This window comes from Poecile atricapillus, chromosome 1 (genome assembly GCF_030490865.1).
Source record: "Poecile atricapillus isolate bPoeAtr1 chromosome 1, bPoeAtr1.hap1, whole genome shotgun sequence".
NCBI lineage: Eukaryota > Metazoa > Chordata > Aves > Passeriformes > Paridae > Poecile > Poecile atricapillus.
The window spans coordinates 110788109-110928521 of record NC_081249.1 but is presented as its reverse complement, the minus strand read 5'-3'; the positions used below and the strand labels follow the sequence as shown (position 1 = coordinate 110928521).

The 140413-nt window shown below is 49.3% G+C and overlaps 2 protein-coding genes across 4 annotated transcripts; one reads left to right on the top strand and one right to left on the bottom strand.

Moving 5' to 3' along the window:
* Positions 1-25308: 25308 nt before the first annotated feature.
* IGSF3 (immunoglobulin superfamily member 3) lies at positions 25309-118628 on the top strand. Of its 2 annotated transcripts, XM_058843517.1 has the most exons (10): positions 25309-25689; positions 53645-54022; positions 86169-86579; positions 87406-87795; positions 89411-89812; positions 93275-93679; positions 108673-109083; positions 110693-111100; positions 114739-115170; positions 115909-118628. In XM_058843517.1, exons 1-10 carry the CDS (start codon positions 25647-25649, stop codon positions 116157-116159), a joined length of 3531 nt encoding a protein of 1176 aa, XP_058699500.1. In that variant the 5' UTR covers positions 25309-25646; the 3' UTR covers positions 116160-118628. The 2 variants fall into 2 exon arrangements, with proteins under 2 accessions (XP_058699500.1, XP_058699508.1); XM_058843525.1 differs by lacking the exon at positions 89411-89812.
* Positions 118629-119810: 1182 nt separating this feature from the next.
* Positions 119811-128060, bottom strand: ADPRH (ADP-ribosylarginine hydrolase). Of its 2 annotated transcripts, none has more exons than XM_058843559.1 (4): positions 127914-128060; positions 126412-126758; positions 120985-121345; positions 119811-120295 (listed from the first exon to the last, which is right to left on the bottom strand). In XM_058843559.1, the coding sequence occupies exons 2-4, from the start codon at positions 126734-126736 to the stop codon at positions 119908-119910; spliced, it is 1074 nt and encodes a 357-aa protein (XP_058699542.1). In that variant the 5' UTR covers positions 126737-126758; positions 127914-128060; the 3' UTR covers positions 119811-119907. The 2 variants fall into 2 exon arrangements, with proteins under 2 accessions (XP_058699542.1, XP_058699533.1); XM_058843550.1 differs by lacking the exon at positions 127914-128060 and adding an exon at positions 127431-127791.
* Positions 128061-140413: the final 12353 nt, after the last annotated feature.

Sequence of the window (140413 nt, the reverse complement as noted above, 5' to 3'; positions counted from 1 at the left end):
GATGAATCCCTGTTAATGAGACGTGCTCGCTCAGCCAGCCGGCCCAGTGGCCGTGCTGTTCTCAGCCTCACTGCAGCCTGTGCCTTGGAGAGCAAGGCAGGACTGCTCTGGGGAGCACTTGGCAAGGCTCTGCTGTAAAATTTGGCTCCTTTCCCTAAAACTTGCACGTGTCCTGCCAGACTTGAGCTAGGTAGACATGGAAATCCAGTGTTGGTCCTTTGGTGGCTGTAAAAAACGAGGTAAGATGCTGCCATCCCCATGGGCTTGTGACTAAAGAGAAAGATCTGTGTCTTGGTGTGTACTCTCTGCTCTGCTCTGGAGAGCAATGTTGGCCATATTCTCTAGTCTGTTCTGAAATGGCTCAGCCAGAGGAGCTTCCTTCTTCTCTGGCTCAACAGATTTCCATGTTAGGAAAAATATTTATCCATCTTTTTTTTTTTTTTTTTTTAAACTCAATTTGATCTTGCTCCATTTATCAATTTTCCTTTTGGCTTCTGGATGCAATTACTCTCCCACTGTGGTCATTATACCTCCTAGGATACTTGTAGAAGAGAATTTTATACAGCCTTAGCTGATGTTTGGTCAGGAAAGACATCTTAAACTCTTTCAGTTTTTGCTAAGTCAAGCCTCCTCTGAGCTTTCCTAGCTGCATCATACTTTTTTGACAGTACAGCACATGGGATGGTATTCAGGGCCTGTGTGTATAAAGACTGGTCAACCTCCAGTGCATCACACAATGCCTCTGCAGTCCAGCACGCTGTCCTGACCACACTGCAGTCAGGGTTAATTCCCCAGCAGCGCTGCCACTCCTCACTCTGCACTGCAGACACCCTGATGCCTTCCAGATGCCACAGATGCTGTCACATTCCTGATGCCACTGTTGCCTCATGCAGAACGAATCTGAGAGCCCAGTCTGTTTGTGCTGCACCCTTCTGCCCCTTGATGGGTTTCTCTAATGTGAATGGTGTTGGCCTCCAGGGTTTGTCTGTGCAAGTGGAGGGCAAAGCAAACCCTGCAGGAGCTAAGAGGGCTGGTTAAGATTGCACAGGAATAATTTGAGCAGCACTTTTTTGTTGGTGGGTTGGTTTTTTTTATGTTTTGGAGCAGAACTTCCTGCGAATCTTGTAAGGAGTCTGTGGAGTAAAGGCAATGTGGAGCCTGCAGCGTTGGGGCAATTAAATGAAAGGAGCAGCGCTGGAAGGGCACCAAATCTCCCAACAAGATTGTGCAACACCAAAATGATCGATAAATTTAAAATATTTGAAGTCACCTCTTTTAATACTCTCAGATTTTAGGTGAGTGACAAGCAGGGGTGCTAAGGTAGCCTTGAGGCCCTGATTTTGGCAGCAGAGTTTTGCAAACGTCCCTCTGAGCTCACATCAAACACCAAGAAACCCTGAAAAGATCTTGGAGAAACCTGCAGCAGCTGATGACCAAACCCAGAGATGCTTTGGGCCAAACCAGAGGGAGGTGAGATGGTTTGTTTTGGCATCAAGGAAGGCAGAGCTGAACCTTTGGAAGGGATCACAAAAGGAGGGATGAACAGGCTCTCTGCCACCTGAGAGCCAAAATCTTCTCTGTATGCAAAGTGGTGCAGCCCCAGGTGGAACATCACTGGTGTAGGAGCTGAACAGATCAGAGGTGTAATAATGCAGAAACAGCACTGCCAGTGCTCAGGCTGCAAGAACAGCACTGCACAGACCGTCCTGTGCTCACCCCCAGCAGACGTGAGTTCATCTTCAGAGCAGCCTCGGGCAGGGCAGGGGAAACAGAGCCTGAAAAGGAGCCAGGAAGTCCCCGGGGGTGGGATGGGGAGTGGGATTGAGGCAGTGCCCCCTGAGCAAGAGACCAGCTTTCCTTCTTGCCTGCAGGAGCTGTACTGACAGTCTGTGCCACACGTTGAGTCCCCTGCAGGACTGAAATATCTCGCTTAATTGGTGGCAGCAGGTTATGCTATCTAAGTTTTGCAAGCCTATTGATCGTGCTCTAATCATCTTAAAAAAGGAATAGGTTAAAACGGGGCCTGCCACTGATCCCTGAGGTGCCCCACCACACACCTCCTCTGCAATTAGCATCCCCTCATCCCGCCGGCCTCCTGTCAGCGCGGCAAAGCACCTGGAAAAGCCCTGCTGAGCTCCTGGTGAAAGCACTGCTTCACCAGGGGGAACACAAGAACAGAGCCTCATCCAGGAGTGCCGGGATGTGCTCCCAGCTCTGCTGCCGGGATCAGATCCATGTGCCTGGATCAGCCAGGGGCTGGGCTGTGCTTTGGGTATCGCTCCTTGAGCATCTCGTGCAGTTGGGGCCGCTGCCTGCCTGGCTCGCTGCTCCTCCATCCTGCTCCCCCTCTTTTGGCACTATTTTCCAGCCTCTGTGCTAGGAGAGCCCTCTCTGCTGGGCCGGGCGGTGCTGTGGGCAAGCAGCGGGATGCTGCGAGGATGCTGCAGGGCCACCTGGGCTGTGGGGAGGTTTTGGGGCCCAGGAGCCCCGGTGGTGCTGGTCAGCGAGCTCCAGCTGTGCCTTGCCCCGTGTGAACCTGCTGGAGCAAAGCCTGACGTGCGAGCGCGGAGCTTTCAATTAGCGCTGCTATTTGGGAAGGGAGCATCTCCGCTGCCCATGTAACCCATGGCAACCATCCGCGGAACCGGCGTTCCTGCCGGCTGGGGAGAGGGAGTGGGGCTGGGATGGGGCCAGGGGCACTGCGGGGGGAGCCTTGCGAGGATGGGGAAGGCAGCATCTCCTCCCTCCGGGCGCCTCTCCTGCCCGCGCTGCCGCGGGAGGTGTCGGTGAGCCCATCCGCATCCCACGCAGCTGGATAATTTATGGGCAGCGGCAGCAGCTCACCGTCACTTTGTTTGCAGTTTGCCTCTAAATATAGCCGTGCTTTAAGGGAGGAAGGCGAGCTCCTGGCCGCCGTCTGCCCCTCGCTGTCGCGGGGTCTCTCCGTGCAGATGCGGCGCCCGGGTGGCACCTTCTCCATCCCACATCCCGCATCCCACACACGCCCTGCCTCAGTGGAAAAGGGCGGTGAGGAGACACAAAGCTTTTCTTGGTGTTTAACCAGCAGCTCAGCCTGGCGACAGTGTCCTGGCCGGCTGAGGCTGGCAGCTTGCCTGGGCGCACCGAGCCCGGCCACTTCCCGGGGAATGAGCTCCCGTGGGAAGCTTCTCTCCGGGCTTCTGTGCTTTTAGCAAAGAGAGCAGCAATTGCCTTGACAGAGGGGTAACACCAGGACTGGAGTGAAGCACTGATACCACCTCAGCAATCCCCACGCTAAACCCAAACGCGCTCTCGCTTCTCCCCCTGCTGCAGGTGCCAGCCTCGGCGGTGGGCCCAGCGGGGCCCAGGCCGCCTGCTGCAGGCGTGGGGACACCGTGCCCAGGCTGTCACCCCGGGGCTGACACCTCCCAGCCCGGGCCAGGGGCCCTGCAGCAGCCCTGGGGCCGGGTGAGGAGGCATGGCCAGGCATTCCTCATCCCTGCAAGGCTCCCCTCTCCGGGCTGTGAGCTACCCCCAGCCCGCTGCTACAGGTGCTGGTGTTCCAAAACACAGCTCTGACCAGAGTGACACACCAGGAGCTGAACCCAGCTCTGAGGCTGAGGGGAAAGGAAAGGCACTCAATGCTGACAAGGCATTATAATAAGTACCGAGCAGAAATAAGAACCTGCTTATGTTTTAAACATAACATTAATTAATAAAGAAAAGGGTACACTGTAGATACTAAAAGCCCTCAAACACTGAGGAGAAAAAAAATCTCTTTTGCCCATAATTTAGAAGCTGCCAGAGCATGGTTCCCCAGACCTAAGATGACAGCACATCTGGGGATGGGACCCCGCTGCAGTGGCACACACACCTGCTATGCCCCACTGAAGAACAGCTCTCAGAAAAGAGTGTGAGGATAAAAGGGAAAGGTCATTTTCAGACCACACCACTCCATCACAGCAGCATTAATTCCTGTTGGTCCGTTACTCTGGATGTAACCGAATGCAGTGAAAAATGACTCTGTCCCGGTCTGGCAGTACACTTGGGCAAACCCATCTAATAGGTTTATTATAGTTTATTGAGCAAGGGTTAGCCCAGAGTAGATCAGAGCAACCACCGAAATGCTAAATGGTCTCAGAAATGATGGCATTCCGGGAAGAATTATTGTGGCAGGGTGGGTAACTCAGTGTCTAGGGCCCCATGCTACCTCCATCCCTGTCAGAAGAAATAATGGCCAAATTTCCTTCTGAGCCTCATGGCCCATTGGACTAATCTATAGGGGCCAGCCTGTCCAGCACTTACAGTACCTTCAGCTCCACCAGCCTGGAGGATCCTTTACAGTCCCTTTCTGAGAACAGATTATTCTCAGCATGAGAATCCATGATCCTGCCACACACTGAATGGAAATTCCCTTCTCATGGTGAAGCAGTGAGTGCTACTGGGCTACAACCCCTGTGGGGAAAATGTGAAACTTGTATCCTGACTCTTGGTAATGACACAATTAACTCTGGCTGGGAAAGATTTAAAAAACACTTTACTCTTTCTGGAAAGAAAAAAAAAAAAAAAAAAAAAAAAAGGTCTTGAAAATCTTCTTTATAGAGAGACCATATTTTATTACCAGACAGAGTTAACAGCAAGGTTAGTTTACTACACCAACATAAAAGTTAAATGTCCAATTCTTGTTAAATGTCTCTGGAAACAATGTTAGGGAGAAAGGAAAGAGCAGGAGGCTCCACCAGCATCTGCCTGCAACCTTAACACCATCCTGCCCACCAGCCCCAGATTTCTTCCATTCAGTGTCCAAACCGAGGGTTTATTCTAGGAACACTCTTCCTGCAGAGGGAAGTTTCAAGAAGCCACCCCTCCTTTCCTTACAGTCCATTATTTATGTCCCTATCTTTTCAGGAGAGTTGTAGAGTGAAAATAGAGTGCTGAAGGGCAACCCGGGGATTTTACAGCAGCTTGTGACATTTCAGTGCAGGTCTCCAGAATCCCCTTATTTTATGCCAATATAGGGTCTCTGTAGAGGGCTGTGGCTTCAGCCACCCAGCATTTGTGAGACTCCCAATGCAGTGCTTGCAAGCTTATTTGAAAACAGAGAGCCCTGCTGAGAAGAGGGACTCTGTAATCCTTATTCTCCAGCCTCTGCTTCCATCTCTTCTCAGTCAGTTGATAAACTTTCATTGCACCAGTCTCCCAATTACTGAGAATACGAGTTCTTCAGCATCCTACAGCAGTTTCTCTTTTGGATGCTCTGTTTCTCAGCAGAATGACTTGCAACATGCTCTCTTTAAGTGATTTCATAACAACCTGCAGAAAAATCCTGTACTTTTTTTCTGATTACAACCCCCACCTCCCCATAACTAATGCACTATTTCTGACACCCACAACCTGAATTACCCTGGTGCACTCCCACAGAGACTGTATCAGATGTATTAATGATGCCTCTGACTGATTCAGCCCCTGGTATAGAACCCTCATCCCCGTTGTCAGGTTGTAAGGAAGAGAGGCTTCCCTCACACTGGACCAGCTGTCAGCATCAGCCTGGACAGAATTCTAAGCTCACAGCCCCTTTCTGGTATGCATGTGGTACCCAAAGGTATCTGCCTTGAGAAGTTTCCACTTGAAATACACCAGGAGCAGGCATGGTTGTACATATTCACATGCATATAGGTATAAAATTCCCAGATAATGAATTGACAGGACAAACTCACGTGAGCTTTGTGCTTAATGATGTTTCTAAGGAGTACGGCTTCTGCTGCTTGCAGAACTGGGGGTGCCAATGGTGCGTGTAATTGAGGTCCCTACTTGAGGTGCCTTGCTGAGTTATTCCAGGGAAGTGAGGGAGAAGGAAGAAGGCCAGAAGAAATCAAACGTGACCACACTTTTTCCACCTATGACCATAATTGTTAATGTCACTTGAGTGATCTGGTGATAGCACAGGGCCAGATGGCTTCTGGTGCTACTCTGTATTAACAAAGAAGAACTTTGAGGCAACTTATCATCAAGCCTTGTCTTGCTATCCTTCCCCTCATCCCCATTTTTTTTTCCTTCGAGTAAGCAGAGAAATTGCCTTTTTCCACCCTGTTTTAATTACAGGAGCCGTGTGACCCTTCCTGGAGCAGCTGCCAGAGACTGTACTAGTGCAGGATCACCAGGCCAGCAGACTCCCAGAAAATATGTAAGTAGGTTACAGGGGGGTGGGGGAGCCTATTAAACACAGCAGGATCCACTTAGCAGAGCACCTGTGAGGGGAACAGGCAGACAGAGCAATACCTGAGCACGGCTTTACTCTTTCTAACAAACCCTGCTCAAGCAGGAGCTTGGGAAGCTGGGCAGGGAAGGAGCTGAGGGTGTTTGGATGCTCTGGGCTGGGTGGCTGGAGGGCTCACACAGCTAACACCTCTCTGCTGCTGCTGGAGAGCCTTTGCTGCAGGGAGCAGCTTGCCCCGACCCCATTCCTTCTGTCCTGTCCCCAGGGCAGGGGACAGCAGCAGCGAGGAAAGAACCAACACCCTGGATTTAGACCTGGTCTCCATTGTGAAGGCTTCTGGAGAGTTCAGGCAGACTTCTTTCCTCACAAAACATATTTAAATTCTACATTTTTAAGGGTGGTGTTTTGACACTGCCCTAAATAGCTTAAGGACTGCCTCATCTTTTGGAGAGAGGTTCCTCTGGCCACCTGGAGAGCATCTCTGGCTGGGTAATGGTTTTCCTTCTCCTGACCAAGGTAAAACTGCTCTTAATTAAATGCAGCATGAGGATTTTTTTTTCCTTCAAATCTTGTATTTATATAATCTGTCTGCTGACAGATATAGCCAAATCAAACATCTAAATAGGATTAATGCAGGCAGCTTATTACTGGCTCTTGAGGAAGGCCAGGAATTATGGTTATCAACCATAACAGTGAAGTTGGGGTGTCTGACCTCAACAACTTATCCTTGTAAAATACTATACAAATATCTTCTGAACTGGTGAAAAGTAATTTCATATTCACTGAATAACAGAGAAGAGTGCAAACTAAAATAACCAGATCTGAATATCAGAGTATATTTTGGTTTTTTTCTTGTTGACAGGAGGATGAACATAATCATAAGTAAAATAAGTATTGAGCCATATTTAACCCTCTCAACACCCCATCAAGACCAAACATAACTGTGTCAATCTTACCAAACACTAAAAAAAAAATCTGACCACAGAAAACTACATGCTCTGTTCAGTTTTGGGTCCACTCTGCTATTTGCAAGGGAAATATTCCATGATGTGTCCTGCCCTTGGATGGGATTTAGCTGCAAAACAGGTGAAAAAGCTGCCTAGATGCCTCCTGGCTTACAGGGAGCCAGGTGGGGTGAGGTGTCCAGGACACTCCACATCAGGCTTATGGCTGGATGTGATGGTCCTGCACAGTTTTGTGTTGGGGAATGTAGTGCACAAGGGCACGGTAACGATATGCATTTTTTCCACTCCAGATGGCTCACTCAAATTAATCCTGCAGTCAGTGAGACTGGAAGTACAGTTCTTACCTCCTGATGGTTACCAGCAACCTGTCTGAACAGAGTTGATGACTCCCAGTGGTGTTCTTGATGGGCAATGTCTCCATCTTCTAAAATCACCCTTACAGACAGGTGATTAGTTCCCTTATTGGCATTTTCACCTGCAGAAATGAGGACTGAATGGGCTGAATGATCATTTTGCACTGTAATTTATGCATGTAGTCCAATATAGCTCATACTGAGGATCTATTCCTCTTTTATAATTGGGACAAATTCCATCTCTAGAAGCTCTTCTTCCAAGAGAGGATGAAATATCTAAACCATCACCTGTCTAACACCATTCAGCTGGTATTTATTTCTGACATGTTCGTGTCAGTAGAAGGCTTTCCAAGCTCACAGAGATATTGGGAGGTTTCATTTATACAATAGTGTGAGATTGCCTGATCAAAGGCATACAAGTGGAAATCATTACTGTTATTTTCAGACACGTCTTTAATCACAGCCTCTCCCTATTCATCGCAATCATTGCAATTGTAAATCAGAAGTGAGCTCCCTCACCACCTGGCCACTTGGTTCTCTTTTAATTTCTGCCTGTTGCCTGTGAAATCTCTCCTGCATCCCCCTCCACCTCTCCGTGATGCGAACACGTGCACGAAAATTTGCTATGATAGCTTCGCTTTATGTGGATTTGTTTCTGCAAAGAGGTGATATTGAACTTTCTGAATCTCCCCCACTAGGAAATGGGGATAGTGCTTGGAGCTGTCAATGCAAGGACCACTCACCAGTGCTTCACAACCTTGCTGAAGTGACTGAATTCTATTCCTATCAGCAGAAAGTAGGAAATGAGTTACAGAGATTTAAACACAGGACTAGAGGAATTTGACCTTCTAACTACAAAAAGGAATAATTGTTAACACCCTGTTTTCTTGATGATGTCTGTATTTTTTGTCTGATCACGCACTGGGTCCCAGTGCTGTGGTAGCTTCTGGCCAGGAGAACTGAACTTTCTTCTTTCTGTTGTTTCTATGGGATTTGTGCACCTGATGTTGTGATAGAGCTGTAGGTCTGTAGTCTTTCCCAAAATCAGTGGGCCCTTCACTTCAAGAAAGGCATTGAAGTGTTGGGGCAATGGAGCTGGGGAAGGCTCTGGAGCACGAGTCTGAGGAGTGGCTGAGAGATCTGGGTGTGTTCAGCCTGGAGAGGAGGCTCAAGAGAGACATTTTCACTCTCTGCTACCTGAAAGAAGGTTGTATCCAGGTGGGGTTTGGCCTCTTCTCCCAGGCAGCACGTGACAGGAAAAGAGGACACGACCCTAAGCTGTACCAGAGGAGGTTCAGGACATCAGGAAGAATTTATTAATGGAAAGAGTGGTTAACCCTTGGAATGGGCTGCCTGGGAAGATGGGAAGTTATCATCACTAGAGGTGTACAAGAAATGACTGGATGTGGAATTTAGTGCTATGGTGTAGTTGAGTTTTGGGGCTTTAGGTGGTGATTGGTCAAAGGTTGGACTTTATAATCTCGGAGGTCTTTTCCAATGTTAATGATTCTGTGATTCAATGCACAACCACTTCTTTTTTTCTCCTATCTCTGCCATCTGTAGGGACTTTGGGAAGTGTGGCAGGTGAGGGTGGAGAACCTGCAGAACAGCCTGTGTGAAAGTGCCCATTAGAATACTCTGAAAACTGTGCTGGAGATCCGCTAGGGCCAAAGGAGACCATCTACTGCACTCCTGAGGGTTTTTTTCAGAAGCTGGATCTTTCATTTCCAAAAGGTTACAAGCACACAGAGTGGGGTGGCTTTGCCCAGCAGCTCAGGCCAATCCAGCCTGACAATGGCAATAGAAATTTGGGTTGGTTTTGAGCCTGGTTTTGATTTGGGGCACTGGAAACCACAAGAGTGCCAAGAAAATGTTGATGTCGCAGACTGCCTTGGATGACAGCAAATCTCATACATCCTGACCAGGGAAGTGCCTCCCTTCCAGCAGCTGCAGGTACTGACTGTTTCCATGATGTTTGTCTCATTTGGCTGAAGGCCTCTGTGCAGCAGCTGTTGCTGCTTTTATAAAGGCTAAGGTGTTTCCTACCTTCCATATACAGAGATCAGTATCTCAGGAGGACAGGAATGGGAGGTGGAACCTTCCCATCTGAAATCACAAATTCTAGTCTGGGCCTAGGTCATCTGAAAGTTGCCATCACTTAGAATTTCAGCCTAGTTGTATTTGCCCTGCATGATTAAATATTCATGCTGGGATATTGTGCCATGCACGATGAGAATATTCAATGTAACCTCACTGGAAAAACTGTTCTGCAGATGTAGTCAATGTCCTGCTGCTTTCTGAAATGAATTCTACATTTGTCCATTCTCTAGCTTCTCTCTGATAAATGTCAGACTAGTCCCAAATGTCCACATGCTGATCCCATTCCGAGAGACTGATTTTTTTACACGCAACCACAAACACCCTTCTTTTCTTGCCTGATAAGGCAAAGGGGGTAACATGCTAAATATCCTTCTCATTGCCAGAGGTGGGTGATCCATCTGAGAATGAAGAGACTGCTGGGGATCAAACCCTTTGCTCAGGATCACAGCAGAACAGCTTCTAGTGCAACTAGCTGATGGCTAATTTGCTTGGGGCTGGCAGCCCGGTGCTTTCAACAGCCTGAACTTCACTTAAAAAAATTATAGTGATTAAGTAAACACAGCTATAATGGAAATCTTTACTCTGCATATTACAAACCAAAATGGCCATGAAGGGAGCAATTATGAAATCTCAGGACTGTGGTGAGGGGAGGAATCGTTTGAGCTGTGCTGTTGTTTGTTTTTGTTCATCATTTATTTCCCCTGGGAAACTTGGCTCTGAAGCAGTCTCTGCTGCATTCAGAGATTCCTTACATTTTTGTTAACCCAATTTCCCATCCAGTCTTAAGCAAGATGGGAGGAAATATAAGGGTTTTTCTACATGATGAACTACCTTGGGCAAGGATTCCTAGACCCAGCTTCCAATTCCTACCATAAGCCCCAGCACAAGTTACACACCAATTGCCCTCTCTCTTTTTCTGTTAGTTGTCAGTGACATGACTGATTTTACAAGGACTTAAGGGAGTGGTGAAGACAATGCAGGAGTGGCAGTGTTAAAGCTGTGCTAGTGGGAATTGCAGTGATGATTCAGATGTGGTGGTCCTCTACCCTTTCTGGAGATCTATGATTGATCCTACTGAGTCTTTGTACTTGCCTGATTCAGGAAAATTATAGTGTAAAGCTGCACCAGGCTTTCAGCTTCAGCTGATTTTTGCTGATGTTTGTTCAAGACCAGAGGGAAATTATCTGGTGGACTAGTCAGCTGTTAGTAGAAAATTGACTGGGAAATAGAGAACACAGTGGAGAAATAGTTGGCAAATGATGTGATGAGTGGTAATTCCTAGGTAGCAAAAAGATTGATGCAATCCAAAAGCCCAACACACTTCCCAAATGTATATAATAACAGTAGTTCAAGAGCTGCTTCAAGGGCAGAAACTAACTTGGAGACCTTTTCCTTAACTCAACAGGCTTAAACAAAGAAAGAGTCCAGCATTTCCATTTGAGCCCTACTTAAAGGTGCAGATCTATCAGCACAGGCTCTCAGTGTGGTGTACAAACATGACAGCTAAGCAAAACCACAGGCTAATTGTCTAACCAACTGCTAATTGTCAAAGATCTCCATATGAGGACAAACACTCCCAGGTAAGGACTAGGTGTGCTCCAGGAATGGAGAGCAACCCCCTAGGAGTGAAAGAAGAGACCAGAAACTTCTGGCAATCCCCATCACATGGCTGTGTGTTAGCTGAGGAAGAAAACTGCCCAGGTAACCATCCAGACTTTCCCCTGGCATCATGCTGAGCACATCCCAGAGAGGTGGTGTGTGAAATAAGAGAACCAACTTTCTCCTTCCCAGGCAAAACACGCTCACTTCAGGTACAAGGCTTCAGAGCTGAGCTAGCTGGTTGCCAAGGCAGGCTGGAACAGCAGCAAAGTGGGTGGTGTCTAGGGAATAAGGGGCTGAGTTTGGTGGGAGAGGGACTGAGGGATAAAGGACTTCATTTTTAGGGATGGGAGTAAATTTGGCAGGATTTTGACAGCAGGCTGCAGCTCTTGCCTTAGCACACCGAGCAAAGGAAAGTAACCAGAGCGCGCACACACACACACTAAAGGAATTGTTACTATTACTCCTATTCCAGGGCAATAATAAACCACATGCCTGCAGGTTGGTGTGAAACCACCTCCACATCTCACCCTCACTTCTTCTGGAAGCCAATTAAGTCCTTCCCAAAGAGATGCTACATGAAACAGAGGTTTTTCTGAGCTTGGTAATGGCTGTCACCCCAGCAATAATCATAATGAATCACACTTGGGCTCCTGTTGAGCTCACATTTTCAAAGAGATGTTGGTTCTCAATCCATTCATTAATATTAATTAGCATGAAGTCACGTTTCATTTCCCACTCATGTGCCCAACCTGCAGCATCCTTGTGTGTCCTGTGCTAACGAACCAGATGCCATTTACGGCTGGCACAAAATAATTAGCTAATAGTTGAAGAATACGTATCTCAAGTTATTTAAATATTTATGCCAGACTTTTTAGATTTTGGCTCCCAGCCCTCATCTGGGGGTTGCAATGCAATTTAGGGAGAATATGAGAAAGTTTTCACAGTTGTCTGCAGAAAGCTTTAATTATACATTCTCCATATGGATGCAAATGTTTGATGTTATACAGATGTTGGCACCAAGCTGACCACCAGGTACCAGAGTAGAAATAGCAAACTTCAGCAAGCAGATCAAAATCTAGCTCCCTTGTTGTGACTGGATGCTGCATAATGCAAGAGTCATTCCTTCACCTTCTGATCCACCCTCCTTTGCTCAGAGATCTCTTCTGCCAAACACTTCCAGCCCAGCCCTGCTCCTGGGGGCCTCTGGAGGAGGCTGGGACCATAGAGATGTTATCAGCGAGAGCAAGGACATCCAGAACTCAGAGGAGCTGGGATTCCTGATGTTCTGAGAAAATGAGGAGCATATCCCCCTTTCTGACTCACAGTGTCATGCAGGGATATTTGTGTGTGTAATTTCTGGTGTGCCTCCCACTGGAGGAGCAGAGAAGGAGGTTGGCAGACAGGGATGAGACAGGGCTGTTAGCTGGATTTCTCCTTGAGGATATGCATAGAACATCTACTCTGTTTACTACTTTAGATGTGAATGACATTGATATATGAGGTCCCACTGAAGGCTGATTTTTGCTTAATTCACCTACCTCTCCTGTGCTCTGACCTTCCACTCTTAACAGTGTAGAGATTATTTGCTTTTGCATAGTCAGAAGCTCAGAAACCCCAAATTATCTGTAATGTCTTGAGCACATAATTATATTGAGCTTATCGCTGTGATTCCTCGGCGCTTTCACCTTACTGTGCCCTCAGCGAGGCACAGTCCCTGAACCAGCTCTGGTGGAGATCCAGTTCTGCTGAAGCTTTCATTTTTTGGAGCAGGTTTGGGCAGGGAAATGGTGGGAGGTGGGAAGGGGAAATGTTGGTTGATGCATATGTTAGATGTGATACCAGGAGAAAAAGCGCTTGTGACCAGTTCTCACAGGAGTATCACGCCCTCTAATCAGGTAAGACGAGATGGCTGCTGTGTGAGGTGCATCTGGGTCCTGTGAAGGAGCAGTGACCCACACCTCTCCTATTCACCTGCAACCCTGCTGCTCCTGCCTCTGAGACTGCCCATTTTCACAAGTAATCAGAAATGGGCTTACTCACTAGGTAGATGAAAGGACTTCTAAGGAATATGTGGGTGCTCTAGTAGGTAGTGCTGCACTTCACTGAGCAGGGCCCTTCCCTTTGAATCAGCCTCTGCTTTGGCAATTCAGCCTTTACAGGCAGCTCTTTTTTTCTCTTTTTTTTTTTTCTCTCTTTTTTTTTTTTTTTCTCTTTGGGCTAAGTTATGAAAACCGTGAAGGATTTCTCAAGGTTCCAGTTAAATTGCAGTTTTTGCCATTCCAATCCGCTGTTCCATCTCTGCAGGCAAAAACAACTGCATTTTCCCTGCCACTCCTTCTGTGCTGTGAAATAGCTGTCAAGCTCTACCCCAGAGTTAGCTGCATTGTTGCGGGGGAAGAAGTGGTTTTTTTTTCTGTCCATGCACGAAAGTGAATAGATAAATCTCTTCAGATGAAGAGGCAGTTATTTTGTCTTAAAGAGTGGGAAGTGAATGGAGGAAACAGCGAGAAGACTACAGCACGCCACAGCTCAAGAATCAGTTCAAGGTATTTATTCCTTGCAGAGGCAAAGGAGAGCAGTCCCACAATTTTTCCTCTCCCAGGTCAGGAACACAGGAGTGACACCACAGTAACTCGCTTCTTCCCTCTTGAGGGATGGCTATAAAGGCAGTGGTTTTAACTTATTGTATTTAATAAGGAGCTGAGAGACAATAAAGCAACAAAATGAAACTTCTGCCCACCATGTAGCAAGAAGGGGTAAGAGGTTAGACAAAAGTCCAAATGCCAAGTCTGAAAAGTGGAAAGCAGGGGTGTGCTGGTTGCAAATCACTTACTCCACAGAGCTGGCCCTGAACACGATGGATGCACCTTCTTTTTGGTTGCCTACAGCTAACATCACTCCTGTCAACATTTTCTACCATGGCAGAAGAGCTGTGCTCTCTGCATTGCAATGCAGAACTGCAGGCACTGGGAAGAAGGAAACCCAAGTAGTCCTGGCTGAGGGGTGAGACAGCCCTGCAGGGCTCAGTTCCTAAGGACTGAGGGGTGAGACAGCCCTGCAGGGCTCAGTTCCTAAGGACTGGTTTGTGTACTTTAGAATGTCCGTCACTAACTTGTAGTGCCTTGCTTGAAAGGATGCTTGTGCTGCAGCACTCACCAGGGCACCAAAGCAATGCACAGGAGAGGCTCCTCAGCCCTTGAGAGCTGTTCTCTGGATAAGGAGGTAGTCAGAGACACCTGGGAATGCTGATAAGGCAGCTGCTTCTTTCTTCATTGCTCTATAAACTTCTGTAAAGGTGCAGCATAGGTATTAGCCACACTGCCTGCGGCATGAGAGGCCAGGTTCTCATTTGCAGAGAGGCTGACTGGCGGCCTGTGTGTGTTTCTGCTATCCATGATCTGCACTCAAGGGCAGACTAGCTGATCTGCACCCCCAGGATGCTAAGGAAGAGCTGGGAGGAGGATTTCAGTTGGGTGTGTGCTTTCCCTCCTCTTCTGGAGAGTACCTCCTCTGTCCTTTGTGGAGTTGGAAAGAAGAAAGCATGGAGGGCCAAAAAAAGGGAGTTGACCAAGCAGCTCTGTAGGAGAAGTTCCTAAGTAAAGGAAAAATCCTCTCCCTCAGTCTGGTGAGAATAACACACGGTGCTCTAGTTACTGGGGGCACGGGTGAAGGGAGCTAGTGAGGATGCCAGAAAAAGAGTGCAGCAGGCGTCATTGCATGGTGGTGATCTACTTTTAAGTGATACCAGAAAAACCTATTAAATATATAACCTCAGCGCCCAGAAAAATGTGCTAAGAGGTTTATTCGTGTAGGAAAAGCTTCATCTTATAAATATAGATAAGGGCTTCTTTTTTTTCCTTCTTCTTCTTCTTCTTTTGGATTTCCTATAAAGAAAACGTATTTGGAGTGTAATTTCCCTTCTGGGAAGCTCTACCTAGTTATGCTTTCTGTCTGGCAGGACCGGGAGGTCCGTGCTGCAAATGGGAGAGCTCAGTGTGATGAGTTCTTCCTAACATGTATCCCACTACATCCCGTTCCAAGCCCCATCCTACAGAGCGTGTGCTGCCCTGCAAGAGAGCTGGTAGTTTCACCAAGCAGATGTAGGACTGCTGTGTGCTGAGGGTGATGGATACCTGCTGTTCTTTCCAGGATGTATCTGCTGCAGGGCTTCTCCTGACTCCCCTGAAAGAGGTAAAGATCCATAAAATATGAAGCCACAGATCCCATTCTTAGTGTCTCCTTCTCTCAGCACAGGCCCTGCAGAGCACATCAGGTGGAAATACTGTTGTGAAGATTAAGTAAACCTGCTATCCTTCAGGTTGCCACCTTCCTTCCTCAAGAGTTCTCTTTCTTTTTTGAGAGGGTAGAACAGAACTTCTCTGAGGTCCAAAATAAAAGTCCAAGCACTATCTTTATGCTGAACACAAATCAACCTGTGTCTCACCTTTAAATACAACTTCTCCAGTCCAAATTAAAATTTGATTCTGTGTTGTTTCTTTATGGAGGGCTCCCAGAAGCTCAAGCTCAGCAACGCTAATGTTCTTGTCCACAATCCCCACTGCCTGTGGGGGACTGTGGTCTCCCCACATGGCCTGCACTCAGGGCTACCAAACAACTGGTCCTTCCCTCCTGGCTGCCTTGCTGTCTTCCCCATCCCCACAGCCTTGTCCTGTCTTGCTGCTCTGCAGTCTTGTCTCATCCAGACATCTCATAATGGCCCATGCCCTTTCCTCTACCCTTCATAGGAGAGTTTTGAAGAAACCCCTCAAAATGATGCTGGACTGGGTCATCCCCCTCATGCTTGGTGTTTTGGCTTCCTCTCATGTGCCTTGACTTCCCATGCCTTCCCAGCTCTTCAGCTGCTCCTGGGTGTGCCTGTTCCAAGTGACCTGGGGGTCACGGGGGCCTGTGCCAGCCTTCCCTTGGCAGCTGTTCACACCAGCATTGTTGGGCTGTACTTGTGTGACCGCTCTTGCCAGGGAGGAGCCTGCTGAGGACATCCACAGTCATCTCTTGTCATCCCTCTTCACATCTCCTCTAAGTTCCTGTCGTGTGTGTCTACAAACAAGTAAACTGAGTAACTGCCAATGTAGACGCTCCTGGGGTTTAATCACGATGACTAACATTGCCTCATGGCTTCTTTATTCTCCTCTATCCACAGCCATCTGCTGTTGCTTTGCTTACAGATTGATAACTGTGAATCAGAGCATTTCCTCTTCCCTTCTCCACCCCACCCCAATCTCTGCCTCTTTCTCCTAGGGGCTATGACAGCTTCCAAAATCACCCCATTATCACTGGCAGGGCAACTCACGTCCTGTTGGTACAAGGAAGCTTTCTTTTGTGAATGTTAGGGACCATCCCTCCACGGGAGTTGTGAAACAGCAAGATGACACCATGCTTGCATTATAATGCCATTGTATTTGGCATTATACTGGCTGAGGGGAAAGTGGAACTAGCTTATAACCAGGTTGCAAAACTTTTGCCTTGCTCCCTCTCAGGTGCTGTCACTGCTCTGTGACACACTTCCAAAAATCCCATTTCTGGTGGAGTGCTTTGGGTATTTTTTCTGGTTAGTTCTTTCGGAGGGGTGAGGGTGGGGTTGGTGTGTGGTTTATTTTGTTGGGTTTTTTTTATTTTTGTCTTGGGAGTACAAAGATATCAAATCTGGTCTTTGTCCAGACTTCTGAGATGAGGCCTGTCTCTGCATCCATGCATCCCAGATCAAGTGCTAGTAAAGGTGCTGGCAGCTCTTCCCCTTCTGGCAGGGGTGCTTGCCAGAAAATTCATGAGACACTTCAGAGAGCACTACTTTTTCCTACTGGGGTGGAAACCAAGGCAAAGAGGGGTGCAGTATCCAGGTGATTATCCTAAAGCAAACCAGGAGGAAAGGTAAGGTTAGAGTACAGGACTTAGGCTGACCTCACATGCTGGGGCTGACTGCTGCCATTTCTGCTGTCCCCCCTGGGATGGGGGCTGGTGCTGCTGGACAGGCAGCAGATGACCCTCTTTCCTCAGCTCCAACTGCCCATTGTAGCATTAGCTCTGCCTGGCATGTGTGTCTGCAGAGGAATTCAAACAGTACTTGAAAGGAAACAAAGCAGAGCAAATGGGTCTTCTTGAAAAGCAGCTGGTGCACTCCCCTGGCTGGAGCCAGAAGCCCTTTTAGGGCAAGTGACTGCTCCCCTTCTCCCTTAGGGAAGAAGGACCTGCTACAACAGAGGCTCCTCTGTAATGGGAGGTTAGCAAAGGAATCTGGTGTACGTTTTACTGGAGTAACGATTCAGATTTTTGGTTTGCAGCCCTGCTGTAAATCACATTTCCATGTGGGTGGGATGATCCGGGCAGCTCCAGCGCTGCAGAAGAAAACCTGTCCGTGCTGGCTGGCCATTTGGCCTGTAGCAAATCAAAGCTGGGATCCCTTGGGTGTATGTGAGGGGGCCATGACTGGGTCCTGCCTCAGGGGAACCCCTGACCTCAGTTCTCTCCTGCTCTGTCCCCTGATCTGTCTTTTCCATCAAGGTAAAGTGGGAGTAAGATAATATCCCTAGGATTTGGTAACCATCTGTGTCGGGGCCAGCTTTAGTCACAGCAGTTGCTTTCAGGCAGGAAATTGCTGAGGACAGCAAATCATCCTGACAATAACCATCCTGCAAACCTGTTGCCTCTTCCCCCAGCTTTGCCCTGAGCCTGCTTCATCTCCATCTGTGCAGCTGCTGCTGGTGCAGGAGACAGAGTGAGAAGAGGGCTTCCCTGGACTCCCTCCTCCCCCACCAGGGAAGAAGTGACAGGGTGCAGAGAGGGGGATCACACCAAAGAAGCTTCCAGACTCACGAAGTTATTTTTTCCTCATTCCTGAGAAGCAGATATCGCATGACCTGCGTGATGGAAAAGCTCTTCTCAGCACGTGTCGAACAGCACCGGGAAGTGAAGAGTCGGCACAAAGCCGTGTTGGCAGTTGACATTTCATGAGCATGGTGCCATCAGGCTCAGCTGAGAGAGCTGAGGAAAACCCTGGAGCAGGATGGCCCCTTTGCCTCCCCCAGCCTGGTGCCTCTGGGGGTGGAAGGTATTGTCATGTGGGCAAGACAGAAAGCTGTGAACCAAGGTCACCCCTGCTCCATACCGAAACCGGTGCCTTGTCCCCAGCATGGTTTCTGGTGACACTGAAATGTAGGGGGGAAATGTATTCCTGCTCCTCTGGAGAGGGTTTTTGACTACATTTTGTAGTGGAAGTGTGAGTGTGCTTTTCCATCCACAGCCTGCCCTGCTCTAACGTTGTAAGGGTGACACAGGGATGCCTGGACAAGCTCCTACTACAGCTCTCCACAGGGAGAAGGGGCAGTGCTTACCCTGCCAGTGCACTACTTTAAATTACCTGGCTGCAGCACTAATGCACAAAACCTGTTGCCTCCTTTGGGAGACTCTGGGAGCTGAGATGTTTGAGGGGATGAGTCATTTGCAGTGTAGTAGAGAAGCCATTCATTGCCTGCCTGCATTGCATGATATCTGGCTGCCTGTGCTGTGTGCTTGCAGTTCAGGTTGGAAGGGAGATAGCAAAGCCTGCTGTGTTTGGGAATGGCAGCCTCCTGGAGTGGGAGATGAAATGTTAAGGGAGAAAAAGGAGAAGGTGGTGGAGGGATAAACAGGGGACAGAGTCGAGTAATGTAACATTCAGGAACCTCGGCAGAAAGTGAAACTCCTGGGCTTTCATTCCTGATGTCATGAATATTTCAAGGTTTCTATAATGATCCTTGAATGTAAAATGCAAAACAGTTGTGGGAGTAAGGGCATGGTGTCCTGGACTTCTCCCTCTTAGATGAAAGCCAGACCATTTCTCTATTGCATAAAGGTGACCAACACCCACAGCAAAATGCAAGTAGAATTGCTATCTTCCAGTATCAGCTGCTCCCTTGCTGTCAGGCCAATATTGAGAGAGGTATGAATTGGCTGCAGTCACAGAAATGAAGGTGTGGACTCTGAAACCTAATGATAACATATTTCTTCCAGAGTAACAATGAAAATGCTTATGATAGCTAACTGGATGAAAGAAATGTTTTAAGATAAATGACAGCAGCTGAGAGACTGCTTTTTTCTTTTTCTTTTCTTTCCTTCTTTTTTTTTTTTTTTTTTTTTTTTTTTTTTTGTGCAGTTGCCCAGAACTCTTTAGAAAGAATTCAGACACACCCAAAGAATCTCACATTGTTATATTGGGCCAAGAAATAGATTTTCTTTCCTAAAAATGATTCTGTGGAAAAATGGGAAGTGCAACCAGAAGCTGAAAGTCTTGTGAGATGAAAGGCTGAAAGTGTACTTGGCAAAGGTGATTTCTTCTGCTTTTTACTGCTGAAATACCCATTTTTTTGCTGCTTGCCAGTGAAGAAATTGATAATGGAAATTCCCATTTTTCCCTTTTTCTATGTCACTTTTCTTCCAGGGAGGAAAGAAAACAAAGATAAAGCCCAGATCCATCAGTGATTTTGAGGTTTGGAGTCAACCTTTTACTCACACGCCTTATTCTGGCACTCACTCTACGCGTGGGGAGGTCTGAATTAACTGGCAAAACAGCACAAAACTGGGACCTGAGCTTGATTTTGGTAGGTAGGATTGGAAAGCAGAAAAGGAATGTGTTCATTCCAGCGTGTACTCCAGGCAGAGCCTACAGAAGCTTGGAAGGTCCCAGCAGCAGCTGCAGGTCTGGCTGGCCATGGAGCAGAGCTTACAGCAGATGCCAAGGAGTACCTGGGGCCTCGCCTCTGTCATCTGTGCTTAATGAGCCCAGTCTTCTTGGCCCTGAAGGGCTCTGCCCCTCTAATTTGTGCATGCCCATGTCGGGACCAAGACATTTTAGCACTGCAGCACAGAAGAACAGCCTTATGGGCTGCTTTCTGCCTGTCCTTAGAGATGAGGGATGCAACAGCTGAATGCCGCAGAGCACAGCCTCTGAGAGTTAAATCAGGAAAAGCAAAGCTTTGCCTTATTGTAGCTCTTTGCTCTCTCAGAGTGCTCACCAAGCTGCACTAATGCTCCAGCTGTGTCTGGAGGGGACATGTGGCAGGACTCCTGCAGCCGTCCAGCAGGGGTTTGAAACCAAAGCTGACCATCGGCCCAGCTGGCCAGCACCAGCCCTCTCCCCTGCACTTGGCTCAGCCTGGGAGGGATCCAGCAGCCAGGATTCAGGGGTGTTGGAGGATTGCAGGTATGTAGTCAGGTAGCCACCTCGCCTCTGGCCTCCTTCATCTTCAGGAAACATCTTTCACTCTGCACATACTCCAAAGCTTGAAGCTGCTGTGTGTTTCTAGGAGAGCTGTTTCCCTAATGTTATTTCCCAAGGTGGTAGTATAATGTTTTTCCTCGCAGATAGATCATAACCTCAGGCTGAGTGCAACATCAGACGTGGGTACATTTATGAAAAAAATTGGCATACTCTTCTGTCAAGCAACAGTTAAAAGAAAATCTGCAAAGGGATTAGCTGCCATACACTCTGGGGCTTGCTGACAGATGTCCTGAAAATCTGGAAATGTGTCGATCTATCTTTACACAGGGTTTCTAGTTTTTTTTTCCTCATTCTCTCTCCTTCTCCCTCTCCTCATCCCTCTTCCCAGGGCATACAAATGGGAATTCCTTCAAATCAACAGGGCTTCCTTGGAGCTGCCTTGATGCCATCCACGGATCGGCATACAGGTCCTAGGATGCAATCTGGGCTGAGTTAAACCCGAAAGCTCAGTCTCGTTAGATGCCAGCTTCCCTGCAATGGCAGCAGTGCTGCTTTGTGCCAGGGAAGTTAGGGGTTTTGTTCTGTTCCAACTGCAACCTCTCAGCTCACTTTAAAGGAGCTTAAATGTTGGCCATTAAATATAAATATCTCCTTTTTCCTTTGGGCAAAACTGATGTTCAGAACTTCACAGTGTAAATAAGGTCTGGAGAAAATGTTTTAGGCAATGATTCTGTCAAAATAAGTGGCTCTGGCCATTCCTCCCCATGTCAGACCAGAGCTCTAGGTGTATCTCCTCTCCCTTTCACAGTGTGGCAGAGGAGCTTTGACCCGATTGTGATGATCCCCCAAGCACATCTTCAGGCTTAAGACCCCGAGTTCTGTGGATTGTGTTGCGTGATCTTGGGCAAATCACACAGGACTTTTTTTTTTAAGTGCTTTCTGTTTCTGGATGGTTTGACTCTGCTCAACCTGAAATGCTCAGGTGGCCTGTGAGAGGAGGGGGATGTGGATACAGCCCCCTGTCTTTGAGCCATACAGTGTTTTCTGTTCTTCAGCTCTGGCCTGAGTCAGTGCCCTCAGGGAGACAGTCACTCCTGCAACTGCGGTTAAATCTCCCCCTCCTCTTCTCCCCCCACCATCTCTTTCCCTCCCCTACAGGAAGGAAATAATTTCTCCTGACTTATGGAGGAGTCAGGAGTCTCCTGCCTTGCTGAGAGCAAGACGGGGGCCTGCTTTGCTCTGTTGAGTCCCTCTTTTTGCTATAGTTTGTTACCATTAGCACCCAGGTGCCTGCTTTAAAATCTAAGGATTGCAAATCTGTTCCGTGCCTTGTTCCCTCTCCTACATGCTAATCAGAGGAGCAGGGTAAATCCCCACTGGGTCCAAACTTGAGGGTGTACAGAGTTTTGTCCTGAAAAACGACCAGCATTCTTATTTCATAAGGTACATAAGTTGCATTTCTGCCAAGCCTCATTTCTCTGAGGGCCAAACAATACTTTAACTTCGCTGTTCATCTGTGGGCCACAGGAAGCCTGTGCACATCGGGCAAGCAGCATGTTCAGAGTCTGGATGTTGATGTCACTCAGCTTCCCTCGGGCGAAGGACGCAGCTCTCGGTCACAGCTGTTGTGTTACAGCAGCCTCTGGCAATCCAGAGGTTTGGGATGCATCTACCCTGATGTCCCTCAGCCACACAGCAGCCGCCCAGCCTCGCCTCTCACTCAGGTCGTGCATCTGCTAGAAAAGGCAGGAGCATGGGGAGCGAGCTGGTACGAGCACTGAGCAGCCCAGCAAACGGCACCACGTGCGATCATTTCCCCTTCTGCCCAGTCTCCAGCCCTGCCTGCCAAGGCGAGCCATGGGGAAGCAAGTCCCAGCACACTGCTGGCGGTGATCCAGCACCAAGAAAGCGGTGTGGGTTGTGACCTAATGAGTGTGTATCATCAGCATGGCTTGAGTCACGCCTGTCTGCCTCCAGCTCTCCCAGCCGCCCCACCGCCAAAGAGCAACCGCGTGGCCCGACCAAAATGATCGGGCTGCTGCTGAGGACGGCGCTCCTGAATGACTCAGTTGTGCTGGGAGAACAAGGCAGCCCAGATCTGTCTTCCTGGAAAGCTGCTGCACAGTAACCTTGTGCTTAAAAGGGTTTTGTCTTTGAGGTGGCTGTGGTGCTTGGTTCCGTTCGGCCGCCTGAGTAAACCACACGGACAGACAGACAGACAGACAGACAGACGTCCACAGGGAGTCAGAGCCCCACCACATGAGCCTGGAACACCAGAGCCAAGCCCCAGGGCGGGCTGCCTGCCTCCCTGGGCTAGAGAAAGCTGTCCTGCCCAAGCCTCAGCTTCTCCACTGATGCAGAAGTGAGGCCAGTGTTTCCCCCAAAAGACCAGAAGGTGTTTGTGAAGTCCTCTGAGGAAGGGCGCTCTCATGAACACCAAGCTATTTTTATTATTGGGGTCAGGGAGGAGAACGCGTGCAAAGGTGATGAAGCTCTTGAAACACAGGTTCCCATTAATAGTCTTCAGCACACACAGTTCTTATTATAATCTAATTTGACTGGAATTGGATTAATCTTATAATGCTATAATGTCATTTCCATGGTCTTTTTATATTTTTATTGTTACTATGCATTAATGCAATACTCTGCAAGAGCTCTGAGAAGAGGATGTGAGTTTAGTGAATCTCTGATAACATTTTTGCAGGGCATTTTTATGCTCCTGTTAGGCTTGTATGCTATAAAGTCACATAGTGCCTGGAAAATAGCAAGAATTCACATAAATTCATCTTGAATTATCTTCCAACAGGCTCCACTGGCAAAAGCAATGTATTCACAGCCAAGACATCAGGCTTGTCCCTGACCTGCCCCGGGAGCTCACCTGAATCATGCCAGTGTTTTCACCTCTGGCTCTTCATCTCAAGATGGAAATAATGTGTCCACATAGGAGTGTCATGAATCTGAGGTCTGTATCCCTTGCCATCTAGAAAAACTATCTTGTGTATCTCAAAGCTTTAATACTTCCTTTTTCATTGAGTTTATCCTGCCTGTGCCTTATACTTCTTAATTTGCCTTTTGTTTTTTTTTCTTTTGCTGTTATTTATTTCTCTAGATATACATCTCTTGAAGCAAAATAATAAATGATCTTTATCCTGCATGAGTAAATGATCTTTATCCTGCACCAATTTAAAGATGTTGAACGTTTACTTCAAAGTAGCTCCACAGTTCTTGCTCCAAATACTCACAGACTTGTCCATGAGGACTTATAGTAGGAGAAATGTGACAAATATTGGGTAAGCTGAGCAATATTACAGTGGATGACATTTCAGTCCTCAAATCACCTAAGAGAAAAGCCAAATAGACTGGTATTTTCTATGAACTCTTATCAACACCTCTGTTCCTTTTCCAAGTCTCACTTGAAGGCAGCCTCGATGCAATTAAAGCTTAAGGGCCAAAGCGTGAGCTTCATTTTCAGTGCAAGTACAACACTAACCCTTTCTCTCCCAGATTTCTGGTTATTCTGTTCTTTGGCTCCTCTGTTCAGAGAGCGTGGCAAAGCTTCAAATTAAACCTCCCACTCTGAAAATGGCACACTTAATATTATTAGCCTGCAGAAACAGAATTTGCTGGGTCACTAGGAGCTGGCTACCAACGCATCTGCCACGACAGCCACGTTAGGAAGCAAGTCCATATGGTAATCCAGACAGCTTCTGACTTCTGCTGGGTACAGCTTCTAAGGACTTGGCATCTTTTATTAGACAGTTTGGGTTTGTGCTGTTTTCTGCTTTTCTGTGGCATAAAAGGCTTGGGTTCCTACATTTGCATCACCAATACTTCACTGGGGACACTCCGTACGTAGGCGGAAGGGTCTCCTACAGAGGATCCTCGCAGGATGGGAGCATTAGGAGGGTACCTCATTCTGCTATTGCTGTCACTTCTGGCCTCTTTCTTATTTTTGTACACAAACAAGCAACTAGGAGTTTAATTTGGAAGGCAATTTGAACGTCTGCGCCCTTGAGAAGGGCTTTCTTATTCTCGTTTTATTTACAAACAACCTCAGCCCCAGTCCCTAGTGTTGCCATATCGATGCATTTCAGTGTTTCCTGGATGTACTTTTAACGCACTTCTGCCATTGACACACCATGGTGTTCATCGACTGGGCAGCATCCCAATCGCAGCAGCAGTACCCGCACATGGGGAGGGCTCACATCTGGCAACCTGGCATTAATACCAGCCCCGCATTCGGCTCTGGGCAACAGCGCATCGCAGCGGGACGGTCACGAGTTGATCCAAACTTGGAAAGCCCGCCTGTTATTTCTGGTTTGCATGGGAACAAAAGGCCGCCTTTATACCGTGTCCCAAGACGCCGGCTTTCCGAGGAGCGGGAAAAAAAGAGAACTCTCTTTTTTTTTTTCTTTTTTTTTTTTTCCTTAAAACAAAGGAACCCGGTTTATCCCTGCAGCTCACGACCTCCCGCAAGCCCCCGGGCTGGGCAGCGCCGTCCCAGCAGCACCGCTGGCCGGGGGCAGCCGAGCCCGGCGGCGGGGGCAGCCCAGCCCGGCGGTGGGGCCAGCCGAGCCCGGCGGCGGGGGCAGCCCAGCCCGGCGGTGGGGCCAGCCCAGCCCGGCGGTGGGGCCAGCCGAGCCCGGCGGCGGGGGCAGCCCAGCCCGGCGGTGGGGCCAGCCGAGCCCGGCGGCGGGCCGGGGCGGGGCGGGCCGGGGCGGGCCGGGGCGGGGTCTGTGGGCGCGGAGGAAGCGCCGGGCACCCGGCGGCAGCGGCGGCGCTGAGCGGGCGGGTGGGCGGGCAGGTGAGGGCGGCGGGCCGGGCGGCGCGGCGCCCCGCTTATTTTTGTAACTTTCCGGGGTGGGGTCTTTTTGTTGTCGCTGGTTCCCCCTCGTTCCCCCGCCTTTTCTCTCCCGCGCCTTCCCCGTGCTCTTTTTTTTTTTTATTTTTTTTTTTTCCGCCCCTTGGAGGAGACGGTTTTCCTTGCTCGCTCTCCTCCTGCCTCTCCCGCGGGAGCCGTCGGCGGTGAGGGGAGGCGCGGCGGCCGCCCCGCTGCGGGGGCGATGCCCCCGCCTGCCTTGGCGCCTCCCCGTGCCGGCCCCGCCGCCTTCCCTTTGTGCCGCCGGGCCCGGCGCGACGCCTGCCCCGGGAGCCGGCGCCCCGCGGCGCCCCGCGGCGGGAGGTAAGGGCGGCCGCCGCCCCGCGCCCCGGCAGCCATGCGGACCCTGCGGCCGCAGCTCGCCTCCCTGCTGCTCCTCGGTAAGTGCCCGCCGCCGGCGGGGAGGGGCGCGACGGGACAGCGCGGGGCTGCCCCGGTGGGGCGGGACGGGACGGGACCCCCGGTGGGCGCAGTCCCGAGCAGGGAGGAGCGGCCCTTGTCAGTGCCAGGCGCCTGTCGCCAGGAGTTGTCACTGCCCGCGCTGCTCCTGTGGTCGGAGGGAGGAGCGGCGGAACAAAAAAACCCGCAAATATGCGTGTGCATATATATATGTATATGTATAAAATAAATCAGGGTTTGATCTCCGGCCGCTGTACCCCGGTGACCATTCCGTGCCGTGCCCCGGGGCGTGGGAGCAGAGGGGACGGGCAGCTCCGGCTCCGGGAGGGCTCCGGCTCCAACTTGGGAAGGCGAGCGGCCGTCCAGGAGCTGCTGCTGGGCTCGGGGCTGTCTCGGAGGGGAACCGTAAGGGTAGGGACTTGCACGGGTCTGTGCTGAGCTTGCACAATGAAAGCTGAGAAAATGCCTGGGGTAAGGTAGGCTACAGAAACAAAGTGCTCTGCTTGGCTCTCCAAGAGCGCGTTGAAATGTAGAGGGAAGGCAGTCCCTGCTGCCGTGAAATGCAGTTTGATTGCTTTGTGCTGCCTCTCCAAGTCCCCTTGTAGTCCCTTCTCTCTGCCGGCGTTCTGGAGCCCGTGAACCGCTAAACGTGTGGTTTTGTCCCGTCCCACAAGTGCCTGCCCCAGGGATGACTGCATGCACTTCTGTCAAGTCCTTTGGGATCCCAGTGCTTCCTCAGAGGTGCTGTGGGAATGCGAGATTCTTTCCAACAAATTCGGGGAAGGCAGAATACAAGACAGTTAAAAACGCCTCTACGCTTTTTGCTGCAGACCAATGTGCGAGGCATAAGTACTGATGAGTTGATAGGAAGGAACATTCCTGGGAAAATGCAGCAGGGCACCCTCGCACTGCTTTCTGCATGTGTAGGTACAGAGCACCCTCGGAGCTGTTTTGATTTGCCTTTTCATTGGTATGATTTTCTGCTGGCATTAATGCTATTGAGAGAAGAAGAGGCAGGGCTGGCAATTTTACTGTCTTGAGAATTGTCACATACGTACCTGCTCTGCCAATCTGGAAACAAGATCTCTACTAGAATTGCACTCATGCTTCCACGTCTGTAATTTGGTGGGGGGGTGGTTTGGTGTGCTCTGCCTTTCTTTAGCAAAGAGAGAGAGCGAACTCTTTGAAATGGTTTTAGAGATGGTTCAAACTTCCCCTAACCACTAGCTTGCTTCCTTGGGTTCCCTGGGGAAAAAAAAGCCATCTCCGAGCTAAGTTTATCCAGGGTGCCTTTGCTCCGGGAGTGCGGGGAGGCTGTCCCAACCCGCGGGATGGGTGGAGGCGAAGGGCACAGCGCTTGCTGCCGTGGCTTCGCTCGCTTCATCTCTGCTGTTGAAGAACAATAGCACCATTCTGGATTAGGGATTCCTAATATGGAGCGCTCGGCTCTGTGGGTCGGTGCGCGCTCCCTGCGGAGCACGCCCAGCTGCTGCGGCAGAGGAGCAGCAGAGGGCATCCCTCCTCCTCCTGCCCAGGGCATCCCTCCTCCTGCCCAGGGCACCCCCTCCTCCTGCCCAGGGCACCCCTCCTTCTCTCCAGGGCACCCCTCCTTCTCTCCAGGGCATCCCTCCTCCTGCCCAGGGCACCCCCTCCTCCTGCCCAGGGCACCCCCTCCTCCTGCCCAGGGCACCCCCTCCTCCTGCCCAGGGCACCCCCTCCTCCTGCCCAGGGCATCCCTCCTCCTGCCCAGGGCATCCCTCCTCCTGCCCAGGGCACCCCCTCCTCCTGCCCAGGGCACCCCTCCTTCTCTCCAAGGCATCCCTCCTCCTGCCCAGGGCATCCCTCCTCCTGCCCAGGGCATCCCTCCTCCTGCCCAGGGCATCCCTCCTCCTGCCCAGGGCACCCCCTCCTCCTCGTGCCCAGGGCATCCCCTCCTCCTGCCCAGGGCATCCCTCCTTCTGCTCAGGGCATCCCTCCTTCTGCTCAGGGCATCCCTCCTCCTCCTGCCCAGGGCACCCCTTCCTCCTGCCCAGGGCACCCCTTCCTCCTGCCCAGGGCACCCCTTCCTCCTGTCCAGGGCATCCCTCCTCCTGCCCAGGGCACCCCTTCTTCTCTCCAAGGGCATCCCTCCTCCTGCCCAGGGCACCCCCTCCTCCTGCCCAGGGCACCCCCTCCTCCTGCCCAGGGCATCCCCTCCTCCTGCCCAGGGCATCCCCTCCTCGTGCCCAGGGCACCCCCTCCTCCTCGTGCCCAGGGCATCCCCTCCTCCTGCCCAGGGCATCCCTCCTTCTGCTCAGGGCATCCCTCCTCCTCCTGCCCAGGGCACCCCTTCCTCCTGCCCAGGGCACCCCTTCCTCCTGCCCAGGGCACCCCTTCTTCTCTCCAAGGGCATCCCCTCCTCCTCCTGCCCAGGGCATCCCCTCCTCCTCCTGCCCAGGGCATCCCCTCCTCCTCCTGCCCAGGGCATCCCCTCCTCCTCCTGCCCAGGGCATCCCCTCCTCCTCCTGCCCAGGGCATCTCCTCCTCCTCCTGCCCAGGGCATCCCTCCTCCTGCCGAGGGCTCCCCGCCCCAGGACCCGCCAGCCCTGTGCTCCACACCCCATGCTGGTGCTGACCCGGAGCCCTGCCCGCTGCTGAGGCCGCCCCGACCCCCTGCTTGCAGGAATTACCTTTCTGTGTTTGACCTAAAACTGGCTCTAACCTGCCTTGATCCTCCCCGGGGGACGAGCTGCTGTCATCTGCCGCTTCGGAGGATCGGTTGCTTTTCAGTGGTCCCCAAATCCCATGGGCATATCTAGTGGGTAAAAAGATCGTGTTGGCCTCCCTGTGGTGAACGTGAGGCCGTTTCTAAGGGTAGGATGTGTGCCACGTGTGTGTCTGGAGTTACTTTTCCTTCTTTTCACCTGGACTTCTGTAGCTGCTTGGTCCACGTCTGCCCAGCTGCCAGTTTTAATAAAGCTGGGGATGTGTGACAGTGCCTCAAAGCCACAAGTCACACAGAAGTGCTTTGGGTTGCCCCTTGTAAAACTGAGACGTAATTTGACTCGGTTGAGTGAAAATGCATGTTCTGTAATGTAAATGGGACTGACAAGAAAAGGGCTGCTGCATCCCAAACAAGTAATGTTAATTCTAGAATATGGGGATAAGATACTATAGGTCAAATATGCAGAAAAAGAAATGCAACTCATTCTTCCCTTCCCCTTCTGCAAACTCATTAAAATCACTGAAGGAGGAATTGTGGTTCTGGAGAGAGATGGTGGGTGATTTAATATAATATATCAAGCGTAAACTACCTACCAAAATCCAAGTAACTGTGAAACCAGGGTCTGAAAACCCACATCTGGCATGTGGGTGTAACGTTTGTAGATCTCTGCTGTTTTTTCCCCCCTTCTTGCTGCCGTGTTTGTTACAGGGTTCTTTAAACAAGTGGCACTTCATCACAGCAAGTACAAAATGGGAAAATAGAGCAAGTGCTGTAAATAATCCTCATGCAGCAATGAGACCATTAATACTTGTGCCAGCCAGTGCTAATCCTATGTGTACTTGCAAGATTTACCTCCTTTTTTTATTTTTTTTGCAGGGATGCAAAGTCTGATACTCCTCATATTTATAGTGTAATATATAGGGAACACAATAGGCTTCTGGGGAACGCTGAACTCATTCATGTCAGTGACTGGTTTATGAATAGTTCTGCTTTTGAGTCTCTTGCAGTCTCCAGAATACCACCTGTGAATGCAATTTACTGCTCTTTGTGTTCAAACATTGCATATGTATATATGTACATAGACTCATTACCCTCTTCCTCTCTCTATTCATGCATAGTAATTGGTGATTTATTTGCGATTCCTAGAGGGGAGCAGAGCATGCGTAAGGTCTCGAAACCGCAGCTCACTCGCAAAGGGCATGGAGTGAAATACCCATGCTGGGGTGACTCTTGGAGAGCGAAGGGATGATCTTCCCAGCCTGTCTCCCGGAGGGGAAGGGATGCTGGCTGGGAAGCAGCAGTGTGCAGTTGGCTGCTGCTCAAGAGTTCTGCTCCTGCACCCTCCTGCTCTTCTGCTGCCTGCCCAGGCACACAGGCTGCGGGGGCCGGAGGCTGACACTCGAGTCTAGGTGCAGTGGACCCAAGGACTGCGTGGCTGGAGGGGAACATATGGAGAAGACAGCGTAGTGGGTGTTTGCACACAGGGGGTTTGGGGTTGTTTTTGTTTACCACAGCTCGAGGCCCGGGAACGTTGCTGGCGCCTCATCTGCTCCTCGATGCATTGTTAGCGGCAGTGGCCAAGATCGCGCTTTCTCCATCTGCGTCTGCCCCAAGTCCTCCGCCGCAAGCTCCGTTCTGAGAGCCAATTCCCTGTCCGAGTGCGCTGGGGTGGGCTGTGACTCTGCTTTACGTGGGGAATATGCTCTGCAGATGGCTCTGGCCATTGCCTCCTGTCTGTGTGGGGCTGTGGTGGCTCTCTGGGTGTCCCTCAGGTGGGACACTGCTGCAGCCGTCGGAGCCGGGCTGGCAGGCTCCACTCCTGCGCGTCCCCAGATGCAATTCTTCATCTCTCCCTCCCTGCCGTCGTGGCCAGACTGTCTGACATCCTGAGGCTCCTGCAGATCCTGTTTATTTACACAGGAGGTTTTGGTTTATGCGAATTGTTGTCTTTTAGCTGACCTTCCGTCAAGTTAGATGTCTTTATTAAGGCAGTTTTTATTGCAAATCGAATAGGTACTTAGGACACTTCTACCAGACCCATTATACAAAGTGAAAGGCAAAATAAACAGTGCTGCAGACCACAGGGAAGGAGGTAGGAGAGAGAGGGTCATAGGGAGAACATCACTTCCGTGTTGGGAGGCTTGTTGAGTTGTTTTTTTGATCAGGAAATTGCCTTTTTTAAAAAAAAATAAAGTTTTTTCTTTTGGTCTTTCTTGTTTTCTTTCTTATCCATATAAAATCGGTCATGGGTTCTGTCATTGATTTTTAGGTTATACAGTGTAGTTTGAAGCCAGAGGTGTTTTCACTGGTTTACCTTGGGTGAATCAGAGTGCTATACCCTGAAAGAGTGCTCTTTGCTGTCTGATAGTTAGCAATCTGCAGGATTCCTGCCCAGGAACTTAAAGCACCGGGAAAGTCACCTGAAAGGAAGGGGAAGGTTTTCGAGCACAATAGGGTTTTCTTATTGTTGCTAGGGTTCTTCAGCTCATGATTTGACTTGTCAAGGTATCAAGGCCGTTTAGGCCCTCCAGCCAGTGTCTGGAAAACTGCTGTATTGTGATTTGCCTCTGGCTTTGAAGTTCCTAAATATTTCTTTATGGTAACCTGCTAAATGGGTTTTGACTCCATTTTTATATTGGTATTTCTTTCCTAGTTGTATAAAATCTTCTTAAGGAATAGTTCTCTGTGTTAAATTGTTAGGAGATGTTTAGCATCTGTTTCTTATCAGCCATGGAGAGTCTAAAATGGAGCCTTTCCTGACAAAACTGAGTTTGATCACATTGCAAGGCAAAGAAATTGAGTCTGCAGCTGCCTTTGGTGGGTCTGGGGTGTCTCTGTGCATCTTTGTCATATCCAGCTCTAACCTGTTGCTCACTCTGTCTCCATCAGGAGCATGTTTCAAATGATGGAAGCCAGTAAGCTTTTTCTTGTTAGGTTTAATTAGCAAGTGGCAATGAGACAAGAGGAAGCCTTGCCTTTCTGACTGTTGCTAAAGTCACATTTCAGTAAGGAATTGGACATGGGTACAAAACCAGACCATCTCAGCTATGTGATGGGAAGCTCTTCTTGGAAAGGGAGAGGCTTTGACACTCAGGACTTGCACCATTGCTGCACACTACTTAAACAAATGCCAAAAAGCAGGGATGCTCATGAAAGATGTTCCAGCCTGGTTCCTGCCTGGTGTGGCAGGCAGGGGAGGGTGCAGGTCAGGGTGCTCACATGAGGAGCAGTTGGAGGGACTTGATTGATCTCAAAGTTAACTTGGCAAACCCAGTAAATACACAGAGGCACATGTGTGTGTCTGGCATGAAAGCAGATTAGTTTTTCATGTGGTGCTGCAGATGTTTGTGGGATCAAGGAGGTGCTGTGGAGGCAGGTGGCTGCAGGGCACGTTTGTCTGTCTGGGTTACCCAGCTTGCTGGGGTGTGCCTGCTCCATGTCCCAGGGCATCTTTACTGTGGATGTGTGACCACTCAGCCCTCCAGTGAGCCCAGTGTTTGATCCAGCCACTCTCCCTGACAGAGGCTGCCTGCTCTGTCCTGCTTAGTGTTTAATCTGTAGTTCCTGGCTGAAACCACTGCCTGAACCCTCCTATGGCTCCTCTTTCCTGATTTTGCTCTTGTGTTGGTAGCTCCTTGGTGTTTCTAGGTCCATTTCCAGCTCTTACTGGGCAATGATCCGCAGGGAGGGAAAAGGTGGTGCGCTGTAAAGTAGAGGAGTGGGAAAAGGATCAGAGACTGATGGAATGATTTGGGTTGGAAGGGACCTTAAAGACTATCTAGTTCCACACCCCCTCCCTGCCATGAGTAGAGATGCTACCCATTACACCAGGTTGCTCAGGGCCCATCCAACCTGGTCTTGAGCACTTCCAGGGATGGGGCATCCACAGCTTCTCTAGGCAGCCTGTTCCAGTGCCTCAGCACCCTCTGAATAAAGAACTTCCTCCTAACTTCTAATCTAAATCTCCCCTTTTTTTTTTCATTTAAAACTCTTCCCCCTTCTCCTATCACTGTCTGGCTGTCTATAAAGTTGTTCTCCATCTTTTTTATAAGTCCCCTTTGAGTACTGAAAGGCTGCAGTGATCTTTCCCTGGAGCCTTCTCTTCTCCAGGCTGTAAGAGAGATGAGCCCAGGGAAAGCATTAGGAGGAGAAGGAAGGTGAAGAACCCAGCTGGTAAGAAAGATAGGGGAGAACAGGCTCTGAAGGATGGGTCTTACCAAATGCCAGGCCTAACAGCATGCCCATAGCTTTTCAAGTGTCAAAGGCTCCTGAGTACAAAAGAAACTCAGATACTGGGGATCTGTCTGTATTTGTCTTGGTCCTGAGCAGTGTACTTACCACTCCTCTTAGCTGACTTCTTTCCAAACAAGATATTGATTCCATCTGGGACTTGGAAAATCATCTAGCACTTCTCCTGTCTCTTCTGATTTTGGCAGATTTAAGACTTTGCTGGTCAGGAGGGGATGAGGTTGCCGTTGAAGTGCAGGAATAAGGAGATTCCAGCGCAATTTCTGGTGACAAAGTTGTCCCAGTTGGGATCCAGAGGAGCATCTGGGGCAGCTGCACAGCCATTAGCACTGTCAAGAATTTCACTAATGCCACTTGTTTGCTTTGCTGTTTTGATATTGTTTTTCTGCCCCTTGCAAAACAGCTCATGGTGTGTTTGGATGTGATTTTTGATAGCTGTTGTGGCACTGCTAAGTTTTGGGGGGTTTTTAACTAGTGGCATGAGTCTGGAATTGCTGTCATTTGCCTGGTACTCCCTACTCTGCTCACAGAAGCTGTTAGTTTTGCTTCCCAGCAACTAAAGTTGCCCAAAAGTTTTTTTCAAGGGAGCAAAAACTCCCTCCTGAAGTCATTGTGATTACAAGGGGAATAACAGGGAATGATGGTGCGTCTGGGGGATTTTTGGGGTGTTTTTTTTGGTTGTTCCTCCCACATTGCATTCCTGATGTGTCTGCCTGAGGCCTACTGTCACTTTTATGGCTTTTGGGCTTTGTGTGGAAGTTGATAAGCTTGCCAAAGGGAGATGGGAGCAGGGGGTGAGGTAGATCAGTTTTTCAACAGAGTCTGTAGTGCTAAATGTCTGTTCTGTGTTTGAGAGGAGCTCAGCACTGACCCAGGCTGCTGTGAAATGGGTGATTTCTGAAGCTTTTAGAGAAATGGAGGCTTGAAGATGAGATACTGAGCCGCAACATAGCAGAATTTTTGGTTGTTTCTTTGGGAAAGAAGGGCTCTGATCTCTCATGACAGCAAGGTTATTAAGATTTGGCTGCTTAGATTAATTGGGCTTTTTTCATCTTGGATTAATAATTTTGTCCCCATTCAGCATCAGCACCGTGAACATAGGAATCTGCCCAGGTTCTTCCAAATCTCTCTGAAAGGGAAGCTGGACCTTGAGTATGAGTATGAGAAGGCAGTTGTTTGTTGCCAGAAGTCATCCAGAAGCTCAATACTCTGGAAAATCATACTGCTGGAATCTGGCACTTATTAACTCGAGTTACCCAGTACCTAGGATCCAGCCAAAGGGCTCTGGCTGGCTGCCAAGCTGAAATTACCAACCTGGGTGTCAGGCCTTGTTGGTTCCTTCTTGATAGCTTGAAATAGGAGCTTCCCAACAAGCATCTGTGTGCCAGCCTCTCTTCTAGTCATATTTCTTCTTACAGTTTTGTAAAGTCTTCGAGGTAATTATAGTACTTACTAATATTTGTTCTGTTCTGAGCAATTATCTGAATGCGTTTATCTCCGGTGTGCTTTCAAGGTGCTCTGCCCCCTCTCACCGTATCATTTCATCTCATCTCCCTGACTCAGTGCTTTCCGCTCCTTCCCCTCTCATACAGTCCTTGGCCCTCAGCTTCTTCCACTGTCCTGAATACACTATCAAGCTTTGCTTTCCTCTCCTGGAGGTTCCCGTATCCTGTTTTCCTGCTCTGCTGTCTAATCCCATTACAGAGGAGGGATGTTTGCTGTCTTGTGGGGGATGAGTGCTGATCAGCCCTGCCAGGTGCTAAGGCGCTTTCCAAGCAAGGATACCAAGATACCAAGAGGAACTGGGCTGGCACTGTGCCATCTCCCAGCTTTCTGCTGCCTGCTTGTGGCCTGTAGACAATATCTTGAGAGCTCCTGCTGAAGGGTTTGACCTTAATGCCTGCAGTGTTACCTGGCACCTACAGCAGGAGTCACAGCGCGCAAATTCCAGTGCTTTCTTCTGACTTGTAATTGTAGGCAAGTCGCTCTGTCTCTGTTCTTGGCTGCTTGAAGTAGAGAGAGTGGCTTAAAAAGTGTCATGGGATCTTTTGGGGAGGAGATACGCAGAGTTAGGGCTGAGGTCTCGCTTGCTGCTTTACTGTAAGCAAACAGGCTGTTTTTTTCCTTATTACGTGGAAGAGATTGTTACGGCCTGATTGATTTCTCTTGGTGTTAGAAAAAGAAGAAAATTGATTTTTACTTGGAGCTCTGTGGTGTTACTTACCTGCACAAGCTCTCTTGCCCATCCTAAGTGAATGAGAGCTCTCCTTGCCGCCCCATTAGGCTGGTGGGGCACAGCCCATGTGGCTGGCTGTGATTCATCCCAGCCATCAGTGTTAGAGCAGCACAGTTAATCTCTAGGTCGCTGGCACCTGTGGAGCTGTTACGTCTAATCAGTCCCATGCCATGAGCTGGTTGGCAGTTAAATCTAATCTAGACTGTGTAGCTGCCAAATGCTTGAAGTTTGCCAAGCACTTACTCCTTTCTGCTGTAAATGAGTTGGACTTGAACAAGATTCAGCCTCAGGTGCCTTTCCTCTGAGTAGATCTCAGAGTCCAGCCTCAGATACCTCTGCTGCAGAGGGGCAAAAGTTGTCCAGAGTCCAAAGGGCTACAAGGAGGGTGTAAATCTACCTGCTCATCTTCATATATAGATATCAAAACATGCTTTTCTCATCTCACGTTGCTTTTTACCCCTTGCTTACATGTGAGGAGAGGTGTGTTTGGAGGTGATCTCTCAGACACTGCCATCATCATTAGAGCACAGAGGAACCTTGTCTTGCTTCTTTTATATGTATAAGTCTTGCCTGAGATGTCTAGTTTTTGTTTTTATTTCCTATTTTCTGCTGCTCTTACACCTCATCCACTCCTCTTGGATTGTCCAGTTGTGCCTGCAGGGTCCCTCTGCAGATGCTACCCTGTGGCTGCCAAGCAGAGGAAGGGCAGCTCTTACTCAGTGGTTATTCTGATTTGCGCCTGGCTCTGGTGTTTGGGCTATTTTTTATTTTTTTTTCCTTTCAGTCCTTGCAGGGAAGAATGTGGCTGCAAATGTGTGATGGGGAAGGAGGTTTGTTTCCTTCTGGAACGGTGGGGAAAGCTATCTGAGACTGCCCTGAGGAGCATGGGGTAGGGTAGGGGAGGTGAGGGGCTGATCTCAAAGAGGTCTGTCACCTCTTCTCACAAGCCTGCCCCTGTTAAGCTGTTGTCACCCTTCTTCTGGCTCTCATCTGGATCCCCTTGGTTTTTTAGGCTGGCTCGTTTTGGGGGAGGGTGTAGGGAGGTGAATGTGAGGAAGGATTTGCTGTGTGTCAAATGCCTAATAGCTGCTCTAGCAGATCCACTGGGATACATTACTGAAAGCATCCTAATGATCTCAGTGTAATGGGTTTGAGCCTTGGAAGCCCGCTTGCTGGGAAGGGGATCCCAGAGCTTTGTGCTTGGCTCCTGGAGGTTGAGGATTGGGCTCCTGGCAGCAGACAGGGCAGGCAGCAGGAGGTGCCTCACAAACACAGAATCAATTAGGCTGGAAAAGCCCCCTCTGAGGTCATCGAGTCCAACCTGTGACTGACCACCACCATGTCAACCAGCCCATGGCACTGAGTGCCGTGTCCAGTGGCACTTAAACACCTTCAGGGGTGCTGGCTCCATCACCTCCCTGGGCAGCCCATTGCAGGGTTTCATCACCCTCTTTAGGGTACCCATCCCTCCACGAGGCAGTGTCAGAGGAGAGCCATATGCAGGGCTTTGGCGTGGCAGAAAAATGACTCCGTGGGAGGCTTGGCCAAGCACCAAGTCCTGCTGTTACCTCAGAAATGTAGATTACCAGAGGCTGCAGTTGTGTGGGTGCCAACTAAGTCCCTGAAGAGATGTAATCTGAGGAAAGGGTAATTTTCCTTACAGAGATAGATATCTGGGTGTTGGTGGAAGAGGGAGATGTGCAGAGGAGCATGACCATAACTGACAGCAGCAGCCTCTAAACCTGGCTGCTGGCAGCATGTGTGCTCAAGAGATGTGCTGGGGAATGTGGCCCCCACCCCAGCTGCAGGAGCAGCACCCAGCTCTGCTGTTCACATTCCTGTAACCACTGCTGTTCCTTCCTGAGATGGCATCAAGCAGCCTTCTCCTCCTGGCACTGGTGGTGGCCTGGGAAAGAGATGGGCTGTTTCTTACCTGCAGAAATGATGGGAGCAAGGGTCACATGAGAAAGGAGGGTTGATCAGGCCTGGAAGGTACCAGTGGAGTTGTGAAGACCCCTGAGATGGGTGGGGATGATGAAGATGGTGTAGAAATGAGGGTGGGAGACAGCAGGAATCCAGTTTTCCGGTGGATGGACAGATGTAAAAACGAAATGCATGTACGTGATCTTAAAAGTGCTGCAGTAGAGATTCTCCATAGTTACTGGGGTGATCAGCAGCATTTTCTAAATCATCCTCCGTATGTGGATGCGAATCTTGAGTGTGGGTAGGGTGAAGTGAGGCTTCTGGGGAAGTATGCTAGTGGGAGGCTAAAAATAAATTATCAAAAGAAAGAATTGAGAAATTAACAAAGCTAAACGGATGTATGCAGCTCTAAGAAAAGGGTGTCGTATTTGAAAGCATATTTTTGAAAATCCATTTGCTTAGTCATCTTACAGATAACTTAGCTATTTTTGCCTTCTTTGCTCTGATGACACTTCACTGTCTATATAATAGGTTTAGCATCTGCATTCTTTTCTAGTGTAAAGGGAAAATATATCTGCTAATTTTGAGTTGACTTTATAGAATTGCTTTACCTCTTGGCTGTGAAATAAATAAGATACTGGTCTTAAAACTATTTTAAAGAGAATAGCTGGCATTATTTTCCTTCTAACTCATCTTTTTAACCCATCTGCCATGTCTCCAATCAAATTTGAATAGTGAATGTATACCCTTGCTATTTCATGTGTAATAATAACTGTGCCCTCAACTGCTCTAGACATTAAAGTGGTGATGTTTGGGTTCAGCACAGTAATCTACTGGGGAATGAATGCAAGATCAAGGGCATTTGCAGGTTTTTATTTCTTTGTGTTTGCAGGGGCTGTGGCACTGCTAGCAGGTTGCTCACAAATGGTGTCTTAGATTACCCCTTTTGCAGGCAGCAAGATTTGCATCTTGCCATTCCTATTTGATCTGTAAGTGGTGATGAGAGCTGTGTACTTGAATTCAGATTTTTCTGAGTAGCAGTGTGCAGTCATTAGGGCAGCACTTAGACCCCAGAGGCTTTTTCCATGTTTTCATCCTGTTTCAGTAACCATGTCTCTTGTTATCTTGTTCCTGAATATTTTCTCTAGTAAGAGGACGCTGTTTGTTGCAGCTGTTAAACCTCAAATGTCTTGAATCTCCCTTAGGGAAGAGAGGGGAGAGTTCCTGAGGTTTCTGTGTAAGTAGACTACAGAAACACCTACATGTCTTTCCCAAGTATACAGCCAGGAATTATTATTGGTGCTGTCCTAACCAGCTAATGGACTCTGGCTGGTTTGGCCTGTGATTTCTCCCTCTTGCTGGCTCTCTGTGTTGAAGGGGTTTAGTAAGGAAACAGGGATTCTTGGGTTTTTTCTTTTTTTTCTTTCTTTTTTCTTTTTTTTATTTCTTTTGTTGTTGTTTTTTTGGCATGCAGTGGTACTGGATGGCTCTGGTTGCTTTTGTCAGAACAGTGTAGCTAGGAGGTGTCAAAGGAAATTATGGATGTTTGTTCGGTTTCCTGGCTGGGTGTACCGTGTGGGTTTTGGAGAAATGTGCGTTGAATAAACATTGGGTAAATCTCCTAGGACTAGCACCGCCTGGGAGCAGTGTTGGGAGCTGTACTTATCTTCATGGCAGGATTTAAAAAGAAGCGTTCGTATGAGAAGAGTTTTGCGCCCTGTGTTTGGTTCCCATCGGTTCAGTGATTTGTAATGTTCCTCCGTCTGTTCCCTTTAAAGCCAGCTGGCCAACCTTAGGAGAGGATTATCTGAGTAAAATTCTCCAAAGCCTGTATTGCTATCAGAATTCTTTCTTTCCCTCTCTTTCACAGTGCCGGAGGCCAGCCCCAGCCCAGGTGTGACCACATGTAAAACATTGGGGCCGACCCTCGGCATTGCTGGAGCCCCTGGGGAGACAGGCTGTGCCCCATTTGTGCCCCTTCACTGGATGGCTGTGGCTGGGCAGAGCCAGTGGGGACAGCCAGGAGGGGCAGGAGCTCTGTCCCCAGTGGTGACAGCTTGGTGCCTTTACCAGGAGTGGCCCGTCCTGAGAAGGGAATCCGAGGCAGTGTGTGCCACGGTCCCCTTGTCCCTGCTGCCCCCACGGGTCATGCTTCCCCCTCCCCAGGGGATGCTGTGGTGGAGGGAAGCCCTGACCAAGTGCCAGGTCTCAGGGTCTGGCAGGGAGCAGGCAGCTCTGTGGGTGTGGGGGCACCTTCCCAGCCAGGTACAGCCTGGCTTGGGCATGGCACTGGCTTCTGTGTGCTTTGGGACATTGACCAGGAGCAGCCAAGTGCCTGTGGTGCCCAAGCCTTGCCTCATGAAGCTGTGCAGGACATCTGATTTTGCCTTTATCTTGGGAAGTGACATTTCACAGCTGCTGCAGGCAGGTGCTCAGAAAGCTGTGCTGGTGGGTGCAACCCGTGCCAACCCTCACCACCAGTCTGCTGCTGCTGTGAGGTGAGGAGGGGGATGGCTCAGCAGCTCCTCTGGGATTGCACTCCCAGCCTCCTGGCTCTGCAGCCCTCCCTTCTCCCTGTCTTTGTGCTGGTCTTCTCCAGCTGTGTCAGACCTGGAGCGCCTGTGGTGTTTCGGTGCAGCTGCTGAATGTGCTCAGCTTGCATCAGTCGGTCGCTGTTAAGGCTTATAATCAGTGGAAAATCTCTGGGGTGCAGCTATTTACAGAAAAAAAAACAACCCGCTGCACCCTTCCAGACTTGCATCAAACAAGAGTTTTATTCTCATTAATTGAATTCCTCTAGAGTCTGATAACTTGGGCATGTTGAAATCAGATAAATAAAACCCTCCCTCCCTGGTAGCTGTGTAAGCCTTTCCTTAACTCCCTGATCAGAGGGGACTAGGCTTTGCTAAGTAAGTAGCTGAAGATGAAAACTTCTGCATACGTCTGCTCATTGGGGATCACAGGCAGGAGGATGCTCAGAGTGGTGTATCAGCCGAGGAAAGATTTACCTCATCCCCCAGCCTTCCTCTTCTCAGTTGATTAGGAAAGGTCTTCTTGTTTAGTGACAAATGCTGTTTAGTCACCCTCAGACACATCATCTGTGTCAAGAAGCTGGGACTCTGCTTTCTTTCAGACCTTCAGATAGGCCTGCAGCCCTACAAAGTGACAAGTCTGCTCTTGCTGAATGGGGGTACCACATTTGGAGCATCTCTGGGGCCGTGCTGCCCCATCTCATCTCGTGGATGCCGAGGCGCGTTGCTCTGGGAGGCAGGAGGGCGTTTGGACCGGTGCCCGAGGTGTGGTGTTGCCGATTCTGTAATCCTGAAAAAATCCAACTTGCAGTTTTTCCCAGACTCCATGCATCAAATGAGACTCGCAGTCGTTAAGGTCACATCCCTTTCTGTGTTGTGTCTCTCGTGTGTAGTTCCTGTCTTGGTGCTGAGGGCTGGGGCCTCTCTTGTTCAGCTTGTTCATCTTGTTCAGATGCTGTTGGTTAGTCCAGAGTCATTCCTCCCTGTGCCTGCATCACCTATGCCATAAGGAGGTACTTGGCTTGCCAGCCAGCCTTTTTGCATGTCTCAATTCTCAGTCAGCACTGCTCTTCCCCTTCAGTGTCTTTCTGTTTTTTCCTCCCCTGCTTGCTGCTTTTTTTGTGCCCCCTGGATTTGGATTTTCCTGCACTCTCCTTCATCAGTTTTTCTGCCCCATAGCTGTTTACACCACTGATGCAGTGGCATCTCCTCCCCATCCCCAGGACACTTTTTCTGCCCTCTCTCCCATCTCCAGCCCCACCATCTGCTGCTTCTCCTCCTGCTGTTGTGCAGTGGCATGAGGCTGGCATGAGTCCTCTGACCACACTGACCTTCCCATCTCAGAGCTTGGCCTCCTCCCCCTCTGCCTTGTCCCTCGTAAACTCTTAATTTTTGTTTCACTGAAAGCTGATGGTGGTATTCCCCCTCAAGCTTGGATAGCCCCTTCTCCAGCCTCAGATTTGCTTCTCAAACTGTAGCAACTCTATGAAGAGAACTGGTGTACGAATGATGGCGTGTCTTTACCTGTTGGTTTTCTCTGTCCTGCTTCCCTTCTCCATGCTTTTCACAAAGGTAGAATTTCTAACCTTTTTGCTTGTCTGATGGGTCCCAGCTCATTTTCCCTTGTCTCTGTCATTTGTTTTCCTACTCATAGCCTCTCTTCTTCGATGCAAAGCTGCTTTATCCCCTCCTCCTCCAGCAGCTGCTGTGTCCTCTGCAAGCCCCAAGGGATGCTCTGTCTGGAGCTTTTGCCTCCCAGCACTCTGCCAGTTTAGTCTGTCTGTGATTTACTTCGCAAGGGCTTTCTTAATAGCCCCCACTGGTCTACATCTGAGTTGTGATCAAATGTTACCTTTCTTGACTTTGTAATTGACCTTGCACTGAACAGTTTTGGTCTCTTCCTGGAGAGATTTCCTCTAAGTTCTGTCCTCTTTGTCTTTTCCTGCCTCTGAGAGAGCTTTGCTTATGACCTCATGAGTTTACCCTGTATAGCAGCTTCAGGGTTTGTTTTTGTGTGGCTACAAGGGGTCTATCCTATGACCCTGTCCAGATTTTCCTACAGTCCCTGCCTCTCTGTAATTTTGTCCACTCATAAAAACTGGAGTGGCCTCTCTATGCTGATGTTACAGGCTCATATTTCTGTTCAATTCAAAAATTTAACCTCTGTCTCTGGTGCTTAGTTACATGCATGTGCACGCACCTGGGTCTTTCTGCTCAAGGAGTGTAAGCTGCAGCATTTCCCATCCATCTCTGCTTCTGAAATTCGTTCAGGTTTTTTGTTGTCTGCTGCCTCCCCTCTACTCTCAAATTAGTTCCTTCTCCTCTGCTGTGCCAAATCCAAAATGTGTGTCTTCCCTTTTAAAGCCCTTCTTAGCCTTGTTCTACCTTTTCTTTTTAGTGCCTCTTCCCTCTGTGGTTTTGATTCCCAGCCTCTGCCTCTCACTGTGTTTCCTCAGGCTGGATTCTCAGAGAAAGAGGGTTTATCTGATCATGCTGCCTCTGCCACCCCTTTCCAGATAACCTGGAAGCCCTTTGGCCAATTTTACACGAATCTGACAGGCCCAGAGAGCTTGGAAATGAACGAGTTCCTGCAAGCCTTGTGAAGAGTGGGTAGCTGAGTCAGGGCAGTGACAGGGGACTGAAGGAGACCCTTTTCTTTAAGGGCTTCAGCAGTGCCTCCAAATGACTGTGCCAGCTGTAGGAGCAGCTCCTGGAGCTTGCAGTCATTAGTCCTCTTTCTCCTGAAGGCATGGGAAGCTAGGCTTCATTAAATCTCCTGCTCTTAGGGTTGTTTGCTGAAAGTGGTGGCTTGGAACCCTTTTCTTTTACTCTGTGTGATGGGGAGTAACCTGCAATGAGCACCTGCAGCACTTTTTCACTTGCTGCCTTTGCACAAGGCCTGCTAGAGACCTGCCCCCAGGGCTTCCCAGCAGAGACAGACCTTGCTTGGCACTTCCTCACACTCTGCCCTGCTCTCCTTCCCTGCCCTCTCCTGACCCATCTGCTGGCTGGCTGAAGGTGCTGTCTCACAGTGTGTGGCTGAGCTGGTGCAATATCCCAGCTGCTAATAAAAAGGGCTGTTTGCCCCTGTCCCCCAAAGAAAAAGGTGTTCCTGCTCTCTGAGTGAAAACTCCTTCCTTGGGTCATTCTTTTTTCAGCTCGTGTAGAGGTCAAGCATGGGGAGAGGAGTGTGAGTGTTTTGCCAGGAATAAAGTGAGTGGGAAAGCAAGACTGCTTTTTTGCTGTGGCAGCTGGTACCTAGGTCAGCTTAACTGCATTGTGAAGCCACATTTTTAAACTGAATCTCCTGGGATGAGGGTGTTTCTACCACCTTTTCTCTGTAGCTGGTGCAGTGAGGTTGCTCTGTGTAGGTGCTTGGTGCTGAGTTAAGGCGAGTCTACAGCAGTGGTGAAAATGCAGTCGTTTTGGAGAGTCCTTCACAGAAAAGTGGAAGTTGTAGGGGACCTTTGGAGATCATCTGGTCCAAGCCCCTTGCAGGTTGCTTGAGATCATGTCCAGGTGACTTTGAATACCTCCAGGGTGGAGACTCCACAATCTCTTGTGGAGCCTGTGTCAGTGTGCAGTTACCCCTCACAGTTGTGTGTTGGTTCTGTTTGTTTAGTATAAAAAGGTATTTCCCTATGCTTTCCAGCTGATCAGTTCCCCCTGGTGCATGGGTTTGTTCCTCCTCAGGGAGGAGAACTACATGGTTGTCCTTCTTACTCACTGATAATATTACTCTGCTTAGAATGAATGATTATACCTTTCTCCCCCCCAGCCTGGGAAAAATAGTAACATAAATGCTTCTGCATCCCTTGTTTTGTTTTGTTTTGTTCTGTTTTCCTTTCCAAATGCCAGAAAGCTCCTGTCCTCCCATTTGAAATGAGAGCTTTGGTAGTTTGGTGACAACTGCTGATAGTCTGTGTGGCACGTCAAACTAATAAATTACAGTGTATGCAGAAAACGAGTTCTAACATCTTAATTAGCAATGAAAGATAGCAGGTAGCTGAAGAATCTCCCTGGTATCTGTCTTTCAGGGATGCTGTCTGACTGAAGCACAGAAGTTTTGAGAGGCAGCATCTTGCTGCTGCTTAGTGAACAGGGAAAAATCCAGATTAATTTGTGGGGAGGAAATGGAAACTAGCTGCTGCTATATGGCTATACTTCATATTCCTGTGATCCTTTATGGTAGGGTGGGAAAACCATCTTGGAAAAATACATGATTTTAGCCAGTACACTTGACTTTGGGAATAAGTCAGTTTGCTGTTTATCTGAAAGCTCTTTCTGCTGAAGAAATACAAGATGGCAGCTTTGCCTTGCAAATTGAATGTTCTCTCGTGCTAATGGTCATGACTGAGGAGCACAGAAGTTTCTTTAGCATTCCAAAAGGAAGAGGGATTGCATTCTTTTCTAGATATTACATTTTAGACTTTTTTTTAGTGTTATTTTTACAGAGCTGGGTGCTCTGAATGAGGTGGGGAGCAGGTGCAGAGCCTGTGCCTAGGGATACAGCTGGAGTGCTGGAGGAATGGTGTGCTCTGGGAGGGAGGAAGGAATATGCAGCAGGGCAGTTTGTCATCAGTTCTTCCAGCCTGTCAATATTTAACAGATTGTTGTTAAGTTTCTCTCTCCACAAGATAATCAATTCTGGGTTAAGCAATTAATAAATGGCTGCCTGAGGCTTCCAGTTTAGAGGTTGAAAAGGAGATGCTTTAGCCCTGCCCAGAAGAACAAAGATGCAAGTAAAGGTTATAGAGAAAAATTAGGGTACTGAGCTGATAAGTGTTGTCCTTACCAAAGTAAGGGAAAATCTGGAGTCATTTGGAGCAAGGGGAACGGCAGGAACCCAAATAAGCAACTTCAAGGAGTATGGAAAGGTTGCCCAAAACACTGGTGTTTCTCTTTGGAGATAGAGGGAGGCATTTGTATGTCTGTCCTTCCTCTCTGTGTTTTAAATAAAGAGAAGAAGAAGCTTTGTTTTTCTTTAGGAAAAATAAATTTGAGGGAAGGTAAGAAACCAGGCTCTCCATGCATCAGAGGTATTTTAAGAGATCTCATGAAAGAGAGGGAATTCCTTTAATGAAAGCCTCGGTAGTAAATGCTGTTTCCTTTTGGCAAGGATAATGTGAAGGTGAGATTTGGGACTCTACACTCTTTTCTCCTGGGAGAGTATTTAAGTATCTGGGATGTTATGAGGTGAATTACAGCAATAATAGGGACGTTCATTCTATTTTTTAATATTGGAAGGGATTGCAGAGCATGCAGGAAAACGAAAAAAAGAAGTGACATTAAAACGTTATTGACTGTGAAACAAAATGAAGTTTCTTATTGTCTGAGAGTGAGTGATAGCACAGGGAATAATGTTTGACAATTCTTTGAGTGACCCTGGACGCTGAACGTGTAGGACTTGAAGACTAAAGAAGGATAATAAAAAGAAATACAGGGGCTAGAGGGCAAAATGAACTATGTCAGAAATTTCCTGCCTAGCTTTGATGCTCAGAACAATTTCATTTCACCCCCTCCTCTTGATAGGCTGGGAGCACATACCAGCCAAGAGCTGAGCAGTCCAAAATGCTTCATTGTGTTGGTGCTTCATAGCTTTGGTACTAAAATGGCAATGCTGAACCTTTTAGAGGTCTGGGAGCAGTACTAGAGACACCAGGGTAAATGGTGTGTCCTTACATGTATTTTAAGAGCTACAAGAACAGAAGAAAAAACACGCATAGGAATCTTAGGAGACTTCACTTTTTGTGCAGGTCTGCACTAAATCTTACAGGGAGTACCTGTGGTGACAGCTTCAAAACTCAGGCTGGGAATGTACTGATGAAGCCATCACTGCTTTTCATTGGAAAATATAAAAGTAGGCATTGCCTTGGGCATTCCAGCAGGCCGCTGTAAATGCTGCTTTGTATTGTAGTGCTTAACCAGACCTGGAACCAGCAGCAGTGGTACAAGTCAGTAGGGCAGGTATTCAGTGGGCTGTGAGGCAGAAGAAACTCCTAAGGATAAGGCACGAGGAGCAGTGCAAGTTAGAAGCACTGCGTGGGCAATCCAACACTTGCTGCCTGCATACTCCCAATATAAGCATAATCTGCCAGGGAGCTTCTGCTGGCGTGTTCTTCCCATAATGATAAGGGGAGCAATGGTACTGTGTGTGAAGAACACGCTGATCTGGGTGATGGGAAAGGGCTGCAAAGGTCGTGTACTGACCTTGGAGGAAGAGAAATTGTTGATTAAATGATTCACAGGACAAGCTCTACTTTAGGTAAAGAGCCGGCATTCTGTGGGGTTAGTCAAAACTTTGGTGAATACAAGGATTGCAGGTTATAAGGGATTGTTTTTTCTCAGCATCTTTGCAGGAAAATAATGAACCTGCAATAAGCGGGAGGTGTGTTTGCACAAAGATATTTGGGTCCCCAACAGTCATTTACCATTATGGATCTGAACCAGCAGGGCAGCCAGCTCAGCCTGTCCCTCGTGCACCAGCATGTGTTGTTACCTTTTACATCCAGGTACATCTTGTGCCTGCCACCAAGTGCTTCAAAGCCCTTGTGAAGTAAGGAGGCTGAGCACCATGAGCTTCAGAGCACAGGGATCTGTGTGCAGAAGAACTGCCCAGCCATCCTCCTCCCTTTGGTTATTATGGGTATTGCTCCTTTTTTCTGACCACAGGCGTGTCTGGCTGGCTTCTGGATGCTGAGTACTTGGACTTTTCAAAGCAAAGCTCTACTAGATTAAAGAGTGGTTTCAGGCTTCTGTGCAGCAAAGTAACTTTAAATATACTTTCTGGTGGGGATGATGGAGAATGATAGAACTGTAAGAGCAGGGAGATCATGTGTCATGCATCCCCTGGGGCAGGTTCATCTCTGCCTTATTGTATCCCTGAAGAAAGCAAGTGTCTGTTAGAGGAAGCTGTAGTGTGAGATGCCTCAGTCTCACAGAGTAGTCTCTGGTGCCTCACTTTCCTAGCTTCTGGGAAATGGAGCATTTAGCAAGCTCCCATGACCAGCCTGAATCTCAACTTTTAAAGTCCAAGCATATTGTTTCTTGTCTTCGCAGTGTCCGACGTGGATAACAAATTAATATTTTATCCTTTCAGCATTTTTAGAAGTTTAAAGGTTGTGGTAATACAACAGCCTTGATCTGTGGCTCAAGAATATGCTGTTCTAAGGTGGTGTTAAAACTAGCATATTTTAACATGGCTAATTGTAGAACAGGGAAGGAGCAATTAGAGGAATGTGACATCCATATAGGATGTAGTTTGCTTAAAAAAGGTGAGGGGGAAGAAATCACAAGGGCAGATCACATTTCACAGTGTGCATCTGCAGAATACCAATGCCATACTGGGGAAAATAAGGAAGTCTTCTGTCAATATAAGGGCCAGATCTGAGAAGAACCAAAGGATGTAAAATGGCTCTGATCTTGGCGAGGGAGTTGGATGTCTGACTGGATGCATAATTATAGCAGAGGTACAAGACCTCTCTTACAGTCAGAACTTGGGAAGCTAGTCACAGGCCACAACAATCTATGGTGATTAAAAGAAATGTCATCTCTTTCATATTTATTGAAAACATTTTTCTTAAAAGACAGTAAACATCTGCTGTGGAAGTCAGCGGCTGTGAGACGAGGGAAGGCAGTGGTGTTGGAAGAACAAAGAGCTTCATTGGCGGCTCCTGTCTAGTTTGCCCATGCTTTGATATTTCCCCACTGATTCTAATATTTCCATACCAATTATTGTATAAATTGCTCCTGGCTGACCTCGCCACTTAGCCATCCTTAGTTGGCGCAGCAGTGGGAAGAATTTGAATGAGGAATGAGTAGCTTTATGGGCTGGTTTAGGAAAGATGGTCCACGTGCTGGGAGTGGTGGGATGGTGGCAGGAGTGGAGGAGGATAGGCGATCAGGCATCCTTTTTGTTGCACCGTTTAAACATTAAAGCAAAAGGATGGAGGATAGGGACAGAGTTGTTCTGCAGGTGGCTTCAGCCAGCCTTTCAGTACACTGAGCTCTCCTGGCATGAGAAAAAATATACACCAAGAAAACACTGTATTTTCCCAGAATGAGGCTTTACCGTAGTGGGGGAATGGTGGGGGTTTGCCACATGTTTTGTTCTGATAGCATTGTTTTTTTCCATCTGGCAGCAGGTTGCAGTGTATGGAAATTGTTCCTGCTGTGACTCATTTATGCAAAAATTAAGCTCAAACCTAATTTTTGGTTGTGTGCCTTAACAGGAGACTTCACAGAATAGCAGGTGTGTGTTGCTAAAAGATTGTCTCTGCTTTGGTGTTGCCTGGTGGGGCAGAGTCTCCCTCAGAGATTTAATCAGTCTTCAGCCCATAGCAGAAAAAGTTATGGTTGCTTGAGGAAGTGGCTGGACAGTGGTGAACTTGGAAGAGCCTTCTTGAAATGAATGACTGTTTTGTGGGTGTCAGCCCTGCTGTGGAGTCCAGAGAAAAAGCAGGGACTAAGTAATGGGCTGGGTTTGGCAAGAGGTGTCTGCATCCTCCGTGGGTGACAGAAGGGACAGAAGGAAGGGCCAGCCCCTGGAAAGCCTCCTGTGCAAGTGAGACTGAAAAATGAATCTGATTTAAGAGGGAATATGAGCTCGGAGGATGCTAACTATCCCTGAGTAATTCACTGGAAGCACAGGCCTGTGCAGGGCTCAGGGCTTTGTGGCAGGGGAGTCAGAGCACTGAGGAGGGGCAATGGCACGGCCTGCAGCTCCCGGGGAGCAGCAGGACACAGAGAGCAGCAGGACAAAGTCTGCTGGCACTTGCCTCACCTTAGACAGCACCATCCCATGCATTGGAGCTCAGTGCTGGCCAGGTGGTCAGCCTGGGCTCCTGCAGCTCCCCTGCCCCTCAGATCTGCAGGAGGCCAGCAGTGGCCGCAGCCTGTGGTGCACTTGCACCTGCTCTTGCGTTGAGCTTGCCCAGAGTATCTCTCAAGCTCACAACTAGATGCTTTAGCATAACTGCCCTTTAGCACTTCTGTCTGAATTGTCTTCATTACTGGGGACTTTCTGCCAGGTCCTGTGGTCTGTCACAGATGCTAACTTGTCATAGCCAAGTAGGATTTATGCACGCTCCCCTCCCCTTCCCTGATAGAGCAAAAGCTCCTGTGTCAGTTCTAAGGATGTTTTGAGGGAACCAATTTGGTTGCTCAGAGCAGAAGCAGTCATGCTCTTGGAGAAGCTGAAATGGTACCTTTTTTAGCTTCTGTTGTAGCATAACCAAGGCATAGTGTGCAGACCAGATGTGACCCACGTTGCTGAAGAGTACAGACTGCAATGACACAGGTTGGGAAGGGGCACGAGGACTGTACCAGTGGAGAGTAAATCCTGCACCTTGCTCAGCATCATGCCTCAAAAGGCTGTAGGCAGGTAGCTGTGCAATTGTAACTTGTTTTGGGAGCTTTACAAACCTCATGTGATAGACCTGTTTAGTAGCCCTCTTTCATGTGCTGGTCCCACTCAGATTTTGGCCCACATAAACTTTTTGCTTACCCACAGTATCCTTTGGCAAAGGGCGTCCACAGGTTGCCTTGCTTTTGTCAAGGTCTGCTGTGTGCAGCTGCAAAAACTGCCTCACTTGCTACAAATCTGGATCTAACCAGTTTTGGTTCTTGGCCCTTGATTTTTAAACTAGAAGAGACAGTAAAGGGTCAAATTCTTGACCATCCTTGCTATGCTATATATATTTGTGAAAAAACCTTTACCAGATCCCCTTCAAGTCACCTTTTTTTTTCCTCCAGACTCCATTATTTCTGAGAGAGAAGCCATTCCCTAGTGTTTATCATCGTTGTTGCTCTTCTCTTGACACTTTCTCAGGAGCGCCTGTAAGTTGAACAAACAATAGCGACAACAGAACCCAGATGTGTGCTGTGTATTTGTGAGAGGGAGAGGGATCTCCTTGGAAATGTTTTCTGTCTAATATCTGTAGTCAAAGGCACAAAGTAATTTTTAAAGGAAATTTAGGATTAGTATTGTCAGTTATTGACAAATAGTACTTTAGAGATTCTCATTGAAGGAAATCTCCTGTAAAGCTGCAGGGGTAGAAATATCCCCTCAAACAATGCTGGTGTTCAGCACTGTTAGCCCTGGTGCCTGTAGAAGATATCTATACCAAGAAGATACCTTTATCAAGACTTTTTTAGTTGCTGTCTAGTGATTAGAGACCCAGGATAATATTCATAAGAGCTCAAGTTTCTCCTTCAGATTAAATGACTGCTGGCAGTGATTATTGATATCTAAGATAACTTGGTGCAACTGCTGCAATGCTTTTGGATGTGGTGCAGACATAACCCATATGGTCTGAGATGGGGAGAAATTTGTGCAAGAGGCTCTTCATCATTCTGTCATGAGTTTCTATTTATTCTTTTGATCTGTCAATGCTGTGGCAGAGTTTCTGTGTGCTCAGGCATCCTTTTATTACACCCACCTGTCCCTTGCAATAAGCCTTGAGTCAATGTTCTCAGCTAAAATTTTTCACGCCTGTTCTTCTGAAAGGGACCTGAAAGTCCACCTCCTTCCCAGAGGGTAAATGTTTGGCACTTTCTGAAATGGGGCAACTTCAAAGTACCTCAAATCAGGCACCTGAAACGACCAGTTGCGTGTGGAAAAGCTGAGCTCCGCGTGAATCTCCGCGGAAAGGTCGGATCTTGCCAAAATTATCTGAGGTTGCTGTGAGGGTACAGATTTTGCAAAGACACTGTGTACTTAGAAGCTGAGCTGCAGCACTGCTGGGGAGATGGCTGGCTGGCAGGGATGCTTGACGCTCCTTTCTTGCTCCTTTTTTTTCTTGGAGAGGCATTGAGATCCTGGCTGTGACAAGGGAGACTTGAATGACTGTATACCTCGGACATGGCATTTTTCTCTTGTCTTTCCTGTGCTTTTCAGAGCTGTTTCCCATGACATTTGCAGTGGCCCTGCTGGGTGAGCTGGCATAGGGCAGGTGCAGGGACTGGGCATCTGAGGTTCCTGGGTCCTGCACTGTCCCTTGCTGCTTCAGTCTAATCCCCTGGCTGTACTGTCCCCTCTTGCCACTGCTCTTATCCCCTGTCTGTGCACCTCCAGGGCCTGGGAGATGGGTAAGCTGAGAGCTGCCTGCCTGTTGTTTGGCTTGCTCCTAGCTCAAAAGGCTGGCAACAATAGCCCTGATCTGTAGGGGATAAGGATCAGGGAATGGCTTCCTCCTTATTACATGGGTTTTGCTGTCTTTTGGAAAAAAACAGATGCACAAACCTATAATTTCTTATTAATTTTAAAGTAGCACTTGGCTTGCTATCTCCTCCCTATCAGCCCTTGCGTTGTCAGTAAATTATATTGGATTTGCAATTAAAAGCCAGCTGTGCCAGGGCACTGCCAGCCAAATGCCACCATCAGTGTCTCCTGGGTGTCCTAGGGAAGGTGTGGAGCACACAGCTCCTCCTGCAGTGAGCTCTTCTCTCACTTCAAGAGGGAATGATAAGGGTTTAAATGGGATCTCAGGCACGTTATTTTTGTTAATCAGAGTACTTGCTCACTAAGAAATGCAGTTCTCTTCTTAATACTGTGTGTCGTAGGTATAGCAATTCCCAGGGCTTGCAAAATGCCAAACATCATGCAAAAGGTAACTGAGCACAACATGTACTGCTGGATGTCTGCCTCAGGCTGATTGTTTTTCTTCTTTCCTTTCTTGATTAAAACAGTTTTGGAGAAGTATTTCTGCTTCTGCTGTTTGGGATTCTTTTAAAGTGTTGAAAAGCATTTGTGCCCACCTGTGTTGGAGCAGGAGTTTGCAGCCAGGCACAGGGAGCAGCACTGCAGATGTGCTGCTCCCTGCTCCTCTGGAGATCCAGTCTGTTCATCCAACTTTTGAGCCTTCATGTCTCACCTCTGGGACAGCAACCTGCTGCAAGTTGTACCAAAAGCCTGACTGTTTTGTCTTTTATCCACACTGGAGCTGGGCAGGACATTTTTCTGCACTGTCTTTTGCTGTCCCTCAGCTTCTTAGGCTCCTGGAGCAAGGAGCAAGGAAAGGAAGGAAGCAAGGAAAGAAAAGGAAGCAAGGAGCTCTTTGGCTCTTGACTCTCTCACTTTTGGCTGCTTTAGGAAGGTGCAGCAATCCAGTGCAAGGAGAAATAGAAGAGGAGGAATGTAGAAAGTGGGTCTCTTCAGAACCTGGAGGAGGACTGCAGGTAGAGTTACAGTGAAGGTCCTAAAAACCACTGGCAAGGGAAGAAGGAAGCCCATGTTAGTGCTGGCCAGGAGGGTGGTGAGATTTGACATCTACCAAAAATCTGTGCTGTGGGTCCCCAGGGTTATGGTCTTCCAGTGAGCTTTGGAAAGTCAGATACCCATTTCTGACAAAATGATGTTTTTTTAACTAGATAGATGGAAAACTCCAATGTAAAAAATCCAGCACTGTGTTAAAAGCCTGATAAACAAAGTTGTGCACTTACCTGAGAAATACCTGACTGAGTGTTGTGTGTGGACCTTTTAATTCCTACCACTGCACGTTTGCCTTGTGGTGCAATTTTAATTGTCATTGCAGGTGGGATATGTGTATGCTGTAGCAAGGCTACATGTGCATACAGAAATTGGATTATCAGCGGTCTTTAGGTGTGTAATAAAGATCTTGTCCTTCCTGCTGCTTTGAAAACAGTTCACTTCAAAGGCCATAGTATTTGCTTTGTCCCTTGGCCTTTGTGGGGTGAGAGAAGAGGCTGCCTGCACCTTAGATGTGTTAGTTTTCTAACATCCCCAGGATGAAGAGATTGGTACAGCAAACAGTGGGGGAGTGTTTGCCTCTGTTGTTCCTCTCCCTGTTTGTTTCAAATGTGCTAGCTTTCCCTGTCCTCCCCTTAAATCACATTATTTCATAAAGAGTAAAAAGAAACATAATTTGGAGCAGCAGCAAGCTGAGCCCAAGTTAATAGTTGGAATTGCACTCCATCTGTTCAGCTGCATGCCCTGATGGATGTGCTGAACCCATTTTTCACAATTTGTTTTAAGCTGCTAAGAACCATCTCTCCTGGCTCTGGTCCAGGCTGGCTGTGGAGAGAAACTTCGTTTCTGGACGTCGATGTTTAGAGGGCGGGATTGAAGCAATAAACCCCAGATTCAAGGCTACCTCTTCACCCGCAAGATGCCAGTTTTTAAAAGCTTAAATTCTTTTCTGGACTTGAGCATTGTTATTGAAAATTAGAGAGCGGGGGGGAACCCCCAACATACACACGCACAGAGAGGATAAAATTTGCAAACGTGATTATGCAGGACCTGCTTTAAATCGGCTTATTGCTGTTTTATGATGGCAAGCAAGCAGTCACAGAAGCCAGGGTGATTGGCCTTGCCATGTGTGCATGCTGCTGGTAACTCAATAACCGATGAACACCCACCGTGGTCTCCAGACCTGGAGCCTTTGATGTAGCAACAAACAAGATAGATTGCTGTAATTTATCTGGCCCCTGGAGGGCTGTGCTGGTAATGTGCCATGAGCCCAAGGGCCAGCCATCCATAATCTGTGTAAAAATACAGTGGATCGCAGTCCCCGTGCTGCGGGGCTGTCTTTGTTTTGTGCTGCACACTTGCGCGCGCGTACAGCGCACGGTGCTGGGCCCTGACTCCAGCAGCCAGGGGCACCGAGCTTTAGTGTAGTGTGCCTGCTCCCTCTGTTAACTTTAATTGGTTTTGTTATGTACCAAATGCACACCTTTCATATAGACTTGGGAAGGCAGTGCTGGGAACATGATATTTCTCTGTGTGCCTTTACAAGCATAAGAGCGGATGGAGAAGGTGTGCTGGGTGTGGGGAAAAAGAATGGGATTTGGGACCGGCTGAAGAGGCTGAAGCCTCTTGCTGAGGGAGGACAAGTGCCTGGGGTACTGGAGTTGGGTGGCCCAGGAACCAGAGGAGAGGGAGTGCAGCCCCCTGGCTTGCTCTCCCCATGGGGTGATAAGAGTTGGAAAGTAAAAGTACTGGAAACAAAGACCTGTCACCTTGAGTTTCTGATATATTACAGCGTGGTGCGTTGCCCTTTCAGGCCTGGGTTCTTATCTCTTCCCAACAAGGGGTTTATGTTACCTTAAAGCTGCTGCTTTCGTGGGGTGTTTTTTAAAATGCTCCCATTGAGTCAGCAAGAATTCTGCGATGTGACTCGAGGGTGCTGTGCCAGAGCCTGATGTGCCGGCTGTAAAATGGGGTGTGAGGACTTGCTTTGTCCAGCATGGCCACGGAAGGGCGAGGATATATCTGGGAGCAGGTGTGGGGATTGCCTGCTGATCAGTAACGCTGGGCTCCTTCTCTCCTCCCACAGGCATGGCACTGGCCCAGCGGCAAGTGACGGTGCAGGAGGGACCCCTGTACCGCACGGAGGGGTCCCACGTCACCCTGTGGTGCAAGGTGAGCGGCTACCAGGGCCCGGCGGAGCAGAACTTCCAGTGGTCCATCTACCTGCCCTCGGCCCCCGAGCGGGAGGTGCAGATCGTCAGCACCGTGGACCCCTCCTTCCCCTACGCCATCTACACCCAGCGTGTGCGCAGCCGGGGCATCTTCGTGGAGCGGCTGCAGGGGGACGCTGTCCTGCTGCACATCACCGAGCTGCAGGACCGCGACGCCGGCCAGTACGAGTGCCACACGCCCAACACCGACGAGAGGTACTTCGGCAGCTACAGCGCCAAGATGAACCTCGTGGGTAAGCTGTCCTGCTCGCGGCGTGGCTGGGCCAGTGGCCTGCCAAACCCTTCAGCCCCCCTGTGCGGTGTGGTCCGCAGAGGCTGGCAGATGAAAACCCTGTGAGGGAGAACCGGAGCGGAGGGCAGGTGGCACGGTGGTATGAATTGCAGGGAATCACGGTAGAGAGGCACAGGAAAGGAAAGAGAAAGCTTTCTTTGCTAATAAAGCCCTTACAAAAATGAGGCAGCAGGCAGCACGGCTGGGCAGAGGAATGTTTGAAGCCGTGGCTGAAAGCGAGACAGCCGTGGAACTGATTTATGCAGAGGGAAAGGAGCTGGGAGTCTGTATCAGATGGCAATAGTCACAGACGAGAGAGCTGTTTGCCAAAGGTGGTGAAATAACTGAGCAGGGAAGAGAGGAGTAGTAATGAGCAGCACATAAAAGGGAACAGGAGAGATGGTCATCTTCAGACTCTAACAGCAGTGCTGAATACATCCTGAAACCACTGAGCAGGTTGAGCTGTCTATAGATGAGTTTGGAGAAGCTGGTCTGGGATTTTTGCTTTTTTTTTTTTTTTTTTTTTGGTTTGCATTAGAAAAATCAAAAACAGATACTTTAAAATCTGTAGTATTTCCACAGCACCTCTTTGACTAGAATATTTGACCTTTTCAAGCTTCAGCTTGCTTTCTGTATCTCAAAACAGTATTTGAAGTGTCTAACTTGGCTAACGGCAGTCAAATAGCTACCATCCAAGTCTTTGGTTGTAAGACCCCTAAAAGAGCTCCTTTGCAGCACAGACACCCCTCTAGCAAATCCAAGCCCACTGCCAGCAAGTCGGCTTGCTTTCCTTAGGAGGTGTCTGTGAGCCTGCAGCTTGGACACCACTTTGACATTATCCAGCCCGTGGTGGTGTTGCTGGTTCAGGCTGTGTTGACACAAGAAATCCAGTGTGAACAGAGCCAGGATATGATTTCAATCACAATAGCCTTCCGTTGGGTTGAGCTTCTTGCCTCCAGCTTGTTTGACCTTGGCCTCTTTCCTTCAGAGGTGCCAGCCCAGCCACTGTCCCAGGTGAAGCTCCACAGCACGAGTGTAGGTGCTTATTTAGGTGCCTTTTTTGCCATCTGATGTCCGTGAGTAGTTGCGGGGGTAGCTGCCTGCACAGTGTTCTCTTTTTTTTTTTGTAGTTCTGTAATTTGCTTTAGGTGTCTGGATTTGCAGTTCCCACTGCAGTTCAAACAAGACTGAGTCAGCGCTGCTGCTGCTGCTGCTGTGGAGTCACCTTGGGGAGTGAAACCCATTGAAACCAACACCCGCTGAAAAAACGTGCCTGGGGGCAGGGTGGGGTTGGATGGGTTCTGGGTTGCTCTGCCAGGGAGCTGGGGCTGAGTACAGCCAGCATATCCAGTGGCTGGGCGGTGGGAAGCTCCTCTGCTGCTCTCCAAGAGTCTGGGTTGATCTGTTTTTGCTCTGTCCTTCCCTTTCCACAGCTACAAACCAGTAAGATTTGGGAGTCTGTAGACACCCATGAGCAGTGCTCGGAGGACATTGGCTTCGGGGCTTACATGTGTCAGAGATACTCAAGAAAATTGATCTAAAGTAACTTTTAGTGGATTAGTTAAATCACATTATGCCCCTTCATGGATGCTTGTGCTCAGGATTTTGGGCCCTAATTTGGTTTAGCTTAATTCATTTCTGAAAATTCACTTTGGAAATGACTTAGGGTCACTTGCATTTTGAACATGTGCATCTGTGTAGCTTTCCTTCTGTGGGTTAGCCAAACTCTGACAGAAGCTGAATTTTTCAGAGTGCTCCCAACAATGACCTGTAGACAGCAGGCCCTTACAGAGAGCCTTCTTTCTGCCTCCCATTTGTGGGAGATGGTGCTGACTTCAACTTTGTTGGACCCTGAAGTCCTTCTGGGGAAATGGGCTCCTCTCTGCAGAGCTGGGCAGATCGCATGTTCTTTTTGTTTTCCTGTTATTTTAGCTCTCACCTATAGGTTGGGGGTTTTCAGGCTGGTTTTGTTTCTGCAGACAATGTGCAAGGGGAGGTACAGAAAAGAGTTACTGTTCTCATTTTCTTAGATAAAGAGCGAAACTTTTTTATTTTTTCATTCACCCAGTTATGAATTTTTAATTGACTCATTAGATTGAGTGGCTCTTTCCTGGCAGCAGCAAAGCCTGAAGGGAGACAGGTTTGTTAGCATCTCTATTCTCTCCACTTACGTGTGAAGCGGATGGGTTTGAAGCAGTGTTGATTTTAGGCTTGCTGCTCTGGGACCTTGGAATTGTTGTGCCCCGTGGTTTAAGGAAAGAGCTGAAGGAGGAGTTTCTCCCCTTTTTTTTCCACCTTCATGACACAGCCCCGTGACTGGGTGGGACACGTGGGGCTGCTGTCTGCACCGGGGCATTTCAGCTTGCAGCAGAGCAGCTGGGATGTGTTCTGCTCCTGCCATCTGAGCATTGTTGAAGGCTGTGTCTCCAGGGCTCTGAGGCTGCTAAAAAATAATCTTGTCAGCTTCAGAGACATATCAGTTTGGCTTGAAAGTACACTTCTCCTCACCTCATGAACAGCAAGCCCGGTTGGTTGTCCCTCTCCCATTATTAGTGTCACCGCTTCAGATTCCTTTTCCTTCACTGAGACTTTAAGTATGGTCTAGTACTGCTTTGAGGACCTGATGTCTGTGATGGCCTGGAGCAAGAAGTGCTCCCCAGGCACTCTGTGGGACTCTTATCTGAATTTAAGCACAAAACACGAGTGCTGATCTCACTGAAGCTAGGAATGAGGCCAGTCAGGTGGTTCAAAGGCCTTCTGCCATGTGAGCCTGTGTATCAAGGCTTAATCTTCTTCACCAGTCTTCAATTTCCTTCAAATGGTTCAAAAACAAGCCTTTCTGTATCTTACTGCTCCTCTTCTCATCCCCCTCTGGGCTGCATCTTTGGGACAGGGGAGTTGTGCCTGGGCTGCGAGGTGTGTTAGGAGAAGAATTTAGGACATCTCAGACTGAATTTCAGGTGCTGAGGGAGGTGGGGTAAAAAGAAAAGAGGGGGTGCAGCTCTTCAGAATGTTGTGGAACCATGGCCTTGTGATTGATTTATGAGAAAGGATTAGCCCACGTACAAAGTCTGCAACTCTGTTGTTTGCCTTCAGATTTCAGCTTGCTGAGGCTGACACAAAATTGCTGAGGTTACTTCATGCTCTTTTACTTAAGGTGGCAGGAAAATATTTTGGAAGATCTCATGAGTTGTCTGCCACCTGTTTAAGACCAGACTCACTGCCTGAGGTAGATGTCCAGGCAATAGCTGCCATCAGAAGACGGAAAAGGACAAATCTGGAGAGCAGTCAGTCTTTGTTTAAATTAAGTGCATCGTTCTCTGTGTTGACTAAACAGAGATCCTACATGTTAGACTTGGGCTAGGCACTAGTGGCTGAAGACTTGGCTGCTTTTGGAGACTTGCCCTATCAGGCTTCTAAGCAACTGGGTAGGAATTTTGACTTTGTGGTTGAATTGGGAATATGCTTGAGCATACTGAAGAGGGGAGTTACAAAATTTAAATTGGACTCATTAAATCGTGGATCTGGAGACAATGCATATGTTTGTATTGGGGTCCTGCTTGTTGCTGGCTGTGATAAGTATGTGGGCTGTCCCTTCACTTTTTTAAGAAGTTAAGGACAGCACAGAGTGCAGATGAAGGAAAGCAGCATCCCAGAAGCACAGCATCATTACCACTGGCAAGACAACAGTGTTTTCCATGTTGTCATAGGAATTATCCCTTTTCTTAACTCTTGAAAGATGGGCAGAAGAGGAGGTTTCTGCACAGTAATTTAGTTGAAGCTGCAGGAGTGCTTTGCAAACTGAGGTGCTGGTTTGTGCTTCTCCTGTTGATGGGTAAACTTGTGTTTTGCTGCAGGGGAGAACTGAGCACGTGGCAGTTCCTTCAAAGAGCATGAGTCATTGCAAATTTGTACTCCACTATATCTTTGCGATGAATTGTTTGTGTGCCTGTACCCTTACTTAGATAACAGTGAAGAGGCCCAGGTCTAACCTCTTCAGAAGTTTCAGACTTTTATCTCTGTGTTTTTTCATCTGTGCTCCCAAAAACGTTGAGATCTTTTTCAGAGTAAGTGATTTGAGGGAAGAAATCAAGCTTTGAGGTTTTTCTTAAACAGGTAGTGATAGAGCGGGAGGAAAGGTTTCAAAGCACTTGAGGAGCTGGCAGCTCTTTTAGTCTTTATTTTGGGGGAAGCAGCTGTACAGCATCAATCCTAAACAAGTTAAAGCAAAGAAATGAAAGGGGTTTGGGTGGGAGGAGACCGCAGTCCCCACGGTACCACAGACTGGGAGGAAGCAATGCCAGTGCGGAATTGAGAAACAAGGAGTGCTCAAACACAGCTGCCTTTGCAGTGGGCAGGAGCTGCTATGGAGTTGGTGGTAGTGCCTGCAGGGATGGTCACCAGGACCTTCCTCCAGCCAGGCTTAGCTCACAGAGGGCAGAGGTCTTGTGCTAGCTATGTGCTGTTCAGTGGCTGCCCTGTCAGCCTGCTCACATTTCTGCTCTCTGCTGTTTCTCACTGGTCTCATCCTGCCTGGGCAGGTTGGTGCCTTGGCCTCTGCCCTGTTCTCCTGTGTCCTGCCTTACCTGTGATGGCTCCCAGGGGCTCTGTGTGCTTTTTTTGGCTGGTGACCCCATTGTGGTGAGGTTTCTACACCATGCCAAGTTTGGGAGTGGTGGTGGTGCAAGGGCATTGATGGGGTGAAGAGCCATCTGCCTCTCTGCCTGAGGTCAGGGCTGGCTCTGCATGGTGGGGTCTTGTCTCCTGATGCTGAGCTGCCCAAGGCACTTGCAGCTGCCTGCAGACCAGGACTCAGTCCATGGGCACTGAGACCATGCCTTTAGGAGTTTGTCTTCAGGATCCTCTGTGCCCTGCAGCTGTGGCATGTAACTCTGTGGCTGCTTGCAAGCCCATGGCTGGGACAGGGAGGACATGTGTAGGGTGTGTCTGAGAGGCTTTGGTGGCACGGGAGGTGGAAGGAGGATTTATGCAGGCCAGACACTTAGCACTGGAAAGGAGGGAGCTCAGTGTGTCTTAGACAAGCTTTCAGGAGAAGAAATCAGGTCTCTTCTGTTGAACTTGCCACCAAAAACCTCCGGGATCTCTCTGCTGAGAGCGAAAGAGCATGTAGCAGGCAAGAAAAAGAAAAAAAAGAACTTTTATTATCCCATACCAGCTGCTGCTGCTTGTTGCCAGCAGCTTCCCTTCTTTTTCGTCAAGTGCTGCCATACGTGATCTGTCTGCGCACAGAGCAGAGGGAGAAAGTCACGTCACAGTTTGGAGTTGGGAGAGCACAGTCTGCTCCTGGCAGCCTGGATGGGAGCAGACACTTCTCTCCGTGTGGGGCACGTGGACCTCCCTGGCTGCTAGTTTTTTCCAGCTGTCAACAGGGCTGAAGGTGGCTTTGCTTGAGGCAGGTGTCGAAGAGAGAGATGGCAATCCCAGAGACAAGGATCTACCAGTTTTGATAGAAGTCTTTGGGGGCTCTTCTTTCTGTGCTGCATTTTTCTTCTCTGTCTTCACCTGAGAGACAGGGAGAAGTGTTTGTTGCTGTGAGTGAGCAGCTTGTGTCCTGGGGAGACCAGGCTTTTTGCAGATGAGCAACAACAGGGCAAAAATCGAAATGAGCAGTTCAGCCTGTCCTGAAAGGTTGCAAAGGCTTCATCTCTGGAGGCATTCAAGACCTGACAGGATCAAGCTCTGAGTGGCCTTGTCTGACCTTATAGCTGACCCTGTTTGACCCTGTAGCTGCACTACAGAGCCCCAAGGTCTCTTCCACCCTGAATTGTCCTGTGATGAGCTACTTGGCTGCATTGCAGAAAGGAACCACTGTTAGGCAGCATTTTGGAGGGTTGGTCCTAAATAAAGGAGTTTGGAGGGTCAGAGCTAAAATAATGGCATAAGAATGATGATCTCAACCAGGTGAGAATGGTAAGGACCTATTTTACATCCACAAATTCTATTTCTTTTCTGGTACTTTTTTTATATTTCATATTGTTCTTATTTCTCTAGTGAGGTTGCAGGAGTTTGTCTCTATTGCTCTGCTCTGGTGTATGAAGATGGAACTTGGAAATCCTAAGCACAGATGTCATAATCTCTCTTAGTCCATCTCACTGGTTTGGCTACCTCCATGAAACGTGTGTGCCTTATCTGGTCAAGCTGTGTGAGCTAATCAAAGTGAGCTGCAGGATTGGTGTTGTGCTGTGTGAGTTACATTCATCTTTGCCTGTTTGGGCTGTGCTTGTTGCAGTAATTAGGTCCCCAGAGGAGTAAAATGTCCTTCACTTTCAAATTACCCTTTAGCTGACATTAAAAAGGGATTTAAAAAAAAAAATCAAATGCCTTTTTATAGGTGGTCCATTGCAACTAGACACAGGGCATTTTGTTGTTACTGTCCTCCTTTGCATGCCTAATTCTCTCTGTAGTAACCTTCACCAAAAAATTGACCTGTGCTCCTCTGCTTTTCCTTTCTGTTCCTGCGGTGGATGGAAAGGAAGTGTTTGTCAGTTAATGGGGGAGGAGTGGGGAGGAGTAAACATATTTACCTCTGGCAGTTCCTGGGGCCTGGGGAATTGCACCTGCTTTATGATGCTACAGGCATTCGGCCTTATTATGCTGCCAACTTGCTGCATGTCCCTGGATATGGTGCAATCCATCTCCCTCACCATTTTCCAGCTGGTAAAATTAGGGATAATAGCACACAAGCCTTTCACAAAGTCTAAGCTAAATAATTGTGATGGGCTTTGAGCTCTTTGGATAGCGGGAGTTAAAAACAAAGGCTTATATTTCAGCTCTGCCTGGTAATAATGCTGAATAGGATTCATGTCCTGTCCTGCTTAGTCATTTCTGCTGTCTTGAAAGTGTAGCTGCCTGAGCTCACCCAGTTTTCCCCTGGCAGAAGCTGTGAGGCTGAGAGGCACTGCCAGACTGGGGGGCCGGTGATCCGCAGTGCCGTGGGCAGGTACGTGGGAGCCCGGCACAGGCAACCCTGTGCTTTAGTCATGTACAATCTGGCAGTGAATTGCCTGGGCTGGTTATTCCTTGTGCTTCCTAAACCACTCTTTTGTAGGTACCAGTCAGGTTAGAGCTGATGGCTTAAGACAGAAATCTCTGTGCGTGTCCTCGCATAGTGGGACAGAGCTCACTCGTTTTGTGTGTCTTTATCTCATCCCACTGTTACTGTACTTTCCTGCTAAACACTTCCAATTATTCCTGTTTAGTTGCAGTGTGCCATCCCCTATTCTTTCCTGTTGGAATTGCTTCCCTGATTTTTACTTTCTAATTGTTGTACTACATTGCATCGCTTCTGTGCCTCTGAATGTGCGGGAGAAATGGAACAAATTGTGGGCAGACTGTGCCTAAAAAATGGGTAATCCATTGTATCCACTCTTTTGTTTCTTTCTTCAGTTTTTTCTTCCCCTCCCTCGCCTTTCTGCCCTGTCCCTCAAAACCACAAGCATCTTGGTGGCATGACATGCTTTGTGGGAAGGGCTCTCAGCTGGGGAACTGATTCGTTCTTTTTTTTAATGCCATCCACCTACCCATTTCTCAAAAACCTGGCATTAGACACATTTGGAACACATCACTGTATTCTATATGTTTTCCCTATATTGTCCCCTCTGAGGCAGAAGTACTCTTTTTTAAATTTAGCTTGCTTGTAGAGAACAATTATGATAAGAATATGTGTCCTTTTTTGAACATATCTTTACACTTGTACCAATGCATTGTAAGGAAAAAAAAGTATTCAAAAAACCATTTCTAAAAATGTAAATTAATACAGCCGCAGGCAATTGCACAGCCCTTTGCTCACAGACCTAGGCTTGTCTTTAAAATGAGCCCTCTTGTTTCCAGACTTTCTACATCCCTTCCTTGTCAGGAAGGCAGGCGTGGAATCCCGAATGCTGACTTGCTTTCAGACTGCTAAGAGCTGCGGTGTTTTGTTTGGGTGGGTTTCTGTGCAGCACTGAATCATAACACGAGGACAGTAAGAGCTAAAATGATCTTTGGAAAGTAAAGCAGTCTTTCCTGAAAAAGCCTCTTTTCTTGTCTGAAGGCTCGGAGTTGTGCCCGCCAGTCTGCTCTCCATCTGTGTCTGGCTCCTCTCAGGCGTCCCTCAGGTCGATGGGAATGTGGCATTTGCTCTTAGCTGAGCCCTCTGAATAAGGCTTGGTGTCCTCTGCTGCCCTGCAAGGAGTAGCTGAAAACACAATTCTGCTCAGACCAGGTCTCCTCCTCCTGCTGACTCTTCCCACGTGCTTTTACAGTTCCTGGTAAAAGGGGGTGTTTGGTAATCCTAATTGCCATGTTTTATAGGATCCCTTTCAGTCTGTCCCCCTGAGGAGAGGGATTGGTGGCATAGGCTGTTTGTGTATATTGACATAATGTGCTGGAAAGAGGTAAAGGATGCAGAGGTTTTTAAGAAGGATAGAAGAACCTTTTGTTGGAGATCCTGGTGCATTTGAAGACCAGCTATACCACCAGTGGGTTACTCAGCATCCTGGGTTCAAGCCTGCTGTTGAAAACAGTTCCTGAATTCAGCAATTCCTCATAATGTTATCTGGGCAGTCCCAAACCCTTTTTTCTCCCCCCCACAATTAATTACTTGTTCACTATATGAACAACTAAGAGAAGCTCCGAAAGATAAAGATAAAATCACTGTGCACAAAAGCAGAGCCAGGAGGAGCTGGGCTGGCTTGGGTGAGCAGGTGGTGAAGCCAGCAGGCTGTAAAGAGGGATGGGCAGAGCCTGGTACCTGCCTCCTACCTCCTGTGCACTCGGCAGCTTTCCAGGGGCTGGAGGGGAGCTCAGGGACACCCATCTCTTCTTCCACCTGCACCTCCCTGCCAGTGCTGGCTACTGAGCAGCCAGCACGGCCTGGTGGCTCCCTGGCATGGGGACCCTCTCCCAGTGTCACTGGCAGGGCCTGCTGGCATTTCTGGCAGCCTTTTTGGAGTACCGGGTGGCGGGGGCGAGGCACAAAGCGCGCAGGTTTCTGCGCCTCCAAAGAGTCTCTCGGCGTTAAATGGGGAAAGCGACGACTGCGAGCGCAGCTGGTAACATATGGCACCCATCCCCTGCCTTAGCAATTGCTCAGTGAACTCTGAAAGTGGAATATGGTCCCCGTGGCTCCAGCCAGCTGCAGCACTGAGAAATCCTGCAGTGGAGCGGCCCCTTACTCGATTACCACCGAAAACTTTGCGTTCCACATTGCCTATTTTCCCTGCTGTGCTTCCCTGGGGAGGTTTTTGCTGCGCTTACTCTTCCTCCCACTCTTCTTTTTTCCCTTTTTTTTTTTTAATTTGTTTTCCCTGGAGGATTGCTTTATTTGTTCTTTAGTTCCAGCCCCTCAGACTTGGTTGCTCTGCACTTCTGTCGCTCTGCTGCCCTGAGAGGCAGGGGCAGCTGCTTCTGCTGTTGATGCTGATGCTTTCCTTGAGTTCTCTTGGAGAGCAAGCAGGTCTGGTGATGAGCAGTGGAGTCCCCACGTAGCAGGGGGTGAGTGCAGTGCCCATTGCCCAGCTCTGTGCCTCAAAATGCTCCCTGTGGTGTGGATGCACATCTTCTTGTTGAAAAACTGCAAAACCAACAAAGTCAAACTGGTGGCCAGTGCTCAGGCAAACTGCAGAGCAGCACAAGCCCAGTATCTCCTAGCAGCATTACCAATCTGCATCAGATCCTTTTTGTCATCTCAGATAAGACAGCACTGAGCTTGAAATCCTACTGCTCCCGTCTCGCCCCTAGCTCTGATGATTTGGAACCCTTATCTCTAATTAGAGCTGTTGCTGTTGAGCATCTGGGGGAGAAGGGCTGGGGAGATGGGGAGATGTCTTCTAAAGTTCCAGAGGGTCTCTGCCCTGTTTCTGCTACCCACAGGAGAGGTGGGGAAGGGAAGGCAAGTCTTTGGTGCTTCAGAGTCCCACAGCAGCCTATTCCTTCTCCTTCAGCCCAAGGCCCTGGCAGGACTGGCCTTTCTCCCCTCTCCCTTCAGCTCCAGGTGCTGCAGGGCTTTGCTTTATGTGCTGAGAGGGAAACCTGATGTGCCCTGGGACAGAGCTGCCCCTTGGTAAGGAGGAGTTGAGGAGGGAAATTTTCCATCTTGATTCTGTGTCTGCCCCATCAGTTTAGCCCTCTAACAGTTTTACAATCTTTATCTGATATAGGTTTAAGAGGATTTCCCTGGGCGCAGTGGGATTATTGTAAGTCAGAGAGCAGTCTCCAGCTGATATTCCTTCGGCAAGTATTTATTTTAAGTGGGTTTAACAGTATTTAATTTTAAAAAAAACTTTTGGGTTTGGTTTTTTGGGGTTTTTTTTGCATGATTTGTAAGTAAATTGCTTGTGCTATCAGACAAGTAGGAGCCTGAATAAAATGAAGAAATGTATTATTGCTTTCCAGGTTGGGGGTGGTGGAAGGAAAGCAGCAGCTGGAGGTGGGGAGGATAGAAGATAAAATAGTAATGTGGTGGGAAACGTAACATTATTCCATGCAGCACTGATTAGTAATACTGCCAAACAGCTGTTTATAAATGGGAAATGTAATGGGAAGGAGGGCTGCAAGGAACATGAGAGTCATGTTCAACTGGGTCATCATATGAGATGGGGAATGGCTTCTGTCAACCTTGTATCTGCTCCCTGGGGTATCAGGGGCTGTGCTGCTGCAACCCCCAGGAGCATGGGGGACTTGGGGTGTCCCCTCCACTCTCCCTTGTGGGATGGTGCTCAGTTGTTTTTGCACACAACATGCTCCCCCCAGTTTGGGAATTTTGTGTCACCTTCAGAAAAGAGGAGCAGTGGCGACCTTTGGCATTGGGAAAGCTGTGCCTGTAGGAGAAAAATCTCCTTTCGAGCCACATGTGGGCTGTTTCTTTATCCTCTTCCCTCCCTCTGGCAGGGTTTATTGATGGCAGACGGCTCTGGGGCTGGATGTGTGTGCACGCATCCAGAAGTCGTGCTGTCTTAGTGAGAGCCGCCTTCTGGCCACCTGCACCCAAGCAGCATCCTAGTCCTTGGAGTATTTCAGAGGATGCTAATGGAATGGGATTAGCCGCCCCACTTGCCCTTGCCATCAACAAGAGATGTTTCTGGAGAGCCTACAAAGAAAAGCCAGCGCTAACAGGGCAAAGCCGAACAAAGGCGCTTTAGAATGCAGAGAGAAGCGTGATTTTTACCCTGAGGAGGCAAGAGGTGGGGCTGCTCTGCTCCCCATTTGAAGTCTGAATGAGCCTCTGCCTTAAGGGATCCTGGATGACTGAGTTGGTGCTAATGGGTTGGATGCCCTTCTGTGTCCCTGCTCTGCCCTGCTCCTGCTCCTTAACGTTGTGTTTCAACATATTGTGCCCTTCAGGGCTTTATTCCTTGCTGCTTGAGAGTTAAAATGATAACTTAGGGCTCTCCAAAGAAATGTAGAGCTAGGCATGCCTGCCCTGGGGAAGTGTGTCATGGCAGGCAGGGTTTTCTGGACAGGAATGCCTCTTTGCTAGGCACGATGTGCTCTGAGCACTTAACTTTCTCAGACCCTGTCATCCTTCATTTTTAGCTGCCTATTCAAGACAGCAAGATTTTTATAAAGCCATTCCTTACCGAAAGAATTTCCTGATTGTAACTCGTAATGCCAGACATACTGAGGGTGAGAAGGTTTAGAGAAACCAGTTTTCTTTATGGCATTGTGCTGCTGCATGGAAGCAAAGAGATCCAAAAGCAGCAGGTTACTTATCAGAGGGTTAATGTTGATCTCTCTGTCCAAAATTGAAAAAAAAAAAAAAACCTCGGAAAAATTACATCAGCATGCCACAGATGACCACAGGTGCTCTGGCAGTCTGTTGTCACCTTTTGAGCTCTCTCAGGTGTACTGATGCCACCTGTCCACAGACAGGACTCCTTGCAAAACTGCAGGTGATGGCTGTGCCCGATGAGTGGCCCACCTGGCACTGGCTGGAAGGGGGGAGCTCTGCCACAGCAATGTTTACCTGTGGGGAAGGGAAAGTGAGTGGAGAGGTGGCGTTATCAGGGCCATGAGGCCATAATTTGGAGAGATTCTGTGCTTTGAAGGAGCTCCTTGGTTGTGGGTGCAGCCAGATGGGGCCACCCCGAGAGGGGCAGGTGCTTTGGGGCAGTGTGAAAGGTGCACTGTGGCCACAGGGGTGCTTCCAGTGTCTTCCCTTCTGCAGAAGTTAGGAGCATTGCGCATCATCCAAACAGCCCCTCTCAAGTACGGCAGCCAAAGCCAGATGAGCGTGTGAGCATATCCAGAGGACTGGTACAGGGAAAAGCATCCCTTTGCATGAGGGATTCCTGCCTCCAGGCAGAGACTTGGGGTGCAGGGTAAGCAGAGCCAAGGATGAAGCCCTTTGGCTGCCATGGGATAGGGAATTATGGCACCCCTGCCCTTACTGAGGGAAGGGAAGGTTGTGGTCATCCCAGTGCTGGGCAGTGTGAAGGAGAGAAACAAAGACATGCAAGGCCGAGATGGAGGTGAGTGGGTTAAAAACCAAACAGAAGGTGAGAGGAGGGAAGAAAGGGAGCAGGAAGAAAAGTACTGGGAAGGCAAGAGGAGGAGGGAGCGTAGAAGTGGCAGGTGGAAGACCTGCGGTGGGAGTTTGTGTGCTCTTAAGAGCAGTGGGGTGTGTAGGTTGGCATCTTGGAGGTACTGAAGCAGGGAGAGCTGAAATGGGGATGACCAGAGAGGGACTGTGGTTGGGATGGAAGGAGTGTCCCTGCTCCCTCCTGCAATGGCAGGAGGCCCCAGAACTGCCAGAGACATGAGTCTCTCTCCAGCTGGCCTCCTTCTGCAGGGCTTTGAGGGGGCTCTTCCCCTGCCCTTTCCATGTGTCCTTCAAGTGCCCTAGATGCTGCTTCAGGCTTCTGACTCTGGAGCAGACAACGGGGGTTTCAATGCTGTCTTCCATCAGGACTGTCAGGATGCAGTAATTACCTTTGCACTGCTGCCTCCTACCCTTTATTCCTCTCCCTTTGTGACTGGGATGTCAGAGGCAGTGATGGTGCTTTGAGGAGCTCCTTTTGAAGTGACTTTGTGAGTCACAGGGATGGTGAGCAGTGGGGAGTGAGACGCTGGTGCCCAGCACTCTCAGATCCTTTCAGCTCCCTTGTGGCTGTGGCCAGAGCGGTGTGTCCTGCGTGCCCAGCCTCGGAGACACCGCGCTCCTCACATCTCCTCTGCTCAGAGAGGCTCGTGGTGAGGGTTTGATGTGGATGGAGGGAAGGGCAGAGAAGGAACCAGGACACCAGAGGTGTGCTGGGCTGGGCAGCAGTGCTGTGGTTTTGGGTTGTGCCGGAGCCTGTTGCTGTGAAAAGCGCAGCGCTGGCTGCATGGGTGCTGCGTGGGTGCTGCGTGAGTGCTGAGCTGCCCCGTGGCAAGAGTGGGATGAGTTTCTGCAGCCAGCCCTGTCACAAATCATCAGTACAGCAAGATGGACTTGCTGTCTCCTGTGGTATGTTCAGGCCACAGGGTGCTCCGGTAGGGCTAAGTTAAGCTGGATAACTGTGGACAGTTTGCACTAATGAGATGTTTCAGATGACACGTGTGCCCCCAGGAGCCACTGTAGAACCCTCCCCTCCTCACATCTCTCACTGAAAGGCTAGAAGGTGCTTTCCATCACCGCTGAAGTGTCATAAGTTGGAGCCAGGCACCATAGTCCCAGTCCTGTTACTGGTCCACTGAGCTGATGCCCACAGGGCCACCCATCCTGTCCCTTAGTATCTTCTGGTTGAAGCTGACAAGAGTGAAATGTGAGTCCTCCCGTTGCCTGCCAGGACTTAGCACCGCTGTTGAGCGTTCAGGGATGCTGTGTGGAGCAGTAGGACAGCCAGGCAGGCTGTCAGTGAAACCCCTGTACGCCAGCCAGAGCAGAGCCTGATGAAGCTTATGAAACCTGACAAGATCACAGCCCAAGGTGGTATTGCTGGAGGCTGCTTGACTGGGAACCATGTTCCCATTGCAGCGGCACGAGCATTAGGGATATGTCTCTCACAGCCTGTCATGACACACAGCTAGCCCCTGAGTAAGGAGCACGGGAATGTCTCTCACAGCTGCTGTCCTGACTTCCAGAGTGCAGGGAGAGCCTCCTCCCGACTGGAGCAGCGGCTGCATCTGCTTGCAAATGAGGAGCAGTTCCTCGTTCTCTGCCATCTTGGCTTTGAGTGGATGGTCCCCTGAAGAAGTAAATGCTGAGCAGGGCACTGCTCTTTTGGCTCTGCAGGTGCAGCGTCTCCCTCCAGCATCCCCAAAATAAGCAGGCTTTGTGACCTGTGGAGGACATCCCCATAGCTGCTCCGTCAATGGCCTGTGTCACTTTGACCCCAGATGAGGAGCTGTTGCCCATCTCTCAGGGCATGGCAGTCGGTGCCTGAGGGTTCTGTGTGCTGCCTGCTGTAGGTCTGGGAGCTGGCAGAGCAGGGGCTGCTGCAGGAGGCTCTGGGCTCTGCTCACCATCAGCTAAAATAAGCTCTGAAGCGCTGCATCCTTCGCTGTGGTACAACCTGGGTGGGAGACTACCTGACTCACCGCCTCTGCCTAGCAGCTATTGCAGGGATCTTCGTGCCACTTGTTGTGGATCTGCATGAAATCAGAGGCTTATATTTCCTAGCAATCAGTGTTTCTCACGCAGGCTCTGCCCTCGGATTCCTCCTGGTCGGATTTGCGTTAGTCTGGGAGAAGCAGCAGCAGCAGCTTCTTAAACAGACCGGCTCTTACGCCTTTGTTTCCTTCAGCCCCACAGGGTTAATCTCCTTCTTGGCACCTGATTATTTGCTGCTGCAGGGTATGTGTTTGAAATTCTCATTTAGCTGGCTTTAATCCCCGTCTGGGAGCTGTGTCCAGGTCCCAGGGGCTGGGGGCAGGTTCATACCTGAGCTCCCCCTGAGCAGCTCAGTGCCTCTGCCTCTCTCTGCAGCCGGTGGCTCTCGGGTATCCCCGAGGGAGGCATTCAGGTGAATGGGCCACTTCCCAGCTGGTTACTCGTGATTTTGTGTTCCTTTGCAAGGCTGCTGAGCATTGGTGTTGCTGGTCCCCTCTCAGCAGCAGGCCTGCTGAGAGACAGGGATGGCAGCTTGAAGGGCTGCATGGTCAGGTGAGAGATGGAGCTCCCCTTCCCCTGCCCCTGCCATGAGCTCCTCTCCTTCGCCTCTGAAGCACATCAGGCATTGACACAGCTGCCACACATCACTATATCCCCACTAGCTTCTCTCACCCTCCTGCAGCTCCAGCTTTTTGCCTGGCACTTCGGCAGGTAATAGCACCCGATACTTCTCAAGACATTGCTCCGTCTTTCTGCCTTCTCCTTCCACCCCAGAGATGTCCACAATTACCTTTTCAGTGTTCTCTACCTCCCACTTCCCTTGGTTCCTGGTCCAGGCTGTCACACTGTCACCTTCCCCTCTTCCAGTGTCCTTGCTCCTTTGGGGCAAGACCATTCCCAGTGGGTGCTCTTTCTCCCTGCCTCTTCTCCCCAGCCCCATGGGAAGCAGCTCTGCTCTCCCTAGCTCCTGCCCCAAGTTACCCGTTGCGGTTTTTAGGATGCTGGGCTTCCTCTCCCGTTGGCTCCGCTCCTGCAGGTGCTTCTCTGGGTGTGTAATGAGCTGGCCCAGCGCAGAGGAGTGTCTCCCTGGGGTGCTTTCTGGCTGACACGAGCAGCAGACGGTGACTAAAGCAGAGACAGCTCCGCGCTGGCTTTGTGCGCCTCGCGCTCCTCGCTGCTGCCGGGAGCTCAGAAGGGATCGCAGATGTGGAATAAACGGGAGCGCTTTGAACGAGTGGCACCGTAATCCCTCCCTGCCCCCGCCCCTCTACCCCCCCCTTTTGCAGACATTAGTTTGATTAAAATTGCATGAGCCCACACACGGGTGTATTTTATTTTATTTTATTTATTTATCTCCTCCTAGTGAGAGACCGGTTTGAGGTCTGCTTTGTGGGAAAGCAGCCAGAGTGATGCTGGGGAATTTGGGGTGTTATAAAAAACTTTCCCTTTGTGGAGCTCGCAGCTGCCTGCTGTGGGGCTGGTTGTACTGGTGAGACCTGCTTTTCCTGTGGGATGCTAAACACAAGCACCTTTATCCCAGCAGAGCCTGAGGTCCCTGCTGGTGGTACCTGGGTGTGCGCTGGGCAGGCAGGAGCCCCTTCCAGCGCTCCTGTAGGGCAGCAGCATCTGCAAGGGTGCAGTAGGGTTGCTTCAGCAAAACTTCACCCAAGGCGTTGCACATTACTGGGGGCATCTCCACAGCTGAGGGTGGGTGTAAACAGCCAGTGTCAAAACACAGGAATTAACTCACAGGATAGGTAAAACAAAAAATAGATACATTCTCTTTCAGCAGGGTTTGTGCACCCAGATTGGCCACAAGTAAAGTCTTCATTGCCATTTGAAGCAGCCTTCTGTCTCCTCTAGAAATGGGGAGAAGACATGAAGAGTTAGATTATTTTGTTCTGCAGCCCTGTTCCACTCTGTAAATGCAGTATTTTTGCCAATGCTGTGGTAGTGCCACGTCAAAACTCCTTGGCAGGCATTTATAGTATAGGCTGTCTTACTGCCTCACCCAGGGGCATGTATGGTTCAGCTTTTGCATGTTTTGGAGAAGAAAGATGCTATTTCCTTCCCTTCAGGAGGGTTTGTTGTAATGAAATGTTGCAGAGTGCAGTGTGGCTCCGGTGAGGGCTCTGTTTCACTCCACGCGTGGTTTCCTTGTCCGTACCTTTGTGCCTTTGCGTTATTCCCCAGGCAGAGCAGTGAGTAAAAGGGGCCGGCAGCTCCCCAAAAGTGATTATCCCAGGGTATTGTGAGCTGCCTGGAGGTTTAATCTTTTCTTCTCAGACATCACAGCACAGGGCTCGGGGGAGATGGGCTGGGGTAGCCAGTGTCCCAGCTGGCTGCTCAGCCCTGAGCTCCTCCAGCTCAGCCGTCAGCTCCGCAAGCTCCTGCACTTTTTAGAAGGTGGAAATGCAGTGGGAGCTGTATGTTCCCAGCAGGAGATGGCTTCCTGTCCTTCTCCTTGCCCATGGGGATGAAATGGTTGTGTAAAGGATAGCAGGTTTCATGCAGAAGCAGTGCAGCACCCTGATGGGTTCAGAACCTCATGAGGTCTTGCCCCTCTAAGGCAAGAGGAGACCCAAACAGCCCTTGCCATAATCTGGGGCAAGGTGTGGCTATCACCTGGTGTCCCCTGGCACCTGCCTTTGGTGGCACCCCCTTGTCTACCTTCCTTTAGGAGAAATGGCCCCTCTGTTTGGCAGTGGGACCCTACAAGAGTCCCTGTCAGTGCCCCCACCCACAGGTCCAGCTGCAGGATGCAGCAGCTCCCAGGTTTGATGGGAGTGTGACCTGCAGGACACAATTCCCTGGGTTCCTTGGAAATTCTGGGGAACCTTCCCCATGGACTGGAAATCTTTGCTGGCTGGTAGGGGTTAGCATAACAAAGTGTCAGGTGAGAGGGAGGCATTGAATTTCAATAAACCAGCAAGTGGGGAATGAAATCTCCTTGCTTCTAATTCCAGCCCAGGCGTCCCTCTTGCTTAGCTTGGAGCAAATCTGCTGTAATGCATAGGAAACAGCTCAGCAAGTGCAGCTCTGGCTGTCATCGAGGTGCAGGCTGAGGTTTATTAAAGACCTGCAGAGGTCTGTAAAAAAAAAAATAAAATATATGATCATCTTGGGCTTGAGTCATTGCAAGTTAAATATTTGAATAGGTAGGGGCAAGCATTTTGCTGAAATTGGATGATCCTTTCATATTTATGTTTGGTTACGCTCACTCCGCGTGTATTTGGATGCTTGGCCAGGGGCGGAGAGGGAGGTGAGGGATGAAAGGGACTTGGTATAGAGAGGGGAAAACAGGAGCAGGGAGTGATTAGAATGGAGAAGAAAGCAAAGGAAACTATTGAAGGTTAAAAATAATAACAATTAGGCTGGGGGGAACCAAGAAGAGGCAGCAAAATAAATGGGGGCCTTTGAAGAAAAAAGAGGATAGACAGTGAAGCCTTTTATTAAAATCTAAACGGCTGACTCTGAAGATAAATGAGGTTGCAAAGAAACAATGAAAATAATAAAAAGTGGAAGACAGGAAGAAGGGAAATATTTAAAAGGAAAATGAGAGGTTTTCACAGGTGTGTGCGATTGAGCATGTCAGCAGAGTTGCTCTGTAATCTGCTCTAATAATGTGACAGCTACTGGGGGCTTTGGAATAACAAACATAGCCCAAACCTTGCAATTATTTTTCCAGTGAGGTGAAGTTTCCTGAGTGTGTAAAGCTGACGGTGTCCTCTTTTTGTGTATCTCTGGGGCTGCAGGTTACAATCCAGCCTTTCCTTTCTGGGATGTGTCAGGAGCTGCTGCATGGACAGTGAGCAAAGCCTCTCCCAGGGCACTGCTGGATTTTGTTCCAGGAGCAGGGAGGCTGGAGAGGCAGTGGTTCAGTGCTTGCCTGGGGTTGAACAGCCATCAAGGTACTTCCACCACCAGCAAAGGGACTTTGATCATGCCTTGGGAAAATCCTGCCGCTTTCCACCCAAAAGTGTTGTGCTGCAGGGGGCTCTTGGCCCTGTTTTGGTCTGTTCTGCTGTGTCAGTGGAAGTGGTTGGTGATTTTGGGAAAGAAGGATCAGGGTACCCTGCTTTATAAGGAGGAGCCAACCTCCTGTTGGGCTATTGTGGGGATTTGTAAGGTGCTCACCTTGTTTTGTGTAGGTCCTTGACACTGTGGGAGGTCTCTTGGCTTGGTAGGACATGGCTCTGGTGGATAAAGATGTCAGACTGTGCAGAGCAGGCTGGGGCATTCAGTGCTGCCCATCCCTGTGAGTAGCTGTGCACTGCGAAATGGGGAAGGGCTGAGTTCATTCACCTCGCTTTTCCTCCTTTCCCAGTGGAGCAAGGTGTGCCTGGCTGCCAGCAGGCACAGTCTTGCTGCCATCCACCAGCCACACATGCATCAGTCCCTCTGTGGAAATAACATTTCCAGGAGGGAGCCAGGGCTTCATGGTTCAGTGGGAAGTCCTGTCTCAAAATCTCTCTCAGCAGTGTATTGGTCCACACCTAGGGCAAAGCCACAGCACTCACCACCAGCTGCAGAGGTGGAAAACAGATACATCACTCTTTTCCTTAAAGCAAAAACATTGAATCACAAGGACCTAATTGCTTAAAATAAATGCAGGAAAAATAAAAAAAAAAGGTAGGAGGAGACTGGTGGAGGTGAAACTCAGTGAGGCAGTGTTGGTAGCCCCTGTTAGGCTGCACATCCACCCACTCTGACTCCACTGCTGTGTTCAGGGTGAATATGACATATTTCTTGGGGATGTGGCTGCCTCTTACCCACCCTCAGCCAGTGTTTCCACAGGCAAACATCTTGTGGGTCATAGGGGAGAGTTCCAAAGCCAGTGGAAGGCCATGCTCTCGGTGTTCTCAGTGTGGTGGTGTACACCTCCGCAGATCTGTGGGTAAAGGAGAGGCATTTGTCATTTAAATTCCTCCTAGGAATTTAATCTTCACATTTTTCTCATATTGTTTCTGGGTGCTCTTGGGGGCTGAATTTGCTTTTGATGGCATGAAAGAAATTGGCTTTTCACTCACAACATGTGAGGTAGTGAGTTTTGCATTTTGCAATTTTTGCATTTTGCAATCTTGTTGCCCCCCCACCCCTTTGTGGATACCCTTAAATTCCTGAAATTATCAAGGTGAACTGCATGGATTAAAGTCTGTTACAAATACCTGTTTTAACAGCAAGGATAAGAGGCTGCATTAGTTTAACTGAAATCACTTTGTGTGGATTTCCTTGGCATAAACCAGACCTTAATAGATCCAGAATGTCTGAGGATGATGGAGTTGCAAAGTTGCAATGAATTTTATGGGAAAATAGCTTTCTGTCCATTTTATGTTGTGGGGGGTTTATTTGTTTGTTTTTTGGTTTTTTTTCCAGTGATGGCTAGAAGAATGAACATTTTTCTTAAGCAAGGATGTTTGGTTTGTTTGGCTTTTTTAAACTCACTTCCCTGCTTATTTTGGGGCAGCAGTATAGAGTGTTGCTGTATAGTCTGTTTTGCTATAGGGAAGTGGCATTTCAAAGAACCAGGCTGAAAGAGCTCTTTGGAGCCCCTGGTGTGGCCATCTCTGCTATCAGGCCACAGATAGAGAGTCTTTCCCAAGGAATTTCTTTCCCAGGTGTGCCTGTTAATGGGAGCTGTAAGAGTCTGACTGAAGCCCCCTTCCCTTATGTATTGATTTCCCCACTCTCCCATCTGTGCTATCATGATTCCACTAGTTCTACGGTCACCCTTGAGTTTGCCAGGGCACAGGAGATTTGAATACCTAAGGTGCTCAAGCAAGCATTTTAGAAGACAAAAAACCCCCACCAGAATAATTACATGGAAAAAGAAAAAAATAAAAAATAATAAAAATAAAAAAAAAACTTCATACCATTTTAATGTAACAGAAGAAAAGGAACAGAAGAAAAGAAAGCTCTTTTCTTCCTTTTTGAAGGCTGTGTTTATAGGAATTTAACTGTGATCTAAAATATGATAGCCTTTAAAACTGTGCTGCTTTGTTACAGGGTACAAAACAGTGATAGGCAAGAAGGGAGGACGTGTCCTAGCTATGCCACAGAACAAGGCTCTTGAATCTACCTTCAGTGGGTTTTTTTGAGTGGGTCCCATGTTTTAGGCAGGATAGAATGCTGATACTAATGCTAACTTTGATGGAGATTTTTATAAAAGAAGTAAGAAGAAATGTGGGCAGAACTACTGAAGTTTGGTTTCCTGTGGGTTTTGCTTCATGGTTGAATTGCTAAGTATCTAAAATAAAGTGCAGTCCCTACTTTTCCCTGATTGCCATTATTTTCCAGGTAACTTCTTTGGTGTCTGAGGGTTGACCAAACATTTCGTTGTTTTCCACAGTGAAATATTAGTATGTGATGGGTATCTCTTCTTCTTCTCCAGCTATTTAATGAAATCTGGGAAACTTACTCTTGAACTGCTGTCTTCCCTTTCACTTTGAGAACTTTAGTCCTTCTCAAAGTAGTGGCCACTGGCTAAAGTTAGGTGGAAGACAGGTGCCAACACTACACTGACAGGTGGTGCTGTCTCCTGTGGAAGCCTAAATATCTGTAGGGAGAGGTCAGCCTGAGAACATTTACCAGCCAGAGGCTGGTACAAAAGGTGAAGATGGAAAAAGATATTGTCCAAGAATTTTGCAGTGCTGAGAAGCCCCTCCTGAAGACTCTTGGCTTTCAACAGTCTTAAAAGGATTACCTTCTGTCTTGCTCCCTCGTTTTTCTTCCATAGCAGCCCAGGACATTTAAAGATCCCTCTCCCTGTAACTGCTCAGAGCTTCCCTCGCCCTCCTTCTGCTCCAGAGTCATTTCAGGCTGATGTGAGTTGGTGGTGTTTCCATTGTGCTGTGCTTTCCTCCATCTGCTGAGCTGACAGCAGCCAGCAGAGTGTCTGCTGCCGTTCCCAGGCGTTTCTGGGTGTCTCAGCCAGTTCAAGCTCCAAGCCTACCTCTGCCCAGGGCATTCCTGGGGAGCAGCCCAAGTGAAATGCTTCATGCTGGCCATTTTGCCATTTGCCTGCAGGGTAGGGAGCAGCAGCTGGGAAGCTGGCAGCTGGCAGAGCCTTTTGCACTCAGATGCAAGGGGGAAACAGGCACAGGGTGGGGAAACTGGAGCTGTCTGTGGATCTGGGGACAGGAGTGTGTCAGCTGAGCTTGGCTGTTACTCAAAGGCTTTACCAGTAGAAGGGCTGGAGGCCCTATAAATAAAATGCTGAATTCTGCTGGAGTCAGTGCTATTGATCCTGCACTGGAGACATCAGGGGAACTTCCTATTTACTAGTTTATTTTGTGACTTATTTTCTTTACTGTTTTGAGTGGGTTTCTTAATGCACTGCTTTGATGCATTGTGTGCCTTTGGGTTAATGATAGGTGTGCTAAAAGCATCTTCTCCTTATTTTAATGAGAGATTTATTTCCTGAACAGTTATTTTTAAATGCCCACAGTCTCCTGTGAAGGATTTGGGGTGTCCTGGAAAACTTGTTCCCTAGGAGACCTACCTGTATTTTGGAAAACTGAGCTTTCCCTTCTGACTGTAACCATCAGTGGAGTGTCTGTGCTGCTGAGATAAATGCATATAAAAATTAACTCATTTATTAAAAGATACCAATAGAGATGCCAGACACTTTCATGCAGAATGTCAACCGGTTGTATGTGCCACATTAGGTTTTCCAGGCTAGCTCATTGCTACACAATTGCACTTTTTGCAGTCTGGAAAGCCCAAAAGTTTCAAGCAGGGCCGTTTCACCTCCCTTTTACTTATCCTCTGTCTCTCAAATTACCACCACATGAACTAGACAAAGCTCGGAGAGGAGAGATGACCGTAGCCATGTGAGGCCAAACTGCAGAAGTACAGTAGAAAATAAACTCCTCAAGAAAACAGATTTGCAGGAGTGGATGTTACCTTGTTTCATCTATCTTACCTCGAGCAGATGGCAGAAGACTGTCAACTGTTTGGCTGAATTTGCTTTATTCATCTTAATTCTGCTTTCCTCATTTTCTAGTAAAGGAGAAGAGCAGGTGGTCCTTGTGGCTAGGGAACTTGGACTCCATCCTGCAAGAGCCAGACTGTGCCTTTCATTCATCATGAGAGTGCCAGCTTCAGAGTAACAGTTCTGACCTGCCAAAACCTTGTTGGAAGAAAGTAGCTTGGAAATATGCAAAAGAGCTACCACCCTTCCTTCCAGCTTCCAGAAATCCCTCCAGCTCATGCTGACTTTGTGGCTCGCTAGATGGTTATTGTCTGGTGAAGATGTATGTTTGTATAATATTTTACGAATAATTTTCATGCTTTATACAGGACTGACAGATGAAAAAATTTCCACTGTCTTAGTTTGTATGGGTTTGGTTTTTGCCTTAGATTTCAAAATTTCTTCTCATGTACCTGTTAACTATCCTGTGTCTCTCAGTAATCTGCTTGTGATGTGATTCTCTCCTTCCCTACCTGTGCATGAGGATGCCAGTGTCCCCTCTTTGTCTTTCCCTGGAAACTTAATACCCAGATCTGGGCTGAACAGGAATTTTAGCTATAATAATAGAGAAAAAAGCCTGATTCTGTGTATTCTGTGGTACTTCGCTTGTGAGGGTTGAAATGGTCCGTTCTTGTGTGTTCAGCAGAAAAGTGGGTTTTGGAGAGGATAGACTCACATTCTGCTTGCAAAAACCATCTCCCAAGTGTGCCTTGGTCTGTGTTGTCTTGCCCTGGAGGCAAAAATAAATCACTGCTGAGCCTAAGGCGTAGGACAGAAGGGGATATTGGAAGCTGTGATCGTGGGCTTTGCACCTCTAGGGACAGGTTAGGTGCCCAAAGGCAGATGGGAGAAAGGTGTTTGCAGGCCTCAAAACCTTCATTATTGAATAAGTGAAGGAAAAACAGCTCTCACGTGCCCACCTTGACCTCCTGTGTGATCTCTGCCGAGCTCCTGAAGCGGAGGCACTAATCTCTGAAAGCAGCTCTTGCACTCTTATCTCCTGGTGTTGCTTGTATAGCCGAGGTAGAGGAGAATGAATCCTCCTTGAAAATTGATTTTTGAGAAGGGTGACTTACCTGACTATAAAGCACCACAAACATTATTATAGTCCAGGGGGAATGTGGCCTGGGATGTATTTTGAAATGATACTACACGACTCTCCCTGTTCAGCTGTTCGTACTGCCTGCCTGCCTGCCCAAGTGCACTAGGTGGAATGAAATCAGGCTTTTCAAAAAATTGGAGAAAAGAGGATTTTCTAAGCTTCCTATTTCTGTCATTTCTTAACTTCAGCTTCAGAGGTGTAAAACATTAAGACACTATTGCCTGCACAGCTTCAGAGGAGCCGGGGCTGCGTCAGCTCCGTGTTTGCTCCTTTTCTGCTTTTCCCTGCCTGTCCTCCAGGCTCCAGGAGGCTGTGGCTTAGCAGGTTGCCCTGTGTTGGTTTAAGCCACAGCAAATTCCCACATCCCTGCTCTTAGCTCACAAGTGCTGTTAAGTAAAAGACATCAGCTTAACCCTGGGTGGAAGAGTCGCGTGCTGATGCGCTGTGCCCTGGTGTTTGCAGTGGCTTAGGCTTGCCTTAAGCTGCAGTAGCTGCTGGTGCTCGGGATCAGCGGGAGAGCTAAACCCCCACAGAGGTGAGACTGGGCAAGAGGGAGGGAGGCACAGGGGGGATTTGTGGTCTGTCTCACCTTGGCTCGCTGCTGGGGGTTATTGCCCCCACAGGTGAGAGAGGCTGGTGTGGCACATGGTGGTCTGCAGCCCACTGCTGCCCTCCCTGGGTGTCTCCCCCAGGCTCTGTTTTGGGGGGGTCTGTGGGGCGCTTGGTGGGGCTGGGCTGGGCTGGCAGGCCTGGCCATGTGTCAGTGAGCACAGCAGCTGGGGCAGGGACAAGTCCCAGGGCCAGCATCACCCAGAGCAGAGCCAGGGCATGAGCATTACCTTTGGGAGAGCTGTGAGAGCAGGGCAGTGCCACAGTGTGCCTGGACCATGTCTGGGTGTGCTGTGACCACAGAGCCTGTCCAGGAGCCACCTCCTGTCAAGGGCTGGGTAGTCAAAAAGGGACATCCAGCCTTTTACCAAGCACAGCTTTCCTTGTTGCAGAGAAGCAAACATCCATGTCCTTTTGGATGTCATCTCTGCCACCTCCTCAAGCCTATTTTTTACTTGCAGACTGATTTGCACAGTCCCTGCAGAGCGCATCTACCTCTCAGAGCAGGATTGCAAAAAAAAAAAAAAAAAAAAGTGTGCGTGTGTGAGGGAATAAAGGTTTTCCTCCCTGAGCTGGCTGGGAGATGGAATCAGGGATGAATCCTGTGCTCTCTGCCACACACCCAGCTCATGGCACTTCTTGGCTGCCTCTCCATCCCCAGCGTCTCTGCCCTTTGGGCTGCTGTCGTCAGGATTCGCTCTGCTGACGCTCCAGATAATTCTTGCTTAATGAACAAATGATGAGACTCACTGCTGGGTGCAGCCTTGTCCTTTTACCACCTCTTTCTGGTTTCTCATCTTTTTTTTTCTTTTTTTTTTTTTAGAATTTTAATGAGGTCGCTTGAACTTTTCCACCTAAATTAGCTGTCCTAATAACCAGATACTCCTTGGGATGCTTTGGGACATGGGTGGATAGAGGAGAAGGAGCTTGTTAGCAGGAGCCTGGCTTCTGCTGTTCCCATAAGCAGCTTTAGTTGAGGGCAGGGGCTGTGAGTGTGCTCCCAGCACCTGCCACACTGCACCCAAAGCAGTCAGGGGAAGGGGACTAGCATTTCTGGAGGAGCATCCACTCAGAGGAATGATATCAACAGTGCTGGAGCCCCAGAGTAAAGCCCAAGAGAAAAGGGGATGGCAGATGCCCTTTTTCCTGGAGCTGAAGCACTTGTGAGAAGTTCAGAAAGCTTCAACTCCCCAGGTGCAGCAAGGACGAGCCAGAATTGGTGCTGAACACATCTGCTCCTCTTGCACACAGGGAGGGGGCTTCTGATAGGATCCTGGGGTACCTGCTGCCAACCCCTGTGGGTTTGTGTGGAGCTTGGGAAGCTGCAGGAGAGCATTGCTGTCCCATGTGCCTGGTGTGAGTGTGTTGGCTTCTGTCCGTGACATCTGAGGGGTCTCACACAGCTCAGGTGTGTGGCTTTGTCTGGGAAGCACCTCTTGCAGGGGGCATTGTGGAGACATGCAGCAGGCTGTGCAGTGGGATGGATCCTCTGCCACTGCTGGGGAGGGAGCAGAGCCACAGCCTCCGATGGGTAGGCTGGACGCGTGACTGGCAGAGCCCACGGCAGGCACAGAGAAGTTTGGGCCCTGAGTCGGAAAGCCGACCTAATTTCCACTTTCTGCATCTTCTGTCGGATTCTCTTCTCCCCTTTCTCCTACATTAGCTACTTCTTTTTTTTTGTTTTTTTCCTGTGCCCTTTCTCACTTGCTGCTTGAACTCACCCAGTTGCATTGGGGGATGCATTTCTATTGGCATAATCATTCCCGGCAGTCGTTAATGTACCAACAAGGATAGCATTGTAATCGGAGGATTTATTACTGCTGCTGTGAAACAACTGCCATGCCGCCCCACTTAACTCTTCAGCTCCCCTGCTCTCTTCTGCCAGCAGCTCAATCAGGAGCAAACTGCCCTTTTAAAAAAGCTGCAAGCATGCAACCTGGGGATGTGTTATTTTATTCTGGTTTTTTTCCTGCTCTTCCTGTTCCTCGTAGGATGCTGCAGTGATACAAGTGAGAGTGAGTTCAGTGCTTCACTATCCATTTCTGGATTGTGTTGGACTTTGTTGTTAAACCTCTCATTTAGAACAAGATTTAAACATTTCCATGAAGATGAAACTTATTTTGACTGCTTGTCTTTAGGTCACAGCAGTAGTGTGGCCTAAAGAACCTCAAAGGGAAGTCACTATTTCAGAGAAGTGTATGACTCCTTTTTTAGTTAAGTTAAACAATTACTAGTATTTTATCTGCCTTTAACTATCCTTATTTTTCAGTGCAGATGGGGCTTTGCTGAAGGAAAGTAATCTCCAGCCAACCAGACTATTAATACTTGTTTTTCCCCATGGTATCCAGAGCCTGTGGCTATGTGTTGGTAGGCGAGGAGGAGAAGAGGGAAAGTTCTGCACAGAGACCCTGCACCCTCAGTCCCAATGAAAATACCTTTTGGGGTGGTAGGTTTTCCTTCTCAAATTCTGGTCCTCAGGTAGGACCTTGGGCAGTGGAGGGAACTTACAAGCAGCAACAATAGAAACCAAGCTTCCCTCTGCCTGCAGCCACCTGAGAGTTTCTAGGTGGTGCTTAAAAATAAGACAAGCTGATCAGTGGCGTGATCAGCTCAGATTTTTTCCCACTTGCAGAGGTGACATTGAGGGTCTCCATGGGTTTTGCAGCGTGACACGGCGTGTGTTTCCTCCCTGCTGCAGGAGCTCATGACTGACAGGGAGGAGTGCCTGGTGTGCTGCAGCAGGTATGGATCAGCATGTACAGCTAATTGCCAGGCACGAGAGCTCCAGAGGATTACACTGCTAATCTAGATATCGCTCCTGCCTTATCACCACCACCCCCTCCCTCCCTCTTGCCGCACGCCTGCACACGTACCTGGATCCTGTATGGAATAGGAATCGATAGTGCTGTGGGCCAGGGATGTGAGGAACATGGATCCCCGAGAGCTTCCAGTGGCTGGGAGACAACAGGTGCTTTCCAGCTGCTCCTGTAGCGATGGGGAATCTCTGGTGGCAGACCCTCCCTCCTTCCCTGGGGTGGCATGGGTGGCCACAGAAAGGTTAGCAGATTTTTGCAGATTAATAACAAAGCTCTGTGTTCCTCATGTCCCCACCCTCATTGCCATTCAGGTGCCTCCCAGTGCTCACCTCTGGGTTCACCTGGATAACTCTGGCACTGCTTTTCCCCTTGAGCATCTTGTTTCTGTCTTGCACACACACCTGGAGGGCTTTGGAAGGTTTAATGGTGCTGAGCTGTGATCCCTGTGGGGCAACAAGGCATTGTGGGGCAGGTGGAAATGTAACTTTTGCTTTAATTCCCTGCAAAATGCAGGGTGTATGTCTTAGCCAGAAATAGCTTCTTAGGAGTAGGGAATACGTGTATTTGTTCTACCTAAATAGTTCACACCTGATACTTGGTAGGCTTGGCTCTGTCCAGGTGGCATGAAGCAGGCAGCTGGGGACACAGGGTACCACCACAGAGTGTCTCTGAAATGTATCAGTGGGTAAAAGCTATAAGGAAATCCAAGGGAAGAAGAGATTGCTAAGTATTGCTTGTTTTGCAGTGGCCCTGAGATGGTCCAGTTGTATTGGGTAGCTTAAGTTGTTTTATTCCTGAAGAGCCTGAAGTGTAAGGCTGCTGTGGTGCTAAATGATTTTCACAGCATTGTTTCACCAGCTTGAGCTAGAGAGCCTCTGGCCCCCAACCTGATGCTCCTCCTGCATCACTTAGCAAGGAAAGGGAGTCTCAGGCAGGTTTGCTGCCTTGCCTGGGAAAACATTGGTAGAGCTCTGCTTTGTGTTGGCTCGTAAAAGCTTTCATAGCCTACCCCTTGGAGGTGTCTGGGGTTTTGGAGAACCAAGGATGAACCAGAGCCAGCCTGGGGAAAAGTGAGACACCTGGATCATCCTTGTGTGCGTGGGCAGAGTTCAGCATGGCACTGGGAGCTGCTGGAAGCCTGGAGCCTGTCCTGGGGCTGGGAGGAAAGTGTGTTGAGGTGTGCAGCAAGTGCACATCTGGGAACTCCAGTCTCTGCTCCCTGCCTGTTTTCTGGGACACTGTAAGCCAGTTCCTTGTCCTGAAATCAGTTGTAATTAGCTCACTGAGTTCTCGTTGATTGTGTGCTACTGAGGTGTGTGCATTTGAGGTGGGTTTGATGGAGCTGGGTGTGCAGGCTTCCTGAGGAGGGGCTGCCCTGACCAGTGGGCAGCAGCTCTGAGCCCCTGGACCTGGCAGCTGGGCCCTGGGACTCTCCCTGGCTGGGTCCCTGACACCCTCTAGTGGAAATAATTATATTTAATATTTCAGGAGCTTTCAAAACTTGATGGTGGTTGTGAGCACCCTGTGCTCAGCAGCCCATCCAGTGCCCTCTGCAGTGACCTGTGGCTTGGGGATTCACAGGAGGTGCTATATTCCTTGCTCTTAAGCGTTGTAAGTACAAGCTCAAAGCTGTCAGCTGTGACTGGCTCAGGGGTGATAGCACAGTAGGTTTGTTCCCAGGAATTGCTTTTCAGTCATTCCTCTCCTTGTCCAGCTGCTTGCTGCCAAACCTAACCTTGATGCTGGTGAGAAGGCAGTTCTACTGATGCTTGCAGAGGGTCATGACAGCTGCAAGGATAGACTTGTGTTTGGGGACAAGGAGGAAGCAAGGCTGGATGCTGAGGGAAGTGCAAAAAAGGCTGCCTGGGTGGCACATTGAGAAGAGAAACAGGCAGGAGCTGGGTGAGAAAGAAAGAGCAAACGGATGTGTCCTGCAGCATCCCACTTGGCTCTGACTCAGGTGTGGCTCTGCTCCCTTTCCTGCAGGAATGTGACTCTCATCTAAGCTTGTCCTTGCTTTCAAGTGAGGCTCAGCTTGCAGAGTGTCCCCAGAAGTCCTGGTGCTTCCCGTGGCAGGTGGCTGCAGGATGAGTGTGGGCGGCTGGCAGCAGAGCCAGGGCTCCCAGGTGAGCACTCTGCAAAGCCTCACTCATATCCTGATATGCAAACTGATGTCTGTGAAGCCTGGGCAGGGTGACTGCCTTGGGAGGAACTTCTCTTCTGAGAATGCACATCCTGCATGCCCTGTCCTGCCCTGGTGAGCAGCTTGGCGGTGTTCCCTGCTTTCCTTTTTCTCTGTGACTTCAGCCTGACGGGCTAAGCCATGCCTGCAGCTCTCCTGTTACACAGAGTCACAGAATGGCTGAGGTTGGAAGGGACTCCTGAAAGTTACCTAGTCCAATCTCCCTGCTTGAGCAGGATCCCCCGAAAGCTCATTACTCAGGATTGTGTCCAGAAGGCTTTTGAGTATCTCCAGAGAAGGATCCTCCACAGCCTCTCTGGGCAGCTTGTTTCAGTGCTTTTGTCATCCTCACAGAAAAGAAGTTTTTCCTCATGATTCTCTTCAGCACCACCTGGCTGCACCCTCTTGATGCCTGCCTTTTCAGACACTTGCATGTATTGATGAGGTCCCCTCTCAGTCACCCTCTGTTGGTGCAGGCCAGTGGGGTCTGTGCACTGGGAATAGCATCTTGCTATATCATCTGCTCCTTGAAAAACTGGGCTTTCATTTATCAAACAGGTCTCAAGTCCTCCTGGTTGGGAAGGTGGCACTGAGTGAATATACGTCCCTGCCGTGCTGATATAAGACAACAGCCTGAAGGCTGTGTGCAGCCCAAAAGGTCTTACCAGTTCCTCTAACCAGGAGGATCTTGGTTGGCTTTTTTAAGTAAAGTAGCAGGAGGAATGCAGCACAGTGTGTCAGGTGTTACCACAGTTAAATTACAGCACTAACCACACACCGACACCTCCTGATTTTTCTCCAGGAGTGCACTTTGCAAAAATTTGCCTATGTGGGATAAAGGATGCTAACCCTCCAGCTGGGTTATGACCTGGAAATACAAAGTCATGGTTCCAGCTGGCAAAACGATGTCTGTGCCAGCCTCCAACCTGCTCAGGGAATGGTGTGGCAAGTGTTTGCCTGAGACCCAGCCGTCAGACAGGCTTCCCAGCATTTCCCACCTTGGAAGTGGGCAGCTCCATGTCTGGCAAGCCAGGTGCCTGTCCCCTCTTGGAGCGTGACCTTGGCTTGTCCTGCAAAGCCAGACAGGCTCCTGGGGTCAGCAGCTCCCTGTGCTTACCCAGAGAGCAGCTGTGCTGCTGAGCAGGGCTGGGGGGCACACAGGGCTCTCAGATGTGGGGAGAGAGGACAGGCACACGTCCTTCACAGGTACCTGCTTTCACCCCATAAGCTGTTGCACAGAGGCTCTGCATTCAAATCATCTCTGCAGGAAAGTTACTCCAGCAAGACCATGACGAGGCTTAATTTATTTAAATAACATAAGAGAAGTTGTAAGAGCCCATGGCTGGAGGGCAAAGAGAAAGGAGCCGTGGACCAGTGTGAGAATTACTCAGTAAGGTTTGAAATGAGAAGTCTAAAGCTTGTCGTGCAGGCAGTGTGAACTGGCAAGGTTAAGTTGTTGCTGTCACCAATGTTTGGGAGTCAGGGCTAAGGGGAAAGGTGAGGTAAGAGGGATCCTGGCCAGAAACTATTGCCAGCGAGCAGGGGGTGGGGGTTCCAGTGAGAGAGATGAGGAGAAGGGAGGCAGTAGAAGATGTGGTGGTCACAGGGACAGAGACAATGACCTGCAATGTAAGCAGCCTTACAAGGTGCTTTTCCTGTCAGGCAGTAACCTGGGTGGCGAGTGTCTGGTAAAAGAAAATGCTCCCACCTGTACTGGATGTGGGAAGATTTCCCTCTCATTCACTCCCAACTTGTTCCTTTTTTGATTTGCCCTCTTCTGATTTTGACTTTTCTGATGTAAATAATCCCAGTGGTTGATTTCACTGCATCTCATTGCTCTCTGTAGCCGTGCCTGAATGAAACAGATGCAGCTTCTGGCAGCTCAGCTAATTTTGTCAAACCATCCAGTGCTGTCAATGAAACCAAACTGAGAGATGTTAATTATATTCCACTGGTATGTGGAAAAACCGTGGGCATTAACAGGCTCACTAACATTGCCTTGTCTGCAGAGCTGGGGAGAAGGTTTACATTCTTGTGTCTTGAGACAGCAAAGTCTAGAAAGGTTTTCTTTATTAAAAAGTCTTATCTTCTGGTGGTAGAACCTCTTGCTAAATCCAAGCAAGGTTGGGGGGGCTGCAGTTTTGGGTTTTCATCCTGATTTTAGCATCTATACTTCCTTTCTTTTGGTTAATCAACCAGAAAGGCAGCAGTTTTACTACCAAGTGCCTTGGCATGGCTGTGTGCTGGGAGTGAGCGCTGGTGAGGATGCAATTGTACTGCTGCCCTTAGAGGAGCCAGTTCCCTCTGAATGCAGAAACCCCTTCCTTTGGCCTGAGGGGGTCATTAGAAGATGAAACGATATAAACAAAGGAGAAGGGAATTGGCTCTCCTGACTTTTTTATGAGGGAAGATTAAAGGAACTGAATATGTTTGGCTTTGCCCCAGCAGTGACTGAGGAGGGGTGAGGACCATGCCAGGGCTAAGAAGTGGCTGAAGGATGTGGGCAAGAGGGAGGTCACAGAAGATGCTGGGGGGGCACATGATGGAGGAGAGGCTCCTCATGACAAAACCTTGATGGGAAATGGATGCATTAAACTGTGCTGCTCTGCAGCGTGACGGAAAACCTTGTTCAGTTGCTGGGGCCCACTGAGCAAGAATTTAGGCACCACACTTGGAGTTTGTGCTGCAGGTCATGGTCTTTCCCAGCCAAGGGCTTTGGGGACAAGTCTCCTCATCTTAGGGGCTAAATGTGAGTTAACACAGCCTCGCTAATACTTAATGTTTAATTGCAACTGTAAAAAGACACTTCTCCCCCAGCTCTCTTTTCAGAGAGCTTCACACTCAGCATTTTGGCATTGCTAACTCTGGGCTGTTTCTGTCCTGCTCTGCTGCAGTGATCCCGGACTCGCTGCGGGTGACGGCGGTCCCGCAGACGCTGAACAAGGTGGAGCACGACTCCCTGGAGCTGAAGTGCGAGGTGTCCAAGAGCACAGCCCAGCACAGCCACGTCTCCATCGCCTGGTACCGGCAGCGAGGCAGCGAGGCGCCCGTCGAGATCATCTCCCTCAGCCGCGACTTCGTCCTGCGCGCCGGCAGCGCCTACGCCCAGCGACAGGCCACGGGGGACGTGCGCCTGGACAAAGTTGGGGAGACCACCTCCAAACTCACCATCTACAACCTCCACCCGTCAGACCAGGGCGAGTTTTACTGCGAGGCAGCAGAGTGGATCCAGGACCCGGACGATTCTTGGTACGCCATGACCCGCAAGCGCTCCCAGGGCGCCGTCGTCAACGTGCAAGCCACTGGTCAGTGTCCCCTCTGCCTTTTCTCCCTTGGCTGGGCAGCGGGAGGAGATGGGAAATGGGGCTGTGCCCTGTTAGGTGGCTGGGGTTTGGCTCCCTGCTTTGCCATCTGTCTCACTTGGGGGACTGAGACATGGCAAAGGAGGGTACTGCCTGCAGCCAAGGGAAGTGTCAGCAAAGGGCAGCAAGGGGGCTTGGGTGGCAGGCCCTGGCTCCTGATGTGATCAGGGATCTGGAGCTGGCAGAGAAGCTAAAACATACATCTTTAGCACTTGGTGCTAGCACAGACAGTGAGGATTTTGGTAAGAGTGATACAACAGGGAATAAAACTAAAAACTTCAGCAAGCGCTTTTGCATTGCACGAGGTGCATTTACAAGTCAAAATTCTTCTCCTAACCCCCAGCACAGGCTCCTGCTAAGGATCTAAAAATCAGATGAGCTCTTGATATCCCCAAAGGTTCTGCCTCTTGACTCTGCCTAAGCAGGGCATGAGTAGGAGTAGGCTCCAGGTCATATTCCACGGTAGTACTGGATGCTGGTGTCACATTGGAGCTGCTCCCTGGAGGAAAGGGATGTGACTAGGGAAGCCTTTGCTTGCTCTGTGCTTGATGGGCAAGAAGGTGCCTCTCTGGCAGCACGGCCCATCTGATCTCCCACAGCAAAAGCAAGTCCCTAACCTTTATTTACACCTTTGGATGTGCTTGTCTGAGGGATATTGGCTATGCAGGGAGCAGCAAGGTGTGAACACTGAGGTGTTGTGAACATGAGGTGTGCTGGCTCTCCTGGTGGGCTTTGCCATCCTGACATGGGTCGGTCTGTGTGTCCCCAGACAAGGAGTTCAGTGTCCGGCTGGAGACGGAGAAGCGGATGTACATCGTGGGCGAGCCGGTGGAGTTCCGGTGCATCCTGGAGGCGCAGAACGTCCCTGATCGCTACTTCTCCATCTCCTGGGCCTTCAACAGCTCCCTCATCGCCAGCCTGGGACCCAACGCTGTGCCGGTGCTCAACAACGAGTTTGCCCAGCGCGAGGCCCTGGGCCAGCTCAAGGTGGCCAAAGAAAGCGACAACGTTTTTGTGCTGAAGATCTACCGCCTGCGCCTGGAGGACAGCGGCAAGTACAACTGCCGGGTGACCGAGAGGGAGAAAACCGTCACAGGAGACTTCATCGACAAGGAGAGCAAGCGGCCAAAGAACATCCCCATCACTGTCATGCCTCTCAGTAAGTAGGGGCGTGCCCATCCCCTCCTGGGGGCATTGCTGTGCTGGGCAGGTAGCTGGGAAAGATGTGATGTGTCCAGACCTCCAGGAGAGGGAGGGTAAGAGTTCACCTGCTGTTTGGGCTTGGAATCCCAGCTGGCAAGATGTATTTTTGTTGTTGGGAAGGGGGTAAAAAGGAGGGATGTGTGTCAGGTTCATGGGTGGGGAATCATCTCCCCACCTTGGTAATGACACCAAGCTGGCAGTTCCGTTCTTGAGCTGAAGGTATGTGTGACAGCCTCTGACTTGCTCCTCACATCTCTCTCCTGGCCTTGCTCTGCAGGGAGCTGGGTGCTCTGTAAAGTGCTCAGCTTGGCCTTGGTTTATGCTAGGTTCCTGCAGGCTGTTATGTGATGGTGATTCAGCTGTCTTGCAAGACAGCTGTACTGGAAGAAACCAGGTGTGCTCCTTGAGCCCCAGCGTTCTTCAGCATGGAGCTCTGTCCTGGTCACTGTGTGTCAGCCAGCTCTGGTGAAAACAGCTGGAGACTTGCCTTGAATGTCTTTTATATTTGTCAGATAAACATGGTAAATACAGAAATAAGAGGTTGAGAGGAGAGATTCCACTGACTCATTCCTTGTTTTGCTCTCTGAAACTCTGGTAGCCATGGCATGGTGAACCATGCATGGGTTGCCCAGCTACAAGAGGATTTTGTGCTATATTTGCCTCCTGTATACTAGATTTGTAGGGAAATGCAGTCCTTTCCTCTAGCTTTTTTTTTCCCTCCTCATTTCTCCAAAAGAAATTCTATTTCTTTTCTCTTCTACCGATATTTGGTCTCATTTTTTCGGCTTTGAAAATCACTCTAGCTAAAGATCTTGCATTGGACAAATGTCGAAAATGTATTGTTTCTAGACCCAGCCAACTTTCAGACAGATTTGATTCTTGCCTTTGATAAATCACCAGCTGTAGGAACAAACGTGATGATTTTTTTAAGGGTGCTAGGTGTCCGTCACTCTGATGGAAGGCAGCAGGAGTTACCAGCACTCTGTATCTCTGAAAAACCAGCCACAAAGCCTTACACCTCTGGGAAGCTCAAGATACCAGATTTTTTTTTGAACGTTACCAAACAGTGATAGCTACCTGTAGCGTCGCTAGCTGTGGGAATTTGGGAGAGCTTCTCCCAAAAGGTGTTGGTAGGAGTGGATGTGGCAAGATGGTGATCAGGATGACGTGAATTGAAAATGCCACAGGGAGCTGGAAGCTATTTTTTGTTTGGCAGAGCCAGTTGCACACAGTGCATACTGTAGCAACAGAAATTCCCTCAAGTTTTGCCGAGATCCCATCCCGGACCTGTGACCAGAAGACACGGCAATGTCTCCTGAGCCGTAGGCAGAGATTTCTCCCAGCTTTGGTCTACACCTGCCTTGAGTGTGCAAGTCACCAGGAGCAGCTCGCTGCCCACCAGCTGTTTTTGGATGTGGTCACGCATGAGGTTAAGACGTGCCTGGACCCAAATGCGTGGGCAGTTTCCTGCACCTGGTGGAAAGCGTCTCTGGCCAGCAGCGTCCTTCTTGCAGCCCGAGCAGTGGCGAGTGTGTATCATCTCCCCTGTGTGTGTGCGTTTCTCTCCTTAGAGACCAGCATCTCCTTGGAGATAATCAACAACGCCAGCAGTGTCTTGGAGGGAGAGAGCCTGCGCTTTGGCTGCAACGTGCGCTCGGGCCCGGGGCCCCAGAGCCGCCTCTCAGTCAGCTGGCAGCTGCTGGACAAGCTGAACCGGCGCAGCGAAATCGTGCGTCTGGACCGGGAGGGCACCCTGCACCCCGGCCCCGCCTACGCGGAGCGCAGCAGCTACGGGGGCATCCAGGTGGAGCAGGTCCGGCCCGGCTCCTTCACCCTGGAGATCTTCAACAGCGTCAAGGCCGACGAGGGCCACTATGAGTGCCGGGTGGCCGAGTGGACACGGACACTGGATGGGGAGTGGCAGATGGTTGGGGAGCGGCACACAAGCACCCTGGTGTCCATCACTGCTCTGGGTGAGTACTTGAGGCGTGGGGGGCCCTGGGGCCACGGTCCCCCAAGTGCCTGGCCGTCCCCCAGAAGGTCACCTGCAAATCTCTGAGGCTGTTCTCAGCGCTCCTGCCTTTGCTTGCCAGCAAAATGGAGGCACCCCCAGCAGCCTGCCCACAGCTCCTCGTGGGTTGGTGCAAAATGCCTGCGTACGCCGTTCTGTGTGGAGGCAAAGTGTAAGGGGTGGCTGTGGCAGGAGCAAAGCAGGGAGTGGCTGAGGAGAGGGATAGGGCTTCCAGTGCCCTTCAGAGGAGAGAGGCTGCCAATCCCGTGGTGTGTCCTGCCAGTACTGGAGCTGGGTTTTGGTCAGTGCAGCGATGATGCTCCATTGGCACCCATGGGCATCAAAGCCTCCTTGCCTGCCCTGGGTAAGCGTTACCTCTGCCCACACCAGATCAGGAGTGCAAAATGCTGGGCATCTGTTGGCCCAAAAAGCAGAAATGGTGGACATCTCTGACAGAAAGCATAAGTCAGGAATGGTCTTCGCTGCCCCTGCAGGGGGGCACTGAACTGCTGGCCTGGAAGCACGATGTTGTCCATGACCAAAGTAAATCAGTACCTGGGATCATTGCAGCTGGTACTCTGCTCTGCCAAGGGGCTCCTCTGTTCAAACACAGTGAAACCAGTTCAGGAGAGGGCAGGTAGGGAGTTTGACATTTTGCATGGATTGTGAGTTACTTTGGTCCTCTTGGGCTGGTTCCAAAAGTGATCTGCAGAAGGGTGAAGAAGGGATGACTGCTTCTGTGAGGCCACTCATTTTTGGAATGCCAAGGCTAAGGCAATCAGGGAGCTCTATTGAAAGGCTGAGATAGGAATTTTGGCAGGAGGGTGGGGATTGTGTGGCTTTTATTGGTACTCTGGAGTATTAATCTTAAGCTTTGACAAGATGTGTGTGAGACCAGACTTGAAAGTCATATTATATTCTGATGAAAATCTTGCTTTTTTCTTCCTTTCCTGTCCTTTACTTTTGACCTCCTTTCAGAGGCTGTTTTGTCTGGAGTTAGAAATCTTTTCTGTATAGCTTCCAAAAGCAGGTAGGGATGTTCTTTTGTAAAGAACTAAAGGGAGATTCTCATCTAGTTTCAATAGTGTCTTCCTCATTAGGTCAGCAGCATTTGGCCTGCTACAAGTCCCAAGTATCAGCCCTTCCCTTTACTCTGCCACTTGTAAAAGTCTTGAGATTAAGCACTGAGATTTTAAAATGTGTCACCTTTACTCTTGTTAAAATTTAAGATGCTCAGAAGTGCACAGCAGTTCCAGATGGAAAGGTTGTCCCTCCTCCTCCGCTCTTCACTCACCGGCTGTTGAGCATGTTCTGTCTAGTCCTAAGAAATCCCCAGGTCTCTTTAACTAGCAAAGCTGAAGTACCTCATAAACATATAGTGGAGAAACTATTGAGTATTGTTTTGCTGCTGGATCTGGTATTTTTTTGTTAGGTTAATGTTTTTGGAATGTCCTGAGAAACTCAAATTCAGGGTGCTAAGAAAAAGCAAGAGAAGTTTATGGCTTCAGAAACCACTGTTTTAAAAAAAATGCAGCAAATTTAGTGACACTCACATTTCAAGTTAAGGTCTTATTGTTTGCCAGCCTGCCCAGGTAAGAAACTCTTTAGCTGATGATGTTCAAACCCATAAATCTAACCACAGGGTGCTTCAGAAGCAACAGCCAGAAGAGAGAGATGTGCTGTCAGAAGAGACCAGATGTTCCTGAACTTCTGAGGCTCTTGAGTGCGTGGCATGGACTTAAGTCCCTGTCTTGCCATGGAAGGAGCGGGCGAGGAAGTGCTCATGTATTTTTGTAGGGAGGTTTTACAGAAAATCAATCAATTTTTATGCTTTTTGTACCAAGTCCCAAAAGAAGAAGGGCTTTTGTTTGTTAACCTAAGTGCCATGACCATGTTCACAGAGTTGAAGACCTGGGAAACACGCCAGGCTTCTGCATGACTTCATGAAGTGTCCTTTCCCAGGCCAATTGGAGAGTAAACTTGATGAAGTCAGCTGGTCTTGGTGAAATTAAGTTTGTTTTCTAGGGCCTTCTCTGGCTCAGGGTTTCTCTGAGCTGGGCCTGGTAACACAGTTACTGGGGCCGGAGGGCTGCTGCAGGGTCTGAGGGTGAGGGCCTGTGTGGGGCTGAGATGCAGCAGCTCTGCAGGGGAGACAGCCTGGGTCTCACACTGCCCTCCTGGGTATTCACTGAACATGCTGTGAGAGGCTTCAATCCTGAAGATTGACCTGTTTTCTCAGGAACTGCACATCCTGGAGCTCTGGCACGGTGATGCCGTGGGGTTGCAGAGGCACTTGCTGGAAGTGTGTGGATTTGGTGGGCTCCATGCTGTGCCCGGTCTGCCTGCAGCCAGCAGGGAGCTCCTGGCTCATCTTTTCGAGCCAGTGGCATGCTGAAGCCCCATGCTGATCCAGAAGATGTTCCTTTTTTGACTGGGCACTGTCTGGGGTCTCCTCAAGCAGTGGCAGGTCTGCTGAGAGCTGGGGTGGTCAGCACTGCAGGGAGAGGGAGAACTGTCAGCCCATGTGGGATGCCCCATGGAGCCTCTGAGGAGGGGAGCATTTCTTTGGGACGCTGGCAGAAGAAAACAAGGTCCCTGCTAAGTCTGCTGGCAGAAGTGATTGGAAGAGAAGAAAACATTTCTCTCTGCAGCTTGGAGCAAATGAGCAATGGAAATACTCTGAATATATAAGCCTGACTGGCTTACAGTTGACTGACTGGAATATGTTATCTTTTAATTACTAATAGACCGCTGACTTCAGCTCTTCTAGCCAGAGTGCTGGGTGTAGACAATTGCAGAGTGGCAGGCATGCCAGAATAACTCTGTAAAGCTGTCCTGGGGTTGATCTGGAAGAGAACAAAAGCTGTGTTGTGTGAAGAGGAGGAACAACCAGCTTCTCTTTCAGTTCGCCTCCATCCTGGGGTTTTGTAACCATTGCCACCTCTACGATGCATGTTTTGAAGGCTGGTACTTCTTGCTTTCCTCATTCTTCCTCCAGCTGCAGCAACCAGATGCAGACTGGTTGGGGGATGAGGGACAGGATGGGACCTCCTGCCCAAGAGGTGGATGTGAATCACGTGGAACTGGTGCTGAGTAGCTGCTCTGCCAGGTGCTGCTCCCTTGCTGTTGTGCTGCTGCATTTCCATATGGGGTTTTGGCAGCCCACCCTCTGTGTCTCTGGGCAGAACTCAAGGGCAGTCCTGCTACGGCTGCAGCCCATGCTCACTCAGGCAGTCGCTACTGCTCAGTCACCGCTTGTGTGTTTTTGCCTCTGCTTTTCACCTCACTTGGCCACAGCAAATGAGAAGCTGACACAACTCGGGTGGCTGATCACACCTCTGGATGTCCACACTCCGGCTTTTGCATGCTGACAGCAGGGCCTCCTTAGGCAAGTGTCTCAAAGCCCTCTCCTCTCTTCCCACAGAGGCCGGGTTTGCCGTCACAGCCATCTCCCGCACGCCGGGGGTGACCTACAACGAGTCCTTCGACCTGCAGTGCATCATCAAGCCCCACTACCCGTCATGGGTGCCGGTGTCGGTGACATGGCGCTTCCAGCCGGCGGGCAGCACCGAGTTCCACGACCTGGTCACCTTCACGCGCGATGGCGGGGTCCAGTGGGGCGACCGGGCCGCGGGGTTCCGCACCCGCACCGCCATCGAGAAGGCCGAGTCCAGCAACAACGTGCGCCTGAGCATCAGCAGGGCCAGCGACACCGAGGCCGGCAAGTACCAGTGCGTGGCTGAGCTCTGGAGGAAGAACTACAACAGCAGCTGGACCAGGCTGGCGGACAGGACCTCCAACCTGCTGGAAATCAGGGTCCTGCGGCCAGGTGAGTGGAGGGGGTCGGGGGGATGTGCTGGCGCTGTAGAGTTAGAGTCCCCTGAGTTAGGACTGCTCTTCTGGCAGTGACTGATGTTTCTCACTTGTAGCTGGCTCAGCTCTTTGACTGTCATTATGTTGGAGCTCCTTTATCCACCTCTGGGGAAGTGGGTCCTCTCTTTGCCCTCTTGTATGCTATTCCTGGGGTTTTCTTCTGGGAAGTGAGGTGGCTGAGCTCAGTCCAGTCTTTGGAGTGTTCCTGTGAGACAGAGATGGTTTCCAGGTTGTTACCTCCATTTATCAGGGTAGACTCTGAAAAGAGAGGAGAAGAATGGGACAAATAGGATCAAAGAGAGAGGTGTGTTCCCACCAAAGCTGCACATGCACCATACGTGGGGTGCTGCAGCTCTGGTCTAATAACTGGGTGCATTTCTTATTCTGCTGGAGGCAGATGGTGATCAAAGAGCCAGATTTTCATCCTCACCAGAAACTGAGCCCTTTTAGCTGAAAGTCTCCACGGCCACAGGTGCCCACACTGAGTGTGCAACAGATAAGCAGCAGGCACCTGTTGTGTGGCAGGGGCAGTCAGAAAACCCACAAGGTTCTGTCTCTGCAGCCTCTGGAGAGAGTGAGGGGCCTTCTATAGGCCTTGTCACTGATATTTTGTTGGTGTCCCTGTTGTGCATGAAAATGCAAAGACACGTGGCCATGGTAGCTGTGGGCTGTTGCTGAGCTGAATGGTGTATTGCTGTCTTGGCCTTAGGAATGGAGTTGGTGTTTGGAGTTTTAACACCTTCAGAAGTACTGGCTCAGGTCCTTGCTGCATGTTAGTCCTCCTTTCGTGTTCCTGTGCAGAAGGACTGCTCCTTAGGTTCGCTCCTGATTGGGTTTTGTGTTTTTCTTGTCAGTATCCCTCTTCATACTCCCTCCACCTTCCCCAACCCTGTCTTAAGACGACTCAGGGGATGCTGTGAGCTCTAGCCACCTCATGAGCTCTCCATTTTTCTTCCCTCTCTCTCCCTTGCCCTCATCTCCAGGTTAATCTTCTCCATTTATCTTGATTATGCTGCCTTGTAATACATGTTTTACTGCTTGCAAGGTCGAGTTGGTGATGTTCATCATTTTAGCTTCCCTAGGAAACAGTGTTGAATGGATGTGGTCCCTGGAGTAACATGCTTCTTCACAGGTCTCTGCATGCCTATCTGTGTGTGAGACAGAGAGGGAAAGAGAAATCTTTGATAGCAGCTTTCCAGTGTGTCACAGCTTGGGGTGGCAGGCAGCTCAGTTAAACCATGCTCTGGCAGCCTGTTGTTCTTTACTGGAGCAGTAACCCTCAAGTGATGCCTTAACAGAACAAGTTGTCCAGGTCTCCATGGTTTTTACCTCTCCCTGACTCCCAGCTGCTCAGCAAATGACTACAAAATAAATCTTAGCTGTCAGTTCAATGAGCCCTGCATAATGTTTGAGGCTTTATGGCTCACAAGCGGGGATGGAAGAGAAGAGGGACTCCTCAGAGCTCTCCCAGCACCATGGATGCACCCTCTCTGTGTTTTTTTACTGTGTCCCAGGCAGCCCCTAGGAGCAGGTGGTTGATGTTCTCCATGAATTAAATGTTGGCAGTCAGACCAGGGAGTTCTCTGGTTTTACAGGTGGCAGAAGGTTGTATTGTGTCACTGCTGGGTCTTTGGCTGGGTGATCTCCAGAGAGGATCCAGGATGATACGGGAGACTCCTTCCCCAGAGACTTCTGAATGAATGTCCTAGAGATCTCCCAATCACACCTGTGCTGATGAAGTGGGTGCTGGTTTTCAGATAAATATCCAGGGCTTCTCCAAAAGGGTAATTCAGGACCCCCAAATGACTAAACAGCTGAGAGCACTGTCTCTGTTCCACAACAGAGAACTACCTCTGTTGCACAACAGTCACCTTAATCTGAGATTCAGGTTGCTATTTGGTGTCTCAGTCCTAGCTTTTCCTTTTCCATTAGCCGTGGGTGTCTGCCTTGACCCATATGCTTGGGGTGACCTATCTCCACTACCAGTCCACTAAGGGACACCATAAAGGGGGCTTGTCTGGAGGTCTTTTGGCAAGTGGAGCCAGCACATGTTTCCAGACTGTAAGTTAATGTGGGGATTCTGGTTCCCTCTCAAACCCTGCTCCCTGTTTGGGTGACCTTTCTATTTGACAGGTTCCAGGTGCAGACATGGAAATCAGTATACATAAGCCTTTGAAGTGTGTTGAGGAAAGAAAGGTAAATTAGTAGAGACCTCCTTGTTTTGTGAAATCCCACAGGCCTGAGGAGTAGGGTGCTGGAGCTTCTCCTGGTGTGTTGGTTTGCTGTTTCAGCACTCAGGCTGCCTCTCCTTGGCACTCTGCAGCAGGGTGGTGTTTCTAGATGCCATCTGTGCTGAGTGCTAGTTGCAGAGGTGGCAGTGCTGGTTTTGAGTTGCGTGTGTAATGTGGCTACAAAGGCATTTCACTTATGGCTACCTTGTGGCTATCAGGTAATGCTGAGGGAATGCCAGCATTTGAAACATCCAGTCCTTTCCTACTCCAGCAAGAAATGGGCGGTATTTTGAGAAATGAAACATGTAGGGGCTGAAGGAGGGAGCAAGAAAGGCAGGCAGTGGCAGCATTAACCCAGCTCTGAGTACAAGGCCTCCAGGTGGGATGGCACAAGTCTCCTTTGTGGCATCTAAGCCAGATTTGGCCTTTGAGAGTGACATTCCTGATCTCTAGGGCATGAAGCTGTTCTAAAGGCTGGCAGTGTGAGGAAATTCCTTATAAAGAGTGCTGGCTGTATGTGTGAGAGGTTATAGAGAATTTAGGTATCGTGTAAGTTCACCAGCAGTAGCACTGGGATCCGAAGCTCCCTTTCCTGGCCTGCTCCTCAGTGCCCTGCAAGCCTGCACACCTTGAGTTGAAAGCTCATGTGTGCTTTGCAGGGACAGAGACCTGCTCTGCTTTAGGGCCACTGCTGAGTTTTAACTTCTGTAGGCTGGGGCAGAAATCCAGGCTGGTGTGGTGGGCTGTTAGACATGACTGGGGACCAGACCACATAGCCTGTGACTATTTCATTTCCCTACAGTGCAATGCTCTCCTTTCTACTTCCATCTCTCAAAATGCCTCTTGTTTCTGTCTTGGTGAGCTCATGTTGCAGCAGGAGGGGAAGAATAATACATGTCAGTTCACACCAGCTGCTTCCCTGAAACCAAAGCTGGCAGGAGACCGTGCACAGTAGTGCAGCCCAAGCTGGAAGTGAGCCCCAAGTGCAGGAGTGGAGATTTCTTTTGTGTTTGGGGTTCCCCTTCTGCTGCAGTATGTGTCCTGCTTCTGAAAACGTGGCTCTTTCATCCCCAAGGCCGTCATTCCTTTCCCCTGATGGTTCACCACCACCTTCCCATCTAGAGACATTTCTTTGCCCTTTGCTTTGCCCCTTTCCAGGTGGAGATCATCCAGCATGCAAGGCTTAGTGGGCCAGTGTGAGAGATCCATCAGGATTAGCTGTGTCCTGTCCTGGGAGAGGACATTCCTACCAGGTGACTCCCTGGCAGTTGGAGTTTTCTTGGGTTTTAGGGGAAGCAGGTTGTTCCTTTTGAATCCAAGTGAGCCTGGAAGCGTTTGGATTCTGGCTGAGCTCTCAGTGTTCACGCTGAGATGCCAACTGACCTCACTGTTCCCTGTCCCCTTCCTCGCACAGCATGGAGGGGAAACAGTGCTTGGGCTCTGGCTCCTGCCTGAGGAAGGTGGTAGATAGGTTCAGACAGGCCAAGGGGAAGACCCCAGGGCTGTCAGGCAGGCTCTGTTCCCATCTCCTCCTTGGATCTTGCTTCTCCCTGCCAGGTGTCCAGGGATGGAGCGCTGAGACAGCAGGTGCTGTCTGGTAGCAGTGCGTGTCCGTGTGGTCTGCAGGACTCAGACAAGGGCAGCAGACAGTGCACAACGGGGGCTGTGCTGCAATCTGGGCAGGCTTGGGTGTCTGTGGAGTGCTCTCTCTTTTGGCAGGGAGGCTTGGAGCAGATTTGTGCTGGTCTGTTAAATTGCCATTGTCATTGTGTGTGTTAGTTCACTTACCATTCCCCCACAGCAGAAATGAGGGGGCGATTCAGCAAAGTCATGGGGTCTCAGTGCTGGAGAGTGTGTCTGGCAACAGCAGAATAAGAAAGCAGGGCTTTCACATAACACCCCCACCCTCAGAGCACCTTCTCACCCCTTTCATACTCATGCACCTTCCCATGCAGCTCCCCACACCTCCATCCTTGCGTTGCCCCTTGTCCTGTTCCTGACTAATTCTGGATCAGGCGCTCAGGGAGAAGCTGCAGTCGCCTCTATAAATCTGTCCTCATGCTGCTGGGTTTTTGACAGTAATGAACATGGGAGGAGGGATGGCAGGGGATGATAACTGAGCAGACACCAGGGGTGCTGGGCTCCTCACTGCTTTTTTGCAAGCCAGTCTACAGCAGATTGATTGACCTGGGAGCCATTGAGCAAACAAGGCAGTCATGCTCTTCATTAGAGCATTAATTAGCTTCCAGAATCTCTCCAGGGGCTGCTTCTTAAAGTTTGGTTTATGAGGAGCTGTTAACTTGAAACCATCATGAAGGGGGAGGGTGGAGGCTCCTCAAGCTGGCCTTGGAGGAGCTGGAGGTGGCTTCTTTCTGAACCCGACTTTAGGAGTGGGGCAAGCCTGACCTGTGCTGTCCCTGAAGCCCTGCATTCAGGTGGGTGCAGAGCCCTCTGCTGCTTTTCTGCTCTCCACAGGAAAGCAGAGAGTGGCTGTGCTGGGCTAGTGATGGTCAGAGAAACCTAAAGAGTGGAGAATCAAGGACTCTTACCTCTTTGTCCAAGCCCATCCATGTCAGCCACAGAGAGACCATCCAGTCTCATGCTCCTCCTTCACTCTGAAGGCTCACTGAGCAGCCAAGCAGTGGATGGTTGTGACTGCAGACTGAGGCTGCTTGGAAGATGAGGAGGGCGCAAGGCAGAGGAGAACTAGAAAAGGAGGCTGCTGTATAGCACACTTAATGCTGGGAGAGGAGCACTGATTTTCAAATAATTAATTACCAAGACCTTTGTGGAGTATACTGAGAAACTTTCCTTATCTCAGATATTACTGTTAATGCTTTTATTCCATCTCATCTTAGTCATTCTTAGTGATTTCAATATTTGAGGAATCCTCTCATGTATGGATGTGAAAGATGAGTTTTCTACTACAGGTAGCCAGTGGGATACTGACCAGACTCTTGAGTGGAGGCTCAAACAAGTGTTTTCAAAGGCCACAGAGTCTCTGCTTCAACCTGACACTTCTTGCTTCTGGCAGCATTCAGCAATAAAGTTAAGCAAGGAAAGTTAATGAGCTGGAAACTTCCTTACAGAAGTGAAGTCTGGAAACTGAAGTTTGTGGCTTGCTTGATCCCAGAGTGGTTCTGCTCTGTAGAACAGCACTGCTTCCCTGCTTTACAGCTGCCTGCTCCATCTGGCAAATGGTTGTACTCCTGCTTGAGTGATGAAGGAGTTCCAGAATTGCTCAGAACAGAGGAGGCTGTTCCTCAGCAGCAGCAGTGTCTGTGGCACAGAGCAGTCTCCTCTTCCCTGTGTGCTTGGGGACCTGCTCCTGTCCCTTCACTGCCAGTGGGGTAAGACCTGCTGCTCTTCCTCAGAGCTGCTGCTCCTTCCTTCTGGCACACTGAGCACATAAAATGAAGGGGCTCAGTGCTGCATGACCCAGAGCTGTCCCCTTGCACATACCTGGATTAGTGACCCAGCTGGAGCACTTTCTCTTCTGCAGATAGCAGAGGTGGGGTTGATTCTCCTGCCTTGTACCCAGGTAGTCTCCTACTTCTGCCCATTTGCTTGGGGAGCTCTGTTGCCACACTTGCCAGGTCCTCTGGGACAGATTCTCTGCTTAGACTTGCTGTCACTTCCTTGGCACAGTTATTTATCTCAGGCCAGCACCCCAGGGTGCTTCTTCTCCACGCTTAGCCATCACTCCCTCCTCCAAATATCCCCGTCCTCCTGGGTGTAAGCAGCAGGAGAGGGAGCTCCTGCTGCATTCCTGATGCTCTAATGGGGATGATGACACTGGCCTTGTGGGAAGAGCTGTGATTCACCTCTCCTTGCATTTGGTTTTCCTTCTGGGAGGGGTTCTGCTTGGCTCCTCTGCAGGTTTGCCTGGGAGAGCCTTCAGTAAGAGCCAGGTGTGTTGAGCTGATTGCAGTCAATTATGTTCAAGGTTTCTCTTGGGACTCCAGCCTGGAAAATGCACCCAGGGGCATGACCTAAGAAGTTGAACTTTAAATGGATGAAGCATCTTGGATGCATTTCACAAGGGTGAAGAGCGTGGGAATGCATCCTTGCACCTCATGGGACCTTAACCTGACTCAGCCTGCTCTGTGTGTGCCCACTGATCTTAGTGCAGGCAGTCTTTCTTTTTAGCCCCCTGACAAGACTGACAATGCCAGGAGACCTGGGCCATATCCAGGATATGCTGCTCTCTTCAAATTAGCTCTCTCCATGGTTACTTTTTAGGTCAAATTTTTTCACTTCCATTTCAAAGTACTCTTTGCTTTCTCTCTTTGATACCTCCTGAGAGGTTTTCCACACTCCTGTTTGCAGCATGGATATACAAAACCATGGTGTCAGCCTGTTTGCAGTCTGTGCACATGCACCTTCTTTGATGTTGTCTTGAGCAGCTTCTCTCTCTCCCCACACTTCAGCTTCTCATCGATTCCCTCTTTGCTCTCCTTGGACTAAAATACTCTGCAGTGAGCAGTACTTAGATGGTGTCCAGCTCTAAAGCTTTGTACCTCCTCCTGTCCTTGAAGATTTCAAAAGCAGAGTTCAAAAGCCCTTGAGGGAGTGGGAGACTGGTGATGAGCAGCTTTGCAGCCAGGTGTTGATGACTCTTCTGTCCCAGTCTCTGCATGGAGCCCCAGCCCTCCATGAGGTGAGTGGCCTTGGAGCCAGCAGGCTCAGTGCTGCAGCAGCACAATATTTCTCTTGCTGCATTCTCATCCCTCCAGTCAGAGCAGAGCCCAGCCCAGGGGTCCCTCCCCGTATGCCCAAGCAGCACCTTTGGCAGTCCATCCCTGTGCATGGGACCTGCACCATTGTTCTGTGTTTTGTATCCTGAGGAATGCTTCTCCTGGCAGGAGGAGCTGCAAGTTCTGACATTGACATTGGTCAAAGACTGAATTCCTGAGTTCGCTGAACCTGAGATATCTGCTTCCTCACAGCAAACTGGCTCCAAACATGCTGAACCTGTGCCTTGGGGTCTTTTATTTTAATATATGTATGTATACATTAAAGTTTTCTCTCAAGGCCATCTTACTTTCTTAAATAGGCATTTGGGATGCTGCTAAACAAAATTACTAGAGTTTTCCTCGTCCCAATTAACCAAGAAGCAGGGAGTGCTGATGATGATAGATCTGTAGCCCATTATGCTGAAATATGTCCTCACTCCTTAAGAAGTTCAAGAACACAATTCCTTAAGAAATGACAGATGGCTCATTTCACTTGGTTGTTCTCCCAGCAGTAGTTGTACTCACTAGTTATGGAAGCGGCATCATCCATGAGCGTTCAGAGTGCAGGTGGAGCTGATCTGGCACTTTGCTGCACAGAAGGAGGTGATCCTCATCCCCAATGTGGGCTGCTGGCTGCATGGTCCTGTCCCATTCCTTGTGCTAGCACAGGTCCTGCAGATTAGTACCCCTGCAGAAAGCAAGCCCAGTGGAAAGGAGCAGTTAAAGGTCAGTGGAGTGAGCTAGTGCTTGGATGGGTTCAGCTCTCAGGGGACTTCTCTTTGCATGGGGGGCAGCACCTGACATTGGCAGAGGGCTGGTATGTGCAGTATCCCAAAGATCTGCTCCTGCCTGAGGTCTGTCTGGAGAGCTTGCTCTCTGGATGGCAAGAAAATCACATTTCACAGCACCCTAAGCAGCTCATCTCTGTCTGCCCAGCACTCAGTTTTTCAGCAGGAGCTGCCGAAAATGCCCAAGTCAAACACAGCGTGTGCGAAAGTCAGCCATGCGCTACAGGGTGCAGTTGTGCTCTTGAGCGTGCAACTGCACAAAACTGTCAAGTTCTTTCGTGAGGGAAAAATTACCTCAGGAAATCCAGCCTTCAGCATGGCATGGGAGTTGGTGTGTGGTGCTGCTGTGTGTGTTACAACTTGCTCTCCGGGTGCATTTAATTACTTTTTTTCCCTAATTGACGGAGCGCGCCTTTGTTTGAAATCTTTCTGACGAGGAGTTGATTAAATATCTCGGTATGTTATTTTTTTCTTTCTTTATCCTCAGTGGCTGTAGCTTGGTACTGAATTTATCTTCCAGTGATCCTATCTCCATATTTTAATTTACAAGTGATCAGTGAGCTGTATATTGTTTTCTGACAGCAGGCACAACTCATGCTGGGAATCTTTTATTCCTCCCTCCCTTCCTCTGTCTCTTGCAGAACTTTCATGTGCATTTCAGGGTTTTGAAGAAAAGTTTCTGGGTTTAAGTTTGTGAGGCATTTTGCTTCAGGGTATATTTGTTTCTTGCTGTTCTTTACAGGGGCATGGTTTCTGTTTCTTGGACAAAGTCCTGGTTTTTCCAGGCTAGTGGAATGTCCCAGCTGGTGGTCTCTGTGAGGCTGTGAGCTTCCCAGCTTTTTCCATCCTTGCCTTTCCTGTATGTGCTGGCAGATGTATGGCTTCTGGGCTTTAAAGAGCCTTTCTGGGTCACACATGCATTCCTCCCTGAGGCCCCACTTGCTTACCTGCTGGTTTGTTAGCTGCTCCACAGGCTCCGGCACGGCTGGTAGTCCCAGGCTGTTCCCAAGCCAAGCAGATTCCCTTGTCACTGCCTGCAGGCTTCACATGCAGAGATGGACATGACCCACTCCCCCAGTGTTTGGTGGGTCTGCAGTCTGACTGTGCTGCTTTTGGGGAGAAGGGCATGGGGCCTCTTGTAGGTACCTTGGGATGATCAAACTGCTTGGGGCTGGAGCTGGCGGGGATCCAAGCGGATCCACCGCAGGGTTTGAGGTGAGGTGCATGTTCTGCTTTGCCACAGCACCCTCTGGCACCATTTTGAGAGCACCAAACTCCACTCCCCAGGCTGTAGTAGCACAGTGTCCTTCAGTCCTGTGCCTGGGGCTGAGTGCTGGGCAGGGCTGTTGGAGGAGTGATGGTCAGCATGGACATGCACAGAGACTTAAATACTTGGCTGGTCTTGCTGCAGCTATGAGGCTCAATAGCCATGAGGCTGGGGAGTGTCTGGGCTGCCTGCTGGGCTGTGGACTTCGCAGCAACTTGCTGAACGTGTTGAAATGCAGGTCACTTGGTGGTGTTCAGAGTCACAGCCTCAGCTCTTTTGTCTGACCACATGGGAGGGGGCTGAAGCTGAGCCTTTCTCAGGAAAGGGTTAACACTGTCTTTCCTTCCCACAGAGCTGCTCTCCCAGTAATTCAATCATGTCAGCCTGTTTGCAGGCAATAATTCATTGTTATAGGAACACTACAGTAAAGTGACAAGTTAATAATGGCAGTAATAATGGCAGGCAAAGTCTAATGCTATTTCCCTTTCTGCTGCTCCTGTTGCACCAGCAGCCTCCCATGTTGGCTAATGCAATTTGCAACCTCACTAATCCAGTTTCAGGAGGAATTGTGTTCAGTTAAAAGAGAATAGCTTTAGTAGTCGGGAGCTGTGCTGCCATGTTCCTGCCTTCTCTGGGGAGGTTGCCCCGGTGCTGGAAGCCTTTGTCTTTACTTTGCTGTGATTTCTATGCTGTGGTTAAGCTTAATGAGCACAGTCCTCCTAGGAGCATCTCGTTTTCTTCCCTTCTGTAAATGCCTTTCTTCTGATGCCTCCTCTCCAAAAGGGCTTGCACATCTTTCCTTTTTGAACGTTGGTTTGCTTTCAACTAACCTAATAAACGTGAGTCACCCAGCTCTCGACGTGCTGAATCAGTAGGCTGGCATGTACTTGCTTGACTCTGTTCAGTCATTAAAGCAGGAGTCCTTGTAGTGTCTGGGGAGGTGGAGGAGACTCCTCAGCCCTGCTTTGTGGAAGGGAGAAGAGCTGGCAGAGGTCTGAATGTTAGTGCATGTCTGAGCCTGTGGCAGTAACCTGCACACTGGTGTCTTGAATCCCAGGCAAACATCCTCCAGGAGGAATTCAGGCACCGAGTGCTTTTCAGGCCCTGGTGAGGGAAGTGATGAGGCACCTCTGGGTTTGGCTGAGGTTGTGCCAAAGTTTGTGGCCAGTGCCCTTCAGGGTGCTACACTGAGCGTGCTGGGGAGAGAGAGGTTCCTTGTAGGAAATCACTGTGAGGCTGTGCTCCTGGAAAAAAAATCTCTCCTGATCAGCCTGCTAAACCCACTGTATGGTGTTAAACCAGGGCTGGGCTCAGGTTGGGCTGGCCTCGTTTCTGCTCCCCCTGCACACACACCTCAGCACAGCGAAGTCTCGGTGGAGGCTTTTAAAAGTAGGACATTCCCCCTGCAAACTTTTTGCAACATTTCATCAGTTCTTTCCAAGCAAAAGTGTTCTCTGGAGGAGCTCTCCCCAGAGAGCAGCAGCCTCCAAAGTGGAACACGGCCTCCCTGCTGTGGTGACAGGGCTTTCTGGAGACTCTCTGGGATGCTGGTGGCCATCCTCCTGCCCATCCTTCTGTGCCACGGCTGCTGGTTCATGCAGAGCTGGCTCCTTCGTCAGGAGATGGCCCCCTCCTCCTTTGCTGCAGGGGCAACGTTCTGGGGTTTTGTGTGGGGACGTTTTTTGGGGGAAACAATATCTTCAGGCGCAATTAAACATTGCCATTCCCAGGATGTGGTAGTAGTAGTGGCTCCCAGGTGGGAAGTACACTCCTGCTGTTGTGTTTTCTTGCTGCCTACTAGGCAAAACGATGTAAGGTATTTGAGACGGAGCATCTTCTTATCACAGCATTTTTAGGTACAGGTTGCAAAGTGCTTTGCTAAAGGTAAGTGTTGTAACCACAGCTTGATGATTAGGAAACAGAGGGGAGGGAGCCAAGAGGCAGCAAGTCAGCAGAAAAACCATGAATCACATCACTGTCTCTGTCCTCCTCCTCCTATGACTGTTCTCCCTTCCCCCAAATATTTGTATAACTGTGCTTACCACATGCTCAGCTTGAGGAGTCTGATTGCCTGCCTGATGGTGTGGAGAAAACCCCTACTGCATATCAGGCTGTGTAGCCTGCTGTGGTTGTGAGGTGTGTCTGACCTGAGCTCCCAGCCAGAGGTGCAAGCTTTGAGGACCAGAAGCTGCCACAGGCATCTTGAGATAATGATAAAAAAAGCTAAGAGGTTTCTAACCATGACTTGTTGCCAGTGTAAATTGAAAGCCTTAATAGCATATGTAGGGCCAATTACGGTACATTAAGGTACAATATCCTCTTTACTGGCACTCTCCAGGGAGCCAGGAGACGTTGTGGCAACAGGATTATGGTTTGCAGATGATATGCACGATAAGTTCACCTAGACACAGGCACCTGTTCCTCTCACAGAGCAGATGTTCGGGAGGCTGTTAAGAGAACATCAGCTTCTTGACAGTGCAGCAGAAAATGCCATGTAACCGTGTCTGTTCACACTGCTGCACCCACCTCCTCTGCTGCCTGGCACGGGGCTGGAGCAGCCCTGCCCTGCCTCACTGAAACCCCAGCCCCTGGGGCACACCAGATCAGATCAGCATTTGAAGGCCAAGCCCTTTCCTGGCCCTCTGCCCAGGCAAATCCTCAAGCCAGGAAAAGGGAGTTTCTCCCTTGTCAGTAGGGTGAGGTTTCACTGGCTCGGTGCCTGGGGTGTCAGACTTCTTGCAACCTCACTCATGCACCAGCAACTACAACCACTTCCATGTCATGGCAGCGTCTTTAAACTTGACCAGGCTAGCTGCACCTGGCTTGGAGAGACTCAGTTTGCACTGGAATAGGCTTACCACCAGATTGGAAAGAGATGGATGGATTCCTTGGCGTTGTATTGTACCATTCCCATTACCCTGGACCACCAACTTCAATATTATCTGTTTTCCCCTTTTTAAATAATTTTTCCCAAATGCAAAATGGGCTTTGTGGGTTTGTTTGCTTATCTGTGAGCCGTGGCTGATGGTCAGCCTCGTGGGAGAGCAGAAGTGTGAGTTACCCACAGAGCTTCCCATGTCTTAACCAGGATCTCTCCCCTGCATTGGACAAGCAAACCAGCCTGAGGGAGAAGCTGCCCCAAGGTATCCCGTGTGCCGCAGCATTTCCAACTTAGCAGCTATCAGTCTGTGGTCCATCAAAGCCTTGAATCTTTGCTATAGGATTTGCAAAAGGTAATGAAGAAGAGAGGGGTGCCTGTGTACTATACAGGAACCAGCACAAGGACATGCAAGCATTTGTCATTCACAGAATTGGAAAAGACTGAGAATGTCCTCTCTAATTCCGTGTGAGGGAAACAGGACCTGCCCTTGCATCTTCTATGGTGTGTCTCCCTTAGGAAAATAATTCATGTTTGATGAAAAGTGCATTGGCAGGGATGTCATTACACATCACTGATACCTATAATCCAGAGGAAACTTTGTGCACAGTGCTATGAACCTCTGCAAGAGTGCAATCTGGCAAAGGGAAGACCTGTGATTCCCTGCCAGGGCTTGTTGCTCCAACTGGTAGCAGCTGTAGAAGCGCTACCTCATTGATATCTAGGGGACTCGGTGCAAATGTGGGCAAATTCCTCACTGCTGGCTGCAGTGGCTGCCAAGGATGGCTTGGAAGGATGGTGTATGAAATTTAAGATCTCATTTTTGCCAGAGTTAATAAGATTGCTTCCCTATTACTCTCAAAAAGATTTCTTCCCAAAGATTTGCATGGCAGCAGGAAAGCTGTCCTTGGATGTCCCCAGGGGTCCGTGCTGTTTGTACACAGTGACAATTACTGTGATTATGGTCTGAGAACAAGCCCTCACTGCTTCAGTGGAATACATCTGTCATGTACAAGGTGCAGGTCTGTTGCCCCAAACACTAAGATCAAAACTACTCCGTGTCAGCCGTCCTCATTTTCATCTCCTGGAGGTGCTGCAATGTGGGAAGAGCGCTGAGAGGGGTGCTTGCCTCTCAGCAGCTCTGGTCTGTGTGTACCCTGGCTTTGTCTGGTGGGTGTGTGTGTGTGTGTGTTGATACTGAGTAACCCACCACACGCAGCGTGTGTATATACTGCATTTTAATAGATATAGGGCTACTGACTTAACATACACAGTTGCTATAGTAACAAAGGTTTCCGTAGTAACGGTTGCAGAAAATAATCCAGTACCAATTAAAAATAAACTGTTTGGAAAGGGGGCTGGGGGAGAAAGGAAACTGCTGAGAACCACCTTCTCCTTTATTGGTTCATCTCCTAGGGACTTGGAAGATTGATTAATGCTCAAAATAACCGTTCTTAACCAATGCTGAGCCAAAAAGGTGGGATGAGGGTGGGTGTGGTGGCTAAGGCTATTGTCCTGAAGTGAAACAAAGGGGAAGGAATGTGTCTGGGATATGGCAGAAATACAGGAGAGTGATGCTGACTCTTTCCATTAGGTTGAAGTCCCTAGGGAGGAAAAACAAGGACAATTTCCCTCCTTTCCTTCCTCCAGTGTCTGCATGCCATACCACAGCCACAGAGTCTTTATTAGCATACTGATTAAAGCCACGGGCAATCCAGGCTCCAGGGGAACGTCTGATGCGATACAGGATGCCTATCTGAGATGTGATAGCGCAGAAAGCACTGCTGTGGTGGGAGTTCCTCCCATTTGAAGTTGTTTGTGCCCATCCTCTCCCTGGGCACCGTCACTCATCACTTGTGCCGACCGGCATCCGAGGTGCCCGAGGGAAGCTGGAAGCAAAGCGTGATGCAAAGCAAGGAGCCCGTGCCTCAGTGAGAGAGAGAAGACAACATTGCTTCCTCACAAACACAGGATGCGTGGGATGTGTTTCCAGGGTGTGGATGGGCACAAGTCCCCTGGCAGCCTTCAGTTGTTGGTGCCTGTGGTGCCACGCTTTAGTCATGCCACTTGTACCCGTGCACTCTTCAAGTTTCATTTAGGAGATTTGCAGCCTGTCAGCAGCAAGGCAGCATTCCCCCTTTCAGAGGGGAGCAGCTGTGTGAGGAGAGGTGAAGGAGGGGTGGGCCATGGTGGCAGAGCCACTGGGAGGAGCAGTGTGTCTGGCTGGGTGGGGGCTGCCCCTCTCCCCTGTCTGTAGCCAGTAGGAGCACCAGGGCTCAGGTGGCAAGCACAGCGTGAGCACACACTGCAGTGGAGGCTCTGTCTTGTGATTGCACAGGGAGAGAGGAATTGGGAGTCTGTGTGTCTCTCCTTACAGGAACTAGAGCTGATGATTCTGCTGTATCATCCTCAACACCGTGGGAACTGCATTTGAGCTTGAAAAGCCAAGAGAGGTGATGGCCTGTGGCTTGTCCTAGGCTGTGCAGTTTGTGGTGGACTTGGAGCCAGATCTCCTGGCTGTGGGAGCAGAGCCTGCTCCCTGCTGATCCCTTCCAGTCTGGTGCTCTTTCTCCTTCTCCAGTTGTGCCTGCACTTCCCCCCCTAGCTATTGCATGTCTGTGGGATACATCTCACTGAGATGGCTGGCACGTGACAGCAGTGGGGTCTCATTTCATTCACTATCTCAGAAGTGGTTTTCTCTGGAACTGGTCAACAGCTCATTGCCCTGAGGTGCAAGTGGTATGATTTTATCATGAGAAAAACCACTGAGCTTGGGTGTAGTCGTCTTACTAAGTCTGGTGCCTTAGACCACTATGAATTAAAGAGTGCTTTAAAGGTCAGACTGTGAAAAAGCAGCCTCTCTTGTTGAGGGACACAGTGAGAGGATCCAGGAGTAGAGAGGGGTTGAGAGATTTGGTAGAATATCTAAATGTCTTAAAGGCAAATGGGACCCAAGCAAGAATGGACTTGGGGTCCACCCCAAATCCACTGAGTTTCTTTCCTGTGTTAATGACCCACCTCTCTTCATCCTTCTCCATTCCCCCCTCAGTGACCAAGCTGCAGGTGAGCAAGTCGAAGCGGAGCATCACTCTGGTGGAGAACCGGCCCATCCCCTTGAACTGCTCGGTGAAATCCCAAACCAGCCCTGACTCCCACTTTGCCGTGCTGTGGTACGTGCACAAGCCCTCGGATGCCGACGGAAAGCTCATCCTGAAGACCACACACAGCTCTGCCTTCGAGTACGGCACCTACGCGGAGGAAGAGGGGCTGCGGGGCCGGCTGCAGTTCGAGCGCTCCGCCTCGGGCGGGCTCTTCAGCCTGACGGTGCAGCGGGCAGAGGTGCGGGACAGCGGCAGCTACTACTGCCACGTGGAGGAGTGGCTGCTCAGCCCCAACCACGCCTGGTACAAGCTGGCAGAGGAGGTGTCAGGGCGGACCGAGGTCACCGTCAAGCAGCCAGGTGGGGTGCTCTTGGCATTGGCTCCTGTGCACGGCCTGTGAGGTTGCCACCCTGTCCTTGCATCCTCGTGCCTGCACGTCCCTGCGTGGAAGGAGGGTTTTCCCCACTTTGATGTGACTCTTGTCCCTCTAGGCTGAGCTTGTGTGCCTTTCAGCGTCCCCACATGAAGGTTGTCCATCCCCCATAGTCTATAGGGCCACTGCATCCAGCCAGATTTCATTATCCTTGAGAGCATCTTGTAGCACTAGCGACTTACTGAGAGAGAACCCCTGTGTCCCTGCCTGGGAAAGCATTTTTGTGTCTTGCACACAGTTTAATTTTACTCTGTGCCTGTATCCTGGCAGATGCAGGGAGCCTTGTCTCTTCCCTTTGCACATGGGATGGGAATACTGTTTAATGAGGTGGGGAGCTGGCTGCCAGGAAAGGAGAAATCTGCTCTGGGGGTGGTTTCTGTGGCAGTGAATGACACTGATAAAGGTGAGCTGGTGGAGGAGCTAAATACTGCCCCCACAAGCTGGGGCAAAGGGCAAAGGGGAGAGGCAGGGATGCAAGTACTGTCCAGAGCCTTGGTACTTCCTGAAGAAGCCTGCCTCATCCCTGCTTGCTCCAGCTGCCTGTGTCTGGAAGGTAAAATCCCGCAGGCAGGATGGAGGCAGTTGGATATCAGGGCTGGAGTAGGGTGCTTGCTGCATTTTCTCTGTGGATTTAGCTGGCTAGACACAAACTCTGTGGACAAGGGTGCAAGGGGGATGTTGGATATGGTCCCCAATGCAGCTTTGCCTGGTCACACACGCAGGAAGCACAGCAGGCCATGGCTTGCTGCCAGTGCCAGCTCCTCATTTCTGTCTGCAAAGTCCCAAGATGGCGAGGGGTGGCCAGGGACAGGGGAGCTGTGACTGCCCCCTCCTTTGCTTCGCCCCCCTCTCTCTGGGAAGTACGGTGCTTGCTGCAGCAGCAGTACCAGGGAAGTCCAGACTGGCCCTGGAAAAAATTGTGAGGGATTTAGGAGAGTTCGACACGTCATTTCACATAGAAGAGCAGATTCCAGTTACCCTCCTGTGTATCAATGAAGTTGTGGAGCAAAAACCAGGGACATTCCCAAGGCAGCAAAACACTGCGTGTGACTTGGCCTTCATGCCACTTCTTGTTTTGCAGTGGGGGTTCCCTGCAATCAGCTGTCAGTTCTCCACCTTGCTGTTTTTTTCTTTTCCCACAACGGGGGCGGCTTACTGTTGGGGTGTGATCAGGCTACTGCCTTGTTCTAGGAGGAGAAGAAGAAAAAAGTAAGGTGTGATCTCCCTTCATTAGGTCTCTGTGCACTTAGGACCTCCCAGGTCCTGCAGGGGATTGTAGGTTTCCAGTTCCCTGCACTGGATGGGTCATTGTTGGTGGCTAGCCTGAGATTTTCAGAAGACCCTAAAAAACACAAGCCTTCTTTCCTTTTCCTCTGTTTTTTTTTGTCCTTTCCTTCCTCCGTCACTTTTTCCTCTGCTTCCTTATTTCTTTCATCACACCCCAGGATTGTGGCCATGCAGGAAAGGATTGTGGGGAGACAAAGCACCCTTGCAGCCCTTGGTCACATTGCATTTCTGATGGGCTTTTCCCATAGATAACCGCCTGCAGGTCAAGCAGGCCCACAAAAACATCACGGTGCTGGAGAATGAGTGGGTGACCCTGGAGTGCCTGGTGAGCAACCGGACCAGCCCCTCATCCCAGCTGCTGGTGGAGTGGTCCGTGCGGCGGCCGGGCCGCGCCGAGAAGGAGGTGGTGGCCTGGCTGAGCCGGCAGGGCACGCTGCACTACGGGGACCTGACAGTGCTGGGAGACCCGCGGAGCCGGCTGCACCTGGAGAGCCCAGCCCCGGGCCTCTTCCTGCTCTCCATCCAGAACTCCACCGTGCGGGACAGTGGCGCCTACAGCTGCCGCGTGGAGGAGTGGCTGCTCGACCCCAGCGACCGCTGGTACAAGCGGGCAGAGGAGCTCTCCGGGCTCATCACCCTCACAGTCAAGCAGCCAGGTGAGTGGGATCTGGTGCCATCTGCCTTGAGCAGCCTCTGCCCTCTTGGGCAAACATGAATCACTGTCTGTCAGTGACAGTGGCTCCAGGCACAGGGCAGGACCACAGGAGAGACCATGCTGATTCCTTTTTCCATGTCTTCTTGATTGCACCCCTGCTTTTCTGGAAAGTGTGTAGAGCAAGTTCTGCAAATACAACTAGATGGGCTTGGCATTTTGTGACTGCATCTACAATTTATTTTTTTTCAGCACTTTTGGCAGATTAAGTAGGGCAAGTTCCTGATTTTACTCATATTTTGATTGAGAATAGGATGGAAGAAGCTACCTGTGCTTCCCAGGTGTGTGCCCCAGGGGCAAGGTCCTTTCATGAGAAGAGGGCAGTGGAGGCACACTGCTGAGTCTTGCTGAGCTTGCTGTCAACCAGGACCTCCAGATGACGTTCTGCAGGGCTGCTCTCTAGCTACTCCTCTTCCCAGTTCTGCTTGTGTCTGGTGTTATTTGGACCTGGGTGTGAAATCCAGGCATTTCAACTTGTTAAATTCCATTCCATTAATGAAAGTCCAGAGCTCCAGTCTATCTAGATCGCTTTAAGGCCTCAAGAGTCATCAGCACCTCCCAGTTTGATATTGTCAGCAAATTTGCTAATGGTGCATTCAACTCCTGTAGTCAGGTCTTTGATAAATATATTGAACAGCACTGGCCCTAAAATTGGACCCTGAGGAACTCCACTGGTGACAAGTTACCAGCCAGAAGTAGCCCCATTCACTGTATCCCTTTGAACTCTGCCCTTCAGCCAGTTCTTCACCCAGTGCACCATGAACCCCCCCCATCCCACAGTTGGAAGGGTGCTGTGAGGGACAATATGAAAAGCCTTACTGAAATTGAAAAACTGCATCCACTGCCTTCCCTTCATCCTCTGACAGAGCAGGTGACACAAAGATATTAAATTATTTAACCAGGAATTGAGGTTAGACTAACAGGTCTGTAGTTTTCTGGGTCTTCCCTCATGTCCTTCTTGTAGATTGGAATATGTACTGGCCAGCTTCCAGCCAAAAAGCACTTCCCAGACTCCCAGGGCCCTTGGATGATGTTCAGGAGGGGTCCTGCCATAATGCCTGATGAATCCCATCAGGCCCCATGGACTTGTGGACACTTGGCTCATACAGCTGATCCCTCACAATTTCAGAGTCTGCAGGTGGAAAAGTTACTGTTCCTGTACTCGTGATCCTCTGACTCATGGGACTGGGCAGCCCAATATTAAAGACTGAGGCAAAAAAAAACGTTGAATGCTTCTGCTTTTTCTTCATCCCTGTTAAATAGGTAACTGTCTTCAACAGGTATCAGTTCAGCGTTTGCTTCAGACATCTTCTTGCTATTAACAGCCTTAAAAAAGTGTTGGCACAACACTGACCAATTTCAGCTCTAACTGAGCACTGACATTTGTGTTTTCTTGCTGCATATATGGACTAGAGCTCTGTAATCTTCCTGTAGAGCCTCACTTCCAGAGATCATACGATTTCTGTCTCCTCTTGAGCTCCACAAGGAGTTGCTGTTCACCTCACAGTGCTTGACTTAAGACACAGTGGAGTTGTCTGCTCCTGTGCTTCCAAAAGGTGATTCTTAAAACTGACCAACACTGATGGACTCCTAAACCCTCAAAAGCAGATTCCCAGGGTACTCAGCTAAGTTTTGCCTGTTTTAACAGCAGATAAGATGCAAAGGCAGTTTACCTTGGAAAATACAGATTCCCTAGTTTTTGAGGTATATGACTCAAGATTAAATGTGTCTCTCAAAGGCTGTAGGACAAATAACAGTACAGTCCTCCTTCACTGTGTACTTCCCAGCTTCTAAAGCAGCCACTCTCTGCTTGTTCTGCAGTGCTTCATGCCTGCCCATTCCAGCAAGATGTCACCCTTGTAACTGCAGCAGAGCCAGCAAAAGCCTGAGGTTCTGGAAAGATTTTAGTGGTCATTCCTGGCAGAGATTTGTACTGTGGAGGAGGAGCATTCTCAGGGGGACAGCAGAACTCTTACCTGCCACATCTTTGCTTGGGAAGTTGCTGGCCAAAGTGGCTTGAGCAGAGACATCTCTCCAGGCAATCCCTGTGCTGTGCTGGGTTGTCAGAACTGCTCTCCATCCAGTGTGATAATTGCCAGCCCTGATGGAGGGGATGATGAACAGCAGGAAAAATCTCTGAGGCTCCTCTTGAATTGCAGAAGAATGTAGAGTGGGAAGAAGAGAGGGAGTTGGGAGTGCACTAATTGAAGATTTCTTTTTTTTCTGAAAGTGCTTTGTTGTTGTTTGTTTTTGTTTCATAGCAGTCAGTACTTAACAAAATGACTAATCATGCTTGTGACTCATGTCTCATTAGTGAGGATCTCCAGCCTCATCTGTTAGGGCTATAATCATCAGCAAGGGGGGGAAAAAACCTCTCAGCACCTTCAGACATCAGTTCTCCTCTTTCTGCTTAACCTGCTAAAGGTGAGGGAGGCTTTGTGTTAGTTTGGACAAGCCATTTCCTTTCCATCCTCTTTTTTTACCTCCGTAGTCCCCAAAATTTCACGACTTAACTCATTCCTGTTTCTGCTCAGGACTTTGGGAATATGTGAAGAGCAAATACTCATATTGCTTACGGCCTGAAGAGCTCTGGCCTTAATGAAGGTTTTCCTCATGGGACCATTTAAGAAGTGTTGGGCAGGTGCTGTAATGAGAAGCCCATTGGGCACAGCAGCCTGCTGGCTGATGAGAGCTGAGGGACAGCAGCCCCCTCCTGCAGGGTCTGCACAAGGGAGGATTTGCTCAGCTCTCCTCACTGGTGGAGGAAGTGCCTCTGTCTTCAGTGAGCTATTGACTTGCCCTTCCTGCTCAGCTCCCACTTTGGAAAGAGCTTTTTAATCTTTAAATGAAAGCTTAGATCCAGACTGATAGGGATCCCTGGAGTATGTGCTCCCTGGCAAGATGACTAAACCAAATGTTAATTGCTCTTGAAGTCAGCCTTTAATCAACTCATCGTGGGTTCTGGCCACTGTGTCTCAGTTAGGTAAAAACATCTCTTTAGCCTTGCAGCAAGCACTAGAGGAAAAATAATGAGAGGAAGACTTTGGGAGCATCCTTGCTGTATCAGTGTTGAGGCCATCTTCATGGACGATGGAAACCTTACCTAAATGACTTTCCAAGCTGCTGGAAGAGGTCTTTTCTGTCATAATGATTTTCAAGTCCTTTGAGCACTCTCAAAGAAATAAAAGCAGGGAGTACAATGTTTTGTGCAGCAGTAGCTGAGGAGGAATAGCACATTGCTCCTCAGCACATGCACCCAACCTTGGTATCCTGACATGTAGCATGTCTGGATGAGCTGCAGCAGCTTTCTCCTCTCGTCCCTTAGTTGGGGTGAAGGTGGGCCAGGGTGGGATGGTGCTTGCAGTCAGCTCCTGTTTGACCCCGTGACAGATGCTACATGGTGAGGTGAGGATGCTGTGCCTGCAGGGCTGGCCTCAGAGGTCCCTGTGAGTCTTGGCAGGCTGCATCAAGCTTTTGGTTTTGCTTGGATCGTGCCCAGCACCAGAGTCATGACAGTTTGTGTTGCAATAGGATGGTTTTGATGATAGCTCAGCACTCATCTCTTGATTTTTTTCATCTCAGATCCCACCTTGCAGGTGGACACAGCCACTGCCAACCTCACGGTGCAGGAGAAGGAGTCCTTCCCACTGGACTGCAGCATCCTGTCCCGCTCCAGCCCAGAGTCCCACTTTGCAGTGACGTGGTACAACCTGCGGGCCAAGGAGGCGGGCGACCACGCGGAGGAGGGCGAGGAGGAGGAGGAAGAGAGGGAAGCGGTGCTGAGCGTGGGCCCTGATGCCATCTTCAGCCCCGAGGCTGGTCGCTGGGAGGGCCGCCTGCGCTTCCAGAGGCTCTCGGCGGTGCTTTTCCGGCTGACGGTGCTGCAGGCCGGCGGTGCCGACACCGGCAACTACTCGTGCCGAGTGGAGGAGTGGCTGGCGGATCCCAACGGCGTCTGGTACCGGCTGGCCGAGGAGGAGTCGGGGATGGTTGCTGTGCACGTGCAGGATGCAGGTGAGAGGAGGTGGTGACTGTCTGGCCCTGGCATCCTCTGCATCTTTGGTTCAAACAAGATGAAAAGGCCAAGGAGTGAGTGGGACTGGGACAAGTCGGTGGTGCTGGTTCTTTTCCAGTCAGCTCAGTGGTTCTTGCCAGCTCTTGCTTTGCCTTGAGTATCCACAATGCATTTAGCTCTGTACTGGGGCTGCTCACCCACAGCATTTACCACCTGGTGTGTCTCGAGACAGTGGGGATGGACCTTGCCACCCACTGGGATTTAACCCTCTCCTGTGGGGGGAAGTTGGCTTTGCTCTGCACAAGAGCATAGGCTGTGGCACACGGGTCTCCACACATGAACTCTTGAAGCTGTTGTATGGTTTAGAGGCCCCAGAGGGAACTGAGGTCATGAGGGTTTTGTGGGCCCTCCAGGGAGAGAGATCCTGAGGTGCTGCTGCCTTTGCGTTGCACCACTGAGAGTATACAAGCTTTGCACAGCTCCCTGCTTTATAAGATGCTGTAAAATCTCCACCAGGGAGGACTCTGTCACTCGTGAAACTCTTGGGGGGATAAAGCTGAAACATGCCCTGTTACATCCAGCTTTCTTCTGTTCTAACTCTGTTATTTTTCCCAGAGCTCCACCTCCTGCTTTGACATAGAATAATGAGCATCTGGTTTTCCATGTTTCTGAGGAAGTTTGCATGCCCTGATTACCTGAGAAACCATGAAATGTGACCACCCTGTGTCTCTTTCCAGGCTCCACGCTGCAGTCTGTCATCTGCTCCAATGATGCCCTCTTCTACTTCGTTTTCTTCTACCCCTTCCCCATCTTTGGCATCTTGATCATCACCATCCTCCTGGTGCGGTTCAAGAGCCGAAACTCCAGCAAGAACTCGGAGGGCAAGAATGGGGTTCCCTTGCTGTGGATCAAAGAGCCTCACCTCAACTACTCTCCCACTTGCCTAGAGCCACCGGTGCTCAGCATCCACCCGGGAACCATAGACTAAAGAGGCAGAGACAGCTGTAGGGACACACAGAGGGAGAGAAGCAGAGATACACCAGGAGCCCTGAGGAACACAGTGGGGTTTGTTGTTCTTGTTTCATTTGTTTCACTGTCTGTGCTCCGACACAGTGGCTGAGCTCTGCCCAGCCAGCAGGAGCAGGAAGGTCCAAGGCTTCTTCCAGCACCTGTGGGAACATACCCCCTCACCCCAATGGACAGAGGCACTTGCTGTACATAGCGGATGTTCCTCTCGGACTAATCTGATTCACATCAGTTGCTACCTTTTGGGCTGTTACTTTTTTATAATTTCTTTTTTGGTCACTCAAAGAACTGTAGACTTTCCCTGCCTTCCACACAGTATGGAGTTCCCAGGGGGTATTTGGTCCTAGAGTGATCTCTTTGGCAGTAAATGTATATGTTTTCCAAAACAGACTGTTTTCCCTTCTTTGACTCAGTGCTTCGGTGAAGAAAGTCTTTTCTCAAGGTGCACTGAGCTAACTCCCCCCTCTTCCAAAACAGACAAATCCAGGTCTGTCCCCAGAGGGGTTAACTGGGCTGTCTATCAAGAGGTCCATTTCAAAGACTGGCTGTAGCCTCAGCATCTTCTTGCCTCCATCTTACTTGTTTTCTCAGGAGGGAGCAATTCACCTTTTGGGAGTGTTCCCAGGTCTTGGAGAGACTGAATATTGAGCGTGCTTGCGGTCAGGACAAAAGCAGTTTAGTTTGTCTCAAGGAACTGAAGGGGGGAAAGGAAGGACGCCTGAAAGCCCTGACTATGTTGTAGCAAAGCAGATCCTTGTATGGTCTCACCAGTCATGCTCCTCCCTGGTGTCCCTGCTGCCATCTCTGATGAGGCAGATCTCCTCTGTGCCCCAGTCATTTGGGAATGGGAGGCTTAATCCAGTCTCTGAAGGCTTCAACATGACCAAAGTAATGACTCTAGGAAGGAGGAAAGGAGAAGCTCCACCAGTCAGGTTCACAGTCCCTGGATGGTTCAGCCAAGGAGCCCAGTAGCAAACATGCCACGTAGTGGGGATCTGCATATAAAAACCGCCATGTGTCACGAGTTTTCCTTGTGGCTGCACTACTCCCCAGTGTGAGCCTGGACAGAGCAAGGGGCCTGCAGCACATCAGCACCTTGGGGACTTCCCTGTCCCCTTGGCCGAGAGAAATCTTCCCCCTGCGTGTTACGTGCATCTGCCGTTTGTTTCTGAGACTTTAGGAAGAGAATCCATTTCTCCATAAGCTCCCCCTCCTGGCAAAGTCACCTGCTCTTGTAAGAGTTGCTGTGGCAGGAAATGCTGTTCTTTCTGTGAAAGATATGGCTCTTGTGAACCAAACCAGGGCTCTCATCACGTGGGGCACCTGACCTCCTGCACCCCCTAATGCCAAGAACCCCTGCCCTGTCCCGTGGAGGAAACCGCCTCCTCCCCCGTAAGCGTTACGTCTGGCGGAAGAAAATGTTTGCCAAAAATGGCCTTTTGTTGTCTTCCTTGATGTCTTCCTGGCAAATCCGGCCATTTCTTTTTTTGCAGCATGGCTGAAGCCAAGCGGGGGCAGACGGGAGCAGCCGCAAGACCCCCCTGCCTCACGTGTGAGAGGTGCCATACCCACAGCCGTTGTCCTCTCCGGAGGGTCGGACTGCTCCTTGGGAGCAGAGGGGACCTCAGCAGATGCTCTGTAGCACTAAGTCAGTTAGACCCTGATGCCTTGACGTTTCAGAGGTGGTGAAGCTTCATGTAGGAGATCTGCACCGTGAAGCCTCGCTCCTCTCTGGGAGAGGACCCACGTGGATGCAGATCGTCTCGTGCTAAGGCATTTGAAGTTGGCCACCTCTGCACCTCCACCAGAACAGCACTGGTTTCTTCTGCTGGGAAGCCCCAGTTTCACTCGTCCCTCTGTGAAGTCTGCCTCCTCGAGACATAACTGCTTACTGGCCCCAGCATATGCATAAAATCACACTCCTATATCTGTATGTATCACACACCCGCACACTTGTCTTCCCTTTCTTACTAAGACGTCTGCAAAGAGAGGAGTGGGATGAGAAGTGAATGGAAATGAAGAACCGAGGTGCAAACAGCTGCAGCTGCAGCCAGTGGGTATTGTTTCCTAACTGTACTGTCTCCTGTACGTACTGCTCCCGGGCAGGAACCACGAATCACTTCAGCTTGAAGGAAGAAGAGAAAATGAAGTCAGCGGGAGCCGTTCTTTCCTGGGAGAGCTCTGCTCTGCACCTGAGCCACGCTCCTCCTCGCCAGCCTGTGTGCCCCAGAGCAGGGCTCTCCTGAAGGTCTGCCCCATGGCCCTGCCCCACTGGGTGGACAGGGTCTCTTCCCAGCCCTGCAGTTCCTGCACAGAGCCCAGGATTTCCTGGGAAATGGCTCCCACGGTGGTCCCTGAATGTACCTTGCTGGTGACATTTCTCCATTGCTCTGGCAGTGTCTTGCCCAGTCTCAAACTTCTTTTGGTTTTTATAAGGCAGACTCTTCCTATATGAGTTTTAACACAAAGCTTTTCAAACCACTCTCTCTGTGGTAACTTTCTGTAATGAACCCAAGAAGAAAGAGAGAGACCCTGTCCATGCATGATGTGGAAAAATGTTTGGGATTTTTAAAAAAAGAAAAAAGTGAAAAAAAAAAACAACAAAAACTTTGTACTATGTTGCACTAAAACATGTTTTATACAACACACCCAAGAGCTGTAGTAAACTGTGTTGAAATTGTGAATCCTATTGCTGCTGGTTTTTGTCAGATCTGGGCTTTTATTATGCCTTTCTGTGTACTCACAGCATAAAGGCCTGCTGAGGCCCTTCTCTTGGGAACCTTCTCCCTCTGCCCCTACTCCTTGATGCAATAAGTTCTCTCCCTACTATTGATAGCACATCTTCTCTCTTGCAGCTGGAGCTTGCAGACAACTTGGCACCTCTGATTTCATACCCCATCCATCTCTCAACCCATACCATAATAGAATATAACATTTAACTGAGGCCTGTCAGGTCTTTTTATTGAATGGGATACCCATGTTTTGAAATTGTTCTGAAAACAGTAAAAGTACTTTGCTGTGTCATAGTCTGGATTTGAAGAAAAACCTTATTTTAATGGTATTATGCATAACAAATGTTAAGCAAATTACCTTTAGTAACCTTGATGAAAGTAGAATACAGTTCACAACAGAAGCTGATGTAAAATGCAACCTGTTAATTCTCATTACCCACTTTTGCCTTAAGTAAGGATTTGGGCAGGAGTCTTGAATTCCCACATCACTGAAATGAGGAAGTAGCATGATGCATTCCTACCTGTATTGCAGAAGTGGTGTGGAACTGGGTAAAATGCGCTGCTCACACAGCTTTAAGGTTGGATTTAGGGACTTTTTCCACATTCATTTGAAAGAAAAAATATCCTCTGCTAAATTAATTTTATAAGAAAGCTCTGTTATCCCCAGATACAATGGGCAACATGTGCCCCCTGCTCCCCTCGAAGGGGCAAGATGCTGGTTTGGGGCAGCCTGAGTGGGGTTTTCTGCCTGTCCTGCTGCTGCAGCACACGAGGGATGTCTTGGGGGACCATTGTGTGTTCCCATCAAACCACCAGCCCCAAAGTAGCACTGACATGGCCTCCCCACTGAAGCTAACACACAGAGAAAAAGCAGCTCTGGCTCTGGCTTACATTCACAAGGTTTAATCTGGGGGGGTTTGCAAACCACGCAAGACAGCACGAGACAGCCGCTGGGTAAGCGTCCCTGCCATCTCCTGCCTAGATGATGCTATACAAGTCCTTGGCTACCTTCTCCAGGCGGTCCTTGTACTCCAGGTGGGTGTAGAGGGAGGAAGGAACCCCCTGGAAGCCGTGAATGACGCCCCACCAGCTGGCGGCGATGGCAGCCGTGGAGTCGCTGTCGCCCCCGTGGAAGAAGGCGCGGTCAGCCAGCTCTGTCCAGGAATCCCCCGCACCCAGCAGGGCGTCGTAGGCGATCATGGGCGCGTCGTGCCCGCTGCTGCCCCCCCAGCCGCTGTAGCTCAGGGAGGTGTAGAACGCGTCTCTCTCCTCCACGCCGTACTTGGGCGGGAACTCGGGCGACGAGACCCCGTCCGAGATGCCTCTCTCCGCCAGGTATTTTTTCCACTGCTCTTCAAAGTAATACCTGCCAGACAGGACGGGATGGAGCGGCTGTAAGTTGTCCCAGGGCAGCAGCACACAGCTGAGCACCGCGCAGGCACCAGTGGAAAACGCGCCACGTCAAGAGCCCCGAGCCAGGGCTCAGCAAAATGGCAGGCGGCCCCCATTTGTCAAAACTAGGGATGTGATTTACAGTAAGAGGCACAAGGACGTGTTTCAGTGAGTGAGATTTCCCCTCCCTCCAGTCACAAGGGAGAAGGCAGCCCAGCACCTGCAGGATTCAGAGGCTCAGAGTGAGAACTGAGTCATCCTCCCAAACTCAGAGCAGCTTTACCTCTGTGTGTGCCCCTGCACACAGAGGTGCAGTGAATACACAGTCAGATTTGGTTATAACTTTCAAACTGAGCTCAGACCTAAGCTTGATGCTGTTCCCCAGCCCTGCTTGCCATCTTTCACAAGATCACAGTTGCACGAGATGAGAAATGTACCTACTTCATACTGGATCCAAAAAATGGTCATAATTACCTGACAAAACACAAGCCTGCCTTTTTTTTCCCCCCCAAGTTAAGGTATTCTGATTTGATTTGATCCTGTGGCAGGTACGTGCTGTCCTAGGAGTTTACCATAATGTGATTACTGAAACTTAAGTAAGAGCAGAGCTTGCCCCATCGTACAAGGCCTCTAAGAAACGGCAGTGGAGGGAGTGCAGCTCACCATTGCTCCATGTTCTCCTTCACGTAGAAGTCAGACTCCTGCACGTAGGCTTTTGCCTGTGGCAGCACCTCTATCAGCCTCTTCCCCCAGGCCACGGGGGGCACGCTGTTGACTGCGTAAGCCGTGAAGAGGGCTGAGGCCAGGGCCCCCAGGTAGCCGGTGGGGTGGTGGTGGGTCATGCGGCCGCTCTCGATGCTGACTTTCACCAGGGTGTCCAGCTGGTCGGGGCGGTAGAAGCGCAGCCCGATGCACATGGCGCGCATGGCGGCCCCGCAGCCTCCTGCCCGCGGGTTGAACGGGACCCGCCAGCCGTTCGGCTGCTCCGGATCCAGCTTCATGGTGCTTTCCACAGACATGGCACCTGCAGACAGGCAAAGCCCAGGAGAAAGAAGAAACAGAAACATCAGCAGGAGATAGCTTGGGGACAGGGAAGACAGGCAGGGCAGTGGGGGAGAAAGCATCGCTCTGCACAAGGGATTTGAGCTTCCTTTTAAAAACAAACTGCTCACATACATACCCTGTCTTAAACTGCTGGAGCATCTTGCATCCTCCCCAGCAGACCCAGTAAGTTTTGTTTGGGAAAATATTTAAAAGGCCTAGGGGGTAGGAAACACTTCACTGCTCATTTACTGACATGGTTTATATTTACATTTTGTGTTATCCATAGAACACAGATATATACACATACACCTAGATATCTCTCTCTAAACAGAAAGGTTTGTTGGATCTCTTACACAAGGCAAGTCTAGGTAACTGCTTTTTCACAGGACTTCTAAAGGCAGAGACCCCACAGGCGCCTCAGGAATCTTTCCCATTGCCTCACTAATACAAAATGTACTGGCAGAAAACGTTTTCCAGCTCTCCCTTGTTGCAGTTGAAGTTGTCAGAAAGCCTTGAGTGTATCACCTCTCTCACCTCAACACAGTCTGCATAACTGGCTTTACTGTACTTCTCTTCCATAAGCTGAAGAGCAGCTGTGCTTGGTGAGACCAAAGGACTGTCCAGCTCACTAGGTCATCTCCAAACACGGCCACTAAAGGGTAACTACAGAAAGACTCCAAGAATGAGGCAAGCCTACCTCCATCTCTTTCTGCTATCTACTTTTTAAAGAAATCAAAATTAACTCTGCTTCTTCCAGTACTGTTTCTTCAGACTAACACTTGTTAGTCCAACACATTCACAGGACAGAGAAAACACCCCCAAATTCCAGAGCCCAGCCAGCCTCCCCAGCCAAGACAGTGAAATGTTTTGAGAGCTAAGCCCAAATGCTTGTGTGTAAAGAAGAAACAGGTTTGGAACATTGAATTATCTTTGATTCTCTTCTACCTTGCTTTTTTCTCCTAGTCTTCTCGTCTGGCCCAATCTGAAATACTTCTTTGCCAGCAGGAAGGTAAATCAACGCAGGTTTCAAGCAGCTTCATTTAAGTTTTAATGTGTTGGACAATGGCAAAGGTGGCCTCAATAGACTAACCCCAGTGTGCTCAGTCCTTTCTCAGACACACGGGGTAACAGCAGCAGCTGGCTGTTACCATTCTCCCAAAACTAGACTGTTGCTCCCATGCTTTGTTCCCTCACTGGGGACAGGTGGTTGGTGAACTTGCAGGTTCTCTTTCTTTTACTTTGGAAGTCAAAATAAACACAATAGAGCAGCAAGGAAGAAGCCTGGTCAAGCAATTTCACCTCAGTTTGCTGCAACTCAGTCACCATGATCCGTGACCTTGCTAATCACAGCCAGGTACTGCACTAAATCAGTCCCCTGCAGAGCTCTTGGCTTCTGCCCTTCCATGTACACATTTGGCAGTAGGGTTTGGTTTATGGCAGCCTGTTTCACCTGCATTTACAGCACCCTTGTAACTGAAATATCTCCAAATCCGGCTTCTGGACATATGCTAAAAATAACTAACAGCTGGCCACTTTCAGGAATAGTGTCATGTGCTGGGCCAAGTATCTTTAGCTCTACTGGGACTGGTCACCACCAACCTCTAAGTGAAGTGCCTGTGAGTTTGCTTTTAGGGTGTCTCAGTGTGGGAACATGTTCAGGCCTCTAAATTTCATGTAGTTTACTAATTCAGTGCTGGCTGCTGTGTATCAAAATTGTTAAGAGAACTATCAGCATAATTTCCAACTTCATGATGACTAACAGAAAATTGAGGCATTTTTCTCAAAATCTCACCATACCAAGCATTGTACCCAATGACCTGTAACAGGACATTAAAATGAACAAAGCCACATTTTTAAAAAGCTGTGCCAACTACTCTCTATATTCTGGTAAAAGAGAACTTCTTCCAGGAAAACAAGGGGGAGGGTAGACAGCACAGGGACTAAGGTAGCATAAAATCAAAATCTGAATAACAAAAGCAAAGATTACTCTTGCTGAAACTTTGAGAAAAAACATTTCTTCAGGACATGTCTGTGCAGGTTAAGACCACACACCTCAGTCCTTGATAAAAAGTAAGATTGTTCTTGCACTAATTGTAGCTAAAATAAAAAGGAAGATGACAAGGCTTTAAAAGGAAAGAAAGACTGGTTATTTTGCAATACAATTTGTTTGCAACTTTAAACCTGTACATATTATTTTAGGAGATGACTACTGATAACTTGCAAGTTATCAGTGTGAAACAAACCAGTGTATGACAGCTAAGACATGGTTTATGAAGTATTACAAGTACTACTCCTCACGCTTTTAAACAGTTAAAATATTAAAAAAATTAGGAAGACTAAGCTGGAATCACATCAGATCTTTTTTTTAAAAAAACAGATTTTTAAAAAACTGCTGTAGAGAGTTTTTGAAATAGGAAATTGTTTTAGAAATCCTTCACATTTGGGTAAGGAATCCTTTGTACTAGCAACAGGACACTAAAAGTAACCTAAGCATGGTACTGGTCTAAGGGAAGAAGAAATACAAGGAAAAAGTAGTGTGTGAATTAAGGCAACCTGAAAAGGTTTCAAGAACTGGACTCAATTTTTGGGATAGGCTTTCATTCCACTTACCTAGACTCTTCAAGAGCACAGACATTAACAGCTGTTTGGGGTTGATCAGTACATATAAAAAAGGTGAGTTAAACAAACCACACAGTGGTAAATAATTCCAAGAGAGGACTAGGACCAAAAGACAATTTTGAAGCAGGTTTCCTGGAGAAGCACTGTAGTTGCACCATGGAAAAAGAAGTATGTCTACATTTGTGTTGCTTAATTCATTGTAATCTGCAAGGAACAATGAATTTGGGGCTGTGGCACATCACAAATAGCAATAGTGGATGGAGGGATAACCTTGTCACTGAATCACTATCCCCAGAGTTCTCTTGTCCCTGAGGGACTCTGCTGTGGTTGTCCTGTGACTCAGAACATTGTGGGAATCCCTTTGTTACTACAGCTTTGGGTTTTCAGGTCTGGACTCCCTCATGTGAGCCATCAATGTGACTTTCCCCCACTGTTCTAAGGAAATCTCTGAATTCTGTGTTGAGCAAAATTTCCAACAGCAACTTTCCATTTTCAGCCTTCAGGGCTGCAATTCCCTGGTGAGTACTTAGGCCAGAACAGCACCACCATGGGTTATGTTCTCAGTTAAAATCTATTTATTCTCAACTGCCAAAAGAAGTTAGTGCCATGGAACTTTTCATTAAGACTTACCAATATGGCATGGAGACTCCAGACTGCAGACAGCTTTTCAGGGTATGGATTAAGTATTCCCTTCAATGGGAATTAAAGTGCTAAGGGTCAGGATTAAAACTCTCAGAGCTGAATGCCTTTCCTGTAGCTGCAGCAGGAGCAATTCTGATTGTAAAATGTTAAATTGTCTTTGGACCCACTAAACAATATGTATTTATCTTTTTACCTAGATAATATGACCTTTCCTTGTCACTCCTCTTAATGTCCATAGCAAGTTTGTTTTCAAATTCTTCACTTCCAAATGGGAACTTCTTCTGGGCATATTGCAGCTCACTTAAGTCACAGAAGGAATGCAGTAGGTGTCCTATTATCCTTAGATATTATTTACTAACATTAAATTTTAGGTTCTTCTCCTTTTCATCTTAGGTTTTAGTCACCAAGGTTAGAGGGTGAAAATCCTTCACAGTGCTGTCTCACTGCCAGCTGTGGTTAGTCCATCTTGGCTGGGGGAACTAAACTATGCTGCTTCTCCAAAACTGCAGTGAATCTCTTGGAAGTTTGATCTGCCAACTTCAGCTGTCCTGAAAAGCATCATTACCCCTTCCTAAATATTTTATAGTTAGGCCACTCCAGCAGCTGGGAATATGGGTGTTAAAAAAAAGACTGATCATTTAGTTCTTTACACAAGGATAGGAGCCCACTGTGGAAAGGTAAGCAGAATAAATTCCTGTTCAGGTTTCCAGCCTGGTTTATTTTGGAAATGCACAGCTTCAGTACACGATGCTCAGTGCCAAGATTTGGCCTTTCCCATGTTTAATGTCAAGACAGAACACTCTTGACATACTCTGGCCACTCCAAATAAGCAGGTCTAAGCATACATACAATTTCAATGTATAAACTTTGCACAGGACTGCTGAATTTGAGTGTTTCCTGGATAGTTCACACTTCCTGTGCTGGTCAAATTAGAGGCCCAACCTAAGCAGCTGCAATTTAAATGTAATCCAGGCATCCAGAAGAGTCAGGACCATGAGCACAGAGGCAGATGGAATCCTCAGGGAAGAGCTGGGTGAGGAGTGCTGGATGAACTAGGAACCACATGGATATGTTGTATATATCTTGGCTACTGTAGCCTGTCAAGGTGCCCTTCCTGAATACTGCCAGGCCCACTGCTTGTGACACAAACTTGGCACCACTGTGTCTATGCAGAAAAAAGAGATGATGGAAGTACAGGGTTTCAGAAAAAAATTCAGGGATCAGAAAATAAGACTGTGGCCTGACTGTCCTCGCACAGAAAGCAGGCATGCAGAGCTAGCCACAAGAAGACTTTGGGTTTAGTAAGTGTAATTATTCCAAGCAAGGATCTTTGTGCCTTTCAATATATTTTACATATAATTTGTTGCATTTGTAAGTTCTGTATTAATTCTCCGTTTAAATGCGTTGCTTTAACACAGCATCTCAGGGTGTGCATTACAGTGGTTGAATGTGCATTTTTTTAATCCACTGAATGTAGGAATCCCACGTGCAAAAGCCATCACCCAACTCAAGCTAAAGCTAGGCCTCAAACACACCTGTAAGAATGTTTTGTAAATGTGGGCAAAACAATACCTTTTTCATCTAGTTCAGAGAAGCCCAAACCACTTCAGCTTGCCTTATTTTATTCTCTTTAGCTCATCCGGAAACAGCTAGTGAGCGTGGAACGCTTTTGCCTTTACGTGAAATACAGTTAGCACTCTAAACAGCCAAAAGCAGAGCTCCAAGCTGCAGGAGAGACGTGAGTGACAGCACAGCTCTACCCAGACAGCATGATGGAGGAGTTACCTGGAGCCCTGCCCTCCATGTCATTCATGCACTCCTTGTAGTTCCTTGCAAGCAGAAAGTAGAGATGTTGTAAGTGTGGGTTTTTCCCCGCAGCTACCAGCGCTTCGGCCGTGGCCAAGTGCATCACGGTGTCATCACTGACTCTCCAGCCTTGAATGCTGAAGTTGCCCAGTCCCCCCTTCTCTGCCAGCTCCTTGTGAATGACTGAGCCACTCTGCTGGAACTCCCATCTCCCGTTGTAATATCCCAGCGTGTCACCAACTGCACTCAGCACCATGGATGCCACATAGTTTTCCACCTCCTTAGGACACATATTTTGTCCCATGACCACTTCAATGTAGAAGGCACTAAGAAAAAAAGAGAAGGACAATGCAAATTAAATCTTTCCCAGTTCAGCATGAGCTTGTCCTGCTAAGCTCCAGCAGGCTGGATACCCTGCCTGGCACACGAGTCTCGCTCAGGGAATGTATTTCTCCACAGCACATGGACGCTGTGCACCTACCATGGGTGTGTGGCAGCTCCTGGGCAGCCCGGCCCTGGGCCAGGGACACCTGGAGATGTGCTGCTGGGACACAGGCAGCAGCCCAGGATAGGACTGCATCTCGTACCCGGCTCAAAAACCAAAAACCAAGGGCAGGACTGCTGAACCATGTGCAGGATATGTTACCGCAACCATGTTCTCCACCTTTCTGCGTGCATGAGCAGGCTCAGATCAGCACCCAGCGGCTTTTGTACCCCGGGGTAAGGCGAGGCCGACCCTCAGGGATGTGTGGTAAGGTTTGGTTGAGCTGCTCAGCTTTGGCAGGGCCAGGCAATGGCGGTGACACCTGGCCCTGCTCCTGGGGCAGGGTGCTCACACAGACAGCCTCCCTCCCACTCCACGAGTACTTCAGCCATGAAATACCAATCACGCCCTTCCCCCAAAAGCCCTCCCCAACTCGGGGCTCGCTTCTCCTTTTCGCTTGTGAGGAGCGGAAGCGGCGAGGGCCGGCCCGAGGCGGGGCCCCGCGGGTACTTACACAGCGAGCCCCCCGAGCGCCGCCAGCCCGGCCAGCACGGCCACCACCTCCAGCAGACTTCGGGGAGCCCAGGGGAACCCGTCCCGGGCCATGGGCCGCGCTTCGGCCCCCGCAGCCCTAGGCCCGGCCTGTTTAACCCGTCCCGGGCCGCTCTTCTCGGGCCGTCCCTCCGCGGCCTCCCGGGGCGGTGTCACCGGGCCCGGCTCCTCCTCGGCGGCCCCGCCGGGCCCTCCTGGCCAAGCCCTGCGGTCGCGGAGGGTCTGGCTGGCTTCCATTGCGGGGCTGCCCTCAGGAGAGCCGGGCTGAGCCCTCAGAATCGAAACTGGCGCAGGAGAAATGAAGGGGACGCGCGGAAACGAACGGTTTCGTTTTAAAGAAAAGGTGCTGACAGCATTTGCCTTGAATGAGCAGCCCTTCCCCGCTCCTGGCTGAGCAGGATCGCACTCTGTGTCTGCGCTGGGGACAGATTTAGGGAGGGCTTACCTCCGTTTTGGGTTATGTTCCCCCTCCTTGCTGCAGCTTGAGCAGAGCCTCCAGCCTTTGCCGGGAATCTTTGCCCCTGTGTCTGCCCCCCTTACAGAACCACAGAATTGCTACTGAAACTGCGGGTAAACAGGAACTCTCTGACAACATCTTTTCCGTGTTACAAAATCACGGCATTACTTTATTCTGGCCAGGATGTGCAGTAGAAATTATGTCATCCACGCATGCCCGGGTTGCGCAGTGAAAATCATTCCACCATACGTGGCTCTTTACTAGACTTTTCATCTATTTATACATTAAAAAACTCCAAAGACATTAACGTTCATTGGCCCCAAATTATACAACTCTTTGTATTCAATCTCCTTTTGGTTATTGATCCCTTTGCCTGTGATGCTGATTAGGTTCTTTTTCTTTGGTGCTCTTACCAATCTTTTCCCAGACCACATGTTTCTGATGCTGCCTGGGGTAATGTTCATTAATGTTCATTTACCTCCTGTGTATTTTCTGGCAGCTGCCAGTCTGTAGACATTAAACTCAACAGACCTCACCCAACCTCTTTGAACAGAATCTTTGAAAGAGAAACTTCAATTCTGCTCCCCCAGGCAAAGGCGAACGAATCTCTGACTAAAATTACATAAAAAACTTTTAAAGTTGCGTCATTTCCAACAGAATCATCAGGGATGGAAGAGACCTTCAAGATGACCAAGTCCAACCATTCACCCAGCACAATTACTTCAACCCCTTAACCACAAAACCATTATCCAGTGCCACATCCAGATACTTCTCGAACACCGCCAGGGGTGGTGACTCCACCACCTCCCTGGGCAACCTATTCCAATGCCTGCCCATCCTAACAGTGAAAAATCTTTTCTAATACCTAGTCTGAATCTCCCCTGTCCCCAATTAAGGCTGTTTCCTGTAGGCATGGTAGAAGAGACTGGAGAAGAGGTAGTTGTAGAGATCAGTGAGATCACTCCTGAACCTCCTCTTCTCTAGACAACCTCCTTCAGTATTTGGGGGCAACACTTCCCCAAAACCCCAGCATGGCCCAGATCAGCTCCCTGGTGACCCCAACCCCTCCCAAGCCAGGGCTGATCTTTGCTATATCCAGCTGTGCTGCTTTACATAGTGTCCTGAGGCACCTCATGATCCCACTGCCTTGCTTTATCCTTTGTTTTTAAATAATAAAAACCACTAGTGGTTAGGCAGCTGAAGGAGTCTAGTCAGTGGATGAGGAAGGAATAGGAGCAGAACACAGGAGCAAGAAACAGGACTGAGCATGGCTGGGATTGCACTTTGTGGAAGCTAGACATTTTTACCAGCTGGTGGTCACCTCCACACCAGGTCTCCAGAGCTCTTGTTCATCCCAGAAGGTACCAGCACCTCTTATATGGAGGGAAAACAAAAATTTCCCCCTTGGTGCCTGTGGGAGAAAGCGGTGGTAGTTTTGGAGCTGGAGCCCTGGGGGATTTCAGGGCAATCACAAATTTAGCACTGGGTCAGAGCAGAGTCCCTGGGAAATCTGGGGGCAAGTCAATGTCCCTGGAAAATCTGGGTGGTTTAGAGGGTGCCCTGGGGGAATTCAGGTAGCTGAGAGCACAGGTCTGCATGGGAGCATCAGCCCCGGTGGCCTCGATGCTGCATCATGCCATGTTCATTCCTAGATCTGCTCCTGTTCTGTGCCATGCTGCAAATGTGGAGTTTGAGAAGTATCTAGCAGTAGAAATAGTAACAGAAAAGGAAGTGGAAAAAGAAGCTGCCAATGTTCCAACACTGCCAGCAGTGTCTGATGACCTTTTCTGCTTCTCTGCTTCATTTTGTTTTTTCTAGAACAGCTCTGAATTTACCCAGGTTTGTGCAGTGCTCAAAAGCAAAGTGGGGTTTTTTGCTCCTAAGTTTGGGCCTGTGAGAGGGAAAACCCCTCCTGTTTTTGTCTTGCTGAATTGCTGTCTGTGAGGGATGGCTTCTGCTCCAGCCTCAAGGACAGAGGAGCAGAGAGGAAAGTCACAGGGCTTCTCAAACAGAGAAGGAAGATGGGATAGCATCTCTACATTGGCAAAAAAATTGCCTGCAGCACTAAGATGTTTGGTTCTCATAATTGCCTCCAGCTTCCTGAATTCTCAGCTTCCTAAAAAATGAAAACATGATGTGCAATGCAGTTTAGTGACATCCAGGAGACGTCAGAGAAAAGTGCTGAGGGCTCCTCGCGGACAGACAGTAGATGATGACCAAGCAGCAGGAACCATCAGCAGGAGCCTGCAAACCAAGGGTGGGGAGAGCAGCAGTCTTCAAGCTCAAAGAGATGCATTGATCCCAACAGGATCTCTGTGAATCCCATGGGATGTCCACAAGTGGGTGAGGAGAGGAGAGTGTTCTCCATCAGGGAGCACCTCCATCTCCATGATGTTGCAGGGAGGCATTGCCCTGGCTCAGGCTGTGGTGCGGGGCGGTGGGCACAATTCTCCCCCTTTGCAAAGATGGCCTTCTGATGCTGAGCACTGCAAAGAGTTAGACTCACCATGTTGCACCATTCTGGGGGGTTTATTGTATCTTTTATTAATGAAAATTTAGGCTTCTGTGCACCAGTGGCCAGGATATGCCTTCTGGAAAGTACCATATTGGAGCAGCTTGCTGACCTGCCCCTGCCATGTGTTGGACACTGTGGTTAGCACTCACTAAGGCTTAGAATTTTCCTTCACATTCATCAGGAAAAAAAAAAAGTTTATTCTTTCTGACTAAAACAATGTGCCTTTCTAGATGAGCTAAGGGTTAAGGGCTCCTATTTGAGGGGCTGTGAGGGGTAGCATTGCAGCTACAGTGGGTAGCTACTGAAGCTACAAACTGGTTGTTTCTGTAGGACATTTCCTCAGAACTACATGAGGCCTTCAGGCTAGGAGTTAGATGAATATTAAAAATGCATGGTGCACTTTAACACATCAGCATCCCTGTTCTAGATCCTACAGCTGTCCCAAAAATGGGACTGTAAAGGCACATCTGGAATTCTCATTTTTCACCTCCCCTAGTCATCATTCTCTTTACCCCCCAGACTTTCCACAGAATTTTTTTGTGCCCTAAAAATATGTCAATTTTGGACCAGTGCCAAACCCTTACCAGTCTCTCATTCTTTTAATAGCACTTTTTTCAGGGTGCATTCAAAGCAGGGGCAGTGAGGCACTTCAAAGCAAGTTCCACGTGAGGTCTGGATCTCTGTGGTGAGCCTGGGCAGAGTCCCAGTGGGGCAGTGGTGCCTTCCCACCTAAGGGAAGCTCTCACCTTTGCAGGACCAGAGGTGCCACTGGGCAACTGGGTTTCAGGGAATACTGGACTTTGGTCTCTTACTGAAGAAAACAGAATTATAGCAGAAATATCAGCCTTGTTCTTTCCAGGTTCGTCTTCTTCCACAAACTGTCCAAGAGTGGGCCTGACTCACTCTCCAGGGAAAAAGGGAAATGGTGGAAAATCAGTGTGTTCTCCTCATTATGGCACCTACTGCTCTCCTTGTGATGCTTTCAAAAGTTGTCTTTAACTCAGATTTAAAAACAAAAATGTAAAAACTACAACAGAGTCTAACTGTTACAAATAACTAGAATTCTGCAGGGCAGAAGATAAGCAGGGTAATTGCCTTACCACAGAGAGGGTCATGGCAATGCCATCTTGGGGCAACCAGGAAGGCCAGGGACACTGGGAACATTTCCTGGACTGTGATCACCTTTCCCTTGCCCACATCTATAAAATGGAACTGCAAACTCATCTTTACTGCCCCTTCATCAGGTTCATAACTGACATGGTGGAAAATGGGAGAGTGTGGGAGGGACTTCCCTAGTACATTCCAAATCCTGCATTTGAGCCTGGGAGCATCAATGAGGCAATCCCAGAGAGTTCTTGTGGACTTGATATCTGGCTCCAGCGGTGGATCTGAAGCTCCAGGGCTGACAGGCTGATTGCTCCCTGCTGTGAATCAGTGACATTTTCATTTTGGATTGTGTGCTGGCACTGTGCTCCCCACTTGCATGGGGGCAGTGTCTGAGGGCCTGTGTGGTGGTCCCTTCAGGTACTTTCTTTGCAGGAGCTGCTGGCAGCTGAGTCCCTGTCCTTTCAGAGAGTATCAGGGTGGAGGGGAGCCCATCAGAGGTGTGTCATGTCTGCAAGCAGAGGGGCCCTTCAGTCCTGCCTTACAACCCCTCTCAACTCACCCTACAGCACCAGCAGGCTAAACTTGGAGGTCCTTGGTGCTTGCCAATGAAAATAAACACTAATGGAATGTGGTGTTTAGTGATGGGAGGGGAGAAAGTTTCATCATGGTGTAGGTTTTGAAACAGTGATGCTCATCCTGCGTTGTGCAAGCAGCGATGTTTGAAGTGTTAGATGTGCTTTCCACTTTCAGAGCAGGTCTCTCCTTTCTGTGGGAAAAGAGACAGTCTGGGGAACATGATTGCAGTACACTATGTAGAAAAATTGTGCCACATGCGAGGAAAATGAAGAACACCTGCAGGAGGAGCTCAGTGTTCTGGGACAGAAATCAGTCCTCCAATCCCAGCCAAAGCTCTGCTGAGGCTCCTGGTTTTGCAAGGATAGAGGTAGTGTAAAAATAATGATGAGAAAAGAACAAGGTTGGTGAGTAAGATCTTCTCTTCCTTCTGCCAGCAAGTTGCATGTTCAAGATGCCTGAGGAAATAATGGGTTGTGTACAGGCACAAGAGCTAAGCTGGAGGGAGGGAGGCAGTAGCTGAAGTTTAGGAAAGCAGGTGGATGGGAACGATACTCAGAAATTCTTATTAGCTTATTAGGGAGGGCTTACAGTACCAGGACCTGGCAGGCTGAAGGATGACTTTCCTCAGCTTGAATGATTTAAACTGAGAGTAGGCGAAATTGTAGGTATGATAGGTTAGGAAAAGCCCTGTGGTGGATTTGAGTTACTTGACTGGGTGGTTATATTCCACCACAGGGATTTCTTTGATGCTGGGTTGTGACCAGGGCCTTCTTTCTTATCTTTCTCTTGTGGTTATTTCTTCACCAGCTCCCTCTGTAATATTGCCATTCTTGGGAACAACTCCTGCTTTTGAACATATACCAGAAGAACAAAAGTACATGAGAATTAATGAGAAAGAACTTAGGAACAGCAAAAACCTTGACATTTGAAAAGTTACTTCTTCATTTGATTCTTCATTAATTGAATTTCAGAGAATTGGGAAGTGCTGGTTTGTGACGGAAAAGGAACATGTGAGCAACGCCACCGAATGCTCTATTTTATCCACTGATATGACAAGGCTTAAAATTATCTGCCTATGTTTCCTTTCTCTGTTTACGTGCTTTGTGTGATGCAATTAAGTGGTGACATTGTTTTGATGCATGGAAAAGTCTTCCTGGAAGGAGCAGCAAGGACATGACAGTGGCATCCACTCTTCCAGCTTTAACCCTCACCCTGTGTACCCACCCAAACTGGCAGGGCAATGAAGGCTTTAGAGGGGTCACCAAAGACACTGATGTTCAGTCCCCTGGTGTGTTCCCAGGATGAGCCTGATCCAGCAGAAGGGACAGGCAAGCCCCTGACAGCAATAATCAAGCAAAGGAAGCTGCTGTGAAACCTCTGCTCTTAAAACTGAGATAGCACTTGAGGTCTAGGAGGACGTGGCCCCTGATCTGCCAGGTATGTGGCTGCACAAAGCTGCAAGACAGTGTAAGAGAATCTGATTTGGGGAAAAAAAACTAAGCATATTTGATGTGGTGTCAGACCTCATGTTGTTGAAAGTGAAGAAAATAACTCCAAGAGGCAGAGAGAGGCACGGGAATAAGGATGCTGCCCTTCTTTTAGGATTAGAATTGCTGTGATCTGTACCTCTCCGGCGACGGTGGCTCTGCACTGCCTCCGAGCAGTCACTTCTGCTTGGAGCAAAGGAGAAAATCACACTTGTGCTTTCATCCTGTATCAAAGACCCCATCCCTGTGCTCTACCCCAGCCCCACAGCAGCAGGAGCACAGGACAGCTCCTTGTTTGACATGGATGTGACAAGAGCATGAGCCCAGGGCTCCGGCTTTGTGTCAGCACAGACATTTGCTGGGTGTGGGAAACGTGTTGGTCTCCGGTCTGTCAGCGCCGCCGTCACACTGGAGTAGCTGGGGAGCTGTAAGAGGCAGAGGAGTGTGAGATCTTTTTGCACGCTGTTCTTGCTGTTCAGTCGTCTGCTTGCACTGGGACCAGTGCTCGGAAAGCGAAATGTTGCTTATCCTGCCCTCAGTCCCCAGAGCCTTCTCATTTTCTTCCACTGAGTATCCCTGACGTGCCAGCCGCTTTGACATAACCTGCTCATGCGTGGCTTGAGTTGTTTTGTGATGAAACCTGCGAGGCCACGCTTGCACTGACGTTACTGTGTCCAGCCATAAGCAAGGCTGGCTGTGAGGAACCCCTCCGAGCCTTGGGCTGTGGCCAGGAGGAAGCAAACCAGAAGAGCAGCTAGTGCTCCTTGCTGAGAAGGGTGTGGGTGGTGGTAAAGGGAAATGAGGGGCAATATAATTGCCCCGTCTAGGAACTGGCATGTGAAAACAGCCCAGCAATGAGACTTCCTGCCAGTAGCAAAGGTCACTGCTATCATTAAGAAACTAAGGCTGGAAAGCTCTGCAAGCTGGGATCCCCAAGCAGCCAACGAGCCTGACCTCAGTAAATGGGAAATGAGATCAAGTGCAAAATGAGTTTACCAAGGCTATCTCATGCCTGGCTATCTTAGTAGGTTTATTTTGATAAGATAATAGACTGTGTAGTCAATGGACTTCAGTAAGGCAGCACTTACATTGCTACAGGCAAAGCCATTAAGCTGGAGAACCAGGGGATTAATGTGAGCATTGTAAGGATTTACCTAAAGGAAGGATGTCAGGAGGTTGTGCCTCAAGGGAAGCGAACTGGGTGGAAAGGGTTTATTAATGATGCTCCTCAAAGGGTGATCTTGTTTACCCAACAGGAAAACAAGCTGTAATCAGATTTGGTCAGATTTGAAGGGCTAAGTCACTGCAAAGATTTCTCAGGCTACAGGAAGAGAAGAACTAATGGCACCGAGGATGGGGATAGGGGAAATAGGGTAAAAAGCAGCAGCACAAAGTGCAAGCTTGCAAGTGCAGACAGTAGCTGTACTTTTGCTCCCAGCTTGTCCTCTGCCATTTGGAAAATACAGAATGAGCAGAGTTTGATTGAGGATGAGTTCTCACCATAATGTAGCCAAGAAAAAGAGGAAGGTGAGCACATCTGCTGAAGAAGCCAAACACAGCACCTCTGCTGTGGCATTGCTTTGTCTCTCCTGCAGCTTTTCATGAGCACATTTAGATCTTGGGTCTCCCCTCAGTCTTTGCCCTAAGTGGATGACAGGATACATTGATGGAGGGGCTGCATGGTCCAGACAGCCTCACCTGAGCCTTGCAGATTGTGGATGTGGCCTCTGAAGAAAGACAGATCCCAGTCAAGGCACCCATGCCCCAGCAATCTGAGGGTTTCCATTAAAAAAATGGTGATACCCATTTAAAAGGGGAAACCCCATGGCTCACAGTTACGAAAAATTACTCTCTTTATGTTCAAATGGAAAAGAAACAAACCAAAGCTGGACACCATATTTAGGTTTGAGGTTCTGAATGTTTTCAGGTTTGGTTCTTGTTTTAGGTTTTGGGGGCTTTTGCTTTTGTTTGTTTTCTCCTGAACTCCCCCTCCCACCTCCAAATGTCAAGCTGGCAGGTTTCTGGAATTGAATCCTTCTGAGCTTTGCTTCCTGAAAGCCCTGAATTTGCACTTCCCATGTTGCTGTCTGATCTGTGTGTACACTACAGTGAGCTATGCCTGTCGATGCATCAGCAAGAGCAGATACATAGCTGTGTCTAAGAAAGCAAACGTGCCAAGAAACATTGTGTTTGGCAAGAAAACTGCTCCAACATGAAGAGTGGCCAGTCTGTGGGTTGCCAGCACAACCTTGCTGCAGATGGAGGTTTTGGAGGTTTTCTATACTGATCCCTCTCCTGAGCACATGCACAATGAAACCAGCTAATGTTTTCTAACACACATATGAGTATAATTTTTCAAAGGGCTGGAAAAAGCAGGGGCTCTGACAATGCTCTTCTGACCACTGAAATTCTTCTTCCAAGACAGAAACGAGCCAGAGGCCAATAAGGATATTGCAATCACAGCCTCAGCAAAAGGAAAAAAAACCCTTTATTTTCTTACTGTTAGTAGTAGAAATACTTTTTTCTTTTCTTCTTATTTTGGTGGATTTTTTAATAAATCTGTCTAAACCATATCTCAGGTAAAAAATAATAAAAAAAATCATCCCAGCAGGTTAAATTTTTAAAATGAAGCCTAACCACAGCCAAAGCAGAAGGACAACAATGCCTAGCAGCACTGATTACAGGTAGCGCTTTCAACTCTGCTTTTAACAGAGCATATAATTCTGCTTTTTGGGCATGATTTCCATTGAAAACAGTGTTGCATTTTATATACAAATCTGTGTCAGAATGGCATTCACACTTACAAATATGGTGCTTGTCCATATGGGAAAATTGCAGGTAGGAAGCTGGGCTGCAAGATAGCAGCATGCTCATTGGTTCTAATTAATTCCTTGATTATGTGCTCCTGTGGGCACCAGGGGGGATTTACTTTGCTTCACTCTTGAAGGCAGGAGAGGTTTGAACACAGTGATTTGGGTGAAATTATATATAATATTTGGAGCTGATTTAATTCCCATTCTTTATCAACAGTCCCTTCTCTCTTTCTCAGTCCACCACATCCTGCTCCTGATGCTGGTTCTAGTAAATCAATGAAACTCACAAAGATAGCCAAGAAAAATAAGTTTGTTTAATTTTTTTTCTTTGCAGGGTTAGCATGTTGAACCAGATTCCAAGGGGGCACTGAGGGATAAATGTTCAGGGGTGAGATTTGTCCCTGCCTCTGATCAACCATATGGAAGTAATTCTTGGGATTTTTGTAAGCCTGCATCTTAGAAACCAAGCATCACAGGAATCAACTGTGGATTACTAAAATCAAAAACAACATTCTGATGAGCAAAACACAGTTTGTCAGTCCTTAATCATATTGACAGATTCCTCCAGCTGCCAGGACAAATGCCCAGCAGACCTCACGGAGAAGGCAGATCCAAGGTGCTGCTTCTCCAACACGGTACTTTGCACACCTTGATGCATTCCTTTTGCAGGGCATTTTCATATCCACATATTATCATCTTAGCACACAGGCTTAAACATATACTTGCTCATGTTTGCACTGTGTCAGTTTTTCATTGCCACTGTGGTTTCATGATTAGGACAGTGTGAATTTCCATGGATCTCTGCAAGACCTCTAGGACCAAGATCCTCAGATTTTGCCTCTGTGTGATCCACTCTGAAGCCAGCTCAGAACCTTACAGTTTTTTCCCCAGTGAATGCAAGGGTAAAACAGAGAAATACAGTCCTGGATAGGAAACAGCCTGAAAATCACCTTCCCCTTGATGCAGTCACTTGTGTGTGACAGATAGCAAAATGCCTGATTAGGCAGGCTTTCCAGGGATCTGGCTGTCCTCAGCTGCACCCCGGCACTGCTGGTGCCTGGAGCAGGGAGCACAGGTACCCTGCTTGCAGGGAGAGGCTCCAGCAGCCCTCCAAGGTGGGGGAACAGGGCAGGGAAAGTGCTCTGAGTGTGTACCCTGTGCAGTGCTTGCTCCTGGTTGCATTTACATTTTATCATGTAATAGCAAAAAAAAAAAAAAAAAAAAGAGAGAGAGAGAGAGAGAGAAAAAGAAAGAAAATGGTATTCATGGTAAGGCCATCTCAGCCACAGAGCTGCTGTTCTCTGCCAGCCTAAACTGCTTGTGAAAACAGGACAAAAGCTCACAGCCCCTTATGAGGCAGCAAAGCGTGCAATGCACCCAGCACAATCAGTAATTTAAGTCATAGCCAGACACAAAGTTTAAGCTGCCTGTGTGCTCCAATGCTTGGTGGGAATATTAAAAGCAATAAAAATCAGCTTGTGTCTTCTTCCCAGCCTGGTGCTGCCAAGGACTGTGACTCCCTGGCACAACCACTGCAGGCAGCCCATCCTGCTTTTGTGAGGGAAACCAGTGTGTTTGCAGCTCTGTCATCACTCACAGGGGTGGAAACCACAGGAGATTGCATCCTGCTTTATGAGCAGCCCTGCTACAAGGGAAGAGCTTGCAGGAGCTGTCCTGGAGGAAAGGAGTGGATGAGGGCAGCTGTGAGTGCCAGCCTGCATGCACAGACCTGTCACTCTTTCCTTCATGGACTGTGTGAGCTCGGTGGTTGCACAAACAGGGATGTCTCACTACAGCAAAGCACAGCAATCCAGTGGCTTCCTTACAGTAGTTTGCTGTGAGGTAATTGAGGAATGTTAATCCCAGATTATTAAGGAATTTCGTCAAGGAGCCCCGGTGCTTTGTGCAGTAAAAATAAAATATCCACCCACTCAGTAATCATGTCAAAGTTACACTTGTCAAACGATGTTGGTGCATTTTGCATTTGCACTGCTGGGATTATTTTCCCACATTACCCCCTTCTCTGTTTCTGAGTTCAGAAGATTTTTTTAAATCTTATTGGTCAACTCATGATTTACCATGGCACATCAGACATGCTACCTGTGCTTTCAAATGTACCATGTCCTCCCTCCCTCCCTCCCTCCCTCCCTCCCTCCCTCCCTCCCTCCCTCCCTCCCTCCCTCCCTCCCTCCCTCCCTCCCTCCCTCCCTCCCTCCCTCCCTCCCTCCCTCCCTCCCTTCCTTCCTTCCTTCCTTCCTTCCTTCCTTCCTTCCTTCCTTCCTTCCTTCCTTCCTTCCTTCCTTCCTTCCTTCCTTCCTTCCTTCCTTCCTTCCTTCCTTCCTTCCTTCCTTCCTTCCTTCCTTCCTTCCTTCCTTCCTTCCTTCCTTCCTTCCTTCCTTCCTTCCTTCCTTCCTTCCTTCCTTCCTTCCTTCCTTCCTTCCTTCCTTCCTTCCTTCCTTCCTTCCTTCCTTCCTTCCTTCCTTCCTTCCTTCCTTCCTTCCTTCCTTCCTTCCTTCCTTCCTTCCTTCCTTCCTTCCTTCCGCCACTTCCTTCCTTCCGCCACTTCCTTCCTTCCGCCACTTCCTTCCTTCCTTCCTTCCTTCCTTCCTTCCTTCCTTCCTTCCGCCACTTCCTTCCTTCCGCCACTTCCTTCCGCCACTTCCTTCCTTCCTTCCGCCACTTCCTTCCTTCCGCCACTTCCTTCCGCCACTTCCTTCCGCCACTTCCTTCTTCCTTCCTTCCTTCCTTCCTTCCTTCCTTCCTTCCTTCCTTCCTTCCTTCCTTCCTTCCTTCCTTCCTTCCTTCCTTCCTTCCTTCCTTCCTTCCTTCCTTCCTTCCTTCCTTCCTTCCTTCCTTCCTTCCTTCCTTCCTTCCTTCCTTCCTTCCTTCCTTCCTTCCTTCCTTCCTTCCTTCCTTCCTTCCTTCCTTCCTTCCTTCCTTCCTTCCTTCCTTCCTTCCTTCCTTCCTCCCTCCCTCCCTCCCTCCCTCCCTCCCTCCCTCCCTCCCTCCCTCCCTCCCTCCCTCCCTCCCTCCCTCCCTCCCTCCCTCCCTCCCTCCCTCCCTCCCTCCCTCCCTCCCTCCCTCCCTCCCTCCCTCCCTCCCTCCCTCCCTCCCTCCCTCCCTCCCTCCCTCCCTCCCTCCCTCCCTCCCTCCCTCCTTCCCTCCCTTCCTTCCTTCCTTCCTTCCTTCCTTCCTTCCTTCCTTCCTTCCTTCCTTCCTTCCTTCCTTCCTTCCTTCCTTCCTTCCTTCCTTCCTTCCTTCCTTCCTTCCTTCCTTCCTTCCTTCCTTCCTTCCTCCTTCCTTCCTTCCTTCCTTCCTTCCTTCCTTCCTTCCTTCCTTCCTTCCTTCCTTCCTTCCTTCCTTCCTTCCGCCACTTCCTTCCGCCACTTCCTTCCGCCACTTCCTTCCGCCACTTCCTTCCGCCACTTCCTTCCGCCACTTCCTTCCGCCACTTCCTTCCTTCCTTCCTTCCTTCCTTCCGCCACTTCCTTCCGCCACTTCCTTCCGCCACTTCCTTCCTTCCTTCCGCCACTTCCTTCCTTCCTTCCCTTCCTTCCTTCCTTCCTTCCTTCCTTCCTTCCTTCCTTCCTTCCTTCCTTCCTTCCTTCCTTCCTTCCTTCCTTCCTTCCTTCCTTCCTTCCTTCCTTCCTTCCTTCCTTCCTTCCTTCCTTCCTTCCTTCCTTCCTTCCTTCCTTCCTTCCTTCCTTCCTTCCTTCCTTCCTTCCGCCACTTCCTTCCTTCCTTCCTTCCTTCCTTCCTTCCTTCCTTCCTTCCTTCCTTCCTTCCTTCCTTCCTTCCTTCCGCCACTTCCTTCCTTCCTTCCTTCCTTCCTTCCTTCCTTCCTTCCTTCCTTCCTTCCTTCCTTCCTTCCTTCCTTCCTTCCTTCCTTCCTTCCTTCCTTCCTTCCTTCCTTCCTTCCTTCCTTCCTTCCTTCCTTCCTTCCTTCCTTCCTTCCTTCCGCCACTTCCTTCCTTCCGCCACTTCCTTCCT

Bases quoted from the DNA above. Each gene is read 5' to 3' on its own strand.
- ADPRH (XM_058843550.1), bottom strand. From the start codon at position 127,705: ATGGAAGCCAGCCAGACCCTCCGCGACCGCAGGGCTTGGCCAGGAGGG. The intron at 126,759-127,430 runs GTAAGTACCCGC...TTTTTTTCTTAG, and splicing joins GCGCTCGGGGGGCTCGCTGT to TGCCTTCTACATTGAAGTGG. The intron at 121,346-126,411 runs GTAACTCCTCCA...GCCTGTCTGCAG, and splicing joins CATGGAGGGCAGGGCTCCAG to GTGCCATGTCTGTGGAAAGC.
- IGSF3 (XM_058843517.1), top strand. From the start codon at position 25,647: ATGCGGACCCTGCGGCCGCAGCTCGCCTCCCTGCTGCTCCTCG. The intron at 54,023-86,168 runs GTAAGCTGTCCT...GCTCTGCTGCAG, and splicing joins CGCCAAGATGAACCTCGTGG to TGATCCCGGACTCGCTGCGG. The intron at 89,813-93,274 runs GTGAGTACTTGA...CTCTTCCCACAG, and splicing joins GGTGTCCATCACTGCTCTGG to AGGCCGGGTTTGCCGTCACA.